Raw genomic sequence first — 144179 nt, 5'->3', positions numbered from 1 at the left:
TAATGGGTCAGAATTGGGAGGTGTGCATCAGGGACTCCCGCGCCCCACAGAAACTCAATAATCTTTCCAGGCATGACTTTTTTTTTTTTTTTTTTTTTTTTTTTTTTTTTTTTTTAAGATTTTATTTATTTGTCAGAGAGAGCGAGCGAGAGCGAGCACAGGCAGACAGAGTGGAAGGCAGAGTCAGACTGAGAAGCAGGCTCCCTGCGGAGCAAGGAGCCCGATGTGGGACTCGATCCCAGGACGCTGGGATCATGACCTGAGCCGAAGGCAGCTGCTTAACCAACTGAGCCACCCAGGCGTCCCACCAGGCATGACTTTTAAGATACAGTGCGGAGAACTCTCTGGAAAATCACACATGGCTTCCTAGCCACATAGCTTAAATGAAAAACTTCTCCCAATTCTTGCAAATATATCCCAGATGAAGCTTGGCTGGCCTTGGGAGATTAAGGTAAACTTGGCTGAATCCCCAAGTTTCACAATGAGAGTCCACAGTCCTCCCACTGAGTCCTGGAAATGCTCAACCGCCTCCTTCACGGTTCTGACTTGTTGTTCCTGTGTGAGTTCTTGACTCCTTTCCTCGCCAAAGGTCAGATGCTTTGCCAGAAACTGTGCAAGATCCCCAACCACCTCCCGGACATGAGTTCAGATGTTTGGAACTTTGCTCAAGGTTTGGGGGTTACACAGTGCACCCCCCGGTCTTTGGCCATCTTGCTCATTCCACTTTCTCCTCGTTCTGCTTTGCTCTGTCCTTTCCCTCTCTGTTTCAAAACACAATCTCCTTCCCTGTCACATCCAGGCAGTTTTGCTCACACTTCCTCCCCCGGACATCTTGGTTTCGACTCTAAACAGGCTTATTTTTTTTTTTTTTTTTTTAATTTAGGGAAGGCGAGCAGGCAGAAAATAAGAGAGGAGGGTAAAGGAGGAACTGGGATCTTCTAAGAGGAAATCTCATACCAGCTATTAAAATAATATTATTTTCTTTTCTTGTGCCTTACAACTATTAATAATAAGGAAAGTTGGAAGTTCTTTGAGCAGGGAGAGAAATGTAGGAACAGCCTTTGGTCCACTTGCTGTAGACTTCCCCCAAACCTTGGTCTTCTTGCCAGAGTGAACCAATCCTCTTCTCAAGTTTACATTTAATTATAATTGCAACTGTCATGATGATTAAACCTCTCCCTTTGTCATTGTCTTTTCTTGGCATCATTTCTCTGGCTCAGCTTACAAGCTATAGACGGTATGAATCACAGTGTATCTGTGCTTTTTAACTGTGGCGAAACCATAGGCAGCTTTTTGTTTATTCCCAGAATCCATTCCAAAACAGCTGTTAAATGTTCATCCTTGGTTTTGTCATCTTAATTCAGAGAATTGTAACAGCAGCATCTTCTGGTTTTAATTCTCCTGAAGAAAGAAAAAAAGAACTCCCCAAGTCGGTGCTAGTTAATGCCTTATTTCCTCTCATTTCCTTAATCAGGACATTTCATCGTTCAGCAGGGGCAAGGTTCCCAGGAATGCGGCTCTGACCTCAACCAAGCTGTGTGAAACACTCGACCATGAAAACAGCTTGCTCTGCAAGCCTCCAAGTTTCCAAACTGAGCGCTACCAGAAGCTTCCATGTGACAAAGTCGTGAGGAAAGTTTGTACAATTTTCATGGTTAGTGATGTCTCCATCTCTAGTAGAATCAGTCAGCTGAAAAGTAATACACGAAGTCATAAATCAGCTGGTAGTCTGGACACAAATTGTCTGGTGGGTTTTACTTTAGGGAGATTTCCTTCCAAAAAGCTGCTGTGGAATGATGGACACAGCAACACATGGTATGAAAAAGCACTCAGAAAAATCAAAACGAATTGTGCCTTATCTGGGGGCAAGATATTGCTTAGTTTAGAGTCATTGCTTGACGGCTAACAGCTTACGAAAGCGGCCATTTCTTAAATGTCAGGAGCCGTGTTTAAATTGCGTTCTACCAATGGTTTTCACACCAGAGCTCTATCTTGGAATAACCCGAGGAGAGTTTTAAACTCTGTACTGGTGACTGTTCCCTATGCCTAAAGATTTTGAATCACTGGTCTTGAGTGAATCTTGGCCATTGGTCTTTTCAAACTTCTCTCCAGAAGATTCTCATGTGCAGCCTGGATTAGAGCCACGTCTTTCTGAAAATCACAAACTGCAAACAACCTTTGAAACCTGTATGTTGTGTATCAGGTACACACATGACAACTGTGCAAATGCAGTGAGTCAATTGATTTTATATTTGCCTTTGGGTTTTGGGGGGTTTTTTTGCTTTTTTTTTTATTATTATTAGTTTCAGGGGTAGAGTTCAGCAATTCATTTGTTGTGTAGAACACCCAGCGCCCATCGCATCACGTGCCCTCCTTAATGCCCATCCCCCAGTTACCCCATCCCCCACCTCCCTCCCCTCCAACAACCCTCAGTTTGTTTCCTGGAGTTAAGAGTCTCTTATGGTTTGTCTTCCTCCCTCATTTTGTAACATTTTTCCTTCCCTTCCCCTGTGATCCTGTGTTTTGTTTCTTAAATGCCATGTAAGAGTGAAATTATACGATAATTATCTTTCTCTGATTGACATAGTTCGCTTAGCATAATACCCTCTAGTTCCATCCACTCTCTTGCAAATGGTAAGATTTCATTTTTTTAAAAAAATATTTGCCTGTCTTTTAAATAGAATTTGTTCTTCAATCACAGATAACTTAGCCCATGACAAACAATCTCTGGCAAGCCTTGCATTCGGTTCTCTGTGATTTCGTGTGTCTGTGTGTGTCTCTCTCTGCACCCTTCCCCACCTCCGCTCCCCCTACCCAGAGATGCGAACCTGATTTTCAGTCCACACCATCTTTTAGAGACTGAAAACCTCCCAGGCAGTTCAGGCTGCTCTGGTGGACGGGCTTCCAGAACACATACATTATCCCCTGTTTGAGTATGATTCCCTCTCCCTCCTCAACTCAGCAGGGGAAAACCACCAAACTGTGAGCCCTGGCAAACAACAACTCTAAATATCCCAGTTGTCCAAACTGGTCCGTGTACAGTATCCTCCATTTCAGGAAATGGCCCCTCAAATCCTCTCTCTTATTAAACCAATAACTTGGACTCAACCTTGATTCTTTCCTTCCCATCATCTCTCACATCTAACCCCTTGCACTCGTCCTGACGTTTAATCAAATCAGAGTCCAGGACAGAACTCAAATTCACCAGTTTTTCACCACGCTGACGTCATCGCCTTCTCGCCACGCCCACAGCTACCTGCCCGCTCTAAGCCATCGTCAGGGTCGCAGCTCCATGCTTCCTTGCCTCCCCAGGGCATGGGCCTCCGTCTCTGCCTTCACCCATTCAAACCATTCTACACCCAGCAGCCAGAGTAACCTTTCTTTTTTTTTTTAATTTTTTAAAAATTTCTTTTCGGTGTACCAGAATTCATTGTTCAGAGTAATCTTTTCATATGGCGGCTTAAAAACCACTTTTCTAACTCCCCTTGTCCTCCATGTTATTTGTTATGCTCCACAAATAAGAGTTAGAGAGGAGAAGGGAGTTGGGGGAAATTGAAAGGGGAGGTGAACCATGAGACACTACAGACTCTGAAAAACAGTCTGAGGGGTTTGAAGGGGGGGGGGGAGTTGGGGGAGGGGGGGTATTATAGAGGGCACGGACTGCATGGAGCACTGGGTGTGGTGCAAAAAACAATGAATACTGTTATGCTGAAAATAAAAATTAAAAAACAAAACAAAACACTTTTCTGCGGAAAGCCTTTCAGCAGCTGCCCTTTTCCAGTGGAGTAAAATCCAAACTCCTCACCATCACCATGGGATCCGGCTGCCGCTGCTGCATCCCAACCACGAGTGGGTCCCTCTACTTCTCATCACCAAGATCCAGTCACACTGTTTGCTACCCATTCCTGGAACATGACAGGTTCTGCCCTGCTCTGGGCTTTCTCTGGTGCCTCGCCTGGCTGGCACCCTTATGCTGTCAGTCACCCTTTTAAGGGTCCCTCTTCAGAAAGGACTTCCCTGATGATTTTATCTCTGTCATAACATCTGCGTATTTCCTTTCTCGTATTTATTTATCTGTTGGTTTGTCTTCTCTCTCCCCCGACTAGACTTGAAGCTCCATGACAAAGAAGACTTTCTCCGATTCACTGGTGTATTCCGAGCCCCTAATAGCGCTCCTGGTTCACACTAGGAACATTTCAGATATTTGTGGAATCATCAAAGGAACACCTGGAGAGAGGAGCCGAAGGAAGGAAGCGACCAGGTCATACATATCAGAGGCAAGGGATCTGTGCATGATTAAGGGTTAATTGCTGCTTTTGAGAAAAGGAATGTCAGCTTTAGGTAACGCATCCACTCCGACCATTAGCTGTTTCTGAAGTAATTATCACTCAAGTCATTCTTGTGATGTGCATCAATTAGGGCTCTGGTTCCAAGTACAGCCAACGTAAGCTAACTTAACCAGAATGAGAACCCACAAGAGGGCTTCTGTTCTGCCTTATGGAAACTAAGCACTGGAGGCAGAAAGGGACTAAAATCAGGAAACTGAAATCCCTGGAAAGCTGGGGATAGTTCTCTTTCTTCTTTCTCTGCAGATCAGCTTTCTGCACACCTGCCATTCATGGTTTTCTCTGCTGTTCTGGAACCCACATGGAGCTTGAGTCTCACAGAACTAAACTTTCACATTTCCTGAGAAAGAGATTCTGATTGCCCTAGCTTGGGAGAGGTGCTCAACTCTGGACAATTGCTTGTAGCCAATGAGTAGGAATGCCCATACAAACACTCCCTCCAAGGCATATCACCTTGAAATGCCCCCAAGGGCAAGGGAGTTTAAAGAGACAACTCCCGGTGACAAAGGGGATCACTGGCTTTTTGGTGAAGGAGACACCTCAAGTTATCTACTGGGTCACGCTCACCCTGATCTCCTCCTGGCTGTCTTTCTTCTTTCTACTTGCTCCTTATCACGAATTTACCTCTGGACCATGCAGGCTTTGGCTGATTCTTTAATTCCTGGGAATTTCCAGGCATTTGAGTGGCATAGTATGGGAGAGAAGGAAGGGAAGAAGAGAAGCACTTTTATGCCACAGAAAGAGGAGACTGAGATCAAGAAAAGAGTATTTTAAGCATGAAAGCATGACAAATTATTTCTAAGAGCAGAATTAGATGAAGAAAAAAGTAAGTGCATGTTAAGTATGAAAGCTTGATGGATTATTTTCACTTGTTGTCTTTGAGTCATTTGTTCAAATCTAATGACTCAGCCACTAAGAGATTCTTTTGTTATGTGATCAATCTTGTCTTGTTGCTCAGATGGCAAGTTCGAATGATAATATATTTCTGATTAAATGTTTCTGTTTCTTGGTCCTTATGCTCACTTTTATGAAGCATTGTCTTCCAATAGTGACATGTGGTGAATCTATAGAAACAGACCCATCAATATGTTTGAATAAAAAATAAGTGGTTGAGGGACGCCTGGGTGGCTCAGTTGGTTGGACGACTGCCTTCGGCTCAGGTCATGGTCCCGGAGTCCCGGAATGGAGTCCCACGTCGGGCTCCCAGCTCCATGGGGAGTCTGCTTCGCTCTCTGACCTTCTCCTCGCTCATGCTCTCTCTCACTGTCTCTCTCTCAAATAAATAAGTAAAATCTTTAATAAAAAAAAATAAATGGTTGAATTTGGGGTGTAGGATTTTAAGTTTTTATGGAACAATGTCACACAAGATAGAACAAGCAACATGTTTAGGAAAAGTTTTCCTTAAAGGCCTTACGGTATATTGGTTAATAGTCTGGCTTTGTGGCCTAAGGATTCATACCCTGATTTCTGCTGCTTATTTAGTTGTGCAATTTTCAACAAAGTATCTAATTTCTTTTTTTAAAAAGATTTTTATTTATTTATTTGAGAGAAGGAGATCAGGAGCAGAGGGAGGGGAAGAGGGAGAAGGAGAAACAGACTCCCTGCTGAGCAGGGAGCCCAACTCAGGCCTGGATCCCAGGACCCTGAGATCATGACCTGAGCCGAAGGCAGATGTTTAAGTGATTGAGCCATCCGACACCCGTAATTTCTTATCGTAAAAGAGGAACAGTAACAGCACTTGCCTCTGAAGAGCTGGGTAAGGTTTAGTTGCACGAGTGGATTGTATCACTGAGGGATTGTACTGGACTGCCAGTGAGAGAACCCCTCACTACCTAGTTCCTTCAGCATTACTATATTGCACACCTGAAACTAAGAGAGCACAATATATTACCTATACTGGAATTAAAATAAAAATAAATAAATAGTAGCTTCAGCAGACTAGGCAATTCATTTTTCTCACTTATTTGGAAGCCCACGGATAGGTAGTTGCCAGCCTTGGGTAAAGGGCTCACAGATTGCCGAGGTGAGTCTTAGCGGTTCCTGTGATCTTTCTCTCATGATCCCAAGATGGCTGCTGTGGCCTCAGCCATCACGCCCATATTCTTAACTGCTAAAAGGAGGAAGGGGTAGTGATTGAATCAAGAGAACAAAAACTTTCCCAGATGTTTAAGTCACTGAAGGCTAAATGTTGAATGCTGTGACAAAAAAAAAAAAAAAAAAAAAAAAAAAAAAAGCAAAGCCCACTCATCAGTGGAGCAACACAATCGAAGTTTCCTTCTCACTCTTGCCAAGGTCAGTTGATAGTGGAGCGTAGGGGCTAGGGGAAAAGGATAGGATGCAGCCTTGCTTAGTGCAAACATGCAAGAGCCCCTTTAGAATATGGGGCTTCCAGGGTCAAACGAGGCATGAATATTCTGCTGGTAGACAAGGAAAGATAGAGTGTAGGGAAGTGTGTAGAATGGATCAGGTCTAGAATTGAGGTACTAGATTTTTGTTCACACTTTATTGACCAGATTTCAGTTGCAAGGGTCCACATCAATGTAAAGGGAGCCAGAAAATACAGTCCCTCAAGGAACAGTTCTTCCTGGCAATGTCTCGAGGCCATGGAAGGGGAGCAGGGGCTTCTGGGAGTAGAGTTACCTCTGCCTCACTGGATACCCATGGCAAGTTCTCCATCAGTTGTATGGCCTAGAATTGTGGTCCTTGACCGCCGCTGCCTGCAATACAGCCTGGGAAATGTAGTTTTCAGCCAGCACGATTACAACCCTGGGTTAGCTCAGGTTTCTCTTGATAAGGAATAAAATCTGGTGTAGGCAACTAACAGTGTCTGCCTCATGGGAGAGATGTACTTAACACAATGTGTGGCACTTCATAAATATTCAGGAAATGCTGGCTACTGTTAATGCTCCGATATCTTTCTTAGGGAAAGATATTCTATCTGGCGTAGCTCTACCTCCTACTCTAAATAACTTGGTTGACATTCTGGTTTATTGAGTGCAGAAGCTGGAAGCAGAAAGTCTGGATTTAAATCCTGGCTTTGTCCCATACCATCTTCTCTGAGCCTCAGGTTTCAGTGGGGAAAACTGCAAGGTGTTGACCTGCCTCACGTGCTTGTTGTGTGGCATAGACAGTGAGCTCGCACACACTACGTATACAGTATTAAAACCAAATCTCGAACAGAAACAACCCAAATGGCCATTGCATCAGTTTCCTAGGGCTTCTGTAACAAAGGATCACAAACTGTGTGTCTTAAAACAAGGCAGTTTATTCCCTCATGGTCCTGGAGCCTAAAAGTCTGAAATCAGGGTGTTGGCAGGGCCAGGCTCGCTCCCATGGCCCTGGGGGAGAATCCTTCCTTGCCTCTTCCGGTTTCCGGTGGGGGCTTAGCATTCCTTGCCAGGGTCAGGTCACATTCTGAGGTACTTTGGTGTTTCCCTGGGAGACGGGGCAGTGGGGGACACAGTTCAACCCAAACATAATGTTCATTATATGACGAATGAATAAACCGAATGCGGTATATCCATATAATGGAATATTCTTCAGCAGTGAGAAGGAATGAAGTACGGATAACGTGCTCCAGTGGAGATGAATCTTGAAAACAATAAGTGAGAGAAGCCAGACCTAAAAGGTCACATATTGTATCATTCTGTTTACATGCTGTGTGCCCAGTTGGCAAATATGTAGAGACAGAAAGTAGATTAGAGTTTGTTCAGGGCTGGAGGAGGGGGGACTTGGGAAGTGACTCCCAAAGTGACTCCAAAGAGTATGGGGTGCCTTTCGGGGAAGGGACAAAAATGTTCTCAAACTGCCTGTGGTGGAGGCACAGAGAAAATGAGCAAACGAAATGCTGCCATTTAAAAATGAGTTTGGGGGCGCCTGTGTGGCTCAGTGGGTTAGAGCCTCTGCCTTCGGCTCAAGTCAGAATCCCAGTGTCCAGGGATCGAGCCCCGCATCGGGCTGTCTGCTCCGCGGAAAGCCTGCTTCCTCCTCTCTCTCTCTCTGCCTGCCTCTCTGCCTACTTGTGATCTCTGTCTGTCAAATAAATAAATAAAATCTTAAAAAAAAAAAAATGAGTTTGGACCTCTACGTTCGATAAATGACATCCCCAGGGTCCTGAAAGAACCTATCCATGTTGTCCTGCGAATGCTGCTGGAAAGCTTAGAGGCATCCGGAGTTAGGGAGGGAGAGCCTGGGACTCTCACGGGAGGAGGAGACGGAGCTGGCCAAGCACACTGGTGAGAACTGACATCCACGGGCCTCGCATCCCACTCTGGGCTGCGCAGCTGGGAGGCTCCCTGATGAGGACTGGAATGCATTTCTTGATCTGTAGCAAGGCTACACCCTGTATCTAAGCTCTGTTTGTAGCCCTTCGTCCTCGTGGACCAGAGTAACCCCGGGGTTTTCTCTTCTCTTCTCTACCCAAGCCTACATTGACACAGAAGCGTTCTCTTCCTGGTCACCTTCTGCAAGCCCTGCAAGCCCCGTTGTGAAGATTTCCATGAAATGTTGTCTGCAGTGTCACAAAATTATACTAAAATTGGAGAGTTCTGCTTATATATCCCATAACACCTCCGTAGTCCAACTGCCTCTCACCATCCAGACAGGAGGGGGCAGAGTCCTCTTAAACAGAGAGAGAAGGCGACCTGGAGCAGCCATCTGGGCGCTGCGGGCCACCCCATTCCCGACCCAGGGCAGGGGCCGTCAGCCGTACAAAGACGAGTAAGACCCAGAACCTGCTCTCAGGGATCTTCAAATCTAGCTGTGGACAGCGTGCGTGGTGAGTGAAGTAGAGGGAACCAGCCCAGCAAAGATCTGTAACTCCAGCTGCCTCCAGAACCCCTCCTTGAGTCTACATCCCTGTGTCCCCCTGTGGGTCTTGAAACATTTCTCCACTCTCTCTACACGTAGCATCCCAAAGCAAGTTTCCCCGGCTCTCTCACCATCCGCCCCTTCTTCAAAAACCTCCCCCTTTCGATAAGTGGTACCACTTTTTGAGGTGACTCTTTCCTGCCTCCCTGAAGGCCATCTCTTCTGTTTCCAGTAAGCTCAAGGTGAAATACAAATGTCTGTTACATTAACAGGAAGAAAATCGAACTGAAAGAAAGTTTGCCTAATTTGTAAAATAAAAATGAGTTTCGATCCCAGCAGCTTATGTATTATTCTCATAAGGACTGGGTTTACATCGATCATCTTTTCCATGGCAGTCAAGTGTGGAATGTGGTGAAGTTAGAAATGTAATTGTGTAGACATAAAAAATTGCATCTCTATAACCATCATTGGGACACTTTTCTCAAGATGCTATCTCGGTGTCCTTCAGAGCAATAAGTCTTTCAATTGAGAATGTAACAGAAGCAACTTAAATGTTATGCCTCGTTTACTTCTGGTAAGACTAATGTGCTTCAGAACAAGACTATTACGCATGACATAAGGTACTCTCAGAGAGGTTGGAAACGCTTCAAGACCATTAAAATAAAATGCCAGCCATTCCTGCTGTTCAAATATTCTTCAACTTCTAATTTAAGGCACCAACACCTAAGAATGTAATTGTGTTATTCTCTCTGATAGCTGGAATCTATCTAAGCCAAATGCCGGGGAATTATGGACTATTGGGGCTATGGGAGTCCAGAAGACAAATGAGGTGGGGGAAACATGTCATTTCGTACTGGTGCGCTCAACATTCGTGCTCCGTTAGCGTTTATGTGTTAAAATGTATTCAAAGACAAAAGTGCCTCAATTGTCTTTCCTTGGCTGAATTGAAGAAGAGGTTGGGGAAATGCATCAACCACCTCGAGGTCTAAACTCAGAAATCTGAAAGAGAGAGAAAGACTCACACACCTCTACTCAGAATTATTTTCCACACTAAATTTTCTCTAGAGTCGATCATCCATTTTCGAAACAGGAAACTGTCATCTTGATCAAGCAATGCCGTGCGTCACCCCCCGCAGGCCCCCAAACTTAACAGATCCGTCCCTGATAAGCAAGTGGACCTACAGTCTATAAAAAGCACACTGGATCGGAAAAGGGCAATCTTAAAAGCCGATGCTGGGAAAGGTGATGCTGCCGCATCATGTGGGTAAATGATTTCTGTTTAATGCCTGCCTTGGGAGAGGTACATTTTAGGTTCAGGGACCCCATTGGCACATCAGGGCTTTGACTGGGACATGATGCCAATTCAAACTGTCACACAGTACAGGGAGGGGGGGGTAGAAAGCCTAAATCAGTTTCTATTCTTTAATAGAAAGCAATACTGTAGTTTAAATTAGCAAGGCACTGCTGAACCACTATTTAAAATGCGTTTGCACTGACATCCCAAGAAAGGGTTTTTTTTTTTCTTGTTTAATTGCACTGTCAGTGTGGAACGCTTTCACTTAAAACCATTCTGAGGTAGACCTTTTAATAGAAAGTGACAATTTAAATTGCCATGATAGCAGCAGTAAATGGTGCTTAAAGTCATTACTAAACTCATGTCGCACTTGGCTCCGGACCAGTTTGTTAAAGCTGAAGAAAAGGTGTTGGGGGCAGGGAGGAAAGTAACTAAATGGTGAATCATTAATTCCTTTTATATTCATTGTAATAACATTATTCCATTCTAACGTTGTCCTTAGCAATGCCTGTTACTGAGGCACTGCTCCTGTCACAGGCGCCACAGGCGCCGACTTCCCTGCTGTCACTCTGCTTCCGCGTCTTCAGTGCCACGGTCCGGAAGAGGAGCTCGGCCTTTCCTTTGCTGGTTGGAATTCAGAAGCGAAAATGCTAGATTTATCCGTTTCCTTTCTCTGCTCTGCCTGAAGTCAGTCTGATTCTTCAGGTAGTCCTGGGAGATGACAGCTTTCGAGGAGCACTGTCCCTGGAGCTGAAGGTGTCATTCGTTGCCAGTTGAGGTCAAGGCCGCTCGAGGGGGTGCCATCGGTCAAGCGTGATTGGTTTAACCAAGACAACTGGTTTGCCAAACCCGTGAGGCCACACCTAGGGCCCCAGGGAGGGTAGCCCCATGGAATCTACCAGAGTCCTGCACCCCGAAAGGAGCTCCCCAGCTGGTTAAGGTTGAGTTTAGAGCACTGGGGATGACGGAGGGGAGAGACGAGAACAGAGAAGCCTGTGTGTGGATTGTGCGACACTCAGCCTCTCACTCAGCTGCCTCCATTCAGAAACAGAAGTCCTTAAAGGTGAAGTAATTATTTGGTTGTTTGGGCACAATAGGTAAACTAGTTGATTCTAGAATTACATGTAAAAATATGCTGCGCGTTCCTTTTTATCATGTAAAAATTACTTCGAAGAACTAACAACTGTAATTGTGTTCCCAGTAGGGAAACATACTTTACATTTTAAACTTGAAACACTGTATTTAGGACAGGGTTTCTGAGTAGTTTTCTGAAGTCATACAGTTGAAGGGCTCTGGGAATAACTCTACACCCTTCAAATTTTTCCGAGATGAGACATTCAGAATGTCTGAAATTTCCACCACTTAGAATGGGAAGTGACCATGGTGATCCTCTGGGGCAGGACAGTAGGGTCTTAACTGGGGTGACTCGGGATGGGTTATAGAGACACCATGAAAACCATACACAGATTTTTGTGCAGGTGTGCATTACTAAGGAGAGTTCATTTCTTTCGTCAGAATTTCAAAGAACTTCGCAAAGCAAAAAAGAGTTAAGAACCACCAATCCAAGCTTACTTCACTAAAACCCAAAAACTAGAGACCCAGAGAAGTGGTTGACTTCCCAGAGTCACACCGATAGCTCCTGGCCAGTGTACAGAATCCGGGTCCCAAACTGCCTTTTTAATTTTTTCCAATTCTTCTTCCTTTTGCAAAATAATGAAATAATGGATACTGCAATGCTGTGCTTGTCTGAAAGCTGCTCTCTTGGCAACATCAACTCCCCGGACCGCAACTGTCCCAGCCTCTGATGTTATTGTCACAATGTTCGTGCATTTTGGTCCGTCGCAGAAGGACCTGAGAGAACACGGATCCCTTTACAGCACTGACACATTCATTTAACAAAGATTCCTGGAGCTAAATATCTATCAGTGCATTATCTACACATAATCTTGACACATTTTGTTATCCGTGTTCAGAGAAAACAAATTTTGTTATCCTTTTTCAGAGAACATAACAGGAAGTTAGCTGGAAAAAGACTGCAAAAGGCAAAGAAATGGATCCAGAATGATGAGATGCTCCCTCACAGCCTGACAAGAGAGAGAAAGCAAGAACATCCACTGCAGAGCAGGAAAAACTCAGAGCCGTGAAGCAGACAGTAACGGGTTCCTCACACCGCCCGACCGGGGACGCAGACATGCGCAGAGGTCACTTTAGAAAGCACCTCATTTAGAGGGTTAACATGCATGCCATGGGATGAAAACCGTCATCTACACAAAAACTTGTACAAACAGGGGCGCCTGGGTGGCTCAGTTGTTACGTGTCTGCCTTCAGCTCAGGTCATGATCCTGGGGTCCTGGGATTGAGCCCCACATCGGGCTCTCTGCTCAGTGGAGAGCCTGCTTCTCCCTCTCCCACTCCCTCTGCTTGTGTTCCCTCTCTCGCTGTGTCTCTACCAAATGAATAAATAAAATCTTTTTTTAAAAAAAAACCTTGTACAAACATGGTTACAGCACTATTTGGAATGGCCAGAAGATAGAAAGAACGCAGGTGTCCATCCACAGAAGAGCGTGGTCTGTCCGCACAACAGAATATTATTCAGCCATAAAAAGGAATGAGGTACTACCCACATACCACAGTGCAAACGACACTTTAACACCTGATAGCGGGTGAAAGAAACCAGTCACTAAGGGCCACATATTCCGTGGTTGCATTTACGTGAAATGTTCAGACTTGGCACCTATATGGAGGCCGAAAGATTAATTGCTGCTCAGGGCTGGGAAGGATGCGGGGGAGGAGGCTAACCAGAGGATACACGGTTTCTTTCTGGGACAAGTCAAATGTTCTCCAATTGACTGGTGCTGGTGGCACATATCAGAATACATTAAGAAACCACTGTTTACTTTTCTAAAAGTGGGCTTGAACTCATGACCCTGAGATTGAGACCTGAGCTGATGTCAAGAGTTGGACGCTTAACCAACTGAACCACCCAGGCACCCCAAAACTATTGTATACTTTGAATGGGTATCTTAAAAGCTGCGTGAATTATATCTCAAGAAAGCTGCTATTTTTTTTTAATGTACACCATATGAAGGCTTAAAGCCTCAGCTCTAGCCTTGTGGAAAATTGCTGTTCCCTTTGGAGCCAAATTCTGAAACGTCACTGGTCTTGGAAGAAGGGCTAACACGTGAGGCTAATTCACACCAGGTTCTTGGTGCCGTCTGCTTTTGTTAGAGTAACAAAGGCTGCAGAAAAATCTATAGAACACAGAAGGTCAGCAGAAATATCAAAAGAGGGAAGAAAGAGAGGAGTTAGAAGGAAAAACCCACACTACACACATAGAGCACAGCGTCTGTCAGAGAGTAACCTTGGGTTTTGGACTCAGCCAGCTGGTCACCTTAGCCACCTTAGGGAAGATGATTCTCAAAAGAGGGAGGCAGGATCCACGATATAAATAAGTTTACTGGGTGTGAAAGGCTAAGTCTTTTTTTTTTTTTTTTAAGATTTTATTTATTTATTTGACAGAGAGAGAGCGATCACAAGTAGGCAGAGAGGCAGGCAGAGGGAGAGAGAGAGGAAGAGGAAGCAGACCCCAGGCTGAGCAAAGAGCCTGATGTGGGACTCAATCCCAGGACCCTGAGACCATGACCAGAGCCAAAGGCAGAGGTTTAACCTACTGAGCCACCCGGGCACCCTGAAAGGTTAAGTCTTATTGGAGGAAACTAACGGCTGGTCTTGAGAAAATGGAAAAAGTCAGTTTCCTGTGTTTAAGGGTCAGAGGAGACAAAGTGCCCAGTACAATGGGGGAGAATGCAAAAGTCAATCTAGAAGTCTTCAGAGAAATTTTGGCCGCTCTGTTGTCTTTGGGGACACGGCAGGAGCCCTTTGGCACCGTTGTCATCCCCAAGACTAGAGAAAGGGTGACAGCTGTGAGGGTCACAAAGCATGGACCTCTGGGCCAGCCTGGGGCATCAGGGCTCGGAGGGGCCCAGTGTGTGGCCTGGACTGGACACTAAGCACTGCACTGTGACCTGTGGAAGCCTGTATGCCATGAGCTGAGTACCCTGGGGTGAGTAAATCCAGGAAACATTACAGTGGAGAGGCCAGCAGCGTGGCCGGCGGCCATGGAGGACACGGTCTCCTTAGGACACCAGGAGATGGCAAGGAGCACTGCAGCAGTGTCAGCAGGGGGCGCCAGCGAGCTGGGAGCCTCCGTTTGGATAGTGCGAGGCCCATCATGTTCTCAGACCACCTGGAGGGGCATCAAGAGCCGTTGAGTTTGATGCTGGATTTCCTACTCACTTGGCACCTGGGGTCCTGAACCCATCTTAATTGAATGTGGAAATAATAAGAGACATGCCGTGCTGAAACCCTTAAGTTTGTGGACAAATTTATGCTGGTTACTAGAATACTATGCTCTAGAAGCTGTATCCAACCTTGGAATTATTATGTGTTTTCACAAGCATTAGCCCATACGGTCCTCACGAAGTCCTGTGAGCAGGTCACGCTCTCCTCCCCATTTGTCAGATGAAGAAACTGAGTCTTGGTGAAACCAAACGAATTGCTCACCATCCCATGATTAATAAGTCCTTAAGCTCTGGCTACCGTTAGGTATTTTGACCCTTCGTCCAGCAGGCCTGTTATGCCATGATGTCTTTCAAGAAAAAAAGGGTGACTCCATAAGCCTCCCCCGCAGACTTCAGGATTTTCCTGCCTCTGGACTGGAAGCAATGATCATAGTCCAGGGCCACCTTTCGAAGTCGACTTCAGCGTGGCTGCAGCTGCTGTTCTTGCTTTAGTCCACAGCAGGGGCTCTAAGGAAACCTCCCTGCACGCCGCTGTGCTCTCCAGCTGCTCCTGCCTAAGGCAGGCCCAGGCCCGGACCCGCACCCGCACTCCCGCACCGAGGCCCTGCCACGTGGGCCTGCCACAGCAGTCTGCTTCCGAACTCCCCATGTCACAGCCAAGTGGTCACTATGCTTAGTTTGTCAGCTGTTTAATTGTTCAGTTGATTGAACGATGTCCCCAGTGTTACCGCTGCCTTGCTCTCTACATGTTAATGACGGGGGTCATTGGTGTCGCTTCTGTCCTCCTAATTGGACTTGGAAGCTCGGAGATCAAGGGCCTCGCTTCACCTGCTAGCGATTCTCAGCAGCGTCCTGGGCAGAGAAGGAGCCGGCAAACTGCTCTGATGGACGCTTGTTCCTTTTCTCAAACACAGGGTGGGTGCTTGGCCCACATTGGGTAACTGCCTGGTTGGCAAATCGACGATTTTCCAGTCATGTCCTATGCGGAAGCACAAGGATCCTCAGCTCCTGTGTGCATCCTGATGCCTACAGAACTACTCCCTTAGTCAGTCACAGGCTGGGGACCCCTTCGTCCTAGAGAGTCGCGGCCCAGGGGCTGCCTGGGTTCTGCCCTCCCTCGGTGGTGGCCATGGGAGCTCCCCCAGGCTCTGAGCTTCTTGCCTGCTGCCTGGGAGCGGGGAGCCCGGGAAGGAAGACGGTAACAGTTCTTATCACTTGGGATTGTGCGGGAACTAAGTCCGTTCAGATGTGCTCAGAGCAGTGACTGAGCGCAGATCCGTGGGGGAATAGCGCAGCCCCGTTAAGATGACAGCTGGAGTGGACCCCCCCCACACCCCGACCTTGGCGCAGCCAATCCGGCTACACCGGGGGCTTCTCTCACAGCGGTCGCTTGACCTTGAAGGAGATAAAAAGCCGATTCTAAAATGCACCCCTCCCCAAAAAAGAGGAAAGCAGGGTTTAACCATTGTTTTTCTGGAATACTCCCCTCCCTCTTCAGGGTGGGCCTTTAAAAAGGGAATAGACTGTGACTCAGTTGAGCTATTAGAGTCACGATGGGTCGTGGTGCGCTTTGTGCAGGGGCAACAAACCGCGTCACCCCTGCAAGGGCGCCGGGCATTCTCTCAGGCAGCTGAACTGCTGGAAGTTTCACAGGCTCGCGTGGGCGCCATTGCAGGGGCCGCTTCCCTCAGCCATCCACTCAATCAGTGATCCCTACATGGATTTGTTCACTTACTCATTTGTGTGACAAATATTTCTTCAGCACTACATGGAAGACACAAGATAAAATGTATTTTTTTCATTTTCCTGATATATATATATATATATATATATATATATACCCTGGATCTTCTGCCATCCCCAAACAGATGCACTAAGGTTTTACATCCGGTCGTTTACGGACAACAGATCAATGCATAAAGTACGTGGTGTGTTTAGATAGTGTCCTGTTCTAAGAAGAAAAAATAAAGCAGAGAAGGGGATGTGAAATGTCAGGGGATGAACATTGAGAAATTCTAGTTACCTTGGCTGGGGAACGCAAACCAGTGTTCCTCCGGGTTCTCCAGAGAACAGGACCAACAGGATGGAGGGAGGAAAGATGGGGAGATTCTAAGAAACTGGCTCCTGTGATGATGGGGCTGGCAGGTCTGAAATCCGCAGGGCAGGCCAGCAGGCCCCGGTCCCAGGGAACAGTTGATGTTGCAGTTCTGAGGCCAAAGGCAGTCTGGAGGCAGCTTTCCTTTTCCTGGGAGGACCTCAGTTGTTTTCACTTAAGGCCTTCAATTGATTGAACGAAGCCCACCCTGTTGGGAGGAGGTCATCCAGAGGACATGACCGCTAGGTGACCCTCAAGCTGGCCCCGGGCAATCACAGGCTCCCTCCCCTGTCCTTGGAATGTTCCTTCTGCTTACTGGTCCCACACCAGGAGCCAGTGTCAGGGACACAGCCTTGTCAAGGACAGGGTAAGGTGTTTCCAAGCCCATCTGGACTGGATACGTGGCTGAATCCCGTTAAAGCCTCTGTATCAGCTTTTTAAGATTCTGGAGGGGGAGCGGGGTGCTGTAGGGATCTCGTCCTGCAGCGAGCATCCAAGACAAGCCTCGAAAGTTCTGTTGCTTATTAAACGTGCCGCCCGAGTCTAGAATGGCCTACCTCTCTCTTCAGTCCCGCCCTTGCCGTCCTCCTATGGGGGCCAGTTTGCAACAGCACCCACATGGTGGAGGGTGCTCTGCTCTGCTCCAGGTCTACTGAGAAGGGGGTTCTTGAAAAAAAGAAAATTCAGAAACCGAGTGAACCACACAAGTAAATATCCAGGAAAGAGAAAAACAAGATGAGCAGAAGGTGCGACGTCCTCGAAGTGGGAATATGCTGGGAGGGGCATGAGCGAGGGGAGGCAGAACGGAGGAGACCGGAATTCCAGGGGACAGACTTTGTGGGGCCTTGGCGTGGTTCTGAGCACAACGAAGGGCAGGGTTTCAACAAAGCGTGATGGGGTCTGACTTGGGTTTTCACAAGACGGCCGGCCGCTGTGTTGAGAAGGACTGCAGAGGGCGAGAACACGCACGGAGAGAGCCACTGGAGGCGTCTCCGTGACCCAGGAAGCCCAGAGGGGACTGTCCCCCCGCCCCCCCCCCCCCCGCCTGGTAGCGGTGAGAACTAAGGAAAAAGGTCAAGGACAAGTCCTCGAATTCTGGGTTGGGAGAGAAAGGAAGGAATCAAGGAAGGCGCTGAGGTGTTTGGCTTGAACCCCGGGGGCATGGGGGAAGTTTGCAGGATTAGCTAGGCATGGAGCACTGTATAGCAAAGACTCTGGGACAGAAAACGGGGGTGCCTAACACCTGCCTCAGGGGAGACGGCAAGCAGGCAGCTGGGAGTCCAGGGCTGGAGATAGCGATCGGAGCATTGGCGGCACGTGGGTGATGTTCCGAGCCCCGCGGCATCCCGTGACATCACCCAGACAGTGAGAGCAGACAGAGAAGAGGTCCAAGGATCAAAGTGTGGCCACCTGGAGCCTTGTAAGTTGGGAAGCTGAGGAGAAGCCAGCAAATGGGATGAGGAAGTGTGATCAAAAAAGAGACCAAAGAGGTGAGTGGGGTATTGTGGGAGCCGAGGAAGAAAGTGTCTCGAAGAGAAAGTGACCAACGTGTCACATGCTGCTGCAGAGGACTGAGAAGTGACATTGGACGTAGCAATGTGGTGTCATTTGTGACTGGGGCAGTTTCGGTAAGCAGATGGGGACAGAACCTGACTGGGTGAGCTCCTGGAAGGACAGAAGCCTGGATCTCAGAGACGGCGAACAGATGCCACTCGAGTGTTTAGTAGAGAAGGAACAGCACATGTGTATACTGATGGCAAAGGTCCAGGAAGAGGAGGAAGTGGGCAATGCAGTGAAGAGAGAAGAGTGCTGTGGCCGTGGCCTTGAAAGGGATGAGGTCTAGTGCACAGGTGGAGGGACTGTTCCTGGCCAGGAGCATAAACAAATCACCCGTCTTACTGGAGAAGAAGTAGTTGCAGGAGGAGGGTAGCTGTGGGGCTGGGAATGTGTGGAAGTTCTAATTCTTTCCATTTGCTTAGTGAACTAGGAAGCTAGGTGGAGCTCAGGTGAGAGTGAACATGGCGAGAAAAGAGGTTTGAGAGTTTGAAGACAAAGCTTTAAAAAAAAAAAAAACAGTACTAAGTTTTGCTTGAATTTCTATGAGTTGGAGGCAAGCTCTTTAACCAGAAGTCAGAGCACAGGACACGTAGAGCCTGGAGTGAGCTAACCTGAAGGCTTACGTTTATAGAAATACCAGTGTCCACAGAAGGGGGGGGAGAGAGAGCACAAGGGACCCCAAGATGCCTGCTGCAAGGCAGGAGGCACCCCCGAATGGACAAAGGCTACATCAGGTAGCAACTGGGGATACCAGTGATTTGCTGCGTTAGCTAGTGTTAGACCCCATTGCGAGTGAGGTCTTTGGGTGCCTCCAGAAATCAACAGACAAAGAGCATTCATTTAATCTTGAACATTTGCTCCCTTCTAAAGAAAGCCAGGATGTAGAGGGTCAAGCGGGGCCACCCCGTCTCCAGCTCCAAGTGGCAGCCCCAGCTCCTCTGGACACTGAACATGGCAGTGCAGCAGGCCAGGGGACCGTCAGGAGGAAGGAGAGGAGAAGGCCCCATTCCAACTCCTTGCCCTCCGAGAAACTCCTTGCACCCACGCAGCCGTGTGGTTCCTGGACCAGCAGCAGGAGTCTCACTTGGGAAACTGTTAGGAGTGCCAACTCTCGGGCCCCACCTGCCACCGCTACACTAAAGTCTCTGAAGAAAGGGCCCAGCAAGCTGTGTTTGAAGCAGAACCTCCATGTCCGCCCCAGTTTGAGAAAAAGCCAGGGAGCAGTGCTGAGAAGCTTCCCTCTGTCTTATCCAGTAGTGCCACCTACTGGCCAAACTCCTCCAGTGCTGGCAGGTTACTAGAAACTCGGGCACGGGTCCTTCTTCTTTTCCATATTTAAACAACTTTACAAACCCGCACTCAAAAGCAACCTTCTCATGATCCATCACATTATGTAAACACTAATTTTACATGGCTGTGAGGAATATATTGAGACTCCTGTTTTGTTTTTTCATAAAACATTTTGTATTCACTTTCCATGTATCAGCGCAGTATAATAAATACTCATTGTTTTTCTGGTAATGTTTAATCATAACAAAATTACAGAGTCACACTGGCCTTTTTCAAGTGTGGCAAACTGGACCGATGGTCCAACTGGGCATAAATACAGACAGATGGAGGCCACATGCCTTAATGTTTGGAATTAATTCCATCCTGGGAAATCGAAGAAGTTTATTACCGTATCACAAATTAGTCCAGCATCTCCATGGTTTTAGAAACTTGAGCTCTTTACCATTTTCCGTGGGTGCCAGTAATAAGGACCTTTGTACAATAAACTGGTTTCTGAAAGTTACTTCTTTGGGACTGTGATCCCTTAAAGTAAAATCTCTAGCCCAAATGGTTTGATAACATCAGAACGTTCTTGAAGAGAAGCGAAAGGAATAGCTAGCAAACTCTCCGACTGGGTTAACAAAAGAACTGGTAAGTTGTGGCACGCTCGTCACACGCAACAACAGGCTTACAACATCGTGTCAGGGAGCTTTGCAACCTCTGGCTTCCCAGTGTCTGGGGAACACCCTCCCTATGTTGCTCCTGCCTCCCTGGTAGAAGCCAGAAAACTCGCTCTCTCTGCTTCCCTTGCGGATAGGTTCACACAGAAGTGAGACTGTGCTTCCCGCGTGGGCAATGCAGAGTCTGCCAGCGCGGGGAATCAGCTTTCTGGGGAGGGCAGCGTGGCTCCCAGCGCTCGGGGTGCTGGTACCTGGCCCTCGGTATTGCAGGTCCAAGCAGGGGGTCTTGTCGGGGGGGGGGGGGTCTTCACTGAACAGCTGGGGGTATGGTTTAACCACTACTCCTGGCTGAGTAGCCTTTAAGCCGCACACTCTGTCCCTGTCAGAGATCTGGGGACTACGTGGTTCTCGTTGATAAAGTCCCTCTGTGCTTGCTTTCGTCCTTTGCTATGGAACAAATCGCCCTAAACTCTAGTGGATCTTGTGGCTTACGGTGGAATTTCTCAGTCTCAGCACAGTCAGCATCTGGGGCCAGATAATTCTTTGCTGTGGGGAGCTGTTCCGTGTCCTGGAGGACGTTTAGCAGCTCTACCCTCCTGGGCTCTACCCTCTAGATCCCAGAACAGCCCCCTGCACATTGTGACAACTGAAAATCATGTCTGCAGACATTGCCGAATGCCCTGTGGCGGCAAAGATCTAAGTCGCTGGGAATGTCTCGGCCCGGGAGGCTCTGACTCCGGGCGTCTAATGCAGTTGTTGTCAGATGATGGCTCGAGCAAGCGACTGGCTGGGAATGTTTCTCTTGCGTAGTCTCAGGGCTTCTCCATGCGCTTTCTTTACACAGGCTCGTTGGGACTTTTTCAGCACACAATGACCCCGAGTTAGTTGAACCGCTGATGTGGAAGCTCGGGGCTCCAAGACGGTGTCCCAAAAGAACTGGGTAATGCCTTTTATGATTGAGCCTCAGAAGTCACACTGTACCACTTCCACCACGGGCACAGGATTCAGGGGGAGGGGACAGAGACCGCCTCCCAATGGGAAGAGTTGTCCGAGTTACATTGTGGGATCACGTGGCATGGGAGAGGTTGTTTGAAACTTTACCTGAAAAACGTAATCTGTCACAGTGCTCTACAATATTCCTTGTCAGAGAAATGCAAATGAAAGCCACAATGAGACACCACTGCATACCCACTGTAATGGCTAAAAATAAAAAGACTCACAGCACTAGGTTTTGGCAAGAATGTGAAGAGACTGCAGCTGTCTCATACGTTACTGGCAGGGATGTGGACTGGTATAACCAACTTCGGAACAATTGTCTCTGTTGGCTAAAACTCAACATACGACCTAGCAATCACTTTCCTGGGTTTGGAACCCAAAGGAAATGAATGTATATGTTCAATAAAAGGCACAAGCAAGGATGTTTGTAGAGGTTTTTTTTCAGCATAGTTAAAAACCGGGGGCGGGGGGGGGAACCCATGTCTGTTAGGAGAATCCATATATAAATTGCAATCTACTCATCCAATAGAATGTTACACTACAATATAAAAGGACAAACAGGGCGCCTGGGGGGCTCAGTCATTAAGCGTCTGCCTTCAGCTCAGGTCATGATCCTCGGGTCCTGGGATTGAGCCCCGCATCGGGCTCCCTGCTCCACGGGAAGTTTGCTTCTTCCTCTCCCTTTGCCCCTCCTCCCTCCACTCGTGTTCTGGCTAGCTCTGCTCTCTCTCTCTCAAATAAAAAAATAAAAAATATTTAATTAATAAATAAGTGGACAAACAACTTATATACTCAACAACGAGGATGAATTTCATAGACATTACGCTCAGCAAAGGAAGTCAGACACATACGCATGGTGTGATTCCATTTATATAATGTGCAAAAACAGGAAAAACTAATCAGTGGTGATGGAAATCAGAGGAAACAGTCACCTCTAGTGGGGGAAGGGGATGAATACCAACTGGAAAGAGACACAAAGAACTTCCGGAATGCTGGGGATAATCTGTATTTTGATCTGGGTGGTGATTACACAAGTGTATACAGATGGAAAAGTTAATCGAGATACTTTGATTAGTGTATTAGTGCGCTGTAAGCACTTTATTCCATCCCTCAGTAAAAAAAAATAGAAATAAAATCCCTTTTCTGCTTAAAGTAGCCATTGGATTGTGTCAGCGACACCTGAGGCCAGCGACACCTGAGGCCCCCGGCACCAGAAGGCCGGGACTCGAGCTGCGGCCACCATGTTCCCGGGTGGCCAGGCCCCCTGCACATGAAGCTCCCCAAAAAACCCTCCCCGCCCAGGGCGCACCCCAGGGCATCTTCCTACAGAAAAGTCCACAACCGAGCACTGTAACCCTAAAATATGAAAAACCGAGGAACAAAACCATGTTGCTATTGAATGTATCCGTCATGAGCAGCCTGTACACAGCTGAAGGAGAAATGAGAGCACGGAAAGGCTACATTGAACAGCTTTCCCAGAACACAGCACCAAGAGATACAGGGACAAAAGGAGCAGAGAATTGTAAATGCACAGGGAGAAAAGATTCAGTAAGTTACAAGCTTCCTCTTGAAGTTATTTCCAAAAGGAGATAAGCAAAGCAACATTCAAAAAAAAAAAAGATAATAGTCAAGAAATTTCCAGAACTGAAACCAAACAAAATCCCTAGACTGAGAGAGACTCTGAGGGCATATCAGTATTTAAAAAAAAACAAAAAACAAAAACAAACAAAAAAAACCCACCACTCACACGGAGACATTGTGACAAAGTTCCAGAACAGAAGGACAGGGTGCCACCCTAAAGCTACCAGAACAAAAAGACGTGAAAAAAATGAGAGTGCAATTGACATGGAATGTGACATCAGGCAAACAGGTGCAAAACTATCAATCACTGGTGATGGGAAACAATCAGTACTTGGGAGCTCGTTACATTATTTCCTCTGCATTTCTGTAAGAGGTTTTTTAAATATATATAATAAACAGGTTTCTTTGTTGTTTTTCCTTTTGTTGTTTAATAGAGGGGAAATATATTTGAACTTTAAATTCTCTATCCATTCATATTGTCACAGATGAAGGCGAAATGAGAACATTTTCAGATTATAAGGGATCAAAAGTATTGTCATACCAGGTGCTCTAAGAGAACCTCAACAAGGAGAAAAATGGAACTAAAACCAGTAATGGGAGGTAAGGAGCAATGGAAAGCACAGAAGTCAGTGAAATGTGGGGTAAAACTAAATTGTGATTGCCTCGAAAAATTATGGTCTTTAACAGCAAACTGTAACTAAATTCAAGATGCATCAACATGGAAGTCACAGGAGAGCGAGGCAGGGGTGGAGCTGAGGGCAGTAAGAGCTTCTAAGGGTCTAATTTGTCCAGGCTGATTATACAGAAGCAAACTGACCTCTGGCCAAGAGCTGCTCCAGCTTTAATACATACATGAATCATCTGGGGATTTTGTTAAAGAGCATTTTCTGCTTTAGTGGGGCTCAGGTGGGCCTGGGATTCTGCATTTAAAATACAAGGCACTGACCCCATTTTGAGCCACGAGGCTCTAGACTGTATCGTGGCTAAGGGCTGTGCTGTCCCAGGGTGAGCAGATGCTAAGCTTCCCTCATTCTGTTTCAAAATGTAAAAGTGATAGAGCATTTCAGAAGATATTTAGGGGCATGGTTTTAAAAAACACGGACCAAAAATGAAGTAGAAACCCACAGCCGTGAGTGTGGGCCCTTGGACACCAAGAAGGCCCAGACCCAGACAATAAAATCTGGAATTTCAACTCCAACCAAGGACTAAGGATCCATTGCACCCTCCCCCCACCGTTCGCAGTAGAGGAATGGATGCCCTGAGCTCCTGTGCCCCAGCTCCGTCTGCAGCCGACCAAGCCCTCCGTTATGTGCGGCCCGCTGAGGACAGGACGAGAAAGCAGAGAGTTGCACAATACATTTGGTGTGAGCTTTTGCGCTGTAGGTATCACAGCTCTTCCCCAGGAACTCACTGACTTTTGTCCACTGACTTTTGTCCCCAAGGCACCGGGCTGAAGCAATCTTAACCCCACTGTGGGGGATAGTGAATGGGCAAGAAAACAAAACAAAACAAAAAAGCCTCCATAAAGATGAACATTGGAAAAAAATGTACAAAGGCCACAATGAAACCCAGCACTACAAAAGGAAACTCAGCACTACAAAAGGAAGCCCACATGTAAAAAGAGTCACATAAAACAAAGTAGAAATAGTAGAACAATCTGGAAAGGATTTTCAAATGTGTATTTAAAATCAACAAACAAAAGCAGGTGGTTATGAATCAAGAACAGATGAAAAGCTAAAAATTAAAAAAAAAAAAAAAAAAAAACCTGAAACAATTTTTAGATGGTCTATTAGCCGAAGTCTGGTAAGAAAAAGAGAAATCTCTAGATATTTCCAACAGCGGGAACTTAACAGAAGGAATGCCTTAACTCAGGTAACAGAGGAACTGAGAAGCCAAGAGAGGCTAGTGAGGCCCCCCAGAGATGGGAATCAGCAGGAAGCCACTACCACCCCTGTGGCTCAAGCGACAGCAGAAGCGGTTGTGCGAGCAGAACCCAGCATGTAAAGCCACATGACCAGAACTAGAACCACAGCAGGAGTGGCCACCGTGGAAGGTGCAGCTACCTGACGGAAGACGGGAGCACAAAGGAGACACAGCCACTTCCAGAGATGCTGCCCAAAAGGAAACAGAAGAGAGCACCCCAGTTTTTCCCATCCCTCTCCCTCAAGCCATCTGCCAATACCTCCCATCCGCCACACCTACCCAGAAGGGATCCCAGGGGACATCGTTCCCTGCAGTATGGAACAGGGCAGAGTAGAGTGGGGAATGAATCAGAGAATATGCCGACAAATGCCCAACCTAATGAGATCAGCGAGAATGGGGGCAAAATTGGATTCGTGATTTTTGTGATGGATTTCATGATTTCATGAGGAAATCACTCAGAGGCAGCACGGTTTAAAAAAAGGTTTAAAATATGAAAAAGTAATTAAGAGCAAGGGGATTAGAGTGAGAGCCACCAACACATATTTAATGAAAGTTCCAGAGAGAGAAATGAGAAAGAACCAGGAAGCCGCAATATTTAAGGAGATAATGTTTGAGAATTTTCCAGAACTGAAAAAAGACCCTAGATTGAAAAAATTATTTCCAGGGAAGATCAGCTGTATAATTTGTATCGTGCATCCCACCGAAAACAACTAAAACTACGGATAAAATTTTTAAAATCTTAACGGCATTAAAAAACGAATAAAAAAGTAAGGAAATACCAGGCCAAAATCCAAGAGGAAGCAGGAGCCTATAGAAAGAAACAGTTTCAAAGCACAGAATCACTTTTACCCCAAGGGATTTGCTAATAAGGAACACTTGTGCTTCGATTTTAGCAGCTTAATGGGAAAATTTGGACATAAAACAATGCCAGGGCCTGCCCAAGGTAGAGAAAGTAACAGGAGGCCTTTCCCATGGTAAGCTGGGATGCCATTGGCTTGGGGATGTTTAGAGCAGGGAGAAAAAATTCCTGCCCTGTGAAGTTGTGACCATGAACTTGCAGCTCAGGTTCACACTGCCTGAGTAGTTCATTGTGGGAAATTAGAGCTGTGTACCTGATTTAAAGTGGTTCCAGATTGGGACTAACCCAAGAAGAAGGAGCAAATGCAGAACTTTTTGTCAAGAAATCAACTTCATCCTGGGCTTCAGTGAATCTCAAGCAAAACAATTTTTCACGTATAAAGTAATCAGCATCAAGTAAAAAATAACCAAACCTACAGGAGAACCAGTCATCACGAGTGGAAACCCGATAAAACAACAGACTGCAGAATCAAACTTAGCAAAATGTCAGACAGAGATTAATTGGGGAAAAAATCCTTACTGCATTTAAAGAAATAAAATATGTGATTAAAAATACCCACAAAAAGAAAAAACTATAAAAAGTGATCTTTCTTGGTTTCTAACGCTATTGTCCAATAAAAGGAATCAACGCTCCTTGGAGAAATGATTGTATCTAGAACTGGGGCAGGAAAGATACACGATGAGCCTGGAGCATCTTGTGCCAGAAAGTAAGGAAGGGCTCAAAAACCAAAATGATAGGAGTCTCTCAAAGGAGCACAGGAGACAACCTCAAGGAGCTAATAATGGCCAAAGCTGAGACAAATTGGGCAAGAGAAACAAAATACATAATGTATTGAATTATAACCTAAAGTTATGTTTATAAAATAAACATCCATGAATCCCTAATGATATAAACAATTGAAGAAAGACTAATGGGAGAGAAGAGACAAATCTCCTGTACCGAAGAATTCCACATAATCTCTGTGCATACTCCTGTCAAAGAGGGGAAGCTTACCTCCCCTTCCTTGTGGGCTGTGTTTGAGTCTTGCTTCCGAAAAAGGACAGTGCTGAAAGGAAGGAAAGTAAAGCTGGTAAGCACTATCTCAGCCAGGTGACCAAGATGGACATTGCCAGAGAAATTGCAGAACGATCTCTTACCTGCAGAGAAGAAACGGACTGACAGTGGACTTTGCCGCAGAAACACTGGAGGCCAGAAGAAAATAAAGAGGTAATTTTAGTGAGCTGAAAGAGACTAACAGCCAACCTTAATAATCCCCACCCAGTGAAAATGTCTTTCAGGAATAAATGTGAAATAACAAAGAAGAGAAGCAGAGCCACAGCAATCCAGATAATGAAGGTTTTAGATATTAATTTAAAAGTAATTGGTTAATGGGATACCTAGGTGGCTCAGTAGGTTGAGCGTCTGACTGCAGCTCAAGTAGTGATCCCAGGGTTCTGGGATGGAGCCCCGGGTTGTTCTTCCTGCTCAGTGGGGTGTCTGTTTCTCCCCCTACCCCTTCCACCTCCTCCACCCGTTCCTGTACATATGCTCTCTCACTCTCAAATGAAATGAAATAATTGGTTTATATGCTCAAAAAATTAAAAGAGAAGATTTAAAATTTTGGCAACAAAATTAGAAAGGGTAAATAGGATTGAAAGGGAATCCAGAACAACAACAAAAATATAGTAATTGAAATCAGTAATTTGATCCATGGGCCTAGTGGCATTATTATACACAGCTAAAAAGATAATTGATAAGCTAGAAGATAAGCCTGGAGGAAAAGTAGAGGGGGAAAAGGAAAATCCAGAAAACCGAATAAGAGACATATAAGTTATAATGAAAAGACCTAGCAAACGGGGTCAGAGAAGTCCGAGAAGGGAAGAAGAGACAAGATGGGAGTGAATCGATATTTGAGAAAGATAATAACTGGCAATTTCCCCAAACTAATGAAACATACAAGCCACATGTTCATGAACTGCCGTCAGTGTGACGTGGGACAAACTCAAAGAAAAGCACACCTAGGCATGTCATAGCCAAAATGCTGAAAACAGAAGGCAAACAAGCAAATCTGTTTTAAAATTAATTTATTTATTTGAGAGAGAGAGAACGTGCATGAGTAGAAGGAGGGGCAGAGGGAGAGGGGAAATGGATTTACTGCGGAGTAAGGAGCCTGACGCCCAACTCGATCCCAGGACCCTGGCATCATGACCTGAGCCGAAGGTAGAGGCTTAACTGACTGAGCCACCCAGGCACCCCCAAACAAACATCTTAAAGAAGACATGCAAAAAAGACAAGTACCTTCAAAGGAACAATTATAAGACTGACAAATAATATTTTTTAACAGGACCGGCAAGAAGAAAATGAAATGGTATTTTCAAAGTGTTGAGAGCAAAGAGCTGCCCATCCCGAATTATATAGTCAAGAAAACATCTTTCAGAAATGAAGGTGAAAAAGAATATTTGCAGACAAAAGGTTGATGGAATTCCTCACCAGCAGAATTTCCTTAAAGGAAATTATAAGGAGTGTCATTCAAGCCAAAGGAAAATGATCCCAGATGGAAATCTGGATTTGAGAAACGAAGGAGGTACAAGCGAAAGGGTAACTGTGTGGGAGGTTCTGATATCGACTGTTCGATACAATAATAATAATTTGGGGGAGGCTTAACATACACAACTACAATGGCATATAGATCAGGAGAGGGTATAAATGGAGGTTCCGAGGTCCTTGCATGGTCCTGGAAGCAGGCAGAAATGCCATTTAGCATTAGATCTTTTTTTTTTTTTTTTTAAGATTTTATTTATTTATTTGACAGAGAGAGATCCCAAGTAGGCAGGGAGGCAGCCAGGGAGAGAGAGGAGGAAGCAGGCTCTCTGCGGAACAGAGAGCCTGATGTGGGGCTCGATCCCAGGACCCTGGGATCATGACCCGAGCTGAAGGCAGAGGCTTTAACCCACTGAGCCACCCAGGCGCCCCTAGCATTAGATCTTAATGAAGGAAGATGCCTGTTTAATCTCTCTCACACCTACCACCCAGCAACTTTACTTCCGGGTATAGCCCCAAGAGAACTGTGTGCACATGCGGGCACCAAAGGAGAAGGGCGAGAATGTTCACAGTAGCGGTATTTGCAATGGCCCCAGCTGTTGATGGAGAATGGAGCAAGAAAGTGAAGCATATTCCTCCAGGGCAACAAAGCGGAACCAGGGAGTTCCAGGGAGTCTCTAACTGGAGCAGCCTGCCCAGCTTTCCCAGCACAGCCACTGGAATGAATGGATTCGTTTGCTACACTCCGGTTTAGGATTAAAGGATTAAAAGTTCCAGGAGAATGAGTCACCCTCACATACTTTAGGCAACACGCTGACACTTTGGCTCTGCTGCAGACTTGGGAGGAAGGATCTGGCAGATGGAGCCTTCAGGGGCCCCTTAGTTTCTGTAGCAGGAGTTCTGCCAGAGCCTCAATTTGTCATTCCACCAAGATCGTACACACCTAGGGAATTGCCCAGGAGTAACCATGCTTGCTGGTATAGGAACGATGGATCAGTGCGGGCTGGAGCCCCCTCCCCTCACCCATCAATCTATCCTTTTGGTCCCTCATTATTCACACAACTCATCTGCCCCAATATACACTTCCCACAATGCTGTGGTCCAAAATAATGTGATTTTATCCCTTACGACATAAAATGTGCTCACACCGCCCAAAGAGAGGCTCACTGAAGTCTTCTCGGTTTCTGCCTCCAGCTGCAAGATAAAGATCTTTGGATCAAATCTGTTCCTCTTCTAATTCCAGCATAATTCTGTAAACCGTGGTCTAAAGAACAAGTTTATCCATCTTCATCTATGCTGAGAAAGGAGTCAGCCAAAGAGACGAAAAATTCTTTAAAATTTATAAATATATGCATTTGGCAAGGAAGACAATTTGAGAATCCGCAAGCGTCTTGTTTTTGCCACCAGTTTGGAAGTTTCCCTTCTCCATTGTAGAACCCTAATTCCTCCTGCCTTGCTGGCGTGCGGGGTCCCAAACTTGAATTTCTGAGTCAGTCCTGCCTGTTTAGGAGTCCGGTAGTCTTTCATTACCGTTTGCTTGGGGGAGCCCCGTGTTCTAGCCATCCCCTACCCTACCCCCATGTGTGGCAGCTCCCAATTTTGTATTGATCAGAAGCAAGTAATCAAGCCAATATCATAAGCCCCTTGTTTTGCCTGCACACAGTCATATCTGAAAGGGGCAAGCAGTTCATGTATGAGATGAGCCTAGCGGCTCTCTGGATTAATGTCCCAGCTAAAACCAGTGGCTCTTCCTCCCCACAAAGGGGGAGGCTGCGCGTGATCTCAGTTGCTCACAGTCTCTCCCAGTGCTATCAGCAATGGGCAGCTGATGTTCTCAGAATGGGTATGCAACTCCCCTAGATAGCTGGCAGCCAAGTTCAAATCCACATCCTCCTAACGCTGCCAGCCCACACCCCCACACAACTGCTCTCATAGAAGCCCTATAAAAAAAGGGGGGAAACTGCCAAAAAAATATATGAAAGGATTTTCAACCTCACTAACAAACAGGGGAATGCAACCAAAACAACAAGAAATAATTTTTCACCCACCAGACCAGAAAATATGACATTTTGGCAAAGTTTAGGGCAAAGAGGCACTTTTGTTACTGCAGGAAGTATAAATTGGCACAGCCATTTTGTCTAACAATTCGGTTGTGTCGCTAAGACTAAAAATGTACACATTCTATGACTCGGCATCTACTTTAGGAAACACACCCTGGAATAGATAGATGGGAGACGTTCACCTTGGCATTGTGTATACGAGTGAAAATCTGGATGCAACCTAAAGGTTGTCAGTATAAGTGAAATGTGGTGTTTTCACCATTTCATAGCTCAGAATGAGCTAGATGCACGTGTATTAACAGGGATTTCAGAACCGGATAAGATGGCTGAGTAAAAAAAAAAAAAAAAAGTAAGGAGGACTGCAAACAGTGAATGATACTACAGGAGAGTATTCACTTTCTAAAAACAGGCACATACATATAAATATGTATATATATGTATATATATATATATATATATATATATGTATATATGTATATAACCTAGATCAGGTTATAGTTAAAGAGGACTTTATCTTTATTAATAATGTACTTTTTCTCATCCAGAGAATGTTTTATTCTTACAAATGAAAATTAGTAATAAAAATAATGCTTGTTACTCTGGAAAGTTTACTTACCTTAAAATGCTCACTCATCTGGTGTATGATAAAGACCTGCCTTTGGCAACAGCCTTTTTGTAGGACCATAGACCAAGTGGCCACAGAAGCTTCCAGCAGTACTCCCATGGAGATGCAAGGTCTCAGGGGCTAACCAGGCAGGCACAGCAGAACTTCTTTATGAGGCTTAAGTCAAATTTAAACAGGAAGATTCCAAAACTTTTGACAATCCACCAAAACTAACGAGCCAGCTTTGGCCCTCGAATGACTCAGCTACTGCTGCATAATGAATCGTCTCAAAACTTAATGGCTCAAAACAGCATTTATTTCCTCACAGTTACTGTGGGCCAGGAATTCGGGTTTCCCACAGTGCTTCAGTCAAGATGTCGACTGGGGCTACGGTCTCATCTGAGGGCTCCATGGGGAAGCGTCTGCTTTCAAGCTCACTCAGGGGGTTGCTGGCAGGACTGTGTTCCTCACAAGCTGTTGGACTGAGAATCCGGGTTCTGGTGAGGGCCTTAGTTTCTCACTGGCTTTTGCCCACAGACTGTCCTCAGTTCCTTGCCATGCGGACCTCTCCATGGTGTAGATCACAACACGGCAGCCGGCTTCATCAGAATGAGCAAGTAAGAGGCACCAGACAGAGAGACGGCTGTGACCCAGACAGAAGTCACAGTCTTTTGTGAGCTGATCTTAAAAGGGACAACCCATTGCATTTGTTGCATTCCATTCATTAGAAGCAAGTGACTAGTGCAGCACACTCAAGGAGAGACAGGCGTCGTTGGGATCCAGATCAGAGGCTGCGACAATCGTCCCATGTGAATTCTGTGTTGTGTTTGTGCTGTGTTAGGATGGGGCCAGTAAGGGGGGCGGGGGTTGCCCCAGGCATGGCAGAAATATTAGTATCCAAGAGTCTCAAAAGACAGATGCTGGCGTTAGAGAGATTTACTAGTAAGTCCAGCAGATGGCAGCCCTCACTGTGAGCGCGCACCCGCTCCCTGGAGAATAGCATCTTCTAACACAGCTACCCTGGGAATAAAGAGATTTACTCAGCCAATTAAATAATCTTGTTAACAGGGAATTATGATCTATACCTATTGATGATCAGTTTTCAGAGCAAAATAATATGGTTCTGCTATAATTTGAAGTGATTTCTGTGATCGTCTTTTTAAAATTTTGTTGCACATTTTGACAGTATGGTGACAAATTATGTCACAATGACATGGAAAGTTTTTGCATGTGAGCCAGGATCTGACTAGTACGGAGAGAGCAGTCATTTTAAACTGCAAGTACCCCAGTTCAGCATCACAACTGCTAAATTCAGCAAGCTGTGGCCCTTTGTGTCTAACAAAGTACTGTACTGCCAGAAAAATGGCCATACCGTCGATTACCTTTTTTTTTAAGATTTTATTTATTTATTTGACAGAGAGAGATCAAAAGTAGGCAGAGAGGCAGGAAGGGGGAAGCAGGCTCCCTGCTGAGCAGAGGGCTCGATCCCAGGACCCTGAGATCATGACCTGATCAAGACATGACCTCAGTGGCTTAACCCACTGAGCCACCCAGGAGCCCCCCATCAATTAACTTTTAATCTTTCTTCACGTGGGTAAAAATCTCTGGGTAATTATAGATATCAAGGGTCATCCAGAAGTGTTTTTCAGTCTTTACTAAGACGACTTATGAGTGCATCAGAAGGGACATTGCCATGGGGGCTGAGCGATCTTCTAGGTGGTTGATTTGTAGACTACCTGTGGAGTGCTCGTGTTCTCTCTCTGTTTCTGTCTCTGTTTCTCTCTCTCTCTCTCTCTCTCTCTCTCATCCCATGTTCTCCGGGGGCTTGTGCCGAGCACTGGACAGCAGCAACACAGACTCTCTGCCCAAACTACCCCAGGAAGCCAGCAATCCCCAACAGACACAGAGGCCACGAAACATCCCCCCCCTCCACTCCGGCCCACTAATCCTCAAAACAAACTCCATAATCAGAATGAGCATCGCAGCCACACAATAGGAATTCTCAAATGCAAACACAAACACGGAAAACTCAGGGAACATTTGAGAGAATCCACTACCATGAAAGACAGGCACCAGCTCAACCGACACGAGAAATACCAAAGTTGCCTCTGGTATTTATGGAGGGATAGTTCTGAGTGTGTGTGTGTGTGCGTGTGTGTGTGTGTGTGTGTGTGCGTGTATGTGCGTATGTGTCTTCTTTCCACTCCACCTGGAGGAGTCTGAAACATCTCCAAGTTGGGATAATAGGAAGAGGGTTTTTTAGAAATGTAATTAAAGGCGAAGGAGTCATGAGCTCTTTCAGCATAATTAGCTTCAAAATAGACACCAACAGGAAGTTATCCTCCTCAGAAACGTCTGACTGCTTTGTAACAATTTCTCGCGAAGGTCACCTCACCACACTAAACCCTTCCACCAGCAGGACCTAAAATTTGGTCCTCCTCCATCCAAGAGGGGAACCGGATGGAGCGCCCCGTAGCTGACAGCCGTTATCAGAAGTAATAAAGGGATCAGGGGATATGGGGAGAAGCCAAGGGGTTGGGCATGGTTCAGGGAGGTTGCTCTCTCCTAGCGGGACAAGGGGACACAAGCGCGCAAGATGGTTTGGATGGATGAGGGCAACCTGCCAAGTTCTTCTTTCGAGCCCATATGGTTTGGATTAGGAAGTGACGAACCAGCGTTGTGTGTTTGCTAGGCTGGCGTGTGGGTGTGCTACATCCTTTACCTCTCGAGCTACTCACAAAGGTTTGCTTTCTCTCCAGTAGAGGATAAAGAGGAAGGGGTCGTGTACGGGGTACTTATTGTCCCTCCTGCTCCTTCCCCAACAAGGTGAAAGTCACTAAGCCTAGACTGCATTGTGAGGCGCTGTAAGCCATCCTTGTGTTTAAGAGTGTAATATTCAGCTGGACTTTAGATCGAAACTTTTGTGTTAAACCTGAACAAGAAAACATTTTCACCATAAACGTCAGACCATCCGAACAATGATGTTAAAGGACAAGAGTTGGGCCACCTGGGCGGCTCAGTCAGTCAAGCATCCGACTCACTTCATGACCTCGTGGGTTGTGAGAGAGCCCTGTGGGCTTGGTGCCGGGAGAGGAGTCTGCGTGAGATTCTCTGCGCCACCACTGTACACTCTCTCTCCTTCTCTCAAATAAATAAATAAGTCTTTAAAACAGGAGGGGGGCACCTGGGTGGCTCAGTGGGTTAAACCTCTGCCTTCGGCTCAGGTCATGATCCCAGGGTCCTGGGATCGAGCCCCACATCGGGAATCTCTGCTCAGCAGGGACCCTGCTTCCCACCCCCCCTCTGCCTGCCTCTCTGCCTACTTGTGATCTCTCTCTCTCTCTCTGTCAAATGAATAAATAAATAATATTTTTTAAAAAAGTAAGAATAGGAGTTGTCCCGACCCAAATGGCAATAGCTCTGAACTTCACCCCAGATAGCCCCCCAGAAAGGGACATTGTGAGATTTGAAGTCAAAGTGGCAAATTTGGGGAAGACTATGTTGTCGGAACTGCATATATTAAAGAGAAACCCAATATAGGCCGCATTATGTAAGTCTCCCAAACTGAGCAAGTCCGAAGTTGTAAGTCGGATGTCACTTCAAACATAACCTCCACAGATGTCTCATCTCCAAAGAAATTCAAGTTCTTCCTGGATGGGGACCGAGGTCTTGTGACCAACAGGCTTGCATTCACTCAGGCCCTCGTAAGCCCCACCAGTGCCCCCAGCCCCCTGGGACCCGGGAGCCCCCGTGAGGTTGGGGATACCATATGCTTTAGGGTCACTGATAGCGAATACTTGCTACCAGAAGCATGATCAGTTTGCGAGAAGTATTTCTTAAGGCACCAGATCAAAAGACTTTGATCTGTGATTTGAGATGCCAGCGAAAGGGGACCAGAGTGGAAGGCACACGAACAGAGCAGCTCTCAAGTGACTCCCATGTTAGGGCGGTTCGTGGGCTCTAAGTCACCAAAATGATTTTCTGTTTGTTCTGAGAGCCGCCTCACAGCCCTTGAGAGAAGAGCAGAATGGACGATGCTGGCAATTCACAGGCCCCATTTATTAGCACGTGTTGGTGAGAAGGGGACAGGACACTGCCCCCTTCTCTGGACTGCCACAGCCGGCCTCTCCCGGGAAAGAAGACCACAAGTCCGGAAGGGCCAGAAGCCCCAGGAGCAGAGCTTCTGAACCTCGGCTACACGCTGAGTCACCGAGGGAGCTTTCTAAAAATATCGGTGTCTTGATTCCTCCCGCAGACAGTCACAGTCTCCCAGCTGGGGCTGAGTCCTGCGAGGAGGGACTTTTTCAGACGGTACCAGGTGAGTCTAATGTGCCGCTAGCATCAAGAACCTCTGATCCAGATGAAAAGCCTGTAATCCTAATTTATAGCTAAGATTTATTAAGCTGTCTTGGCTTCAGCATGATTTTCCGAATCCTCACTGCTGGTGAAGCTAATCTAAGGAGAAGAAAAAGGTCATTCATAGCTGTTCTCCAAAAGCAAGAGTGAATAATCAAGCCCAGACTGAAGATTCTGGTGTAGATCTGTTGGGGGGGGGGGGTGACCCAAAATACAAAATTGGACCCAAGATAAGCAAGATCCCAGTGATTTAGATACAGCAGGGTCGGGGCACCTGGGTGGCTCACGGTGGGTTAAAGCCTCTGCTTTTGGCTCAGGACATTATCTCAGGGTCCTGAGATCGAGCCCCTCATCGGGCTCTCTGCTCAGCGGGGAGCCTGCTTCCCCCTCTCTCTCTGCCTGCCTTTCTACTTACTTGTGATCTCTCTCTGTCAAATAAATAAATAAAATCTTAAAAAAAAACAATTTTAGATACAGCAGGGTCTGAAACCCGAGGAGGGCCCTTCCCTCCCCCAGAGTTCTGCTGGGAGACTCTACACACTAATTTGCTTTCAGCTGAACGGGATGAATCATGACAGGGCTGGCAGGAAGTTTTTTAGCCATTCGTACCCCCTAGCATTTTGGAAACTCAGACAAGTGTACATAAATGAAACCTCAAATGCTACCTTCAAACACTGGGATGTTCTATACGGCCTGGGTTTGTTTCGAGTTGTTAAGGAAGACTGCCAACCAGCGAGCAGCCTGTGAACACAAAGAGATCTACTTGGTGACTGTTTTCTCATTGTCGCGTCACACGGGGCAGAAACTGTGGCGTGTGCCTCTCTCTGGCTCTAAAGTACGTGAGAAGAAATCCAGATGAACGCAGTCAGCCTCGGCCTGGCCTGGCCTCCACAGAACCAAAATAGTCATTAAACTCCTAGCAACAGGAGAAGGATGGAGGCTGGACTCGAGGAGTGTTCTTTGGATGCCGCTATGAAACTCTGGGCCTCTCTTTGCAGAAACTTTCAAATACTTCCTTAGGAAAAGTGTAACAGGGACAGCAGTTTTATAGTACGAACATTTTTTTTTTTAAAGATTTTATTTATTTATTTGACAGAGAGAGATCACAAGTAGGCAGAGAGGCAGGCAGAGAGAGAGAGGAGGAAGCAGGCTCCCTGCTGAGCAGAGAGCCCGATGCAGGACTCGATCCTAGGACCCTGAGATCATGACCTGAGTTGAAGGCAGCAGCTTAACCCACTGAGCCACCCAGGCGCCCTTAGTACGGACATTTTTGATAATATGAACTATCATCCCCCACTAAGTTCAGTTTCTAAGGGAGGAAGAGTTTTTTTTCATGTGGCAACTCTGGGGCTTTCCTTTGTTGAGGAGAATCCACAGGTAAGGCACAAAGAGATTAAAAAAAAAAAAAAAAGTAAAGAATACAGAGATTCCAAGTTGGAAGAGGAGCAAAGAGGGAGAAAAACAAGCTACAGGGACTAGTTATTTGAGGGGATTTGAGAAGGTTGGAAAGTGGCAGTGGGAGAGATTTTCAGAGATCTCTCACCAGCAGTGTAAAGTTTATTAGAGAACAGCAGTAGGGAGAAGGAATATTTAGTATGTTGGTAGGCATTAAAAATGCATTTTCTCTTTGGTTTTTCCCAAGAGACCAAGTAAAGCTGTAAATTACTCATGGTGAATGTGGGTTGCTGACCTAGATTTCTTTGGCTAGATGCCTTGCAATAAATGGATCACATGAAGTCCCGGCAAATTAAAAGTATTAGACTTGGAATTAACTATTAATATCAGGAGAAAGATTAGAGAGGCTATCACATTCATAAAACAAGAACTGGCTGTTAAGAAATAAACCAATTAAAAACTGGAAAATAAAAATTTGAATATCAGAAAACACTCTGGCCGAAGAACAAGTTTTTCTGAGGGATTTTCTCAGAACACAGTGCAAAAGGGGAACAAAAGAGGTAAAAATGTGAAAGAAAAGAGAACAAGGACAAATTTAGAAGTATCCGCACTGATGTAATGAAAATTCCAGAGTAGCTAAAGGGAATAGAGGGGAGGATTTAACAAAAGAAATGAGATGAAAATACCCCAGACGTGAGAAAGAGACACTGGATTTCAGATTTTAAAAGTCAATCCAATGCCAAGGAAGATGATTTTTAAAATATTTCTCTGGATCTATTGTGATGAAATATCAGAACACTGAGAATAAAGGGGAAAAAAAGTCCTTTAAATTCCCAAACAGGAAAAACATACTGCTTTCAAAAGAACCAGAATAATATTATTGTCAGATTCTCATCACAGCCTCTAAGTACCATAAGAAAGGAAATAATACAGCTTCAACTCTCAAGAGTGAGAACAGAATAGACATATTCAGACACGCAAGGACTCCAGGTTTCCCAAACCCTTTTCAAGAATTTAGAGGATGTGTTCCAGCATGCGATTGTGTAAGTCTAGAAAGAGAAAGACAAACTATTAAAGAAACAGCAAGTACGACCAGGAAAACAAATAGAAATAATTCAAGAACAGGAGCTGCACAAAGAGACCTAGAGAGAAACCACACCCAGTTAAAACGGGGGAAGGAAGATCCCAGAGGGGGGAAAATTGTGAATAAACCCAACCATCCAAACGCAGAATTAAAATAAAGAGCTCAAAAATGGCTCTGCTGTGGTAAAACGACGGGTGAGGGACATTAAATATAAATTTAGAATTAACACTAAACTAGAAATTATGTTTATAGAATAGAATGCAAATTTCAAACACCTTAACGAAGTAAAAAAAAAAAAAAGTAACCCATAAAAAATGGACAGTATATTTTCTATTTTGGGCAAGAGTAAACTAACTTATTGTATACAAGCTCTTTCACGAAGTATGGCCAGAAACACCAGGCAAGACATTTTTCAAAATCTGTTGGAGGGTATCAGGGCCAATGCAAAGAGGACTTGAGAGCCAAGATAAAACAGATGAGAAACATACAAAGATGAGACCAACAAGCAGCACTGACTTCTTTGAGTAAATCCCTTTGAGGCATTTACTGATTCTAAAAAAGCAGCTGAAAGTCTGAAAAGCTTAGCAAATGCAATGACTCATAAACTGTGGAACTGAGCGGTGCTTCCAATAGTCTCTAAGGGATGGGGGGAAATTAAAGAGTTTAGGGTCCACTAAGGAGGAGGGACACTGATAAATACTTCATGTTTTCAGCTGAAATCTCTGACAGACCACACATTAGGGATATGAATGAATCAGAAATGAGTAAGCCCTCAAAAAGGCTTACTCCTAGATTCAAATCAGTTTAATCCCTGATTATATTAAGGAGAATTGTGTCCCTTTCAGCTTCTAGCCTGAAGCTAAACAAACAAACAAACAAGCAAACAAAAAAGCTGTTCCGTAAGAATTCACTACAGTGAATCAAGTTGTCTCTATAATTTTTCATACACAATGTCAAACATTCCATCAAACATTATTAGAAGGATTCTGGCCAAGATGGAGTAAGAGGATTGAATTTACCTTCCCATCTGAAACAACCAAAAGATAGGAGAGAAAAAAAAAAAAAGGAAAAACTAGGTTACAAGACATGATCTTTAAGCAACAAATGGCAGTGATGGGGAGAACTGAGAAATAAAAAAGGTGACCCCTAGGACTGCCCCACATCACTGCCTTGAGTTTTGAGCTCCCAGGGCAGGAAAGAATTCAGGCATAGCCTGGCAACCTCTCCAAGTTGAAGAGACAGAGCCAAAGATCTAAGGAGTTCAAAATGGTGGAATCTGCTGGAATGAGTTCCAGAGAGGGAAAAAAAAAAAAAAAAAAAACTGCAAAGACACAGAGAGCACTCCAACTATCTACAGAGGGCCTCCCGAGTATTCATCAGAGTGCTAATCAGCACAAGTATGTTAGCAAGCTGCCCAAGGCCAGGGGAAAAAGTAAATGAAGAGGGAACAGTACTCAGGCTTACACAAGGCCAACAACACTGCCTGTTCCCACTAACCAGACTGGACAACTTCAAAATTCACAGGGAATTTGGCAGAGTACTCAGAAGAATCTTGGGTCAGTTGTGGAGAGAATTAACCCTAGACTAAACACTGTTCTGGTCCTGTCTAACAGATCTTAAAAGCAAGATCTGAAAGGATCAAATTGTTTCCAAGTGACTTAACTGTGTCACAGAATAAGACTCAAGAGTGTTTATAGGATCACAAAATTATCCAGCACTCAACAAGGTAAAATTCACAATGTCTGGCATCCAATTAAAAAATTACTAGGCATGCAGAGAGGCAGGAAAATGCAAACTAAAATGAAGTGGTAGGTGGGAATAAATCAATGAAACCAACCTAAAATGACACAGATGTGAGAATTAGTAAACAAGAACATTAAGAGTTATAACAGTATGTCATACGTTCAAAAACTTAAGACATGGACGTTATATAAAAAAAAAAAAAACAAATCAAGCTTCAAGAGATGAAAACTATAATGTCTGAAATGAAACTACACTGGATATTAATAACAGATTAGTAATAGCCAAAAAATTCCAAAAATGAAGAAAACTATTAATTCACAGATTTAAGAAGGTCAGTGACATCCAGGCACGCGCGCACACACACACACACACACACTAAACCATGAAGAAAACCATTACAAGACACATCTTAATCATATTGCTCAAAACCAGGGATAAAGAGAAAAATCTTAGAAGCATCCAGATAATCAAAAAACACGTTACACAGCATATTTCTCTTTGGAATGATGCAAGCAAGAAGTCAGTGAAGACACAACTTTAGTGTATTAAAAGAATAAATGTCCACCTAGAATTCTGTGCCAAGTGAAAATCTTTCATAATGAAGGGAAATAAAGACTTTTTCAAACTTACAATAGCTGAAAGAAGTCATCACATGGTGGGGAAAGGATAGTCTCTTCATAAACGATGTTGGGAAAACGGGATCTCAAAGAGATACCTGCATTCCCATGTTCACTTCAGCATTAGTCACAATAGTCAAGATACAGAAACAACCTAAGTGCCTGTAATGAATTAATGGCTAAAGAAAATGTAGCATAAGGGGCACCTGGGTGGCTCAGTGGGTTGAAGCCTCTGGCCTCGGCTCAGATCATGATCTCAGGGTCCTGGGACTGAGCCCTGAGCCGGGCTCTCTGCTCAGCGGGGAGCCTGCTTCCTCCTCTCTCTGCCTGCCTCCTGCCTATTTGTGATCTCTGTCAAATAAATAAATAAAATCTTTTTAAAAAATGTAGCATAAGTATACACATGTACACATATATACACACATACACACACACACACACCGTATACACACAAGCACTAGAACATTATTCAGCCTTTGAAGGGGAAAAAAAAAGGAAATTCTGCCATTTGTAACATGTGGATGAACCTGGAGGACATTATGCTAAGTGAAATAAACCAGACATGGAAAAACAAACACTGCATGATCTCAGTTGTATGTGTAATCTAAAAAAGTTGAATGCATAAAACCAGAGAGTAGAATGGTGGTTGTCAGGGACTAAGAGGTGGAGGAAATAGGAAAATTTTGGTCATAGGGTACAAAGTTTCAGTTATGTAGGATGAATAAGTTCTGAAGATATAATGTACAACATAGTGACTATAGTTAATAATACTGTACTGAATATTTGAAATTTGCTAAAATAGTAAATCTTAAGTGTTTTTGCCACACACACACAAAAGGTAACTATGTGGGGCAATAGATATGTTAACTAGCCTGAATGTGGTAATCACTTCAGGGTGTACATGTAGATCAAAACATTACATTTTACACCTTAAACATTTGTCAGTCATACCTCAATAAAGCTGGGGGGGTGGAGAAAAAGGGGAACAAAGAACAGATAGGATGAACAGAAAACTAGCAAAAAAATGACAGATGTAAACCTAATCACATCAATATTCATATTAAATGTAAGTGGTCTAAACACCCCATTAAAAAGGAAGAGATTGTCAATTTAGATTACCAATAAGGATAACCTAACTATAAGAAAGGGACCTTAATTATAAAGAAACTTGGTTAAAAATAAAATGATGGAAAAGATATACCATTCTAAAACTAATAAGAAAGCTGGAGTGGCTATACTAATTTCAGACAAAGCCTATTTCACAGCAAGGACTATTATAAGCAATAAAGAGTATTTCATAATGATAAAGGGGTGAATTAATCAAAACAGCATGAAAATCCTAAACATTTATGCATCTACTAACAGAACTCCAAAATACACGAAACAAAAACTAAAAGAACTGCACAGAGAAAGACAAATCCACAACTGTGGTCAGAGATTTCAATATCCCTCTAAATAATTTATAATAGAAGTAGGCAGAAAATCAGAAAGGATATAGAAAATTTGAACAAAACTACCCAACACCTGGACCTAACTAACTGACACTTAATACTCCCCCAACAAGAACAGAGTACACATTCTTTTCAAATATTTGGTTACTAAATAACACACTTCTCTATAATTCACAGGTCAAAAAGGAAATTAAAAAGTAAACTGAACTAAATGAAAAAGAAAATAGAGCATTTCAAAATTTGTAAGATGACACTAAAGTAGTACTGAGATGGGAAATGTTTAGGACTAAATAACTGAATTAGAAAAGAAGCAATGACTTCAGCTTCCACCTAAAGAAACTAGAGAAAGAAGAGGAAATTAAACCCAAATTAATTAGAAGGAAGATGATACAAAGATCAGAGCAGAAATCAATGCAAAAAAAAAACACAAAAATCCAAGAAAATAAATGAAACCAAATGCTGCCCCTTGGAGAATTTTAATAAATCTGATAAACCTCTAACCAGATGGGTTAGGGAAAAGAAGAAGAAATCATCACAAGATATGAAAACCACAAACCAGCATGCATCATGAACATAGCTACAAAAATTCTCACCATCCCTCAAAACAGCTTCTCCTCCCCATAGCTCTGCCAATAGTTGTGCATCACCATTCGAGTCATCCTCAAAACCCATTTTCTACTTCTCTTTATCTCTGCTTCCACATGCAATCAATCAACTTGTCTTTAATTTTCCTTCCCCACTCACTGGTTTCAACGCTGTTCCCCCCACCTTTCCTTTCCTACCATCCCTGCTCTAGCTCGGGTCCCTGCTGTAGCTCAGGTCCTTCCTATCTCACAACGGAACTCTTGCCTCAGCCCTTGAATGGCATCCTCTTCTGGGTCCAGTCCGTGCAGAACACCTGCACACTGGTACAAACCGGATCGACCTTCCAGCAGCACCGTCTTTGCTAACACCTTGAACTAAATGCCTTGTGTCAACAAGCACTAACCACAGTGTTTTATACATAATCAGCACTCAAACATTACTTGCCGGATGAAATGAACAGTGAGTTCCTCAGGGTGGGGATCATGTTGTTTACCAATGGACAGTCGTGATCCAACATGGTGTACAGGGTAGCACTCAATAAACGTTTGATTGACTAAATAAACAGAAGGATGCCACTTATCTACTCAGAAGTTTTCAAGGGCTCCCTGTCCCTATTGACTATTGATTCAAACTGCTTAGGCTGGCATTCAATACACTTTATAAAATATTTCTGTATTAACCAGGGCTCTTTATGTTTTAAAAGATTAAAAGTCCAATTCAGAAGAATTTACGCATAAAAAAGGACATTTATTGGCTTGTGTAACTAGAAAGTCCAAATACCAAGAACAGGATCAGTTGAGTCCATGGGTTCACTGTGGGCAGTGGCATCCTAAAGTGTCTGAGGCAAGATCTCAGGGGGAAGCATGCACCAAGTTAAGAGGAAGCTGAAGAATCAGAGGTAGTGGGGAGCAGTGGGGGAGTAACTGATAGGTGTTTGAGGCAAATCCAGAAGTCGGCAGGCAATCCAGGGCCCTGTGTGTGAACAAGAGCAGGTCCATTTAAAGCAGCCTCAGTGGGTAATACCCTGGTGAGTGTTAAGGACTAAAGGCCAGGCCCACTCAGCCTGGGTTGCGGGTGGAGAGAGGAGCTCCGTAATGCCCCACAGGAATTTCTACTCAGTGAGAAAGACATTTTCACCTGATAATACCTCCCTTCCCACCCAAGTGAAAATTATTTCCTTCCTGTCAAAGAACATCAGGGTTGCTGATGGCCCTGAAAAACTTACACATTCATATGCTTAATATCATGGCCCCGCCCCAGAGGACAGCTTCCTGTGCCTTTCACTGCAATGAATTCCTATTTGTTTCCCTTTGTCAGTAACAGGAGATTTCCCCAAATTTCAGAAAACCGGAGTGATCCAGGGTTGATGCAAACAAGTCGTATCTTTTGGAACTGTGTGTGTCCCCAGGACCCAAGCCTACACCCTGGGGTTACAAACCCAAGGCAATAGAAGCACTGATGTTAACTGTAAATATTCCAGGAATTTCTTGACGCATATGAAGGGGTACTGTAGTTCAAAAGAAAATTCTAAACAAAAACTTGGTAATGTGAATTCAACAATATATAAAAAGGAAAGGACTTCTACAAAAAAAATCCAGAGCTAAAATAATACTTATGACTGAAAGACTGAAGGCTTTACCCCAAAGAGCAGAAAAAGGCAAGGATTTCTAATAAGGCCAGGAAAAGAAATTTCGTAAGATGGGAATGTAACAAGTAAAAACATGTCACAGATGACATGATTGTCTATGTAGAAAATCCCAGTGACTCAACAACGAAAAGCTCCTACACCTAATAAGCAAATATATAAAAGTAGCAAGTTTCAAGGTCAAGATACAAAAGTCAATTGTATTTCTATATGATAACAATGAACAATTACTGGGAGCAGAAATTAAAAACCCAATATCACCACAACAATTCCCAAACTAAGTACTTAGGTATAAATCTAACAAAACGCGTACAGGTTATGGGTGCTAAAAATTACAAAATGCTAGTAAAAGAAGGGGAGACATGCCATGTTCTTGGATTGAAAGACTCAGTAAAAGTAAGATGGCAATTCTCATCAAATCGCTCTACAGATCTAATGCAACTCCATTCAAATTCCAGGGGAAATTTTTGAAGATAGAGACAAACTTTTTCTAAAATTTATATGGAAATGCAAAGGAATTGGAATAGTCAGAACAATTTTGATATAAAGTTGCAGGACACAGACTACCCAATGGTAGGACTATACTATGAAGCTACAGTAATCAAGACAATGTGGTATTAGAGAGGATAGACACATAGATTAATGGGGCAGAACTGACTCCAGAAAGAGAACTATAGAAATATGGCAAATTGATTTTTGACAAAGCTGCAAAGTCAATTCAATGAAGAAAAGATAGTGCTTTCAACCAATGATGCTGGAACAAATGGATATCCATATGCCCCCCCCCCAAAAAAAGAAGCACCTCAACTTAAACATCAAACCTTGTACAAAAATTCACTCGAAAAGGATCATAAATCAGGGGTGCCTGGGTGGTTCAGTGGGTTAAGCCTCTGCTTTCAGCTCAGGTCATGATCTCAGGATCCTGGGATCAAGCCCCATGTCTGGCTCTCTGCTCAGCCTGCTTCCCCCTCCCTCTCTCTGCCTGCCTCTCTGCCTACTTGTGATCTCTCTCTCTGTCAAATAAATACATAAAAATATTTTTTAAATGGATCATAAATCTAAATCTCAATTGTAAAACAAGATGTAAAATAGAAAAATCTTGATCTAGGGTTAGAGTTCTTAGGTATGATGCCAGAAGCATAATCCATAAAAAGAAAAAAATGAAATATTGGACTTTGTAAAAAATTTAAAACTTCTGATCTGCAAAAGATGGTGTGAATACATCAAATAAAAAGATAAGCTATAGACCAGAAGAAAATATTTGAAAGTCACAAGCCCAACAAAGGCCTTATATCCAGAATATATAAAGAAACTCAGAACCCAAAAGAAAGAAAAAACAACTCCTTTAAAAATGGGCAAAATGCATTAACTGACACTAAAACAGATATATGGGTAGTAGACACAGTGTAAAATTCCATTTCTTTTAAATGACCAGAATAGCAAACTTATGGAGAATGAAAGGAGCTTAGGGGTTGCCAGAGGCTGGAAGGAGGGCAGGCATTACAGAGTGACTGCTAGTAAGTATGGGGTTTCTTCTGAAGTGATGAAATCGTTTAAACTTAGATCTTGAAAGACCCGCGGATCCCCTTACCCAAGAATCCAACACTGCCACTGGATGCAATCAGCAAGAGGTTCTTTATTGTTACGCAGGCGCCTGCAGGTGGTCAGCGCGCGCCTGCAGGTGGTCAGCGCGCGCCTGCGGGTGGTCAGCAGCTCCTGCTAGCTGAGCACACGCGGCTGGGGTGGTGCCGGGTTTTTATAGACAGGTACAAACAAGTTTTGGGTGGGGCGCAACTGATTGGTTGACAGTTAGAACTTTTGAAAAAGGCATACGTGGAGTTTGCTGATTGGCTTTGGGGACCCGCGCGCGCGCGCGCAAAGAGAGAGGCGGGAAGGGGGAACAAGCTGATTGGTTCTGAGGGCCCGCGCGGGAGGAGAGAGGCAGGGAGGGGGAACAAGAAGGGGGAAGGTAGGAATGCCATCATGGCGTCTTCTATTATTTCTATAAGCCAAGCAGTTACAGAAGGGCAAAAGAGCAATTAATAAGCAATTAATAACCTAATTTACGCCTAAAAGCCAGCGGTTCACAGAAAAGCAAACAAGCGGTTAGTTATCCTATCTATCTTCTAGGGGAGGGGTCTTTCAATCTTGGTGATGGTTGGGAACTCTGAATTGTACACTTTAAATGGGTAGATCTTAGAGACGTGAATTCTATCTCAATAAAAAAATTTTTTTTTAAATTCAGTCAAACAGGGGCTCCTGTGTCTCTCAGTGGGTTAAAGCCTTTGCCTCTGGCTCAGGTCATGATCTCAGGGTCCTGGGATCGAGTCCCGCATCGGGCTCTCTGCTCAGCGGGGAGCCTGCTTCCTCCTCTCTCTCTCTCTCTCTCTGCCTCTCTGCCTATTTGTGATCTCTGTCTGTCAAATAAATAAATAAATCTTTAAAAAAAATAAGTCAAACAGTGTGGTATATTTACAGAAAAAGACAAATGACAAATGGAACAAAACAGAGAAAAAGACCCACATATGTAGGAATATTATTCCTATTATACCGCTGGTTCCACAAATCAGTGGGAGGAGTATTGGAGTTTTTTGATGGAATTCAAATGGTACCAGTTTGGAATTGAAAAAAACCTAAATTGGATGCCTAACTCATATATTTCCTAAAACCAACTGTAAAGACTTCAATAAGGGAAGTCAAACTACAGAGCTTTTAGAAGATGGTATTAGAGAATATCTTCCTTATTGTAGAGAAGGGAAGCCTTTCCTCAGACACATTAAGTGCTAATCATAATGAAAGTATCTAGGGGCGCCTGGGTGGCTCAGTGGGTTAAACCCTCTGCCTTCGGCTCAGGTCATGATCCCAGGGTCCTGGGATCGAGCTCCTGATGGAGCCCCTGATGGGCTCTCTGCTGGGGGGCGGGGGTGCTTCCTCCTCTCTCTGCCTGCCTCTCTACCCACTTGTGATCTCTGTCTGTCAGATAAATAAATGAAGTCTTTAAAAAAAAAAAAAAAAGAAAGTATCTCAATTTTACTTATTTATTTTTTATTTTAAAAAAATGTGTAAGTAATCTCTACACCCAAAATGGGGCTCAAACCCAACCCCGAGATCAAGAGTCACATACCCCACCGACTAAGCCAGCCAGGGACCCCTCAAGTTCACTACTTTAAAATGAAGAACTGTTCCTCAAGAAACACAATAGAAAGAGCCTTAAGGCAAGTCACGGATCCGAGAGAAAATGTGTCCAGGGATTGTTAAACATCAAGGACTAATACCAAGAATATATAAAGGATGTTTATGAATCAACAAGGAAAAGGCAAACAAGCCAACAGAAAATGGACCCAAAAAACCCTATACAGCCATGTCACAAAAGAGGAAACACAAAGCATCAACAAACATATGAGAAGATACTCAATATTATTCATTGTTGGGATATGCTAATTAAAGCCTCAATGAACTAGTTTTTTTTTTTTTTTAACACGCATAAAAGTACCAAAACTAAAAAGTCTGAAAGTACTACGCTTTGATGAGAGTGCATAACACTGAGAATTTTCACACGATGCTGCCCATCTTCACCAAAACTGAATTTTCAGATTTTGCTGGTAAGATGTGTAAATTGGTCCGGTTTGAAACAGAGCTTGGCGTTGCATGCGCAATTTGAATAAGTCATTGGCCCTGGTTATTTTCTCTCTCATTCTCGCCGGCTTAACAGGACGTACAGCATTCCAGCAGAGAAAAGTGTGGGAACTCAGAGCCAGCACTGCCTATATGCTAAGCATTAAGACTGTTTCACACGCTTCTTTAAAGTTGAGGCAAGGGGTGCCTGGGTGGCTCAGAGGGTTAAAGCCTCTGCCTTTGGCTCAGGTCATGATCCCAGGGTCCTGGGATCAAGCCCTGCATTGGGTTCTTTGCTCAGCAGGGAGCCTGCTTTCCCCTTTCTCTCTGCCTACCTGTGATCTCTGCCAAATAAATAAATAAAATATTTTAAAAAATAAAAATAAAAAAATAAAGTTGAGTCGAAAGGGGTGCCCAGAATGCTGTTATTCTTTGACGAGAAACTTCCGGCTAAAGTTGCTTCTACTAAAGAAAAATATCCCAGGAGCACTCTTCCTCCATCTCGAGAAGGTACACATGGACAAGTATTACTGTTCCCTGGCTTCTTTCTTCAAGAGACACTGGGTTTCAAACACTGCAGTTTTTCGGTACAAGAGCGATCACACAGTGAGGTGTGGGAATAAAGGGATTTTTCCTGTCGGTGCCGTTGTAGGATGATGAGACAAATCCAGGAGACCTTGGCTGTGAGTGATAGGAATGCCCAAAGTAGCAAAACACCGATCAGAGAAGTAATAAATACAAGCATGAGAAAATTTCCTTCCCCTGAATGGGGATTTGACTCGTCAGGAAGAAAGGACTCAGCAACTAAGCCCCAGACATGATCAGGACATACACACACATACACACAGGAGAGATCCTGGTAAACTTTCTAAATTCCAAAGATAAAGAAAAATAAATCCCATAACCTTCAGGCAACAAAAGAACAGGAAACATATCTAAAAAAACAAAAACAAAAACAAAAACAAACTGCCACACCAGCATCAGACTTCTCAGAACACTGACGCTGGAAAACAGTGAGACATCTATGAACTGTCAAAGAAAAGGGACTGTGACCTGAAGCTGTGACCTCCCCAGTAAGATACCATTTGTCAAAGCAAAGGAGATATTTTGGGGGTAGTTGAGGCCTCAAGAAGAATATACACCCACACTGCAGACACGAGAGAGCGCACATGATCTATGCGTCAGTCACAGGACAGTCTCCTCGGCATGCAGATGGCAAATGGGGAGAGATAAAATGACTGAGAAGCAGCCATGACAATAAATCCTGCAGTGCACACTTACATCTCAATTGATTATGATAACACAACTGAGGTCTGTAATAGAAGAGATAAGAAAAGACTGTTGAAATAGAAAACGTACCAGACAAAGCAGAATTCGGGACCCAATACGGTAAAGAGGACGAAAATGATGCTCTGTAAAAGGCACAATCATGAAGAAGTCACACATCTATGCAACAAAAATCTATCCAGACACCGAATATATAAAGCAAAACTTGAAACACAAGGAAACTGCCTAAAACACGCTTATGGGGAAAGATTTTAATATTTTCTCAAAATTAAAAAATTTAGGGGCGCCTGGGTGGCTCAATGGATTAAACCTCTGCCTTTGGCTCAGGTCATGTTCTCAAGGTCCTGGGATCGAGCCCCATGTTGGGCTCCCTGCTCAGTGGGGAGCCTGCTTCCCCCTCTCCCCCGCCTGCCTACTTGTGATCTCTCTCAAATAAATAAATAAAATCTAAAAAAGAATTAAGTAGTCAAAAATTAGCAAGGATATAAAGGATTTGAAAATATCATCAAGAAGCTAGATTTTATTTATAAGTTTATACCAGATATGGAAAAGTAAACATACTAATGTGTCTGTGTTTTATTTCTGAAAAACCTTATTGTGCCTCTCCCAAAAAGAAAACTTTAAACATTTCCCCCAAATGTGGAGGTTATACATGCCATACTTTAAATCCAAACCAATAAAACTAGAGATCAACACTTGAGAAATTAATAAAAACTTTTACTATTTAGAAGTTAAACACTATTGTAAAGAGGAAATCAAAACTCTCATGTAGAACTATCTAGAAAATTATGAAAAAGAACAATTAATATGCAATGGGGCAGAGCTAAAGTCATATACCGAATAAAACCTATAGCTTTCAAGGAGTTCATTCATTTAGTCGGAAACAAAAATAAATGAAATCTGAAACATAACACATTTCAATTAGATAACAAAATAAGTCAAAAGAAAATAGGAAAAGAAAACCAATAATAATGTAAGAGGAAATTAAATAGAAAACCGAAACATATAAGGAATAAACAAAATTAAAAGCCATTTCTTTGATAATATCTATAAATAGCCAAACCTCTGAAAGTCGGCTTAAAGAAAAACAGAAGGGGCACCTGGCAGACTCAGTCAGAGGAGTGTGTGACTCTTGATCTAGGGGTTGTGGTTTCAAGCCCCACGTTGAGTGTAAAAATTAGTTAAAAATAAAATCTTTTAAAAAACAAAGCAAAATATACAATATCCAGGATGCAACAGGAAATAAAACCCTTAGTGCAAGAGAATTAATCATAAGAATACTGTGTCTATCTTCAGGGCAATAAATTAAAAATCTGGAAGACTAGCTCTCAACCTTAGCTATGCCTTATAATCATCTGCGTTTGCAAAGCTACTGATGACTGAGCCTGCCCCAGAGGTTCTAATTTAACTGGTCATGGCACGAGAAAGATGAAGGCTGGGCCACATGATTCTCATGTTCCCCCCAAATCTAGAACTACTAAATCCTTACAGGGCTTGAGCCATGTGCTCCGTGAACCAGCAGCATCAGCCTCTCCAGGGAGCTTGTAAGAAACTCAGAATCTAAGGGAAAAAACAAAAACAAAAACAAAACGAAAAACAAAATCAAACATAAAGAAATGCAGAATCTTGGGCCCCAGACATGCAGAATCAGGATGAGCATTTTCAGGGCATCTCGCAGGTGATGCGGACGCACATTAACATATGAAATGTAGGGGCGTCTGGGTGGCTCAGTTGGTCAAGCCACTGCCTTCATGACTCAGGTCATGATCCTGGAGTCCCGGGGTCCAGTCCCATATTGGGCTTCCCTTGCTCTGCAGGGAACCTACTTCCCTCTCCTTCTGCCTGCCACTCCCCCTGCTTGTGCTCCCGTTCTCTCTCTCTGTCAAATAGATGAATAAAATCTTAAAAAAAGAAAAAAAAAAACCATATGAGATGTACTGATGGAGAACATGGACAATTTCCAAGGGAAATAGAGACATGGAAATTTATTTGAGAAGAAAACCTGATGGATTAATTAATTAATTTAATAATTAATATAGAAGAGATCAGAAAAGTGAAGATCTCCCATTTGTTTGTTTTTGGTTTTGCTTATGTATTTATATATTTTTTCTTATTAACGTATAATGTATTATTTGTCCCAGAGGTACAGGAGAGATACCATTTATAGAGACATCAGACCCAGGGTGCCTGGGTGACCCAGCGGGCTCACTGGGCGTCCAACTCTTGATTCCCACTCAGGTCCCGATCCCAGGGTTGTGAGGCTGAGAGCCCCGAGTCAGGCTCTGTGCTCACTGGGGAGTCCACTGAGATTCTCTCTCCCTCTGCCTCTGCCCCTCCACCTGCTAACTCTCTCCATCTCAAATAAATAAATAAATAAATTTTTTAAAAATGATGACGATTCAAAGATGTATTTATTTATTTATTTATTTGACACAGAAAGAGAGAGAGAGAGAGAGAGACAGTGGGAGCGGAAACACAAGCAGGGGGAGTGGGAGAGGGAGAAGCAGGCTCTCCACGGAGCAGGGAGCCAGATTCAGGGCTTGATCCCAGGACCCAGGGATCATTATCTGAGCCGAAAGCAGATGCTTAACGACTGCGCCACCCAGGTACCCCCCAAAATGATGAACATTAAAAAAAAAAAAAAAAGTATCAGACCCAAATTCTTCCACAATTGAGATCTAGCTAATCCTTAAAAATTAGATAATGCCTTCGGTTTTTAAACCCTTCTCGACTATAGAAAAGTTTCCAAGTTTATCTTACGCAGCTAGTGTTACATGAACATTCAAACCTGACGACAATAGTTCCAAACAAGAAAATGCAACAATTATGAACACAGATGCAAAAATTCTAAATAAAATACTAGCCAGTTAAAGCGACAGTATAAAGAACAACAAAAATCGCCTAAATAAGATACTTTCACCCTAGAAATTCAAGTACAGTTTAACTTTAAAAAAATCTATCAGTGTATGGGGTGCCTGGGTGGCTCAGCGGGTTAAGCCGCTGCCTTCAGCTCAGGTCATGATCTCAGGGTCCTGGGATTGAGTCCGGCATCGGGCTCTCTGCTCAGCGGGGAGCCTGCTTCCTCCTCTCTCTCTCTGCCTGCCTCTCTGCCTACTTGTGATCTCTCTCTGTCAAATAAATAAATTTAAAAAATCTTTAAAAAAAATCTATCAGTGTGGGGCACCTGGGTGGCTCAGTGGGTTAAAGCCTCTGCCTTCGGCTCAGGTCATGATCCCAGGGTCCTGGGATCAAGCCCCACATCAGGCTCTCTGCTCAGCAGGGAGCCTGCTTCCTCCTCCCTTTCTCTGCCTGCCTCTCTGCCTACTTGTGATCTCTGTCTGCCAAATAAATACATAAAATCTCTTAAAAAAAAATCTATCAGTGTAATTCAGTGTACTTCATGACATAACAAATAAAAAGAGAAAAATCAAGTACTTATTATCAATAGGAGGCTAAAAGGTATGCGATATTATTAGCCTTTCCTAACAAAATCTCTAAGTCAAATAATAATGGAAAGCAACTAGCATTTATGCTACTTTCCAAAACCAACATTATACCAAGGGGTTAAATACTGAAGGATGGCCATCCAAAGGGATAACACAGAAATGTCTGCTACAATTTGTATTCTTCAACATCGTTTTAGAATTTCTAGCTAAGATAAGATGCAAAAATGAAATAATTGACACCTTTCTGTGGCGACTACATACACAGAAATTCAAGAGATGACCAAAGCACAATTGGAATTGGGACGATAATGCGGTAAACCATTGGGTACATAAGAATATATAAAAAAACCAATAGCTTTTCTCTACACTCTAGCAACCTCTAGGTAGCCAAAAATTTATAATGTACTTATGACAAATATGACCTATATGAAGAAAGCAGTAATATCTTATGAAAGAATGTAAAACAAAACCAGAATAAATGGAGGAACATGGAAGTGAAGACAATGTGATACACATATCAGGCTCAATTTAATATTGAAAACTCAAGCAATTTGGAGTGATAAAAAATCCCAATGGGTCTTCTAAGGGAAACCAGGTGAAATGATCTTACTGTTCCTATGAAAGAATAAATGTCGAAGAGACAATGAAAAAGAAAAGGCCTTCCCTTTTGATACTAAAGTTCAGCACAGAGTACTGTGAGTAAAACAATATGGCTTTGGCATAAGAACAGCAAATAGATCACTGAAACAGAATGCGCTTCATAAATGAATCCAAAGTTAAGTTATGAACTTGGTACATAAAAGTGTAATTTCAGTTCCTCACGATCAAGGATGACTTACCATAATAAGTGGCTCTCTATCCAAGAGAAAAGGGAAACTAGGCCCTTTACCCAATAACATATACCCAAATAACTCTAACTGTATACAAATCCAAACAAAATCAAAACATCACAAGAAAATATACGTGTGTATTTGTAGAAACGTGGGGTAGAAAAGGCCTTTATAAGTAGGACAAGAAACGTTAGGATCATAAAGGAGGAAAATAAACGTATCTGATTACACAAATATTACAGATTTTTATGTATGTAAAGAGAATGTAAACAGTAGCAAGATAAACGATAGACTGAAAAACTGTGCAGCAAGTGTATTAAAAAGCTACTAGGCCAGATGGTCAAAGGGCTAAAAAGAAAACTCAAAGGGCTCTTAGCCATGGGAAAGTATTATTTAACCCCACCAGCAGGCAGGTCAAGGCAGACTGGAACAATTATGGCATACAGAAATACATATAATTTTATCTGTGATATTGGCCCAATATCACAGCCACTGTTTGGAAGACTGAGGGGAGTAGCTACAACCCTGAAAACCTCAACGTCCAACAAATATCTCTTTAGTATCCACTACACACCATGCTGTTCTAGGTGAACTGCAATGAACAGAACAGACAGGAATCCCTGTGCTCCTGGAACTGACATTCCAACAAAAAAATAACTTGCTAATATCGAGTGACATTTTCAAAATAGCACATATCCTCTCACTTAGCAATCACATCATAGGGGAATCCATCCTACAGAAGTCGAAGCCCAAGTATGTGAGGATTATAGGCACAGGGACAATTATTTCAGTATTCCTGTAGTGGCAGGAAGCTGGAAACAACCTAGATGTCCATTAAAAGGGGAATGGTTGACCAAATTATGGTGGGTTCAGTATCTGGAAAGTTATTCAGCGATCAGAATGAAACAGAGCTCTGTCTCCTGTCCCAGAGAGATGCACACAATATATTAAACGACTTGCAAAGATACATAATCAGACTTTGGTCAAAAAAACGTGAAATTTCTGCCTCCCCTGTTTTCCCAGCTTCCTCATACTCTCCGTTACCTATCTTTGTACGGGTTTGTAGGAGTATGGAGGGAAAACACACAGTCTGTTAATGATGATGACCACGAGGAGAGGGATTTATTTACTTGACAGAGATCACAAGTAGGCAGAGAGGCAGGCAGAGAGAGAGGAGGAAGCAGGCTCCCTGCGGAGCAGAAAGCCCGATACAGGGCTTGATCCCAAGACTCTGGGATCATGACCTGAGCCAAAGGCAGAAGCTTTAACCCAATGAGCCACCCAGGCGCCCCTCAAGCTTGTCTTTATACTTATTTTGTATTGTACAACACTTGTTCCAATAACGTGTATTTTACAACTAAAAAACCTAATAAAATTAAAACTCAGTAAAGATAGTCTTAAAAAGATAATATGTTCGTCTAGATAGGTCTCCTGAGGGAAGGAAATGAAGCAAAAATGAACTATTGGGACTTCATCAAAATAAAAAGCTTCTGCACAGCAAAGGAAACAATCAACAAAGCTAAAAGGGAGCCTACGGAATAGAAGATATTTGCAAATAATGTATCTGATATAAAGGGTTACTATCCAAAGTATATAGACTTAATCAAACTCACACAAAAACCAAATAATCCAATTAAAAAATGGGCAGAAGACATGAACATTTTTCCAAAGAAGATATCCAGATGGCCAACAGACACATGAAAAGATGCTCAACATCATTCATCATCAGGGAAACGCAAATCAAAACTATAATGAGATCTCACCTCACACCTGGCAGGATGGCTGAAATCAACAACACAGGAACCAACAGGTGTTGGCGAGGATGTGGAGAAAGGGGAACCCTCTTGTACTGTTGGTGGGAATGCAAGCTGGTATAGCCACTGTAAAGAACAGCGTGGAGGTTCCTCAAAAAGTTGAAAATAGAGCTACCCTACGATCCAGCAATTGCACTACTAGGTATTTAGTCAAAGAACACAAAAACACTAATGCAAAGGGATACCTGCATCCCAATGTTTATAGCAGGATTATTTATACAATAGCCAATGTATGGCAGCAACCCAAGTGTCCATCAACTGACGGATGGATAAAGATGTGTGTGTGTGTGTGTGTGTGTGTGTAAAAAAGAATATTATTCAGCCATAAAACGATGAACTCTTGCCATTTGCAATGACAGAGCTGGAGCTAGAGAGCACTATATTGAGTGAAATGAGTCAGTCAGAGAAAGAAAAATACCATATGACTTCATTCATGTGGAATTTAGGAAACAAGCAAATGAGCAAAGAGGCGGAAGAGAGAGACAAACCAAGAAACAGTCTTAACTCTAGGGAACACGCTGATGGCTACCAGAGAGGTGGGGGATGGGGGAAACAGGTGATGGGGATTAAGGAGGACACGTGTCATGATGAGCACCAAGTGATGTACGGAAGTGTTGTACACCTGAAACTAGCATTACACTGTATGTTAACTAACTGGAATTTAAATAAAGCTTTTTTAGAAAGAAAAAAGAAGATAGTATGTTCTAGGTAATGGGATTGAAAAAAGGCAGTTTACTTTCTTCTCAGTACCATTCCGAATTTTCCATATTCTCTCCAAAAAGAATGTGCATTAAAAACTTTTAAAAGACAGCCAGTAGATAGGGAAATAGTTGATGCTTGAAATGAAAATTCCTTAACTTAGAACCGATGCTATGGTAGCAAGACAGATAAAAGATTTACGTGTACGGATGAAGACCAGAAGATGAACAAAGATGAACTCCTTGAATAAAGCAAGTAGCACTGTGGGTGATCATTTTTCTAAATTTTGTTACAAAAATATGTAATAAAAGTAACTTGCAAAGTTATCAGCTTTAAATATAAGTAAATTTGCCCTTGAAAAGTTGTTTTTCTCAAGAAAAACTAAAGCATACCGTACCAGAAGAAACAGGAACTAAACCTTTTTTTTTTTTAATTTTTTTTAAAGATTTTATTTGACAGAGAGAGAGAGAGAGGGAACACAAGCAGAGGAAGTGGGAGTGGGAGAAGCAGGCTCCCCGCTGAGCAGGGAGCCGGACTCGATCCCAGGATCCTGGGATCATGATCCGAGCCGAAGGCAGACGCTTAATGACTGAGCCACCCAGGTGCCCCTAAAACAATTTTTTTTTTTTTTTGAAGATTTATTTGAGAGAGAGACCAGGGGTTGGGGGCTGGGGGGAAGGTGCAGAGGCAGAGTCTTCAGGAGACTCTGTACTTAACACAGAGCCCGAGGTGGAACTTGATCTCTTGACCCAGAGATCACCTGAGCCAAAACCAAGAGTTGGATGCTCAACCAACTGCACCATGCCGGCACCCCAGGAACTAAACCTTTAAAAGTCTGTCACAACCACCACCTCAAGGGGGACAAATAGAAGTGAATTGCGGAAAAACAGCAAATATTTAAGGTTACAGTAAAAACCTCACGTTTTGCCATGGGGCTAATGGCAGGGGGCAACCCGGAATTGGACTTACCCTTACTATTTTACGAAGATGGCAGGAGGCAAGTCTTCTCCGCCTTCCCGGAGTCCTGGCCTGGGAGGGCTGGCAAGGATACCGCAGCCATTCTCCCCCAGTTGCTCCATTTCTCTGGTGGGAGACCGAGTGGTCTCAATGGCTCAGAGGGACTTCGAGTGACTGGCTGCATCAGTCAAGGCCTCGACTAGGGGGAGAGAGATTTGGCTTCTGGGTCTCCCAATTCAACTTTACTAGAAGTCTCACATTCAACTGGTGGTTCCTGTCTATTTCCAATGTGATTAGAACCCAAAGAGGAGAACAGGTGGAATTAGAACCCGCAAAACCCCAACAGATGTCTGTGCCATACCTCTCCTTATTTCAGAGCAGCTCAGACAAAAAGAAATGGCTTCTGAATTTAAAGCCAAGCATAACCATACAGGAAAAGCAGAAACCTGCCTCTCTTAGAAGGCAAAATAACGTAGGTTTTGTTAACTATACTGTTTTCGTCAATGCGTTCAGATTTTTCTGTGATAATTCACATCATGAAAGAAGAAATGCCATCTAAAATTCCTTCGCAGGTTTTCTGTAGCAAAGTATCATCATAGTGGCTTTACTCTAGCAGCAGGTCACAAACGCCAAATCCTTTGTGCTCACCAATACCAGCAATACAAGTAACACGAGCCCAAAGGGACAGAAAAATCTAAATAAGGTAATTCTTGACGTTGACCTCAAACTTGGCAAACTAAGAATTTCCCTCAGAAGTCATGAAAATGATTTTCAAGTCAGAGTTAGGAGCAGATGCTACAGTGATATTTCCACTGATGCTGGAAATGCTAGAAATGAAGGGATCACATCACCCAGTTTATACTTTGTTGGGGGTTTATTAACTTTGTGATTTAAAGCACTTCACTTCTGTGTGTCTGTGGGTGTATGTGTTTATGTGTGTGTTTGCATGCGTATGCCTTGTCTATAGCCAACACTCCACTAGGGTAACTTAAAACAAAATAGGAATTTATTTACAATAGCAAAGATGTCAAAAGTAACAGAAACTATATATAACAAATCCAAGACTTATTTTATCAAAAAGGCAAACAATATATACACGAAAGAAAACAAAATCCAAAAGGGCAAACTTAATTTTGACTTGATCTGAAGAGCACCGGAATATGGCAAAATGATTTTTCAGATATGAATTACGTAAGTAATGATGGGCCAATCAAAGACACTTTTCACCTTTTCTCCTTTACTTGCTGAATCTTCCTCTGAATCCTATTAACCTCTGGGGAATATAACTTGGAGGCCTTTCAAGACTGATGAAATACAGGCCACTTAATGTATACTAGAAAGGATACGCTTCTTGTCTGGAGGGCTCACACTTTAAAAAAGGTAAACCAAAGGTGTTAACTAAGTCCCATTTCACCCTCACAGCTTATTTCTGTGTGTGTGTGTGTGTGTGAGAGAGAGAGAGAGAGAGAGAGAAAGATTTTCTTGTCTACCACACAAAATGCTGCACCAGTGATCTTTTCGGTTTCCCGGGTGCTCTGAAACGGTTTCCCAAACCTGTGCGTGCATCAGAAGCCCACAGAGGACATGTTAAGACACAGATCACCTGGTCTTGTGCCCAGCTGCCCAATTCGGTGGGTGAGGCGTGTGACCAAGAATTTTTATCTTTAACCAACTTCCAGGGGATGCTGCTACTGCCACTGTTGCAGACCACACTGTGAAAACCACAGCTCTAAAATAACACCCTTTGAACGTTTGGACCGGTCCCACTTTTCCTTCACGAACCCTAGCATTTGTGGGCAACCAAACTGGTAATACCGAGATTCCCAGAGAACAGAACCGGACCTTACCTGCCTGCCTGGGATCCGAGCAGTAAGAGGCTGTCTACCAGGCATTCTGTTACAACGAACGGTTTCACACGCTCCGCTTTTGTGTGGTTTATGGCTCTGGGCAGTGACACTCACCGTGTTCCCTTGACTGCTGACCCCAAGTTTTGATTATTTACCGTTTCAACTATTAGGCAAACACACACTTGTTCCTACATAGCTGAAGATCTGAGGATCTCATCTTTAAAAATCAAAGATGGCTCAGATCAATGTTACTCTCTTTTGACTCCTGGTCACTTTTACCTAACTTTCGATTTTTCTAACTGTGGCCACTCTCCAGCGAGTTAGCGTCTATGAAATGAAAACCCTCCAAATGTGGCCACAGAGGCGTTACTCTAGGGGGGGCTTCTGCTGTGGAGGTGGGGACAACACCCCCTGATTAAGTGTGCTATGCAGTGATACTGAAATGAACCTTCAGTGTTCTCAGAAACCATTACGCATGGCAAATTCGTCTCAGGGGAACTGGAGATGCTAATAAAACAAATCCCTTATGAAGAGAAAAGGGAAAAAAGGAACTTCAAGGACATGTTCATCAAAGGACTCACCCATCATCTCTTAGGCTCTCTGATATATGACTTGTAAATTTGAAGGGCTGAACTATGAGGAGTATTTGCATCGAGTCACAAAATTCAAAGCAATCAAGCATTTTGCAATCCACTGCTGCATAAAAGGAATTAAGAAATGGGGAAATGAAAATAATCCACTGTTTTTGATGTTTATTAGGTTTTACAAAAACTGTACATTTTTTTCCTTAAGAAAAAGCATTAACTTAGTACTGGTATCAAATAGACTAAACATCCATTAACAGGAAAATATTCTGATTTTTATTTTTGCACGTTATTCTCAAGTACACAATTACAATAATGTCACACATCCCTATATGATTTTCTTTTTATGTATTTTACTTTTTTTTTTTACAAAGTGTACAGAGGGAGGGACATACAATATTTAATAGGATATTTCTACAGAACAATAACTTATATTATGTCCTTGTAAAAATCTGTACCTCTTTAAAACATTTAACTGAAACATCCATTTTTTTTAGCTTTGCTAATCAAAATTGTTTTAAGAATTAAAACTAGGTTGTAACTAATGTCAGTACGTAACAGTGACTACAATTTCATTTTCTCTTTATACAGACAAATACATTTCATCATATTCACTTGACCAAACCCTTAAATACCTTTTAAAGGTTTCAATATTGTGCTTTAAAAAGAAAGTACACTGTGTATGATTCCAGACTATGTAAGAGAAATATAAAGTGTGTAGAGTGTTGTGTTCTTTATCTTTCAGTTTATTTAAAAAAATATAGTTAAATGACCAATTATTTATATTTTCTGTACTAATTTTACACCATGTTTTAAAGTTAATAAATTTCCACTTTCATTTAAGTGTTTTCTTTTACATGATTTCTGGGGAAAAAAAGAAGGGAGATTTTAAAGGTTCTCACAAAAAAACAGACAGAGCTTTCAAGGATAGTATTGCAGGGCAATGAACCACACAATTGTTTAAGTTATTTAAAAAAAAAAAAAAAAGCAGGTATGAGAGCCAAGAGGGCACAGGAGCTCCCACTAGGATAGGCCCATGCCTTGGCTTTAACTGGCATTCAGGTTGGAGTTCATACCAGCCTAAAGCACTTGATTTACAACTGGACGAAATCAATCTAGCACTTCAGAGGCTTGCCAACCACCAAATATTTAGATTTCTAACCCTATAAATATACTTCTTGAATACAAATATCAATGGCAAAGAGAAAGACGAAAGGTCAAAACCTAACAGCACAGAGGGGATGAAGCACCATAATGAAGTGGCAAGGCAACTATCAAGTGGGAAGAAAATTCCTCAATCTCCTACGATGTGCCAGACACTCTATGCTGACAGCCAATTTAAAGGACCCCAGAAAGTGTTTTTCATTTTCCAAGATCCATCTTAACATAATCTAGTTCTCATTAACCAAGTTCAAGTTTTATGCATGTCTGACTCTTGATTCAGAACTGCTTGTTTAAAAAATGTCGGCTCTCAAAGAAAAACAAAACTGTGAAAGACTTGGTGACGTTCCAAATAAGGCCTCCGCTTTTCCTCATGCACTTAAACACACCTTTATCTTCTAACCAAAGCCAATTTGAGCATTCAGTTTTTAAAAGTTTGCTAACTGCAACTAAGAAGTAACAGGGCAGGCTGAACCTGCCAAGTTTGAGTCATAATCAGCACCCGATCTCTGGGACACGGAGCTGTGGTTTCCTTAATCCGCCTCACTGGGTGACGCAGGGTTCCCTCACGGGCTCCAGAGAGAACTGAGGGAGTTATGTCCGGATACTCATTAGCTTTTCAGAAAAATATAAAAGCATGGAGCTGAAGTTGTATGAAAACATTCTATCTAGAAACATCTTAACGTCTATTTTTTTCAATTACCAAAGATATTTAAAAGAAAATACCTTTACTCTTTAAAAATACTAGTGTCCTTATTTTCCTTCTAATTCTTCACCTGAGTAGTCTCTCTGAAGAGCATGATTCACAAAATGCTCTCGTGCATCCCTGCATCGTTCACGTTATTGTAAATTTAATACTTTTCATTATAGATCTTAACTACTACTGGGGTTGTGTGTATAAATATGTAAAATAAGCAATACACACAGATACATGTTCTCTATATATGTGCATATATATAATTCAGGGTACATTTACATATATAAAGTCGCAAAAGATCCTACGAGCCACGAGTTACCTCTAGGAGATTCCAAAATGCAGTCCTCGATAATCTCATTTGTAGCACACAACCATTCCAAGACAAAGCAGCACAGACGGAATAATCAAAATACAACAGCATCAAGTAAAATTTGTCAAGGAAGTTCTTCTAAAAGTTTGCTATGCTGACAAAAGATGTCAATACACCAAAGAAAGCCCCCAAAGAAGTACAGTTTGTCTGCTAAACAAAACGGAAAGGAAACACGAACCCAGCCACTGTTCTCTCCTCAGCGATGCTAGGGACGCAAAAGCTCAAATGGAAACTTTCATTGTCATGTGGTCTGAAAATAGTAAGCAAGACGAGTAAATGACTTCCATGTTAGGATAATTAGAGCTGACTGGAAAAACCTCCCATTTATGTTAGTAGATGTCTCTGACAATTTTATTGTGAGAAACTTATGGGGGGGGGACTGAGTCAACATGAGTCCTTTCAGAGTTACCAATCTAAAGTTACCTTAACTTTAAGTTAAATGGTCTTAGAAGAGTACCATCAAGGTAAGCAAGGTAAATATTTAAATAAATATAAAACTTCTAAGATAGAAAAATTCAGTATAGAACCAGGGATTATTTTATTAAAAGCAACTTACTTGTTGCTGCTTTCCCCCATTTATTAAACAAACTGAATAGAATTCAGAACACACTATTAAACAAAATGTAAAACAAAAACAAAAACGAAAAACGAAAAACCAACTCAACTAGAAGCAATAATTCTATTTGTACACGGGATAATCAATATACAGTATTGTATGTGAACGAGACCAATTGGCTCTAAAATGAAATTTCTGCTTCAAGGCCAACATCGCCACAAACGTCCGTGGCGGGACCGTTAGGGCAGGCCCACTTCTTTGTGATGTCGCATTATGTGCTGGTTCTTTTCCGAAGGTCTGCGGAAGCCCTTCTTGCAGTACTCACACCGGTGAGGATAGTCTTTCGTGTGGATGGAGATGACGTGCCGTTTAAAGCCCGAGGCGTCTGTAGTGCTATACTCACAGTACTCACACTGGTACACCTTCCTGCCACTGTGTGTCTTCATATGCTTTTTAAGCTCATTCTGTTGCCGAAATCCCTTTCGACATCTCTTACACCTGAACGGAAGATCTTTCGTGTGAACCGAGAGAATATGGCGACTTAGGACAAACGGATCTGCGATCTTAAAGTCACAATGTCTACACTGGTGCATTTTTTTACCCTTGTGGGCAGCCACGTGTTTCTTGAGTTCGGAAGGCCTGTGAAAGCCTTTATCACACATGTCACACTTATGGGGGTAGTCCTTTGTGTGAACCGAAATGATGTGTCGTTTCAAATCGCTTGAGTTCGAGCTCTTGTGGTCGCAGTGCAAACACTGGTGTGTTTTGCTTTCTTGGTGGATAAGAGCATGTTGCTGCACCTCTTTGGTATCTGAGAAAGTCAGAAGGCAGATGTCACACTTGAACGGCATCTCTTTACTATGCTTTGTTTTTACATGTGTTTTCAAGTTAGAAGAGTCTGCGGACCGATACTCGCAGTACTGGCACTGGTACGGCTTCTCGCCGGTATGGATGCGCATGTGCTTTTTGAGCTCGGATGGGTGACGGAAACCTTTCCCGCACTCCACACAAATGTGAGGAAAGTTCTTGCTGTGGACCGCCAAAAGGTGGCGATTCAACAAGCCTTGTTCAGCTGTCTCATATTCACAGAATTTACACTTGTGCATTTTGTTGGCTCCTTTCTCCTTATGCACCATTTTGTGAGTAAACAAAGCCCCAGCATGAGAGAAATGCTTCCCACACTCATCGCATTCGATGGCCTTCTCTGCCTTGCTGGTCAGCTTGTGGCTCTCCAGGTGGTTGTGTAAACTTATCTTCTTGTTGGTAGTGTAATCACAGTCAGTACAGCGGTACTTCTTCTTGGTAAGGTGTTCAGGATGGTTTTTCATGTGCCTTTTCAGAAAACCTCTCGACTTAAATTTTTTCCCACAAATCATGCAAGGATAGACAGTCAAGGGATGTCCATCAGGGCCAATAATTATTGCTAGGAAAGGAAAAAAAAAGGAGCATGAGTGATCAAACCAGGTTCCGTTTGGGTTTCTGCAAGCATTTCAAGTGTGCGTTCAGAACGTTATTAGGCAAGCATTCCCACATTAAGCTATCTGCTACGTAACATTCCTTCGACCGTTTTTTCAGTATAAGAGGCAGAGCAACCCTGTCATAAAGAGAACCCTGGTCTGAAAACTTCATTCAGTCTGGTAGTACCAACCTCAGTCCCTCCAGTTTAAAAAAAAAAAAAAAAAAAAAAAAAATCAATCAATAAATATGTAACTTCTGCCAGCTAGTGATCAAAGCTCTATCAATTTAGAAATCGGCAGAAAATTCTTCATAAAAATCAAGTTTTGTAATCACAATTCCTGCTTTGGTTATTCTGAAAAACCTAATTTTGTGTCACTCGACAGTAAAGCTTAAACCTATCTATGAAAATTTTAATATGCAAATCACCATCCACGAATAGACAAGAATAGGGTCAGGTAAACTGAGGTACTTGTCCTACTGCTCTGTAAATTAAGCCTGCCTTAAGGTAACATGATTCAATTCTTTGTGTTAATTTAGGTTTTAAAACAGTTAATGCTTGTAACATGTCTGAGGGATTTCTTTCATTTCCGCATAAAAACCACCCGAGTTTTGAATTTTGTTCCCCATCCATGATTGATCCATTCCCTGTTTCTTTTTATCCCAGGCAATCATTCATGAATATCACTGAATTCTTAAAATTATATTTTCAAATTCCACACACAAAAGCTACATGTGGTCTAGCAGCTAAAATGCCATCACAACACCTCTGTGGATACATACTAGAGTTTCATCTGAGAGCTCGCCAAGCACGCTGCGCTGTGGGACTTGTGTGCCCTCACCTGTTTGGTACTGCCTGGAATCAGGTCTTCTCCTTTTCTTTGGTTTTTGTTTAGCCAGTCTGCCGAGCCCAGCAGACTCATCTATGTGCAAGAGGGCACTTGCAGTGCCATTCCGGGTTTCAATTCCATCAGAATTATTACCTAACAATGCGCATTAAAAAACAAAATCATACAGTATTATAAACTATAAAAAATTAGGGATGCTTTATTAACTATAACAACGAAAAGTAAGCCATGATACTCATGAATGACAGAAAGTCCCCATTCTAGGTAATGGGTTTTAGGACCGCATTTATTATAGTGAGACAGCAGGAAAGGCCTTGCTTCCAAATCTAAAAAACACATGTCAGCATTTTGTCCCATGAACTCCCATGTCATCTCCCCAAACTGTAAAGTCATGGGTCAGATACGATCAAGATGAAAAGGTTCAGCTTGAAAGCCTCTGTACTTCTTACAGTACTTCCTTCTATGCAATACACACACAGAGGAAATTCCTGTTATAAATAAACACAGAAGGTAGACTTTATCATCTTACTGTCCTCCTGTTCAAATCAAGTAACCCTTACAGGGTAGTGGTGTTTCCTATTTCGGAAACCTAAGGCCACAGACACCGTTTTCAATCACAAAGTCCCACTTGCGAGCCAAGTCCGTCTGAAGAGCCGCCAAGGGACTTACCGTAAGCCGCTGCCCAGGCTATTGGCATGAAGGTTTTGATTTCATTGTCGTCGATCTGCTGCTCGTGCGCTGCAGCGGCTGCTGCCGCCGCCGCCGCATCCTCCTCTCCTACGATCACCTCCATATACACCTCATCAGCGATTTCCGCGACATCTAAGTAGGAAATTATATCAACTTTTGTGACCACGTTTACAGAGATCACAGGAAAGGCATTTTTATTTGAATTCAGGTAACAGACGAGTAGAAAGAAGGTTCAAGTGTTACACACCTAGAACTTTTACAGAGTCCTAAGCAGGCAACAAGTATTTGTTGAACGAATCATTTGTTTCTTGGCTTTCACCTTAACGTGTCTGTAAGGCAACGTTCTATGCATCCACAAAGAGTTACTGAGACTGCCCTTGGAGGCACACGGTAGCATAACAATCTCTACAATAATGCCACTTATTTTCCTTTGAATACTGACCGTATTTAAAAAGAGAGCTACAGAAACGTAAGACTTTCTCCCACAAAAAGGCCACCTACTTACTTAAATCTTCATCTTCTTGCTGAGAGTCATTGACGGTCATATAAACCATCTTTTCCCTTGGCACACGAATACTGCTATTCTGATCAAGTAATTCAACTCCATGGTCATTCTCAGGCTCACTCTCCACAATGTCTACAGTGCCACCTATTAGGGAAGATGACAGCTCTGAGAATTTATCTGAAAACTTCATTTCCACCCATTTGCCTTAGTATGTTTCATATCCTTTTCCACAGCTACATGAAAATCCTTGCTTAAAAGTTATATTCAGACAAGATTTCAAAGGTCTGTAATCTCAACCAGCCAAAAGAAATCAAGTTGATGTGCCTGATCAGGATGCATAATACGGTGAAGATTTCCTCTTACCTAAGTCATCCTCTCCGGGGTCAGCTTTAAAAATGTACACCTTGATGACTTCAGGGCAAGTGCCATCCACCTTACAAGGATCAATTTCCGACTCTGCATCCATGGTCATTCCAGAAGAACCATCATGTTCTATTTTGCCAGCATCATCCACTGAAAAGGCAGGAAACACATTACAAATAACAATAGCAGATAGTTAAATAAAATGTCATGTTCTGAAAAGTCCTTTTTACAAATACCCTAACAGGATTCATACAAAATGGGATGATTTTATCTAGACCAGTAGGGGCATGGTGGGATATGAGGTTGACTGCTAAGCCAAGTGTTGGGGGTGGGTGTCATGGAGGCCCTTGCGCAACCAGGCAGAGGGGTTCAGACTTGACAATGATAGGTCAGAGGTTTCTCAGTCTGGTCAGATGTCAATATCTCTTAGGGAACCAAAGAACACAGGCTCCAGCCCGCCAGCACCACAGAATTAGAATGTGTAGGGGTGAAGCCAGGTACGTGGAGAGATTTAGAGATTCTGAGCAGAGACTTTTCAGGAGAGCAGTGAGAATGGCAGATCGCCATTTTTGCTAACACCATGCTGACCTTTAGAGAAGTGGATGCCAAGGGATGGAGACATAAAGCAAGGGTACCACTCGTGGGTCTACCGCAAACATGCGGGTAACACCTCCCCACCCCCAAATGCAGGCAACAGAGGACAAGGCCTTACATCAGGACAGAAGGAGGATGGATGGGGAAGAAGGCAGGACTGGAGCCCTGTCTCAGGACTCATGGTAGAATCCAAGAGTGAAAACTGAACATAACAAAGGAGCCAAGAATAACTATGAGGTTTCTGATTTAGGTGATCTCTCTTCCTACATAGCTAATTAATTTAAGGTCTGAAAGTTAACATCCCTAAAAGCTCTCAGGCTGGTGCCTGTCCCAGTTCTTTGATATTCACAGCACCCTTTGCTTGCTTCTCTCCAAGGACACGGTTCACTGTACTGTCACTATCAGAGACTTTCCCCCATCTTCCCCACAGATAGAGCAGATACCTGTCACTTTACTCATCAGTCTTTAAAGACAAGAATCTGGTGACAGCAGATGCTCAGAATGTGGATGAGCCAACAATTCGATGAATGAGACAGGAAGACGGTTGCTAGGTATTTGAGTCTGAAACTGAAGGCCGACACACAGGTTTGGGAAACCTAGTAAGGCCCACGGTAATAATGCAGCACACACCCAAGTCAAGGAGAAATGTCTGTATGGACTGTGATCACCTGGAAGTCACTGAGGCTCCTGGTGAAAAGCAGTGTAGTGAAGGCTACACACATACATATGTGGGGTCAGATTAAAGTGGGGTGAGGACTGAATGGACGGTGTGCATTTCTTCAGAAAGTCCAATTTTAAAATGGAGAACATAGGGGCAGTAACTAGAATGGGGCACAGGGTCAAGGACTTTTCTATTTAATCGATAAGAATACTTAAGCATATTCAGTCTGTGGGAACAAATACAACAGAAGGGAAGAAGCTTAAGCCAGAAGACATGGGAAAACTTCCGGATCAAGACCTCAGAGGAAAAGGGGAAGATGAAATTAAGAGGCTAAGATGACGAAATTCTCCTTAGACAGGGGGAGCAACGTGTTACCCTTCTAGGACTCAAGGTGGTAAACACGGATGCGAACACGGCCACCCCACGTGAAGGGGGAAGGCTGTCCCGCGGGGCGCTGGAGGAGTTGGTGGCTGCTGGCTTCAACCGTGGATATGAAACTGAAGGCAAGGGCTTGGGTTACCAGGAGAAAATGGCAAACCGGGTGAAGAGCTGGAGAAAACGAGCTGATCCCGGACAAGCTTCACAATATGCAGGTTCAGAGACCAGGTGGTTAAACTCTTTGTGGTTCGAAAAAACAGAGAGGTTCCCTGAACTCTGCACATGACTAACTAAATTCAAGTATCTTGACTATGCTTTATAAAAATGGTTTGTAGGGGGAAAGAACTGGCATTAGGTCCTTATTTCTGGCCTGCTATGTACTTACCCTTTTTCAAAGCTAAATATTTTTAGGACATACCCAGCTGACTGAACCAAGGCTGTTTTCTTAAAGATAGCTCTGCAATTTCAAGGTGAGACAGAGTTTACAAGGATGAAGAGCCCAGCACACTAGCTGCAGAGGCCTGCTGTTACATATTCAGAAAACTCATCTCCGAACAGTTAGGTACTGTTGATAAAGCTTGCCCTTTTTGGGCAAGGTCTGGCAAAACAGATTCTAACAGGTACTGGAAAATCAAATGTCCTTGTGTTTACAAAGAACAAGGTTTAGGCTGGCTGTTCTAGCATATGTTAGTTTGTTGGTACTAATAAGATGAAGCCTTTGATGATGGAAAAAATCTAGTCGTTTTGGAGCCTGCAAAATGTCACGTATTTATCTATAATTTAGAGCAAAAGACCTTTTGGCTTGCTTTTGTAAATATGTGGGGAAAACACATTTCAAATATATGAGCTCACCTGAGCCAAGCCAAGCTATTCTATTATTAGACTAAAGTAGAATTCACCTTTGGGTTTTCACCTTGAGAATTTGCCCCACACTGAACTTATGAAATTACTCTGAAGATGAAAAATTACAAAAGTGACTTAAAAAAAAAAACCCACTTTGATGGTCCTGATAAGTACTCAAAATTTCTCTGTGCATTTAAAGCTATCATTAAAAATGAACTTCTAAAAACAGACAAAGAAGCCTTGGATAAAACTGAGTCACCATACGTATGATTTCCGCCTAAGTGCCTTCTCCTAATGTAGTGATGAAGGCCTAGAGCTCTGGAACAAGGCCTCTCTAAAATAGAAGAGCATAATTTCTGGAAATTAAGACTACTTCTAATAATGATCACCATCTTGCATGGCATTCTGCTATTTCCTTAACATTTCTCTGTACTTTTATTTGATCTTTACCTTTTCCAGATAAAGAAATAAAGGCTCTGAGATGGTATGTGACTTGCCCAAAGTCAGTGAACCAATGAGTGAGGGATGGGAGAGAGAAAAGGTGCCTGTCTTTACAACACAGACCTTTATTTTCACCTTCTGGTTTTTAAAAAAATGTATGATTACTGTATAAAATTTAGAATTAAAAAAATCACCAATAGTCTCACCAACCAGAGACTCCTTCATGATGTTAGTGAATTTTCTTCCCAGTTTTTCTATTTTTGTTAAAGTAAAATTGGCATCAGTTTCCTCAAGCCTTACATAATAATAAGCTTTACAACTCATCCAGTATTATAAACTTCAGAACTGAGAAACCTCTGACTTACCCATAATCTCATTAGTAACAGCAAAACTATAGCAAAACATAGGCAGGACTTTATACTGCTTGAAAGGAGCTTCAGTAAATTCTCTTCGAAGACCAAAATTGAGGGATACTTATTTGCAATGTTACAGATATAGTGGTGTCTAAAAATATAGTTCATCAATATCTCAAAAACCCCAGTAGTTTCTGGAAGAGAAAAATTACTGGGGTGGGGGTAGGAAATACATCACTTCAAGTAAATTGTTTTTTTGTTGTTGTTTTTTAAGAGAGAGAGTGTACAACCACCTGTGGTGGTGTTGGTGGGGGGCACCGGGGTGGGGGGAGCGGCAGAGGGAGATGGAAAGCAAGAATCTTAAGCAGGCTCTACGCCCAGCACAGAGCCCAAGGCAGGGAACAGGACTCAGGGCTCAACCTCACAACCCTGAGAACAGGACCTAAGCCCAAATCAAGAGGCAGTCACTTAACTGACTGAGCCACCCAGGCACCCGTCTTTTTCTTTACGTAGGCTCCACACACAGTGTGAAGGCCAACGCAGGTTTTGAACTCACGATCCTGACATCAAGACCTTAGCTGAAATCAAGAGTTGGATGCTTAACTGAGCCACCCAGGTGCCCTCAAGTAAACTGTTAAACGAACGTTGATCTAATTAAAAGATCAGTAAAACTAAGCTGCTGGAGAATCTATATAACAAGGAAAGATGATGGCCATGATGGATAATGGTTAACATTTACTGACCACATAGCTCATATGCCCAGCATGATGATAAGCCCTTAAAATGTAACCACTCACTCCTCATGAAAACCTTATGAAATACTTAATACTGTTTTGTTACTTTCACTTAAGTTTCTAGACAAATTTTAGTATAATTTTTTACCAAGACAGAAAAATATAGGATACTGGATTATGATGGGATTGCATTCTGTACAAATTAACATCATAAAAATAAAAGATCTTTACCATTTATCTCTCTCTTCCTACATTTCCTACCAAATACCCCTAGACATAGGCCTCAGTCAGCTTTCCTAAAACAAAGATCCAGTTGCCTTACTCTCTGGCCCAGAATGGTACTCCATCTCCTACCAAATAAAATACAAACTGCACAGTCTAGCAATCTCTGACCAAAGTGCTTTCTTTCTTTCTTTCTTTTTTTTTTTTAAATATTTTTATTTATTTATTTGACAGAGAGAGAGATCACAAGCAGGCAGAGAGGCAGGCAGAGAGAGAGAGAGGGGGAAGCAGGCTCCCTGCTGAGCAGAGAGCCCAATGCGGACTCGATCCCAGGACCCTGGGATCATGACCTGAGCCGAAGGTAGCGGCCCAACCCACTGAGCCACCCAGGCACCCCCCAAAGTGCTTTCTGCTTTCAATCCTGTTTCTCCAATCGGGCCCTAGACTACCCGTGTGCCCTGAACTTAAATAATACACTTTTATTTTTATTCTTTTACGCTTCTTGTACTTGTATGTTATTTGTTGTAGAAATCATGCAGTTTACTGTTCAAGAAAAGTATCTTTAAAGATTTTATTTTTATTTGAGAGAGAGAGAGCATGAGCAAGAGAGCACAAGCAGGAAGAGCAGCAGAAACAGAGGGAGAAGCAGGCTCCCCACTCAGTAGGGAGCCCGACACGGGGTTCAATCTAAGGACCCTGGGATCATGACCTGAGCCGAAAGTAGCTGCTTAACCCAGTGAGTCACCTAGGCCCCCCCAAAGAGAAGTATTTTTAAAGTATAAAAGGAAATTAAGGGACGCCTGGGTGGCTCAGTTGGTTAAGCAGCTGCCTTCGGCTCAGGTCATGATCCCAGCGTCCTGGGTCGAGTCCCACATCGGGCTCCTTGCCCCGCAGGGAGCCTGCCTCTCCCTCTGACTCTGCCTGCCACTCTGCCTGTGCTCTCTCTCTCTCTGACAAATAAATAAATAAAATCTTTAAAAAAAAAAAAAAAGGAAATTAAAATGTGATCAAGATCATACCACTTAGAACTATCAATTTACCGATAATTATTCAGACACATTTATATTTATAAATAAATATGCTTATTTATAAATAAAAGAGTGAACAGATATTTTAATGAAAACTGGATATCGTAATATGTCGTTTTTAAACAAAAAACACTATGTTATCATTTACTTGAACTCAACTTGAATTACACAGTGACTCTCATTCCCTTGCTCTCTGATCCCCCGCCCTCTCCCTCCTTTCACTCCGTCATACTGGCTTGAGAGAAACACAGACTTGCCTAATTTCAATTCTCCTCTCTGCCTCTGTACCAGCTGACCGGAAACACGCATGCACCGATGGTCCCACCCTTAAATCTGTGACCCTAAACCTGAAGCAAACTGTTTCTGCTACTTTCTCTCTCTCTCATTTTCTAGTATCCTCTCTGCTCAAATCTCTAATTTCACCTCCCCATCCTCATTCCCAGTTGACAATCCTCTTACTTCACTGAGAACAAGGGAAAACAATCGAAGATTCACCATCAGCTTCTACTCACCCACCAGCAGCCAAACCCGGCCTGTAATCAAGACAAATCCCCTCCATTCCTAGCTAAAGCCTGCCCCCTCTGGATTGTTCCAGCATCTCTCCCCCTCTACTGGATCACTTTCATCAGCATATAAACAAACTATTCTTTTCCCCTTTTATAAAAAAACTCTTTTCCCCATTTCTCCAATTGTCTTTCCATATCTTCTAAACTCACTTCAACTGCGCCCATGATTCCACCAAAACTGTTCATCAAGGTCGCCCATTCTCTGCATTCCTTTGACTCTGATTCACTTTCCTCACTTGGTGTCCAGGATGTAAGCTCTTGGCTTCCTCCTCCCTCACCAGCCCTGCGTCCTTAGTCCTTTGCAGGAGCGGCCTCTTAATGTTGCAAACCTCAGGCTTGGCTTTTGGTGTTGGTTTATTTACAATCACTCCTTTGGCAATGTCATTCAGTTATATAGCTTAAATCTCATCTCTGTGCCAGTAACTCTCAATTTTGCATCTCCATTCTAGTCCTATTTCCTGAACTCAGATTTGTACATATCTTTGAAGTCTATCAGGTATCTCAAAATTAAGTCTCTGCTCAAATGTCATCTCAGCAAACCCTGCCCACATCTGCAACCCCGAATCCTCCTTATACCTCTGTTTTCTTCCCAAGAAGGTATCACATATATTACATCACTTATTTATGTCTGTGTACCTCTGCTACAACATAAGGGAGGGGAAAAGCACTGGCAACTGTTTTGTTCAATGATGTATCCCAAGTGTCTACAATACACTCTGATATACAGAAAAGATTTAACATTCGTTTCTTAAATATGTGAATGCTGATCTTCAAGTAAATGCCAGACATTATGTTACTAGTTCTTAGACCTCTAAAGATGAAAAAAATATATTAAAAAAACATTTAGCCATATTTTGCTTATAATACATGAATCATTTTTTTTTTTTAAGGAGAGTGAGAGTGTATGCACAAGAGTGGGGGGGAGGGGCAGAGAGAGAGGGACAGAGAGAATCTCAAGCAGGGTCCATACCCAGCGCAGACCCTGATGCGGGGCTCAATCTCGTGACCTCAGCCAAATCCAAGAGTTGGACACTTAACAAACTGAGCCACTCAGGCGCCCCATGAGTCAATTTTAAGGCCAGTATCTACTGCCATCCTACTATGAAAGATATGGAAATGAACATATCAATACCCTCCCATTCCCCCCCCCCCTTTTTTTTTTGAGAGAGGAGAGAATGCACCTGTAGGGGATGGGGGTCAGCAGAGAGAGATGGAGAATCTTAAGCAGGCTCCATGCTTAGCTTGGAGCCCAATGCTGGGCTCAATCTCATGACTGTGAGATCATAACCTGAGCCAAAATTGAGAGTGGGGCCCTCCCAGGTGCCCCTCCCTGTCCCAAGTATTTTATAGTTACTTAAATATTAAAGGAATGCCAATGCTCACTACCAACTCTTTTATCAGTTTCTCCATTCTAGAGTTCTTTATACTGAATGATCCCTTGGTTTGCTTAGATTACCAAATAGGGCTGACATGAAAATGTTAGTCTGTGGCCCTCACTTGAAGAATACACTGGCTGGGTATAAAATTCTTTATTTTATTTATTTATTTGAGAGAGAAAGAGTGACAGAGAGCATGAGAGAGAAGAAGGTGAGAGGGAGAAGCAGACTCCCCGTGGAGCTGGGAGCCCGATGTGGGACTCAATCCCGGGACTTGGGGATCATGACCTGAGCTGAAGGCAGTCGCTCAACCAACTGAGCCACCCAGGTGCCCTGGGTATAAAATTCTTAGTTACTTTTTCTCAGAACTTTGAAGAGTTGTTCCACTCCCTTCAAACACTGAGTATTTCTGTGTAGATGTCCCTACAACTCTTTATCCTTAAATTTCACTAAACATCACTATGATTATGACTTGCTGGTTTTATCATTCTATCAATTTCCTGAAACAAGAAAGATTTGATCTTTATTTCAGGAAAATTCTGTGAAAGATTCCAGTCTTTATTTTAGGAAAATTTCTTCCACTATAAATATTTTTGTAGTTCATTGGTTGTTCCCTTGAGAACTCCCCTTATGTGTCTACCTCCTTTATCTGTCTCCTGTATCTAGCCTTCTTCTCCATAATCATTTTTGCACCTTTTCCTTCTTAACCATTTCATTTTTGTGATTTCCTAAAGCTGGATCCTCTGCCCATGCTTATTTACTGAGGCATATTTATTCTTATATTTGCTTCTATGGTGGCTTTTATTTTGATTCTATTTTTATTTTTCTCCTCAGCTTCTTTTTGAATTTTGTTAGTTTATTTTCTAGATGCCTCTACTGTCTTATAATATATTCTTTGAACTTCTGCATCTCCTCTTTGGCTTTTAAGAAAGATCACGTTGGAAATGTTCTATATCTCTATCTCCACTAGCTACATGTGGTTATTCAGCCCTTGAAATGTGGTTGGTGCAACTTAGACAATAGACACCTAATTTTATTTTTCATTTAATTAAACTTAAATTTAATGAGCCACATGGCTAATGACTATCATAAGGGAACACAGAGGTGCAGACAGTTGTTAGGATATACTTATTCTGTTTCTTTCAGAGATTCTTCTTGCAATTAATATATTGTATTAATAAATAAAATTATTTCAGAAACCTGAAGATTCTTTAGATTCAAAGAACTCATCATTATTGAAAACACAGTGCAAGAAAAGACCTATACCTAGCTAAGCACAAATGTATGGTATTTCAGACCAGGAGGGATAAAAAGATCTTTAAAGCTTTCAGAATAAAAAGAAACACTTAGGAATGAGAGTCAAGATGACATCAAGCTCCTAAACCGTAACACTAGATGCTAGGTGACATTGAAACACAGCAACACAAGTTCTCAAGGAAAATTCTCTTTAATCTAGAATTCTGTACTTAACCAAATTATCAATCCCATTTACGGGTAGAATAAAAATATTTTAGTACACAATCTATACTCCTTAGGAAGTTATTTCAATATGTGGTCCAGTACAATAAGGGAGTAAATCAAGAAAGAAGATGGCAAGGGAATCCATAAAACAGTGGATTAATCTGGGGAAATAAGAGACGGAAAATTTCAGAAAAATGTCTGTATTACATTAAACCTAGAAAGCAACTACTTCAGAATGGAGCAGAACAAGAAGCTAGCCACCTAATAGATCTTAAAACAGGTTAATTTTGAAAGAAAAATAAAGATGATTTTATATCCTAAATAATTTATTTCAAGGGACAGTCTGAATACACAAATCTTTATTCTAAAGTTTTAACAAGTGTGAATGTTAGGATTAACATCATGGAGGGAAATCAGGCCTTTTCAGAAGACCCCGACAGTCAGTCTTGCTATTGAAGAAAGAATTTGGTTCTCTGAACCAAGAACCTGTTCTAACTTACTCTGATAAGCCCAATCATCTTACCACTACTTAATCATTTCAATCTTTAAACCTCTAAACCCAAAATCCAATCAAAAGAAAAAAAAAACTACAGAGTAAAAACTTGGTATTATTTAATGTCTTAAGGTTTCCTGTGTGAGCAGGTAAAAATACCGAAGGACACCTGAATGGCTTAGTCAGTTAAGCATTGGCCTTCGGCTCAGGTCACGATCCCAGGGTCCTGGAATCAAGTCCCGTATTGGGCTCCCTGCTCGTTGTGGAGCCTGCTTCTCCCTCTGCCTGCTGCTCCCCCTGCTTGGGCTCGTTCTCTCTCTCTCACAAGTAAATAAAATCTAGGGGGAAAAAAAAATAACCACAGATGGGCAGCACCCCTTAAAAGGATACCTGAGCTCATGAGCAACTGTTATGTCCTAGACACTGTAGTCAGTGGTATCCCTCTATTTTATCATGATATCAATGACAATAGCTCCATGACTTAGGTGTTTTATCTCCACTTTACAGATTTGAAACCTGAGCACTTAAGACTAAGTAACCTGCAGGAAGCATTCTGCTGAGTAAGCAGATGTTCTAGCAGATAAATATACTTACAAGTTCACTTTTGGGCCTTCCTTTCTTAGCTTCCTCCTTAGGAACCCTCTTTTTGTGGTTAAAATTCCATCTTATTTTCATTATATAGCGTATAAAAGATTTCAGAGGATTAGTTATAATCTATCTCCTTTACCTCTTGAAGCTTTCCTGGAGACATTCAAAGATTTAATGAAATTAGTGTATTCTATAGAAGGGGAATTAAAGGATCAGAGCCATTCAAGTGTCTGATCTCAGTTACAGTGAGCTCTAGCATGATGTCAGAGACAGAACTTGTGAAAAATATTTGCCAAACTGGTCTAAAACACAGCTAACCAAATCTAGTTAGCCAAGAATGGATTTCTTAATACTATAAATTCAGGGGGAAAAGAAAGGAACGACTATCACACTCTCACCCTGTGCGGGCCTTTAGCAAAGGATTTCCTGATCAAACAACAGGAAGGTCTTAAGTGAAGCCAGTCCAGAGTTAGCGATGCCACTAACAGAGAGACTCCGTGTGAACAATAATGACTAGCCATTACGGACAGGCAGGCTCTGCCCTGGGTGCCTGCTGCATAGGATCTCTAATTCTCCCAACCAGTCCACAGGCCAGGTAGAAGGACTGCCATCTTACAAATAAAAAAACAAAGGCCAAAGAGAAATCAGTAAATTTGCTCGGAATCATACAGCTAATGACCAGCTGGGCTGGCATCCAAATGGAAAGCTGGCTCACTCTAACACTGTTGCCATACACTGAAGAATTTCTTGAAGCATGTTCTTTCTTTCCCTCTCTCATTTCTCTCTCCCCTGCCCAGCCCCCATTACCCCACAAAGTAATCACAGATCTGTTCAAAGGGCAAGCTGTTGGACAATTTTGTCTAGGTCACAAGCAGATGAACAGTAAATATGAGTCACAAGGCTCATCTGAAGCTCCAACTGCTTCTAAGGCCTTCAAGATAGACTTTTTACCCAATCTTATTTTTGGTGGGGAGAGGGGAGGACAACAATACATGTGCCTTACTTGACTGCTTCACCCTTGGTACAAATCCAACTGACATCCACACTGAACATTAAACCGATAATTCAGAGTGCCCACAAGAAAGACAATAATTTTAGACGGATTAACAGAAATCTTTTTGAATTTCATCAGAACAGGCTTAAAGCTTATTCAATATGTCTTCCTTAAATAAGACTTTTCTCACATTTCAGAAACATTCCCATGAGGATATATATTTTTTAAACTCTAAAATTGTATACTGTTGTTTACTAAACGTTAAGAAACAAAACTGACAGTAAATAAAAATAACGGTAAGATACAGAAACATCCAACAATCTGCCCACAGAACAAAGGAATAAAACAAATATTTTACCATGTCTCCTACACTAACAGCTCTGAGAATCAGTAAATAAACCATTAGATTGTATTAACCCTCAGAGTTTATGCATTAAACATAGAAGTTTGGATTTATTTCCTCAATCATTCCCAGAAGGACTTTTGTGGGAGGAGGTGCAGAGGGAGAGGGAGAATGAGAATCTTAAGCCCCAGCACAGGGCTCAATCTTACAACCATGAGGTCAGGACCTGAGCCAAAATCAAGTTGGACACTTCACGGACTGAACCACCCAGGTGCTCCCTTCCCCCAGAACCTTTTTTTTTTTTTTTTTTTTTAGATTTTATTTATTTATTTGACAGACAGAGATCACAAGTAGGCAGAGAGGCAAGCAGAGAGAGAGGAAGGGAAGCAGGCTCCCCGCCGAGCAGAGAGGACGATGCGGGGCTCGATCCCAGGACCCTGGGATCATGACCTGAGCCGAAGGCAGAGGCTTTAACCCACTGAGCCACCCAGGCGCTCCCCTCCCCCAGAACCATTTTTATTAGCTATCCACTATGACCAAAAGTTGTGCTTAACTAGGAGCTAACATCAGACCATCTGGTCAGAACACCTCAGCTGGAAGGCCAGGGGCACCACGTGGACGGACGCAGGCAGTCCACGTGGTGGACGTGATCTGCGGCGTGTCCTTGTGGACGGATCTGCGGCGTGTCCAAACGTGCTCCTCCTCTGGTAATGGTTTCGCCATTTGCCCAGCCCCACGAGCCAGAAACCAGGAAGGGAGCTTTGAACTCTCCCTCTCCCTCAAGCCTAAATTTAATCCAAATTCTACTTCCTAAACATGTCGTGAAGCAGTTTCTGCCAAACTCTACTGATTGAGCTATTTCAAACTACCATCAGTTTCTTACCTGAACTACAAAAACCTCCCACAGTGCCCTTTTTGTTTCTGATTTTACTCTTACCTTGTCTGCTCTCAACAATGCCCTGAGGATGATCTTTCCAAACCAACAGCCTAACCATGTTATTATTAATCTGCTTACAACCCTTTAACAGCTTCCCACATTGACAAGGTAAAATGGGCCTCTTAGTGCCTTCAAGGGCCTTTATGATTTGGGCCCTGCCTGTTTTGTCTATCTTATTTCTCACCATTTCCTCCATTTTCTTCGCCAAAGATATTATTTGCACGCCAACAAGTAAGTCTCTGACCACTCCAAGATCTTTCACATCTCCTTGCCTTTCCCTTTAAACAGGCCGTCCTCCCTCCCGCCTTACCCACCCACTCGTCTTTCAAATGAATTCACCTCCAATGATTGTTTTAAAGATGTGACCATGATATTGTTTCATTAAAAAAAAAAAATCATTGTCCTTCAGATATATATACTAAACTACCTATGAATGAAATGATGAATGGAATCTGCTCCAAAATAATTATGAGCGGGAAGGAAATGGTTAGGAGCAGAGATGAAATACAGAGATTCAGGTCTTCAACCAAGCATCCACAGAACTCTGGTTTGTAATGCTTTCACAGCACGTAGCACACAGAAGTATACCAAAAATCCACACACAACCCCATTTCCGCCCTTAACGCTTCCAAAATACTTCGTATTTTCAGTTTTGTATCTTTTCACAATCCACTGTAATGATCTGTTTCTGTTTGTCTTCCCTCTAGGATTGTGTGCTGGACTCTAAAAAGCCAGAGACTCGCACTGTTTATCTCTAACAGCTACCAAGGTTCCTAGCTTATTGTGGCTGGTCAAGAAATGTTTCTGAATGAATGAAGCTGCAAGGAAAGTAAATATGGGCAAAAGTAAAAATAACAGTTTCTGTATGATTTCTTTTTCTCATTTAAACATAAATTTGAAAAAAATCTATTCTTTAGATAGAAAAACAATAGAATAGGATTTGGAGGCCGTCTTGGTGGCTTCTGCTATGAGTTAAGAAAGAAAATGTTTAAGTCCCTTAAATTATTTCCTAACACTGCTGAAACTGAGTATTCAATAATACTGTAAATTTTTAAATTTTTTAAAATAATATAAATTTTAAGAACCACTGAATTCTAGTTGCCTCCTCCACCCACCTATAAGCAGTATTTAAGCCAAACTCTACTGCTTTGTAGTAGAAGCTTTATATTCGATGTATATAAATACACACACACACACACACACACACACACACACGAAAAAGGCAATATGAGAGTAGAGGGCAGACACCGGAATAAAACCACTTGATTCCACATCCTCAATCTAATGCCAGCTGGATGTATAACTTTGCTCAAGTTACTTAAACTGATCCTCTTTCCTAGGAAGTTAAGAAGAGTGATAACACCAACATTTATAAGGTTGTGTAAAGAAAATAATATACACTAAGTTCTGGCACACAAATACTATTTATTGAAGGTTTACTCCTACCTATTTTTATTGTTACCAACTTGTTACAAATCTACAATCTTTCCTGGGATAAAACAGCTTATGTCAAAAAATTTTTTCTTAATTGTCCATTTTGACTTGGTAACAATCAAACCACAAATATAGTCATAAATATTTTCCCCTTGAAAAGTGACCTTTATTAACAATAAACCTGCAAACTGACTCAAGGGTCATTTAAAAAATAGGTCTGTTGAACATGTTCCACACATTAGCACCTGAGCTCTTCTTGAAATACTAACTCAAATGGACTTAAATTATATAAATGCCACCAAACCAAAAGAGCTTAAGAAGCATTAGTTAAGAACTAACCAATCTAATGATTTATTATCATTCAGCTTTTATACAAGCAGTTACAAACTGTAGAAAACAGTATTTCGAAATCAACTTTATCTTAGTGAAAACGTCTTTAGCCTTAGTGTATAAAACCAACTAAATGGAGAGAAGACAGCTGTATTATTACTCCACACTCACCGTCATAACTTTTATTAGGCTTATGGTCGGAACAAAGTAAAAATTTCCAATTTTATAATCCACATGTTAAAAATTATGACATACTTTAACCAAATTAGTTTAAAGGGTTCTAAGTATTAATTATTTGCTATAATTATTCTTAATTTATCTATTTTAACTGCTTAAAATAACCGAGAGCACATATTTTATTAAAATGTATAGAAATGAAATGAAGCCATCATATAGGTTGACATTAGAAAAGAGGCTCTATGGCTAAATGTTCAATTTTTGACTGGAAGGACTGCATGCTGTAGAAGTGTATTAGTCGTTTCCCCTGATGTTACTGTAAGACAGGCAAGCATGCCCAAAGCACCAGTGTTTTCCATAAGAACATACAATGTCGCCATCACTTATTGTGTTACACCTTTTAAAATGGAATTATGCATTTTTGCCTGGACTTAAAAATTTAAACTTTAACATTGAGGGTATACTAAATTTTGCAAATTCACAAGGCACTCCTGACAGCACGGAACTAGTATAAGCATAGTATAAGGAACTAGTATAAGGAACAGAGTTAAAAGTCCAAAAAATAAACCCCTCACATTTACAGTCAATTATTTTCAACAAGAGTGCCAAGGACATTCAATGGGGAAAGAATTGTTTTTTCAACAAATGGTGCTGGGACAACTGAATATCCACATGCCAAAGAATGAAGTTAGCTCCTTATCTACCTCACATCATACACAAAAATAAACCCAAAATGGATCAAAGGCCTAAATACAAGAACCAAAGCTATAAAGCTCTTAAAAGGAAACACAGGTGTAAATCTTCATAACCTTGGAAGAGGAAGCAGTTTCTTAAATAGGAGACCAAAAGCACAGCAACAGAAAAATGTATAAATTGGACTTTATCATTATTTAAAGCTTTTGTACATCAAAGGACACTATCAAGGAAGTGGAGACTACGAACAGAATGGGACAACATACCTGTAAATCATTTATCTTGTAAGGAACTTGTAACTAGAATATACAAAAAATTCTTTCAACTCAATAATAAAAAGGCAAGTAACTCAATTTAAAAATGAGCAAGGCATCTGAAAAGACATTTCTTCAAAGAATATATCCAAATGGCCAATAAGCACATGAAAAACTGCTTGACATCATTAATCATCACAGAAATGCAAATCAAAACCACAACAGGATATTGCTTCCCATCCACCAGGATGGCTAGGATTAAAAACAAAACAAAACAAAACAAAACAAAACAAAACAAAACAGTATTCACAAGTGCTACAAAGGGTGTGGAGACACTGGAACCCCCGTACACTGCTGGTGGGAATGTAAAATGGTGTAGCCCCTTTGGAAAACACGCTGGCACTTCCTTAAAAGAGTAAACATAAGAGTTACCATATGACCCAGCAATTCCACATATGAAATGTATGTCCACAAAAACTTGAATACAAATGTTAAAATCATAGCTACAACAGCCAAAAAGTAGAAACAACTTACAAATGGACTAAAACATATACCCCGTACACCGAGAAAGATAGGAATAATCTTCAGTAATAAAAAGGAATGAAGCACTGACACCTGCTGCAACACGGATGAATGCTGAGAACATTCTGCTAAGTGAAAAGAGCCAGTCATAAAGATCATGTATTACAGGATTCTGTTTATAGGAAATACCCCCAACAGGCAAATCTATCCAGGCAGAAAGCAGATTAGGGGTTGCTTAGATATGGAAGGGGCAGAGAGGGTTGATGGGAGTGATAGCTAAAGGGTATGAAGTTTCTCCTTGGGGTAACTACAAGTTACTAAAGTCTGATGATGGCTGCACAAGTGAGTGAACACACTAAAAACCACCGAATTGCACACTTCCAATGGGCAAACAGTCTGGCACGTGTTACACGCTGTTACATGTGTCAAAACTGTTACCAAAAAAAGTTTACTTCAACACTTAAGTTGAATCTAGGATTAGAAAGAATACCTAACTCCTGTTCCTCTTCTAACTGTTCTAATTAAAAGACATGGGACATGTCAACAAGATCGAAAGAGTGACTTCTCATCGCTCATGGTAATACCAGAGGCACCCAGAGAATACTTGGCTGCACGCAGCTGTCGTAAGACAGCGCCTGACTCATCATCACCAGATCTTCTCCAGCTTTCCCTATTGTACAAATTGATGTTGGACAAAATAGCATCTTGACTACACAGCTGCAAAGTGAAACTCCAGGAGGCTGGAGACCACTGCAAAGAAATCAGGGATGTCTGGCAGCTGTCTCAGATTAAAAGAGAACTAAAAAACAACTTGGTTAACACATGGATGACTCAAACATTCCACCTCAGAGACCCAGAAAGCTCTCTAAGTGCTCTAAAGCGGTACCACTGTATCTAGCCTAACCAGAACCAAGTGAGAACCAACAGCTTTTGATAGGGAAGAAATGAATTATTAATACCTTCAGTGTGTCACAATGCCTACAAACTTGCAGCTATAGCCTTCGTATATTCAACTAATATTTATTTCACACTAACAGGCATAAGGTTTGATGAAGAAGATTTATCAATAACTAAGAGGCAGTGGGTACTTCCTATTTTCAAGACAAAGACCATCAAATTCAGAAGCAATCTTAATGTCTAGACTACAGAGATGACATAAGGAGGTCATCCTGGCCTCAAAGGCAGTTCTAGTGTGACAAAGAACATTTGTGTCTATATACACCATCAGGACACTGTAAAGAATGAGGATTGCTACTTCCTCATCATTTTAGTTTTTTAAAAATATTTTTATTTATATGACAGAAAGAGACACAGCGAGAGAGGGAGCACAAACAGGGGAGTGGGAAAGGGAAAAGCAGGCTTCCCGCTGAGCAGGGAGCCCGATGCAGAGCTTGATCCCAGGACCCTGGGATCATGACCTGAGCCGAAAGCAGATGCTTAACGACTGAGCCACCCATGTACCCCTTTGTCATCATTTTAAATGAGACCTTCAGAGGGAAGAAATCTGCCAGGGTAGACACTAAAGACTTTATTAAAAGCCGTTTATTAGGCTCTTAGATCTAATGACTTACTGAAATTTTTGAAGAGTATTTAGATGTCTGTTCATGTTCTCTGACCAGTGAGGTAAATAAGTATCATAGGAATTCAGAGATACTACTACTATCTCTCATCATTTTATGAAATGCACTGAAGTTGACTGCTAGTAACAGCATCTCTGCGTTCTCTATCATGGAGAAAATCAGACCATAGTTCCCCTATATGCTTACCACAAAGCCTTTTTCAATCCTAAACTTCTGAAATCAATTTTGGTTTTAAGCTGAAATGCAGTACTGGGAGGCAGAAACAGGAGAAATGTTAATTCCAAAGCATTCAACTGGTTTGTTCCAAAGCCAGTAGTAAATTAAAATTTTTAACATGACAATACTTTGAAAGGAAAAGGGATGGTGGTATGGAATGGAGGAAAAATGAATGAAGTTATCTGCAAAAGAACAACAGATACTACCAAAAGGCACCATCACCCCCTCCAAAGTCCCCATCCCTAAACCCAACTTAAAAGCAATCAGGGGCACCTGGATGGCGCAGCTGGCTAAGCATCCGACTTTGGTTTCAGCTCAGGTCATTATTTCAAGGTCATTAGATCAAGCCCTGTGTCGAGCTCCCGGCCTGGCATGGAGTCTGCTTGGGATTCTCTCTCCGTCTGCCTCAGCCCCTCCACTCATGCTGTCTCTCTCTCTCTCTCCCAAAAATAAATAAATAGTGCTTTAAAAAAATTTTTTTAAATAAAAGTAATCAAACCTTTTCATTATAGTAATATAGAGGGATTAGGTTATGCATGCACACGTGTGTGTGTGTGTGTGTGTGTGTATGTGTGTGGTGTGTGTTCTGTATTCTTTAAGCTTGGATGTGACATTCTATTTTAAAAAGAAAGGAATAGGGGCACCTGGGTGGGTCAGTCAGTCGGTTAAGCGGCCAACTCTTGATTCTGGCTCAGGTCATGATCTCAGGGTCCTGGGACTGAGCCCCATATCAGGCTCTGTGCTCAGCAGGGAGTCTGCTTAAGAATTCTCTCTCCCTCTGCCCGCCCCCCACCACTCACATACTCTCTTTATCTCTGAAGTAAATAAATCAATCTTTAAAAAAAAAGAAAAGAAAAACTATCACTGTATTGTTAACTTATATACATACATAAAATATATAAAAATACATAACAATAACAGTTTGTATCCACCCTTATTTGCTTTTTAAGGAACATTAAAATCTATATAAAATAGCAGAAACCCAGGGACCAAAAGAAAGAGGACTGTAAGATTTTTTTTTTTTTAAAGAGGGAGTTTTCCTTTTTTCTTTTTCATTTATTTATTTATTTATTTGTTTGTTTATTTATTTATTTATTTGACAGAGAGAAATGACAAGCAGGCAGAGAGGCAGGCAGAGAGAGGAGGAAGCAGGCTCCTTGCTGAGCAGAAAGCCCGATGTGGGGCTCGATCCCAGGACCCTGAGATCATGACCCGAGCCGAAGGCAGCGGCTTAACCCACTGAGCCGAGCCACCCAGGCGCCCCGGACTGTAAGATTTTTAATGAAAATTCTGTAAGTCTGGACTCTGCAATACGGTGTATTCTAGTATACTGGGGTCTCTGGGTGGCTCAGCTGGTTAAGCATCCGCCTTTAGCTCAGTCGTGATCTCAGGGTCCTGGAATGAGCCCTGTGTCCAGCTCCCTGCTCAGTGGAGAGTCTGCTTCTCCCTCTGCCCCTCCCCCTACTCATGTGCTCTCTCAATAAATAAAATCTTAATAAAGAAAAAAAGAATCTAGTATACTATGTCAACCCTTACTAAATCAACTTTTGGGAGGTTTTTTTAATGACATTCCTGGAGGGCTGAACTTCCTGAAAGAGTAATGAAGGCAAGAGGTAGTATGAAGCTACAGGTCAAACCAATGTTATACATTTTACTCCTTAGCAAACAAGTTTCAATGAAAAGGGAAGTCAAGGAGAACCAAGAGTGCTGTCTCCTAAATATTTCACCAGATCCTTTTAGCCCTTTGCCCTCATAAAGTACGATGAATCCAACTCCTTACTTTCTTCAGCCTTGCCTCTGGGCTGCCTGGTCTTACAACAGAAAATCTGGTAGTGGTATTTCAAAATGGTGTTTTCACACTGAATGGCACATCTGACATACAAACTAAAGACTCCCAATCTCAGCCAGCCCCTCGATGCAGCTAAATAATCTATCCTGTAAGTTCTTAAACTTCCTGCCCTGGTCCCTCCCTTTAAGACTAAGGCTTTTCAACTTGTCACCTCTATTCTTCAGCCTTCCACCCAATCTCTGTACATCACATATTGGCAGATGAATTTGCCGCACAAAGAAAATAGCTCTCAACATTTTAATTTATTTAGTTAAATTATTTTAAAAAATTTATTTACTTGTCAGAGAGAGCGAGCAGGGAGAGTGGTAGGCAGAGGGAGAAGCAGGCTCACCGTTGAGCAAGGAGCCCAATGCAGGACTCAATCCCAGGACCCTGGGATCATGACCTGAGTGGAAGGCAGATGTCCAACTGACTGTGCCACCCACGCATCCCTTTATTTACCTTTTTAACAGATTTTATTTTTAAGTAATCTCTACACCCATTGTGGGGCTCAAACTCACAACCCTGAGATTAAGAGCTACATGATTTAAAAAAAAAAAATTTTTTTTACATGCTTTACCAACTGAGCCAGCCAGGTACCTGTTCCCAATATTCTAAAGCTCCTTTTACTGCCTCTGTCTCAGAGAAGGTAGTCCCTCTTCTTCTCTAGACCTCACCCAGCAGCCTTCCACGGCTACCCTGGACCTCATTATTCCCTCCTCCTTCTCTGGAATTGCTCCATCTGGTAACCCCTGGTAACCCTTCCCTTATCTTTAGTCTCTCTATCCAATGGTTTGTATCCTGCACATATAAGACAATACATATACTCAACACACTTTCACTATCCAACCAAACATCAAAAGCTATACTCTTGCTTCTTCTGTCCCTTCCCGACCAAAATGGCCATTTATACAAATCGCTTCACCTACTTCACTTCCACCAACTTCTCAATCCATTACCGTTCAGCTCTTCTATTTCCTCTCCATTGCCCCATGCTGTATTGAAACTATTTTAATTAAGATACAAATGACCTCCTAATTGCTCAAAGAAACAGGTCCACTATCTCCTTTCAGTGATGACATTCTAGAAATTCTTTTCATCTTTAACAGTATTAAAAAGGTCTAAAGATTTTCTCCTCCACTTCCCCAAACCTTCTGATTTTCATGCGCTCCTCTCCATATACTTACTGAATATCTAAAGGACCCATACTTGTTATTTTGCAAGCACTCTCTGAGGAACCACCACCCATTTCCATACGGGATACCCTCTGTATTTTGTTGTCCCAAATTTCTTCCTCTAGCCACAAACCCTCTCAAAAGCAGCAAATTCCAGGGGCACCTGGGTAGCTCAGTGGGTTAAAGCCTCTGCCTTCAGCTCAAGTCATGGTCTCAGGGTCCTGGGATAGAGCCCCGAATCGGGCTCCCTGCTAAGCGGGGAGCCTATTTCCCCCTCTCTCTCCACCTGCCTCTCTGCCTACTTGAGATCTCTCTCTCTCAAATAAAAAAATAAAATCTTAAAAAAAAAAAAAAAAAAAAAAAAAGGCAGCAAATCCTATTAGCAACTGCTTAGAAAAAACATCCATTAGATTGACCCCAGCGAGCAACTCTAACTTCTAACAGGTCCTAAATCATGTTCTCTCCACCTCTCGGGTAACAGCATGCCCAGGCACCCAATTTCCCAAGGCAGAAATCTTAGGCTCCTCCATGAATTTTTTTCTCCCTCAGCTCCCCACCCCTATTATATCTGTCACCAAATCCCATTCATTTTACTTCCTGAACTCTTGAATCCAGTTCCCCCTTTCATCCCCATTCCTATGAAGGCACTTAGGATCTTCTTTATCTCATAAATGAACCATTTCAACTGACCTCCACCACCAGTCTCTCCCTCATCTATTCTTATTCTGTATCACTATCAAAATTATCTTGCTAAAATAAACTCAAACTTCAAATGGCTATCATATTTTTCCCTGTGAGATTGGCAGAAACTAAAAAGGAAAATAATACCGTGTTGGTCAGTTGTGTAGGGAAATGGATCTTCTCATAAACCTGGTGGGGGAATTATTATTGGGCAGAATATTGAGGCAATATCACCAGACTTATAAATGTGTATATCCTCTGATCTAGCAATTCTGTTTCAAGAAATTTGTTCTAATGAATTCACCAAGAAGTACCCAAAGATATACAAGTACCTCCTAAAGTTCCCATCATTCCCAGCAACAGCCAGGACTTTTTTTTTTTTTTTTTCTTTTTAAACATTCTATACAATTTGCCTCGAATGTCTCCCAACTCGTGCCCTTCTTCACCTGGTAAAAACTAGAACTCGTCCTTGAGCTCAGGTCAGCAACTCCACCTGGTCTCCACAGCAACTTGGTCATGTCTCTGCATCACAGGGCAATCTCTCTTTCTCTCCTGCAATAGGCTGTGAGCTCTCTAGCAACAGTGGTTTTATATATTTTTTTTATTTATCACCTATCCATATCTGCACTACTTACAACAATGTCTAACACAGAGTAGGGAAACCAAACACATGTGTTCAATGAAGGCGTTTTCTTCCTCTTCACACAAAGAATTCTCAATTTCCAAAATCGGGAGCTTTTAAAAAGTATTTCTTAAAATGCTGGTGGACTCCAATATATGTTATGTGAAATTCCTCTATTGTAACAGGTATTCAAGCAAAGCAAACAGTCTTGTGAATTTATATAAGCAAATAGTCTGTGAGTCTTTGTTTGACGTTTAGTTCCTAAAGGCACAAGAATCCCCATACTGGGTCAGAACTGTGGTCTATCCAATTGAGGATTTTATCTTTGAAAGTGGTACCAAGAAACAGGTTGTATAAAGATACAGCTATCCTTCCAGACGTTAAGTTAGAAATGTTCAAGTGTATTCCAAAACACCTTACTTTCTTCAATAACCTACTATGAGTCCATCATACTTGAAATCACGTTTTGGAATCATTTAAAGTTTCAATACTATGCCAGAGCTCTTTTCCATGCTGTTACAGAAATAGCATTTCACATGTAAGTAGGGTAAGTACGTAAGTAGTACATAAGTAGCACTGTGCATCCATATACAAGAATGTTAGTTTGATTATACACTTTTTTCCAAGTTGAACTCCTTTTTAGTTTCAAGAGGATTCCTAATTCTAATAAAGGCTCATAACAGCCTAATCACATCCTTCATGATTTCAGAAAGTTCAGTTCTACTCCTTTCCATCTTTGTCTTTCTAGACTGAAGAAATCTCATCTTTCTATTGTGTCCTTATAGAGAAACGCCTCTTTACTCTGCACCATTTCACTTTTCTTAATTTTGGGTTATCTTATAGGCTCCACACTGAAACAATGCAGGTAGATCTATGAGATTTACTTTAATTTTATAGAAGTCGAGAAAAGTTTCACCCCTGATGTAAGTTAGGAAAGACAGCCTTCAAAAATACCTTTGACAATCATGGTACCCCAAGACTTACAGGAAATCATAAGGTAGTCCTCACAGTTGCTTTTGTCATCATCTTGCTGGTCCACAGGGATCCCATTGGCATCTATGACTGCTTCAGAGGCACAATCTGCTACCAGTACTTCTTCTGAAACGACGTCCGTTGTCAGAGGGTCGGTGACGATTTCTGCTTCCACTACACTGTCATGAACCACGTGTTCAACATGTCCAACATCAGACACATGTATGGATTCACTCGTCAAGACGTGTTCTGGCATAGACATTGAGGCTGAAGTAATGTCGGAAGCTAAAACATCATCTGGGACTGTGCAATGTGCTAAAGAAACTTCTTCAGTGACATCTGAGTCCAGCACTTGCTCAGGAATGATGACCGTTTCAGACACATCTGCTTCTTCCATGATATCAGGGCACTGAACATCTTCTATAACAACATCCTCAATAACATCCTGGATCACAACTGAGTCTGGGTCATCAGGAACAAAGTTATGCACAGTTATGTCTGAATCCACAACATCTGAAACAAAAACAGTTTCTTGTACTTCCACAACAATCTGATCACCGTCCATGTGTGCAGCATCAGCTCCTTAAAAAAAAAAAACAAAACTGAAATCACAAATCACATGTAGGTGTGCATGACTACCTCAAATAATGTAGAAACTATTTAATTCCTACCAGTAAAACAGACTAGCTCCTCAGTTTTCTCAAACACTAATACAGATCAAAGAGGGAATCTATTTTTGAATCATACCAGAAACATAAATTTTTAATACAAGAACTTTTACTCTCATCCCAAATCAACTGACACATAAGGAAATACAGGAAAACATTAGGCACCCGAGACAGTCTCACACACACACACACACAGAAAATCATCAGAGTAAAATTCTGGGCTCACTAAAGCTAATCCCATATACAAAGGTACTTAAGGGATGATTATAAAAATAAGTAATGCAAGTTCAGGCGACAAATACACCATTTTCCTTCATTATATATGTTCTCATTTATTTTTCCTTCTTGTTCCATCTCTTTCTCCTCAGCTCATATTTTTTCATCTTTCCACCTCTCTCATGTATCTCTTTTATTTTCACCCCTTCCATTTTTATCCCCCTTTGTTCTAGAACAGTATCTCACCAATACCCTCCATTTATGACTGTGGAAATTTAGAAATTATCCTCTGAATCTAGGATATAAAAGGATCAGGGCATAAATGAGAAGAGGGCTAGGAGGCCACAGTTACAGAGAAAAGACAACTGGCTAAGGAGTCTCTGTGGACAGATGAGATGCATAAAAGTGCAGCTGCTCTGGAGTGGTGGAGGCCAAAGTTAGTTGGAACGGTGCCTGCCCCAACTTCACCAGGGTATTCAGTCTCCGCCCAGCCTCTTCCTGTCCCCCTATAACCCAATCCCCCAGGCAGCTCCTCAAAATATAAGAAACCTTACTCTAGTCCACTCTGCAATTAAGGAATAAAGGTAGAGGGTTGAATCAACTGAAGCCCCGCTGAGATTAAATGACTTCACCAAGATCACACAGTGTGCACAATTATGGTGCGCTGTAAATATTAATCTGAACGAATGCCACAAATGGGAATCAAAATAAAATATCCATGCCAAAAACATAGGATAAAAGAAAACAAATCCAGTATCTTGGATCCTGGTCTAGAGAAAAGCAAAGTTTTATAAAAGTCTTAACCTAAAATGCTACTCTGTTGATTGGTGCTTCTGGAAGTGACTCAAACCAGGCTGAGTCCAAGCAGCTGCCTAACTCAACAATTGTGTGTCACTGGCCAGGTCCTCAGAGACATATGGCTTTGTTTAACAAAGAATTACTAACAAGGGCCAAAAAAAAAATCATTAAAAAGATGTAGGAAATCTTACAGCCAGTTAATATCCATTTTAATCACATCTAGAAATAATACAGAGTATGTTTGCTTTAATTTCTATAGAACTTCTACAAAATGCTTTATTCTCATTTATATTCCATATTCTCAATATTAACATCAGCAAAAGATCATTGTAATCTCCATTTCACAGACATGAAGATGAGAGCATTTGGTGGCAAGAAGAGCGGTTATAAAATCTAAATCAGAGAATACAGTTTGGACACTTGTTCGTTTTGTGACCTTGGGCAAGTCATTTAACCTCTGAGTTTCGGTTTCCTCATCAGTCAAATGAGGACAGTAGTATCTGCCATGCATACCTCACAGGACTGTTGTGATGATCAAATGGGAATGTATGGGAAGTATTCTGAAAAACTGTAATGAGAGGTTTCATTATTATTAGGACATGAAAATGGAGGCCCTGACAGATTAAGTGACTTGCTCAAAGATAAACAAACACCGTAGTGTTAACAATCAGGGCTGAAATGCAACAGCCCTTCAATCTACCACTTAGCCAATGACCTAGGCTCACTTGTGGCAAGATTAAGCTACTAAATAGTGTGTGTTTTTCTCCAAAGAGCTTAGTCTCTCTTTCAAGCACATTAATTCTACTTCATGTTCTAATGAAGAGAGAATTATACCTTTGCATTTATCATTATCAAACTGAAGTTACCAAATGTAAGTTAAAAGACTATTCTAAGAAAAATAAATATACCCCTACTGGATTTAGAGATTAAAGAGGATTGAAGGAAAAATTAAAATTTAAAATTATTAATATTTAACTTCCTGATAAACTGAATCACTATTTAATATACTGCAATATGACCATTTTAAGTCCAATGGAAAACCAGTCAACATTTTATTTAAAAGGGTGGCTAGCTAGTGGGATAAAAAACCATTTTACATTATAAAACCTAGCATAATCATTGTACAATGCTACACAACTGCAATCATGGGTAACCTGAAACTGTAAAAACATTTTATTTCCTATTTTTAGAACTTCATGAATTTCATCGTCCTTGGAGTTTGGAGAGTGAGGGAAGACTCCATCTTCCTGAAGCAGAGGGCTCCTTTTGTCACCCTGTGAGAGACACGGTTGTAAAAGCAGGATAGGGTCAGAATGTGAAGGGCCTGGGGCTTATATTTTACCTTCAGGGTAATGGAAAACAGAGAAAGGATACAATCCACATGTTATTTTTTTGATCAGTATTCTAATTGGTGGGCAGGACAAAAGAGACTAAGGGTAAGGAAAAGAATTTAAAAGTTACTAAAGACTAAGAATGAGACAACAGAGAACGTCTATGAGGGAGGAAGTCAAATGAAGAGATGTAAGCAAGGAACATTTTCAAAGGGAGAAATAACCGGACTCAGCACTGTAACTCGGCAAGATGCGAGTAATTAAAGGGAGCACCCGCGTTTTGATACTGCTGCTGTTATGGAGAAGAACACGAATGCTGGTTGTGAGGACATTTTTAAGGACAGGAATAATGATGTGCTCATCTTAACAAATGTAGGCGTGACAGGATAAAAATATACCCAAGTGTGAGTATCAATGTGAGAGTCTAGCAATTTGTCCACTTGATAGCCAACTCCAAATCTGGTAGTTGGGAAGCACAACAACCCAAGTTATACCTGTTGCATCAAAAAATGAGTTTGGCTCTTGTGGTTGTAATTCAAGTCCATCTTCATCCATGGCCTTTAATTCTCATCAGTCACAGTTCCTAAATCAGAAAAAAAAAGTAAACCAAGCATTACTTTTTTAATATCATGTATTAAAAATCTCATCATGACATTTACATTTCTGAAACATTCGAAATTGCATGAGAGATGAACACCTATCAAAAATTTATCTGGGGGACGCCTGGGTGGCTCAGTTGGTTAAGCAGCTGCCTTCGGCTCAGGTCATGATCCCAGCGTCCTGGGATCGAGTCCCACATCGGGCTCCTTGCTCGGCGGGGAGCCTGCTTCTCCCTCTGCCTCTGCCTGCCATTCTGTCTGCCTGTGCTCGCTCTTCCCCCCCCCCTCTGATAAATAAATAAAATCTTAAAAAAAAAAAAAAAAATTTATCCGGGATGCCTGAGTGGCTCAGTGGGTTAAGCCTCTGCCTTCAGCTCAAATCATGATTTCAGGGTCCTGGGATCAAGCCCCACATCTGGCTCTCTGCTCAGCGGGGAGCCTGCTTCCCCCCCCTCTCTCTCTGCCTGCCTCTCCGCCTACCTGTGATCTCTGTCAAATAAATAAATAAAATCTTAAAAAAAAAAAAAACCACCCCTTGGGCATTCTGCCTAACTTACACTGACCCCTCTTAACTGACCCTCCAATCTAGAGAAGTAAATTCCCACAGTGTACTTATGCTCTCCAGGCCACATGTGACTGGCACTAGGTAAAAAAAAGTAAACACAAGTTCATCTGTGAGCATAATAAAATCAAAGTCTTATCCCTGACAATCTGAAACCATGAACAAAGGTCTTCTCCCCACCACTACCAACCCTGGTTGTAACACAGGACATGAGGAAGGCCATTTTCCAACTTCAGGTTAGATTAGTGAGACAAGTTTTACATATAAAAAAATAAAAAAAAGAATCCACGGAATGCCTGGAGAAATAAAGTAGAGGGAGTAGGGAGGGGAGGTTTACCAAAAGCTTTTTAGCTCCTGGTTCTAGACCTTTCTGAAACCCAGCTAAAGAACCTTACTTGCCTTGGGTTTTTACATGACAACCCAATGACCTTAATGCTCCCTTTTTTCTACTTAAGCCCAAACTTACAAAAACAAAAAAACTTGGGGCGCCTAAGTAGCTCAGTCGATTGAGCAGCTGACTCTTGGTTTCTACTCAGGTCATGATCTTGGGGTTGTGGGATCAAGCCCTGCACTGGGCTCCTCTGCACTTAGCAGGGAAGTCAGCTGGAGGATTCCCTCTCCCTCTGCCCCCTCTCACTGCTCACACACAGAAGCTCTCACTCTCTCTAAAATAAGTAAATCTTTAAAAACTGAAAATCTTAACTAATTAAATACTACACATTTAATACTAATTACTAATAAAGGATTGTGGTTTATTCATGTTGTAAATACTGCATAAACCTCCTCCCTCATTGGTTTCCTTATCTACTTTCTCACTTTCTAATCCAGCCTAAATGGTACTATTTAGATGCATTTTTCTTTTACATTTATCATTTTTTGCTGGTGATATAAGGACTGAATGCCTCTTACTAAAATTCCAAATAACAGAAAGTACAAAATTTTTCAAGTTTATTATTTTAGTAATCTCTATAACCAACATGGGGCTCAAACTCACAACCCCCAGATTATGAGTCCCACATGGTGAATGAGCCAGCCAGGTGCCCCAAGAGTCATTTTTCTAAAGATTCACCTAGATGATGTCACTCTTCTGTTGAAAAATATTTAATGGATTCGGGCTGCTTCCAAATAAAGTTCACACTCCTGCCATCTTCTGAATTCCAGCCCCAAACTATCTTTCCATCATTCTCTCCCCTACCTTCCCTTCAACCACCTCCCCCGAGGACTTCAGGAACATACTTCAGCCAAACAAAACTGTCCCATGTCCCCACTAAGATGCCAGCTCTACACTGAGCTCAGGGTTGCCTCTACCTGGCACTCCTTTCCCTTATTAACTCTGCTTAGACCTTTACCCCAAATCCCCTCAAACAACACACACACACACACACACACACACACACACGAAAATAATCTCTCCTTCCTCTCAATTTCTACAGAACTTTTATCCTTTTACTGATTTTACTTGTTGCAATATTTATTTTTATATAACTTATTTTCAGATGTTAAACATACATATAAATAGTTCTTAAACATCCATGAAAAACTGAAATAACATTAATATAACAAATGATTTTCAACATGTCATCTCTGAGACATAGTCATTTTCAAAGAAGGACCTGTTTTGTGTTATTTATTCAAACTGCTTCGAATTAAAAGGAACAAAATATTTTCAACTATGAAAAATGGAAAATATACACGCTTTAAATAATTTGTCAACTGCTCTCTCCGCATTAAAATCACCTCTGGCAGGGCATCTGGGTGGCTCAGTTGGTCCTGAGTCCTGGAATCAAGCCCCCTGTCAGGCTTCCTGCTCAGTGGGAAGACTGCTTCTCCCTCTCCCTCTGGCCCCCCACTCGTGTTCTCTCACTTTCTCAAAAATAAATAAATTCTTTAGAAAATAAAAATAAATATAATAAAATCATCTCTGACCATAATGTTTTCTCTTCCCCCCCCTTAAAAATGTAATTACAAAATGATAAACAGTAAATTAATCTTCTAAACATAATGGCATACTACTTTCCAAAATTAAGCCAATTAAGAGGCCAATAAATAGGTTAGGGTATTAAGGCCCTCTCTCCAGTTTCCCTACAAAACCCAAGCCCATCAGCTCTAAGAATTCTCAACCCGCACACTAAAAATTCTTTTGCTGGGTATTCATCCTCCTTGGCTTTTCCATTTGACAGATAATCACTCCCCTGGATTCCAGGATTCTCTCCTTCTCTCATTTCTCTTCCCACCTTGCCAACTGCTGGTTACTCTGCCTCCCCACTCCTTACTGCAGCCTTGCCCCCAAAAGATCAGCCCTCTTTTATTCTTTTTATTCCACGGTTTCAACTGCCATGTACACAAAGATGAGTCCCCAAATCCACATACTCGGGATAGCCCTAACACTTACTTCCACCAGACTGCCTGTGGAACATTTTCATCAGGACAGAACCCTGCTTTCTCCTGACATGACCACTATGGCCTTTTCCTTCTTCCCTGCTTAAATTCAATCAGGTTGTCAGCCCTTCTCCGTTTCTTCTCCACAACTTCTCAGGAATCTGTCCCTCTCTATTTCCAGCGTCACCGCTTACTCTGAGCTTCCTATTTCCTGATTCCCACCACCCACCCCCACCGTGCCCCGCCCCCACCCCCCCGCCCCGGGAACGGGGGATGAAAATAGCCTCTCCACTGGCCTTTCTGCCACTCCCACAACAAATGAGGAGGAAGCACGTTCCGTGTGAGGGCTGGGGCCAAGTCCTGAGGAGGCGGTCCTGCAAGTCACATCTGCTGCACACTGATCCTCCCAAGCACCGCTTTGACCCTTGCTCAGAAAGCCTGCAGTTCCCCAACATGCCAGCTGCTCGAAAATATTAACCCCAGCCATCACAACAGACTTATTAGCCATTATTCCCATCATTTTACATCCTATCCATTTATTTTCTAACAGATATACTGGCCCAAGTGGTGGGTATCCACTCAACTTATTTTTGACATAGGTGAGCAGTAATTATTAAACAGTTTTGACTGATTATTTTTCACTCTTTTTTGTCATTACAAAATTCACATCAGGAAAAAACACGTTTTGTACCTTCAAGCGGAGAGGACTATCCTTCAACTTTGTAACCCCTGTGTGGTTAGAAGTAATTCTGATAATCAGAATGAAACCAATGTTCTTAGAACAGAAACTACTTAGAAGAGTTCTCAGGATTAGGAAAAACTAAGAGTGGGGAAATGTGCACTAATAACATAACTGAAATTGCCCCTGCCACTGCTGCAAAAACCAAGGCCAGAGCTGAATCTGGAGGCAAATAAGCAGAATGGTTCAGAGAACCAATACTCTTAACCATTTAGGTGAACACATACTAACATTTTGTCTGATTACCAAATGTCCTCAAAAATACTTCTGCGATCCCATTCTCCCCTCAAGGTCAATAAAACAGTCCCTTCCCACTTGCAAAAATCATGATCCTAACCATGGTGTGGAAGGATTCACAAGAGAAAAACACAGTTTTAAGGGAAATAATGGGATGAGCAAAACTCAACAAATTCACAAAAACTTTCTTCCATTCTTTAAAATAAAGCAGTAAAAATACCATACCAAGTTAACAGGTATAGCAAGGGCATTTATCTATCTTAAATTAGGGTAAAGAATATATTTCCATCTTGGATCTCTTGATGCCTAGACATTGTAATGATCTCCCTTCTTGAGCAAGTTAACAGGGTTCTTACATATTCACTTTGCTTTCTGCAGCTATTACGCATACAAGAATTACTTTTCTGCTTTTGGCCTCCCCAAAACTCACTGCCTTTTAATTTTATGGCTCAACCCTAGTTCCTCTCCCTAAGTCAAACTCAGAGAACCAAACTGTACTGTACACAGCAAATGGAATTGCTCAAGCTGCAAGAAAGGCAAAAAGCAGATCTGTTTCTAAGAGAACTCTTCTTTCTTTCTCTTAAGTAAACTCTACCCCCAAATGGGGCTCGAACTTGAGACCCTGAAATCAAGTCACATACTCTTGAGATTTTTCTTAGAGCAAAAGTGGAACTGGTGAAAATTTACATTTAAAGCCTAATTAATATCTTCCCTCTTAAGCTACATTTCTAATTTTTACCCCATGTTGTTCGAAGTTGGCCATTATTTCTTCAGATACCTAATGGAATTATATTTCACTTTTCTTACCAATTCTGCCCTTAAATTAAGTTTGCCTCTAAGCTAGCCACTCTTAAATTTTTGTCAAGTCCTCTTTATTTTCACTGCTACCTCTCTACAAAGCTCTGATTTCTTACATCCAGAACCCAATGGGGCCTTTCCAATTAAAAGACTTGAGCCCTTCTGGGGGGCACTGAGCTGGCTCAGTCTTAACATGTGGGACTCTTGATCACAGGGTCATGAGTTCGAGCCCGGTGTTGGGCACAGAGATCGCTTCAAAAGAAAAAAAAAACCCTGAGCCCTTCTTGAACTCAAGGAATTTTCTTCTGTTGTTTTTGTATTTCCTCCCATCTTCTCTATTCATTCATATTAGAATTTCTGTTATATGATGTAAGGACTCCTAAATCTAGCCTCCATGTTGCGTTTTCTTTCATATTTTCTTTCAACTACATTCTAAAAACCCCTAAACTCTTTTCTCTAAGCTAGCTAATTTGATCTTTACCCCGTCAACTGAGTTTTTAGGTCATATTCTAAGATCAAAATAGACTTAGCTTCTTTTTCACAGCAATCTTTTCTCTTTTTTTTTTTTTTTTTTTTTTTTTGGTGGATACAGTATCTTCCCAAATATCTCTGAAGATCTGAAGTTAACTCTATATTCTAAATTAAACTGTCTCCTCTGCTGTCTCATTATTTAAGTGTTTAGATTTGGTGCCTCTTTCAGACTGATTTTCCTCAAAAGCATGATTCTTCTAGATTGTCAATTAATATCTGTAGATGAAGGTCAAGACTAAAGTTACATTCTGATAACTGGATTGTATTTCCTCAGCTCAAGTGAGAATCCCTATATGCCTAGCAATGAATCTAAATTATGACCACATTGAGAGCTCTATAGTCTAGAAGGATGAGGCCAAGGGAGAGAAAAGAACCATGTAAACAGCCAGGCTTTCCTTTAATGAGGGACAAGCATCCCATCTTCCAGGTACGGGAGGTCCAATAACCCTCAGATTAACTACAAGCTACCTTAAGCACTGTCCCTTTCTCCCCACAGTATCCACACAATGGAATTTCCTATGGACAATCTGTAAATCAGAGTGCTGAATTTCTGGCATTATCTCAGGAGGAAAACCACATGAGAAGACATCTATACTCATAGGTAAATGATTTAGCTTTCCATATCTTTAATTAACTGGCTGTGACCTCAGCTCGCTCTTTCAGACATCCCTGCTTCTGAGACTAGGAATAATGCAGAATGAAATTTCTGGATGGTCCTTCCAACTTTTTGAAAAAGGCTACAGGTTCACTAAGCTCCCTATGGTACTGCCATTTTTTGATTCTCAATTGCTTTATTCAACCAGAAATTTGTCATATTCTGGATGACAAGTGGCATACCTGTCAGTTTTTTTTTTTATTTCTCTGGATTTTTCTGCTTCTTCAATATGATTTTCAAAGGGGGGGGGAGTAAAATGTGTGTGTTCTCTAGTCTATCTTGAATTTGAAATCATTAAGAATTTGCATGTATCAAATAAAACATGAAAATATGGGGCGCCTGGGTGGCTCAGTGGGTCAAAGCCTCTGCCTTCAGCTCAGGTCATGATCCCAGGGTCCTGGGATCGAGCCCCACATGGGGCTCTCTGCTCAGCAGGGAGCCTGCTTCCTCCTCTCTCTCTGCCTGCCTCTCTGTCTACTTGTGATCTGTCAAATAAATAAACAAAATCTTAAAAAAAAAAAAAACAAAACTATGAGACAGAAAGAAAAAATTAATAGTAGTGGCAAGTTACAACTCTTACCAACACTTGACAGATCAAATACTCAAAAACTAAGGAGGGGTGCCTGGGTGGCACAGTCAGTTAAGCATCCAACTGTTGGTTTCAGCTCAGGTCACGATCTCAGGGTCGTGACATCAAGCCAGCCCCACCTTGGGCTCCACACCCTCAGTTCAGAGTCTGCTTGGGGTTCTCTCCTCCCCCCCCCCCCCCGCCGCCTCTCACCCTGCTCTCCTGTGAGTGCTCTAAAATAAATAAAATCTTAAAAAAAAAAAAAAAACTAAGGAAAGAGATGTATATAATTAACAATATTAATCTAATAGCTTTATCTCAAATTCCATTCCTGAAGAATAATATATTTTATTTTCAAACAACCTTGCCCACCCTCTGTGATACGAGGAGGAAGAGAAATGCTTACTGCTATGAATACCCGAATCCCGTCATCCTTCCTTGCCTTGCCCTACTCGGAACTTTTGTACACTTGCTCAAAATCTCAATGCCAAGCTTTTGTTACAGATCAGTTTTTTCCATAGAACCAAACCGAGCCAATCAATAACTTCACTGTTTTGTTTAAAGTCTAAGAGTTTGAACTTGCAAAATCTATTAAAATCTGGTCCTAAAATGACAAGTCTTCTTAATGCCTTATTTTTCCAAAGCCCTTATTCATGCTCAGACTTAGAGCTGCCAAAGGACCCTCTGAACCTAGATGTACTGATGTGCCGTCAACACCAAGCACTAGAGTTTTTAAAGGCCTTTAAGTCTGTAGCTTGATGTTAGGAAATGCATATCCTTTCTAACTAGTTTTTCTTATGTAAAGCATATGAAAATATTGCTATTTAATTCACTTAATAATATGTCAATCCAGGTTCATTACACAACAATCTACCGTAGGGGGGTAGAAGGATGGACAAAATGGAAGGGATGTAAAAGGTACAAACTTTTAGTTATAAATTAAGTAAGATAGGTAAAATGTACAGAATAGGGAATTCAGTTAATGATCTGTAAAAACTTTGTACAGTGACAGATAGTAGCTAAATTTATCATGGTGATTACTTCATAAGGTATATAAATGTTGAGTCACTACATTTTAATATACTGAATATACTGTACCACATATACTATACAATAATATATAATACACTGGAACTAGGAACACTGTATGTCACCTACACTTCAGTTAAAAAAAATAATAATGTATAAAAACTCACTTTGGATCACTCTTCTTGATTTTGTCCTGAAAAATAATTTTTAAATAGTTTATTAGTCTTTATTGAGATTTTGAACAGAAATCCTACTCACATATTTCCTCTAATGAAGTATTCTGCCTTTAGTTGCAGGTGTACTGGAGTGGGAAAATGTCAAACACTTGATGTGACCGAAGGATAAAAGCAGGTTCCTGACATAATATGAACGGGAGATTAATTTAAACTACATTGTACATGAAATAGTTAATGAAAATAAACTGCATGTGGAGGGGCAGCATTTTTAAAAGGTCAATCTCTGTTAAATACAGTACATGATGAAGAAAGATTGGTATTATTAGAAACTCTGTTCCTCCCCTTTTCCTTTTTCTTGTACTTGCCATCTTTCCCAAAACTGGGCATTTAATTCATTTCTTGAACTGATTATTCCCATAGTTAACTAAGTACTTTTCTTATCAAATTCCTTCTTAATGAGTAATGTCTCCTTATATTTGAAAATCTTTCTGATAATGCATTAGAATTTGGGTGGTCTTTTTTTTTTTTTAGATTAAAGCATTCTTGTTTTCATGTTACTTCATTCAAGCTAGTGCTTTTCTTAGTTTTCTGGCAACTAGTTATATAAACCATGTATTACAGATTTAGAGTTTTTAAGCTATTTTAAATATTCTTAAACTATGAAACGTCTTAAAATTACTGTCTTGCCAGATCACCAACACGACCCTACTTTTTCCCTTACCTACATGAACACATGCTGCTTATTATGGCTTTTCCTAAATACAGGACTTTGGGTTTACAAGGTTCTACTGACACTAACAATGTTCTCTGTATGTGTTAAACACTGGCAAAAAATATAATGCCAGGCTTTTCAACAACTATAACAAAAAAGAAATTTTTTAGGATTTTATTTCTTTGGCAGAGACAGAGAGCACAAGCGAGGGTGGGGGGCAGCAGGCAGAGGGACAGGGAGAAGCAGGCTCTCCTCTGAGCAGGGAACTTGATGTGGGGTTCCATCCCAGGACCCTGGGATCATGAACTAAGCCGAAGGCAACCACTTCACCAACTAAGCCACCCAGGTGCCCCATAACAAAATTTGTAAATTCACAGTTGCAGAATCATGGAATGTTTTTATACTGATTTTTTGCTAAAGCAATTAGTAGTATGTTTTATACCTCTAACTTGTTAAATCCTTTCATAATTAAAAAGAGGAAAAAAAAAAAAAAAGACCAGGCTAGACACCACAGGGATTGGTTTGCAACACACCTGCTTTCTCCTCTTTTTCTTTTTATAAACCCTATGTTGAGGGATCACCTGCTTCTTATATGACTAACAGTGGCATGCTCCACTGAGTATCAGCTCCAGGTTAAGTATCAGCAGCATTAATTCCACCATCATTCTCTGGGGCAAAGTTAGGGAGCCAGTCAATTTATACCTCACCAAAAGAATCTAAACCTGGCTCTTTTCAGGAGTTTGGGGAGATAGCAAAATACTACTAGATAATAATCTAAAATGGGGGGGGGGGCAGAGACTGAGAGAAAGCACAAACATATAATTTGAAATGATAAACACACAAAAAAATTTTAAATCCTGTAAGAAAATAGCCTATAATTCTGTGTTAGCACATTAATGAGAAATGTGTAAAGCATTATTAATTCATTAAAGGAAAACCCAATCACCATGAAATTGTGGGGAAATTTTTTTGAATAAAGGAAAAAGAGGAGAAAAGAGGAGAAAAGCTTTCTCTTTCTTTTACAAAATCTTGCTATTTTTAAAAAAACCTAACTAAAATAATGTAATCAAACCACAAACTTGATTAATTATGAATCCAAAGTGAAGTGTTCGCAAATGTGATCCATCATGTAAAAAGCATGTACACACAGACACACACAGACCTTGACAAACTATGGTTATTCCGGAATTCAAGGATGGAGCCAAATAATGGCCCAAATTAATGGGTCAAAAAAGTAAAATCCTAATACTCTCACTAGATGCCAAAAAAGTTGAAATTCAACATCTATTTCTGTTATATGTCGTTTTTAGCAGTATTCTCTCCAGGTTTGGGCAGGGTCATAATTTAACAATTAGTCAGGATGTCTCCTTTTTTGTCCACTTTTCATTTCCCATACTCTGAAACATTTACTTTTTATTTAAAACAAACTACTCAGGAGGCGCCAGGGTAGCTCAGTGGGTTAGGTATCTGCCTTCTCCTTGGGTCTTGAGATCAGGCCCCACATCCCTACATGGGGTTCCCTGGCTTGGCGAGGAGTCTGCTTCTCCTTCTCCCTCTGCCTATCCTCCTGCTCCTGCTCACTTGTGGAATAAATCTTTAAAAATATATTTAAAAATAAATACTCCGTTACACTGTAATATAAAGATTTTTTAAAAGGTTTTATTTTTAAGTAATCTCTGTACCCAACATGGTGCTCAAACTCACAATTCCAAGATCAAGAGTCACAATGCTGTACCTACTGAGCCAGCCAGGTAGCCCAGAAAGATTATTTTCCTAACAGTTAAAAAATACAGGGGCGCCTGGGTGGCTCAGTGGGTTCAAACCTCTCTGCCTTCAGCTCAGGTCATGATCCTAGGGTCCTGGGATCATGCCCCGCATCAGGCTCTCTGCTCCACAGGGAGCCTGCTTCTCTCTATTCCTCGCACCCACCTGCCTCTCTGCCTAGTTGTGATCTCCGTCTGTCAAATAAATAAATAAAATCTAAAACAAAAAAAACAAAAATACAACAGGAATGGAGGGCCCGGGTTGCTCAGTCCATTAAACATTTGACTTTGGCTCAGTTCATAATCTCAGGGTACTGGGATTGAGCCCATAGAAGAGAGCCCACATCACCCCACCTTGGGATCCAGGTTCTGTGCTCAGCAGGGAGTCTGCATGTCCCTCTGCCCCTCCCCCAGCTCATTCTCACTTGTACACATGGGGTGTCTCTCTCAAATAAATAAAATCTTTTTAAAAAAACACAACAGGAGGGGTGCCTGGGTGGCTCAGTGGGTTAAAGCCTCTGCCTTCGGCTCAGGTCATGATCCCAGGGTTCTGGGATTGAGCCCCACATCGGGCTCTCTGCTCAGCAGGGAGCCTGCTTCCTCCTCTCTCTCTGCCTGCCTCTCTGCCTACTTGTGATCTCTGTCTGTCAAATAAATAAACAAAATCTTTAAAAAAAAAAAAAAACACAACAGGAATGAAACACAAATACATGCTACAACATGGATGATCCTTGGAAAGAATATGCTAAGTGACAGAAGCCAGAAACAAAAGATCATGCATTAAATGTCAAGAATAGGCAAATACATACAGATAGAAAGTAGATTAGTGGTTGTGAGGGGTGGGAGTTAGTGACCATGATTGCTAATGGACACAGGGTTCCTTCTGGGGGTGATAAAATGCCCTATAATTAGTGGTGATGGTTGCACAACTCTGAATTTACCAAAAACCATTGAATTGTACATTTTTAAAGGGTGAATTTTATAACAATTTTATAAATTATAAAAAACACAAGTATAAGCAAATCTTAAACTAGTGCATGTTACACAACATGTTTTTGAATAGGAGAATGATGTATGAACTTATAACAAAAAAAAGACATCGATTCAATTAAGGTAAAACATTAAAAGTATTCCTTCTAAAGTCAATGGAAACAAGGACACCCTGGGGTGCCTGGATGGCTCAGTCCCTTAAGTAACGGACTCATAATTTTGCCTCAGGTCATGATCTCAGAGTCATGAGTCTGAGCCCAGCACAGAGCTCAGCACTGGGCATGCAGCCTGCTTAAGATCATCTATCTCCCTCTCCCTCTGTCCCGCCCCACCAACTCCCTAACACTCTCAAAAGACAAGTACACCCAATAACAGTATTATTAAGATTACATGAGAATTTATAGCCAATGTAATTAGGTAAGATAATACAATGCAAACCACAATTATTTAAAAGAAATTATACTTATTTATATATGATATAACTATGCAGTCCAAAGGAATCAAATGAAAAACTACCATCAGTATGGTTTTATAGTGTGATGGTACAAAATTAATAGACTTGAAGACAAAAGTTTTCTTACGTAACACATTTAAATCCCATTGATAAAAATACTTGAAAACTCTAAGTGTGATTAAAAAACACAAACATATAGATAAGTTAATCTTGCTCTTCAAACCCACAACTATATAGTCAATTAATCTTTGACAAAGTGGGAAAGAATATGCAATGGGAAAAAAGTCTCTCTAATAAATGGGGTTGGGAAAATTGGGAGTTACATGCAAAAGAACGAAAACTGGACCACTTTCTTACACCACACACAAAAATAAATTCAAAATGGACGAAAGACTTAAATGTGAGAAATGAAAACATTAAAATCCTAGAAGAAAACACAAGCAAATAACTTCTTCGACATAGGCAACAGAAACTTCTTTCTAAATACGTCTCCTGAGGCAAGGGAAACAACAGCAAAAGTAAACTATTGGGACATGATCAAAATAAAAAGCTCTTGCACAGCAAAGGAAACAATCAACAAAGCTAAAAGGCAAACTACAGAATGGGAGAAGACATTTGCAAATAACATGTTTGATAAAGGGTATCTAAAATATATAAAGAATTTATAAAACCTCAACACCCAAAACAGAAATAATCCAATTAAATAATGGGCAGAAGACACAATGAGACACTTTTCCAAAGAAAACAAACAGATGGAGAATAGACACATCAAAAGATTCTCAACATCACTGATCATCAGGAAAAATACAAATCAAAACTACAATGAGATATCACCTCACATCTGTCAGAATGGATAAAATCAACAACAGAAGAAACAACAGGTATTGGTGCGGATGTGGAGAAAGGGGAACCCTCTTTGCACTGTTGGTGGGAATACAAACTGGTACAGCCACGGTGGAAAACAGTATGGAGGTTTCTCAAAAAGTTAAAAAAACAGAACTATGCTATGATCTGGCGATTGCAATAAGTTATTTACCCAAATACAAAAATAGTAATTCAAAGGTATACATGCATTCCAATGTTTATAGCAGTATTATCTACAATAACCAAATTTTTGAAACAGCCCAAGTGTCCATCAACTAATGAATGGATGTGGTATATATACACAATGAAATATTACTCGGCCATAAAAAAGAATGACATCTTGTCATTTGCAATGACACGGATAGAGCTAGAGTACTGTGCTATGCGAAATAGGTCAGAGAAAGATCAATACCATTTCACTCATATGTGGAATTTAAGACATAAAGAAAACAGCAAAGGGGAAGAAGAGAGGCAAACAAAGAAACAGATGTTAAAAAAAAAGATTTATGTACATATGTATGTATGTATTTATTTTGAAAGAAAGAACCCAAGGGAGCACGGAGCATGGGCAGGGGGGAGGGCACGGGCACAGGGCACAGAGGAAGAGGGAGAGGGAGAGAGAGAATCCCAAGTAGACTCCCTGCTGAGTGTGGAGGCTGACGTGGGTCTTAATCTCGCAACCTTTAGATCATGACCTGAGCCAAAACCAAGAGTTGGACGCCCAAATGATTCAGCCACCCAGGTGCCCCAAGAAACAGACTCTTAACTATAGAGAAAAAACTGATGGTTACCAGACAGGAGGTGGGTGGGGGGATGGGTTAAGTAAGTGTTGGGGAGTATGCAGTGTTCTTGCTGTGATGAGCACCAGGTGTTATATGGAAGTGCTGAATCACCATATAATACATACGAAACTATTATTACACTGCATGTTACCTAACTGGAATTTGAATAAAAACTTTTTAAAAAGTCTTGTTCTTTAATATGTTGAATAGTATCAATTCTCCCTTAATTAACCTCTACATTCAATCAAAATCCCAACACACTTTTGTTGTAAATCAGCTGACCTTCTCTATGTAGGTCTTCTCTCAGACTGTTCCAGTCTACTGATCAATCTGGCTTTGTGCCCGCTGTTTTAATCAATCTAACTTTATAATGAGGTTTGATATATAGTACTGTAAGTCTTCCAACTTTTTTTCAAGATTGCCTTCGCAATTCCAGGCCCTTTGCATTTCCATATAAATTTGAGAATTGATCAAAAAAAAAAAGAAGTCCTGTTGGGGTTTTGCTTGGCATTGCATTGAATCCCTACATATCACAACTGACCTGTTCGAAATGCTGATACTTCCAGTCCACGGATTTATCTCTCCCCACTAACTTAGTTATTCTTCTACTTCTCAGTAAAGCTTTTACTAAAGGTCTTAGTATGTTTTTACTTACATTCCAGTTAACACATAGTGCAATATTAGTTTCAGGTACACAATACAGTCATTCAACATTTCCATACAACACTGGGTACTCAACACAAGTGCAATCCTTAATCCCCATCACCTGTTTAGCTTGTCCCCGCCACCCACCTCCCCTCTGGTAACCATCAATTTATTGTCTACAGTTAAGACTCTATTTCTTGGTTTGCCTCTTTTCCCCCTCTGTGCCTTTGCTTCTTAAAATTCTATGTATGAGTGAAATTATATGGTATTTGTCTTTCTCTGACTTATTTCATTTACCTTAATACTCTCTAGCTCTATCCATGTTGTTGAAAATGACAAGATGTCATTCTTTTTGATGGCTGAGTAATAAGTACTGGCTCTTAAATTTGATTTTCATTGCTTATTGTCAGTACAGAGAAATACGGTTTATTTTTACATATCAATCAGTACTAACAACTATAATGCAATAATATAGAAATAAATGTCACAGAGACAAGAGAAAAAAAATCCCATAGATTTAAAAACAAATTTATAAATAATTCACTGAAGTTATGAAAATCACAGTATATTTAGAACTTAATAAAAATGAATTAATGTCAAAATCACAGCATCAAGTCAGAGTTTACAGAAAATTTATAGTTTTAAAGGCATAATAAGAGCAGAGATTAAATATTAATAAGCTAAACCTTCAAATTAAATTTTTTTAAATATCAGAGTAAATGCAAATAAAGTAGAAGGAAAGAAATATTACTCATATCAGTAGGAACAGAAAGGATCAATAAAAGTGCTATTTGGAAAGCCTTAATAACATAGACAAGTTACTGGTAGTAATGGTCAGGAAAAAAAGAAACAAATTAATGAAATAAATATTTTAAAGTCATTATAGAAGCCTGTATTTTATACCAATATATTTGAAATTTTATATTCTTCTAAAATATTGTTCCTTTTGTGTAACAAGAAACAAGAAAAGCCAAAAAGACTTACCATCATGAAACTATATCAAAAATCAAATCACAAAAAATACCAGTTTCAAAGATGAATTCTAACTTTCAAGAAACAGAGCATCTCCATTAAATACAATTTGTCTCAAAATATAACCCATCTTATGAAGTTAGCATAAGCTTGCTATGGAAACAAAACTAAGACTACACCAAAAAGGAAAAGTACTTGGTAATAACAAAGGAATGCAAATATCCAGGGCATCCAAACACAATTTAAAACAGAAAAATCTAGGGATGTCTAGGTGGCTCAATTGGTTAAGGGTCTGACTCTTTATCTCAGCTCAGGTCTTGATCTCAGGGTCTTGAGTTCAAGCCCTGTGGTGGGCTCCACACTGGGCATGGAGCCTACACTAAAAAAAATATATTAATGCAATTCATCACACCAACAGATGCAGCAAAGGCACACACACACAAAAAAATCAATTGTTCAAGACGAAAATTCTAAAATGATCAGTAGAAAATAAATAATATCTATTCCCTCCAAAAAAAAAAAAAAAACCCACTACAGCATGATATGCAATGACAAAATATTAGAAGCACTCCATTAAAGTACCTAGAGAAGGATGCCTGATACCAGTGCTTCCATTCAACACTGTGCTAATAAATGATTAGTCAATGCAGTTTCAGAAGAAAATAATGAAACAGGGTGCAAAATCTAATGGTAAATAAGAAATAAAACCTCCACTAATCACACTCAACTACTTAGAAAATACAAAAGAATTATAAACTATTATCTGCACGTTTCACTCAATCTAAAGATACTACCAACTATAAGATACACCATTGTTTTACATAAAACTACGAAAAAACACTGCCAATTAAACCAATGCCATACTTTTTTATCTAGAATTTTCATTTTAGATTGAGACCATTCTTTTAGACTTATATATTTTATCATATCTTGCACATATACAGAAAGAAAAATAAAAGCCAAACTTTCCTATATAACTTTCCTAAAACTTCACATTCAAGGTCCTACTATGGATTGCTTTTTTCTACTCAAAGCTATCCAATCTTTCTTAACAATACTGTCCTCAGCCAACAAGAGTTTTGGTGACACAGCATTTCTTAAGATGCTCCACTATTATCTGTGGGATCTTCTTTCCAGTCAGACATTCACTTCACAATTTCTTCTGCCTTCACTTGTAGTGTTTGGCATGAAATAACAACACAACAATGTACATGCTCATTTAAGTAATGACAAAACAAAGAGTGTTGACCAAGTGTGTGCAATGAGAACTACATCATGACTGCTGCCTGAATGACAGTAACTATAAGGTGACCTACCAAAAACCTATTTTGATTTTATAAACTCTAAAATACGGGGGGTGGGGGGGTTGCATCTCAGAATCTATGAAATACAGTAAGAGCAAAGATCAGCAAGTTTACATGATTAATATATGTAAGTCCATAGCATTCCCTATGCATTAGCAATAACTAAATAAAAATAACTAATAATAAAATCCTATTCACAACAATTGCATAGTATCTAGCAAAAAAGCAAAGTTGTGCAAAAGCTTTATGAAAAGCAGCAGAGCATGCTCAGATTCAAATTCCAGCTCCACTACTTATCATGTATCTATGCGTCTATATATTTATTCTGTAAATTTGATGCAAATACAATAAAAGTCCAACAGTTTTTCCATAGACATTGATAAACTGACACCTCCCCCCAAAAGAGAAAATAGCTTTAAAAGTTTTGAAGAAAAAGAACAGATTATTTAAAAAAAAATTTAGTTATAAAGCTATCACTTTTAAGTCAGAGTGGTACAGAGAGTCAAATAGGCCGATGGAATCAGAAGACAGAAACTAGAAACAGATGTGTATATATGAGAATACAATAAACCTCAGGAGTTTCATTACAAATCAGTGCAGAGAATGGCTGAATTACTTGATGAATCCATATTAAAAAAATAAAATTAGATCCCCACATCATACAACAGAGAAGAAACTTCAGATGAATTAATGACCCAAATATTAAAAAGTATCAGTATGACCTTGGGGTAAAGGAAGAACTGCCTGCATATACAAAAAGACATAAGCCATCAATGAAAAAAAAACTGAGAAAACTGGCGACCTTCACATTAAAAAATCCTACACAAACAAGCTAAAAGATAAACCACAAGCTAGGAAATGGTATTTTCAGTATGTATAATTACAAATCATTAGTATTCAGAATATAAAAAGAATACCCATCAACCAATGAGAAAAAGAAACAACCCAACAGAAAAATGGACCCAAAGGTAAAAATAAGCAAGTCACAGAAAATTCAAATGGTCAATAAATACACAGGGGGAAAAAAGCTCAACCTCAATAGTAATCTAAGAAATGCAAAGTGAAAACAGCAATGAGATACAATTTATACTCAACAGATTGGAAAAAATTGTAAAAGCTAATCTTTTGGCAGTAGTCTCCAGAAATAGAGGCTCATACGCAGCTGGTGGGAGTGTCATATGGAACACAATTTGATGATTCGGCAATTCCCAGTAAAGTCGACAAACTCACACTCTTGAATGTAGCAATTCTACATCTATAATCTCAAGAGAGAAGAACACCGTGTAAGGATGTTCACAGCAGCACTGTTTGAAACTGCACAAAACTACAAACAACATAATGGCCCCTCTGAAGAACAGATAAATAAACCACAGTATATTTATACATTGAAATACAAGGATAATGAATTAGATCAGTAGTTTTCAAACTTCTTGGTCCCAGGACCCCCTTACATTTTTAAAAATTGGGGACCCCAAACAGTTTTTCTTTACATGTATTCTATCTATAGATACTTACATTAGAAATAAAATCTGAGACATTTAAAAATATTAATTCATTAAAAACAAGCCAACTGTACATAAACACTTATTTTAAAATAACTTTTCAAAACAAAAAATAAGTGAAGAGAGTATTGTTTTACATTTCTTCAAATCTCTTTAAAGATAGGCTTGAGAGAGGACAGCTGGATTCCCATACATGCTTCTGTGTTCAACCTATTATGACATCACGTATCATGTAGCCTATGTACAGCACTCACACAGAGCACACAAGAATGTGGGGAAAAGAATTTTCTGGATCCCTAGGAATTCCCAGAGCACACTCTGAGAACTCCTGAACTAGATCCACATACAAAATGGAAAAACCTCAAAAACACAATTTTAAGTGAAAAAAATACATGAGATGACCCACACAGTATATACCATTTATGTAAAGTTCAAACATAAAAACAAATACCTGATAATGGTTTTGGTACATATGTATTAGGACAATTGTTATTTCTTGCAAAGAAAAGACAGGAATGGGCTGGGGGGGACACTCTTTAAATGGATTTGTGAAATTTTCTTTCTTTAAACAAAAAAAGTTATGAAGCAAATATGTAATAAACTATTAAGTTCTGGGTGATCCTTGCTTTTCAGGAGTTCTGAAATATTTCACAATTTAAAAATTTTAAATATATTTTTAAAAATCCTATACCTATGTGTCACCGAATTTTCCTTAAAGTGTGCCTCCTTTGAATAAAACATAGTTATGAGATACCTGGATTTTTAAACATTTATTTGGGGTGCCTAGGTGGCTCAGTAGGTTGAGCATCTGCCTTTGGCTTATGTCACAACCCGGGGATCCTGAGATCGGCCCCACATCGGGCTCCCTTGCTTCCCTCTCCCCCCACTCGTGTTCACTCGCTCTCTCGCGCAAACAAATAAAAATACTCAAAAAAAAAAAAAAGGATTTATTTATTTTAGAGAGAAAGCACACCCTAGCGGGATGAGCACGGGGAGAGGGAGAGAAGCTCAAGCAGACTCCACAGAGCGCGGAGCCCAATGCAGGGATTGATCCCAGGATCACGAGACCATGACCCCAGCCAAAAGCGAATTGGACAATTAACTGATTATGCCACCCAGGCACCCTGAGATACCTGGGTTTTTACTGTAAAAAGTTGTTTGGAAAAATAATTTGAAAAAAAAAGAAAGAAAAGAAAAAGAAAACTTTGAGAGGAGTAAGAACTGATTGGCCATAATGACCCCAAAAAGTTAAGCAGTGGGGGTGGGGATACCCAGCTCATGTATGTGCCTTAATATGTATACTCCTTGGACAAAGGACACACAGATTAGATGCTTTAATACCTGAAAACTAATCAACTACAAAAAGTTTTCTATAACCAATAACTGAGATCATTGTTTTCAGAGACAATGACCACGTGCCAGGTACTGCTCGAGGATAATAAAAGAGAACCTGTCTCTACAATCAGAGTTCAGAAAAGATGACAAAAATATAAACACACAGGGGGCACCTGGGTGGCTCAGTGGGTTAAGCCGCTGCCTTCGGCGCAGGTCATGATCTCAGGGTCCTGGGATCGAGTCCCGCATCGGGCTCTCTGCTCAGCGGGGAGCCTGCTTCCCTCTCTCACTCTCTGCCTGCCTCTCTGCCTACTTGTGATCTCTGTCAAATAAATAAATAAAATCTTTAAAATATATATATATAAACACACAGTTAAAAATATAATAGGTCAAATGCTAAATTAAAGTTGCCCACACTGATATGAGACAAAGAAGAATGAGCCTGGAAAAACAAGAGTGCGAATAACAAAAAGAAAGTGAGACAGCAAGATTTGTTTGAGGGACTCTGAGATAAAAAACAAGTAAGAAAAAAGACTTTAACTAGTACTGAACATCTACAATATACCAGATAAATTTGGTTTCATCCATGTTGAGACAGTAACACACCTGGGTAGAGATGGTCAGTAGGCAACTGGAAATGCTAGATGAGAAACTAGAAGAGGGTTGGCATGGTAAAGGGACATTCAAACCAAGGGAGAAGACTCAAGAAAAAGGACAGAGAATTAACCTTGAGGGAAATCCCATGACAGAAGACGGAGAAGGCACAGAAAATTTCTGAAACAAAGAACACTTTTATTAATACATCCAATGACATCTTCTGAAAGTTTCCCAATTTCGGAAATGGTGGATTCAGGAGTAAGTGCAATGAAAAGAAATAAAAGTATTGGTGCAGGAAACGAGAAGACTAGTGAGGTTTTTGTAAGATGAGCAAACCTAGGAGTGTTTCTGAGGAGGAAAGGCACCAGCATAGGGGCAACGATGCAAGCAGCAGAATCACTGAAAGAGCCTCGTAGGCGGAATGGTTGTGGGCCTGAAGGAGGCCAATTCTTTCAGCAGCGAAAGAACTGGAGGAAAGCCTAGGTAGAGAGAGAGGAGGAGTATACAGGGGAAAGGAAGGAAACTCAAATGCTTAGATCAGATTGTTGTCTATCTTTCTGGTTTAAGTAAGAGATTAGGTAATTCTGTGAGGCTGATGGGTTTCAAGGGCGGGTGGAGGAGTTTGAGAGTCAAAAAATAGTCTGGAATCGCCAGTGTACACAAACACAAATAACACAGGCAAGGTCACCAATGACAATTACGAGTCCCGATGGGGTTAGAGACGAAGCATTTACAAAGAGCAATCTGGGGGGACAAAATTTTTTTTAATGCACTGTGGGCATGTTTTGTTAAAAAAAAAAAAAAAAAAGAAAAGGAAACCTGAACCTATCTGAAATATACGCATAAATTAAGAACACCTTATTTATCCAAAATGGTTGCGTAGTAAAGTGTTACACCAGTTTTCCAGATCATCAAGGTCTACCCTTTCAGGCAAAAACTTAATGGTATCCGACAGAAATCCTTCTGAACTACACATGATCTGTTTTCCTGACTACACAAGTTGAATCTCAATGTTAACCACCTACTCCTGCTGTACTGTGTGTGCAGCTAGACAGTGCTCTCTTTTTTACAGCTCTTCTACGTCTTTCCCAGCTGTCAAGATAGAAAGCAACTGGTTCTTCTAAGTTTATGTTTATCCTTACCACCTCAACAACCACAGCCCACTTGCTTAGCAACTTGCTTCTAGTCAGCCTCCTACAATGCAGTGTTCTCCAACTTTTCTAAACCATGGCCCCTTATGATAAACACGAGAATCTTAATCTTCAGTTCCCTTCTGTCCTCTTATGGAGCATCAGTGCTCCGACTCCTGGCAGTCCAGGAAAATGGAAAAACTGAAACAACTTCCTAGTGAATACTTATGCTACTTATAGATTTAGATCATAGGATTCTAGGAAACACATTCCCCACACGTCCCTCTAGGACAGTCAAGTATTAATCAAAACATGAGCAAGTTTAGCTTAGCAAATGGCCTTAGTCCCCTCTCAAACAAAAGGGTAGTTACTCTCACCAGGCTTAAGAACAGGGACTGCCAAAGGCCATCTGAAGGCTGCTGCCTTTTTAGTAAACTTTCTTCTAACTTTTCAAACTGACTTCTTAAAAAATCACCATGAAAATACCTGCAGGAAGTAAGTTCATTGCTCATCTTCCAAAGTAACCCAGAGCACTACGGCTGCAATTTTCAACCACAGTAAATGAAAAGTTAGAAACCTCTCACTCTTTGTTTACTACAAAAATTACATCTCAGAACTAAACGTTATTTGGAGAAGTTAGTCATTGAAAAAATAGCAGAATTGGCTTAACTTCCAAACAGTTTTGATAATCATTCAGGTAGTGAAAACACTGATCCACTTGCTACTCTCATTATTTCTCAACGCTGAAACTTTTCCTAGGTCCAATGGAACTGGTAAGTAAATATAAACGCCAGCTCAGGTGTATCGCCATCCTTCTACGTGAGCGCTTCCCTGGGCAGCCCGATCATATAAGCCCCCCCCCCCCACTCCAACCTGGCAAGCAAGCTCTTCCATCTTTTCTAGCCAGGATTCCCACCACCCTCCTACCTTCCCCATCGACTCCTGCCAAACTACAAATACTTATTGCTTGTTTTTAGCTTTGGTTTTTTTTCCCCCCACATACGAATTTGTAAAGAAGCTTCACCCTTGAAATGCCCTTTCCCCAGCCCCCACCTCTGCTTAACAAATTTCTACCCATCCTTAAGTAACCTCAAAACGTCACCTACTTCAGAAACCCTTTCCTCATGCTCCAAATAGAAACTCTGCCTTCCTCTGCTACCCCAGTAATTGGTTGTACCTTTCCCGCAGCACTTGAGCGCAATCCACCACGTCTCCTCCGTCTCTGAACAACGAACTTCTTGCAGCCACCGTCTGCATTACAACAACCTTTCTACTCTTTCTTATCAGCCAGCGCAGTGCATCAGTAACACTGGGTTCCAAGTTTGCGGGGGAGTTGTACAGTATGCAATCAAAAAGGCCTTTAAGGGACAGAATGCCACCTAAGAATTTTTAAAATCAAATAAACTAAAAATCATAGCAAGCAGAGGAACAGTACTGCAACACTAAGAAAATAAAACTTTCTGCCCGTCTTATTCCTAAAAAAAAAAAAAAAAAAAAAGTTAATACGAACAGATCACTAATAGTTTAAACGGACCTTTTCAAGAAAGTTGTTTTCAAATAAATGAGTGGAAAAGACTCCTCTAAAAATTTATTCGTTTTCGTGCTGTGCAAATTACACTTTTCCCCCTGTTGGATAAAGGAGTGACAAGAACTTCTTTCCTACCGAATTTTATTTGTATTTGAATTTTATTTGTACTAGAGAAAGCAGTGAGTGTTGGAAAACCGCATCAAGGGCCCTATAACAGCCACGTACGACGCTGACTAAAAATACAATGTCGTGGGGTTCCATTTGCCGTAGTGAACCTAGACGCCTGGGCTGCCACCCGTCCCGGCAGCCCTCGGGTTGCTATAAGAGCGGGAGAAAGGCGCGCAGCCAGGGACGCTGAGGGACGAGATGGCCGCCTGCGGCAGCTCAGTTAAAATGCAGCGGAAGCAGCAGCCAGTCACGGGGCTGCGGGAGGGAGGGCAGCAAGGTGGCGCTGCCGCCGAGCGCCTAGAGCCTGAGCGCCCATCATGGCGGCAAGGGCAATGGCCGCTGTGGGGAGCGAGCACGCCCCCTCCGCGCGCACACGCTGCCGTGCCGAGCCTCGGGGGCCCGTCACCGGAGCCGCCGCCGCCGCCGCCGCCCGCTCTCCGACCCCCCCTCACGGGCTGTAGCGGAATTTTCTCTTCAGACGCCGCCTTCAAGATGGCGGCTCCCCCTCCCGACAACCCCCTCAAACGTCCCCTGCAGCAGGCGCCGAGCCGCCGCCATCTTGTCCCCCGTCCCTCCGCCCCCCCCTCGCCGATATTTACATAGCGAAAATCGGCCCGGCCGGCCTGCGGCCTTCACCTCACGCCTGCAGCCTTCGACTCCTTGCCAGGCCTCGCCCCCGCGCGGTGGCCCGGGCAGGCCGCGGCGCCGACCCGACGCCCCTCCGCCGCCTCCCGGGCCACCGGGCGACCCTCCCCCAACCCCCGCCCGTTCACGGAGCGCGCCTCCGCCGCCGCTCGGGGCAGCCGGGCTCCTCCCCGGGCCTAACTGCGGCCTCCTCGGGGCCTGCTCGGCGCCACGCGCCGCAACGCCCGGCCTAGCGCGGAAGGGGGCCTCGCGGGCCGCCGACCAGGCCGGGACCAGGCCGCTGCGCGCGCGCTAGGCCCCACGGCTGCGGCGGCGCCCGGAACTCACCGGACGGGCGTGCGGGCGGTCGGCGACGGTGCCGGGTGCTGCAGGCCGGCCTTTCTCTGGAGCACTGGGCCGGGCTCCGGCTGGTGGGGCGGGCGGAGGGAGGGAGGAGGGGCCGAGCTCGGAGCTGACAAAAAGCGGCCCAGCTCCCCGGCACGGGCCCGCCGTCAGCACGTCACGTCACCGCCCGGGAGAGAGACCCAGGAAAATGCGGAAGGGTAGATAGGCCCCCTCCTCCGCCCGGTGTGTCCCCTCGGCGCCCCGGGTTGGCACCGCTCACGCTCCGCGACCGGGGAGCCCAGTGGCCTCGCTGCGGCGGGGTCTCCGGCGGCCGGAGTCTCCGTGACAGCGCCCCCCTTCTTTCCACCTCCTCCGCGCTCCCGCCCGCCGCCGCCGCCGCCGCTACACACGCGCCGCTGCCGCCGCCTCGGCCGTAAAGACCGCGCCGGGCCGCGGTCCTTCGACCCCGTGGAGAGGCGGGCGGCCCGCACCCGACCCGGCCTGGCCGCCCCCCCCCCCCCCGCGCTACCATCTCCTGTGGGCCTCGGCCGCCCCCCGGGCCCTCCCCGGAGACCTACCGCCTCTCCGTGCCGGTCTTGGCCGAGGCGCCTGCTCGAGTTGTTTGCAGGGCCTCAGACCCCCGCCCGCAGTAAATGTGTTTTCTTCATCCCTGTGGCTGGAGAAGATAAATTTAGCAATCCCCGCCGTCCCCTGCCTTGGCTTAAAAAAAAAAAAAAAAAAAAAAAATCTGAAATAAAATGAAAAAAGGCTTGCCAGTCTAAATGGGTGTGTGGGCACGAGGAGGGGGAGAAGGGTTATCCTACAGCTACTACCAAATCGTTTAATTTTTCTTTTAACAAGCATTTAGTCAGAGGACCTGATTTTATTAGTTTGCAGGATACAAAGATGAGGAAAAGCGCTGCCTTTTCAAACTGGTTTCGCACATTGCAATGAACAGGAATTTTTAATGTATATTTTCTACATATCTATTTCAGAGTTTGGGAGCCTATGAAACCTAAGCCTTGTGTAATTGTTTTATAAACAATGAGTTTTTCAGTCTTTAGAGAGGTAGCAGAATTGAGTATAGTTGGTTTTTTATTTTACAAACTAAAACAAGCCTTTTAAACTTTAAAAATATTTAAGAGCAAAAAAATATGTATTTGATAAACAAGCATTTATGAACTCCAAAAATGCATATTTGCATTTCCATTAAATTTTCATGCTTTCCATACTGAACTTGGGACCCAAACTATGTTTACAAGTTACTAGTTAAACGTTAAGCGATGTAATCCTTATATTAATCCAGAATCTGACGTTTTATTTCTTCAGTTCACTAAATGTTAAAAAGAGATTTTTAAACAGTAACGAACACAACGGTTATAAAGCAAATAGCATACCGGTGTGAAGTCTCTTCAAATACAGAGGCCATGTATTTATTTAGGTTCCTATCATAACTTTAAAACTCCCATAATGCAAGTTGTCCTTTCCCTCAGAAATTCTACAATTATAAAATGCTTTCAAGAAGGAAAAACAAAGGTATAATAACCAGAAATCTCTGAAGACATACTGGGGGGTAATTTTCCTCTCCAGGCTTTACCTTTGGTTTTTTGCAAGAGATTAAATTTCCTTTCAAAAATGGTGAATGACAACATGTCTTCAACATTTCTAGAAAATTGCATTAGGTTGTGAGACAGACTGTATTCACAGAAAGGTAAATAAAACTAATACTTGTTCAAGTAAAATATGGGAAATAGCTTGTGTGTGCATACTAATAACCAAAAACTGATAACCAGTGTTTTAAGTACTTTCCAAGGGTCTCCATTTAATGCTATGGTATGTCAAGAATGGGGCCTCATCACCATGTAGCTACAAGCAGCATGAATACAAAAACCTAAAGTCAGCATTCTTGTTAGTTCCTCCATAATTACCATCAAATACTTCTAAGTACACTGATATAAAGCACTTCAGAAAACAGTATGGGGTTCATAAAAGAAAAAGATGTTTCCTCATTTAGAAGTCCGGAAGTAGTTTAGGTCTTTAGATTTTTCAAAAGCCCTTTACCATTACTTTTCATACATAAGAGACTATTAACTTCGTTGGGAAACAAGGAAACAATGCCCCCTGGTTCTATCCATTACATTAGATAAAACTTTTTTGCGGTACAACAAATATTCTATAGCTGGTCATACAGATGAGCTCAACTATAAGTTGTCAAGAAAGGGAAAGTAATTTGTACTTTAAATCCATTTATGGAAGGCCATAAACAACAGTGTATGATGAAGATCATTTTACTAGCAGTACACTCAATATAAAATACTCATTATAAAATAAAGGAACAAAGAAAGTATAAGCAACGGAGATCAGAAATTGTTCAATCTTATAGTAACACACAAAACATAGTTTATGAAAATATTCACACTGGGACCTGGAGGACACCTAAGATCAATGAAAGCATTTGGTAACCAAGCGGTGAGTGATTAAGGACCTGACACCTTACCCTGAACGACAGCCTATCTTGCATTGCTGCTTTTGTTCAATGTTTTGGTATTTGGGACCTATAGAATTCTGGGCACAGAGAGTAAAAAGATGTGGTGCTTGCCCTTGGGGAACTGCAAATAAGGAGGCTGTGTGTGGCAGAATAAAAACATTCTTAAGTGCTTTCATTTTCTCGCTTAAATAAGCACACAGTAAAAGGAAATTTTATTTAGGTACATGGAGAGCGGAATATTTCAGAGGCATACGCTGTGAATACAGAATAGATGTTTTCAATGCAGTCAAATGGATTTTGGTTATGTGCTAAAATTTATTTGTTCCTTCAGAGCTGTTAATGTGTATCAGATAGTTAAAAGCTTCTACTCAAGGTTTTGACAGTGTTTTAATAACTTAACTAAAATCCCTGACATGTTTATAGGTCCTTGAGCCAGAAATAATACCAGGCCTTTCAATCACTTTTCCAGAGAAAGATTAGTCAGAAAAGAAGCTGTTAGAAAAAAAAAAAAGAAAGAAAGAAAAGAAAAGAACAACAAGAAGAAAAGAAGCTGTTGATTTTCATTCCACGTCACTGACTGATGGAAATCCAAATGGGAAACAGTAAATTATTGCCTTAGAAAACAGAGACCTTCTTGAATAAAGTTGTGGTAATTCATTTATTTTATATCCGTAAGGTTGAAAATTATTCACTTTCCCCTAGAAAGGCCCTAGTTTTATTGAACTAAGCATGCCCTATAAAAATGAACCATTTATCTGATACTTGATACTTAAGTTATACTTATCTTAACATGAGCAAGTTGCATCATGTTGGAATTCAGCTGGCTATAATTAACGTCAAGTAAGAATTTTTAATCTGAGCCTTTAAGCCACACACCCTCCCCAAGGGAAATAATTTTTAAATAAACAGTGACTGACAATTAGGTGATTTTCAAACAGTATTTTTTCACACAAGTCATTAGTTGAATAAGACATGTTTAGTTCCTGAAAGTCACCAATAGCCAAATTCTCATGGATTATAAATCACAGAACACAACAAACAAATTCCTCCACTAAAAAGGTGAAAATCGATATGTGAGGCCTAGAAACAATGACCTGCCAGGTCCCCAGCCTTGGGCCTCTATGTACAATTTTCCACTAAAGGAACCAGGGTTTCTGGAAGAAATGACGGATTCCTGGGCTGAGGCAGAAAAGTACATAGCAAACGAGGAATATCTCCTCATAACAGAAAACAAGAAAAAAAATGTCAAAGCTTACTAGGGGTGTGTCAGAGAGTCTCAGGGACCAGTTTATAGAGGCTCTAGTTGGTTAAAGATGAAAAAATTTGGATGTCAAAGGATTAACTGCTGTGGAATGAAACATATCAAGTATGTTTGTGAGTTTATAATGAGACTTTTAAAAATGATCTATTGCACAGCTTTGTGAATATACTAGAGACTGGTAAATCATACAATTTAAAAGAGTGAATTTTATAGCATGTGTATTATATTTTGAATTTTTAAAAAATGATCACCTTTGCAGAATGGTAGAGAACCAAATTATTGTTTTGAAAACTAGTAAAAGGAAAGATGAAGCACTATCCTGTATGATATGTTCCTCAGGCTAGACAAACAGCTGATGGGGTGATTTTCTTTTAATAATTCTATAAATACATGAAGAAGACTTGATGGAATTAGAATAGAACCATTTTGCAACCCCAAGTGAATTAATGGATCTAGGCAATGAACAGAAATGGCTGCTACCAGAACGACAACTAGACATATACCTCGTGACTAAAAAAATCAAACCTGAACCTGGTCAACTCTTTAGCTCTAACTGCCAATTTACAGGAAATACAGGGAACAGAGAAACATACCGACGAACCACAGGGATGCAATCAACAAAATTCAGATGGTGGGAAACACTATAGGACCTGCTTTCTTCAACAAATAAACTATACCAAAAAATTCTAGGGGAAACCAATAGATAAGAAAAGACTTAAAAGACATTATTAATAAAATGCAGTGTATGAATTTTATTTCGATCTTGATTCAAACAAACAAGTGAAAAAAAAAAGTAAGAGAAATGTGAACACCAAATTGTTGTCAACATGAGCTGGATATAAACAATTTATTGTCAATTTGGTTTAGGTGTAATGACGATGTGATTAAATCTTTTTTTTTTTTAAGATTTTATTTATTTATTTGACAGACAGAGATCACAAGTAGGCAGAGAGGCAGGCAGAGAGAGAGAGGGTGGAAGCAGGCTCCCCGCTGAGCAGAGAGCCCAATGCGGGGCTTGATCCCAGGACCCTGAGATCATGACCTGAGCCGAAGGCAGAGGCTTAACCCACTGAGCCACCCAGATGCCTCTGATGTGATTAAATCTTAAAAGATACCTTATCTTTTAGAGATACATTATCAAAATGTTTTCGATAAAATGATATAGTACTGATGAAAGACCTATACTCAGAAAGCTGTAAGACACTGATTAAAGAAACTGAAGATGACACAAACAAATGGAAAGATATATTGTACTTATGGGTTGGAAGAGTTAATATTGTTAAAATGTTGATACTACCCAAAGCAATGTACAGATTCAATGCATTCTCAATCAAAATACCAATAGCATTTTTCAGAGAACAGAAAAAATAATCCTAAAATTTGTATGGAACAACAAAATATCCTGAGTAGCCAAACCAATTTTGAAAAGAACAAACCTGGAGGTATCATAATCCCAGATTTCAGACTGTACTACAAAACTACAGTAATCAAAACAGTATGGTACTGGCACCCAAAAAAGACACATAGATTAATGGAACAGGATAGAGAGCCCAGAAATAAACCCGTGCTTACATGGTCAATTAATCTAAGACAAAGGAGGCAAGCACATAAAAGCACAATAAATAATGGGAAAAAGACAATTTCTTCAATAAATGGTGTTGGGAAAACTAGACAGCGACATGTGAAAGAATGAAACTGGACCACTTTTTTATGCCATATACAAAAATAAACTCAAAATGGACCAAAGACTTAAACGTAAGACCTAAACCAATAAAACTCTTAAAAGAAAATATAGGCAATGATCTCTTCGACATTAGCCTAAGCAACATATTTATAGATAGTATTTCCTGAGGTAAGGGAAGCAAAATAAAAAAATAAACTATTGGGACTACAACAAAATAAAAAGATTTTGCACAGCAAAAGAAACCTTCAACAAGTCAAAAAGGCATCCAAATGAATAGAAGAAGATATATGCAAATGATATATCTGATAAAAGGTTCTTATCATTATATAAAGAACTTATATAAACTCAAGACCAGCAAAATAAACAATCCCATTAAAAAATGAACAGAGGACCTGAACAAACATTTTCCCAAAGAAGACTTATAGATGGCCAACAGCCACATGAAAAGATGCTCCACATTACTGATCATCAGAGAAATGCAAATCAAAACCACAATGAGATACCTTATATCTATCAGAATGGCTAGTACCCAAAAGACAAAAAACAACAAATGTTGGCAAGGACGTGAAGAAAAGGGAACCCTTTTGTGCCCTGTTGGTGGGACTGTGAATTAGTGCAACCCCTGTGACGGAGAGTATGGAGGTTGCGCAAAAAATTAAAAATACAAATCGCATATGATCCAGTAATACCACTTTTGGGTATTTACCTAAAGGAAATAAAAACACTAATTTGCAAAGATATATGCACCTCTATGTTTAATGCAGCATTATTTATTTTATTAAAAAACATTTTGTTTATTTATTTTAAGCAAGCTCTACACCCAATATGGGGACGCAAACTCATGGCCCTGAGATCAAGAGTCACATGCTCTGCTGATTGAGCCAGTCAGGAGCCCCTGCAGCATTATTTATAATAGTCAAGGTATGGAAGCAACCTAAGTGTCCACTGATAGATCAAAGTATAAAGAAGATGCAGGAGATAGATAGATAGATAGTTAGAGTATGTATCTATTATGGAATATTACTCAGCCATAAAAAAGAATGAGATTTTTGCCATTGCAGCAACATGGATGGGACCTAGAGGGTATTGTGTTAAGTGAAATAAGTCAGACAGAGAGAAATAAATATCACATGATTTCACTTACAGGCGGAATCTAAAAAACAAAAGAAATGAACAAACAAAAAACAAAAAGAGACTCATAAGTAACAGAGAACAAACTGGTAGTTGCCAGAAAGAAAGTGGGTGGGGGCACGGGCATAGTAGGTGAAGGGGATTAAGAGGTAAAACTTCCAGTTATAAAATAAATAAGTCACAGAGATGAAAAGTACAACACAGGGGATATAGTCAATAATAACGTAATAACATGACAAGGTGACAGGTACAGACTATGCTTACTGTGGTGATGAGCACTTCGTAATGTATAGAACCACTGAAACACTATGTTGTACACCTAAAACTAGTGTAATACTGTATGTCGACTATACTTCATAAAGAGAATGATATGCTATCAGAGATGACCTTCAAACTAATGAGGGAGGTTGAGGGTGAAGTGGGTGGGAGATATAAATGAAACAGAATTGCCATGAAAGGACAAATATTGATTCTGGACGATGGGCACGTTGGGGTTGGATGCATTATTTTCATTGTGTATATATTTGAAATTTTCCATAGCAAGTTTAAAAAACAAACAAAAATAAACATACGAAGAAAACATTACCTTTACATTTCCCAGAATCTTTGGAGTGGGGCAAGAATTACAGACACTCGATTGCCTCCCTCTCGCTTCCCTCTGAACAATATAATAGCACTTATTTTTAAAAGAATTAGCATAATTAAAAATGGGATAAATAAAACTAGACCACTTATGATTAAGAAAACAGCAATGGTTTTCAAATTTGCAAGGGAATATCTTGCTAAAGAGGCAGGCTGCTGGCTCTCACTTCCGAGAAATTCTCATTTTTAGTAGCTAGGCACTAGAGCTAAGGAATCTGCAGTTTAACCAGAGGCCCAGGTGATATATAGACAACCCGGCCACACAGCAATACACTTTAAGAAACATTAGTACACTCCGGTAAATGTCTCTTTGCCCACATTTATAAGAGTTTCTCTTGGAGTATAAAGAAGTAAAATTGCTGGAAAAGGCATTGCTGGATATGGCACATTTTCAATATTACTCTCCAAAATGACTATGCTAATATATATTCCTTCCAGCAGAAGAAGAGAATTCCCAAATCCTCATTTCTTGGCTAACTCTTGATGTGCTCATACTTTTTAACTTTTGCCAAGAACATAACTAACTACCTTACAGAATGATCTTTCAGTTAGCAACATTTGCTAAAGCAGCTCTTGAAAAATCTGCCACATTTTGAACAAAGACTCCTTTTTCACGACATAATGACTTTTCACCTCAAAATACATTAAATAAATATGACAAAAGAAGTGATAATTCAACATTACAGTTTAAAGCAACATATTCTCACCAATTACAGAATATAAAAAATTCTCATCAGAGAATCTCATATGGAACAAGTTTGAATTGTGCTCTATGTTTACATGAACCACAAATGTGTTTTGCTTGTTTTTGCACACAGACATAAAGCAAATAGAAACAAACACCCCAAATTGGGAACAAAACAGGAAGGAGCAGCTGGCAGAAATGTGGAAAGTTTCGTAATTCTTGAAAAGGTGAAGTAAGCTAAGGACACAGCGGGAATCTGACCGAGTGAAATTCAGGTTTCAAGTGTGAGGTGGGCGTGTAAGAACTCAGGTGGCCGGCAATGCGGTCCCCACTCGACGGTGGAGACACGACGTCGAGGAAAATTCACATGAAAATGAAGTGAGAGGTCGAGCCGGAGCCTGGCACGAGGCGGTCTGCCGAGGAGTCTGGGACGCTCTTCGCTGTAAAGAATGGCGCCGTGAGCAGCCACAACCGACGGATTCGTTATACAAGGGCTACAGGGCGGTGAGCCGGGCTCTGGAGCAGAGCTTCTGGAACTTCATGCGCGCACAACCCCCGCCCCCCGCCCCCCGACCCCCGGGGGTGCTGTGAACAGGCTCTTCTGCGGCAGCGGCGGGGCCAGGACGGCCCGAGACTCTGCATTTCCAACCAGCTCCCGGGCCAGGCCTCGGCGCCGAGCAGCGGGGGTTCCCGGGATCCCGGGGCCGCGCGGGGGCTCCTCCCGCGGGCTCGGCTTCCAGCCGGTGGCCCGCAAGCCACGCAGCACACGCACGCAGCCGCCCGCGCTGCCGCTAGAAGGACGGTGGCAGCGGGAAGGGGCGGGAACCCACGGCCTGCGCCGCCGGGCGGCGGGGGGGGGGGCAGCGGGGGGCTCAGAGTCCTTTATTCCCCCCGAGCCTCACACGCGGCCCAGGAGGGCTGAGGGAAGGGCAGGGGGGCAACCGCGGGGGAGGGGAGGGGAGGACCGGCCCCCGCGCCCGCGCCCCCCGGGGACCCAACGGAGAGATCGGGGCCGAGGCGGACAGGTACCCGCTGCTCCCAGCCCAGAGAGGCGCTCAGGAAGGAGCTTCTGCAGAAAAGGTTTTGAAGCCTGAGGCACATCTCTACCTGCAAACTGGAAGAGCTCCCCACACCTCGGGGAGAATTACCTCCCAAGGCACCGACACAGCTGGGCGACAGTTTCCAACGACCACTCTCCACGGCAGAAAGCCCTGCAGTCGTGACGACAGGAGCAAACCCGTCCATTCTTGAGGGCTCCCCTTGTGCTCTGCACGCTGCTTGGTGCTTCCCGTGAGCGCCCTCATCTGAAGTTCACGGCGCTCCAGGGAAAGCCATGGTGCGGGCCTTGGGCTTGACTGCGTTCAGGAACTCCATCGATGTGGCCAGGCCGCCTTTACCCTCCAGCGGCCTCAGCTCTCTTCCATCCCACGCTGTAGCAGACCGCCTCCTTCCACATGGGCACACGAAGCTCCGCACTCACGGCATCGCAGCCCAGTCCCCTCCGGAAGAAAGAGAGAGTCTCTCTTCTGGGGACAGTGGCCCCTAGCCTTCTTGTCCTGCTCCTCCAGCCGTGGAACCTCTGCCTGTGAGCAAGCTGGAGCAGGAGAGATCAGGTCCCTGTTCTGCAGCCTACTGCTCATGCAGTAGAACTTCTGTCCCACAGTAGAGGCTGGACTGGAATGGGACCTCCAGTCCTCTGCCTTGAACCTACCTGGGTATAGCTTCTGCAACCCAGAGTTGGGGGACTGAGAGATGCTGATGGCCTGCCCTTCCTGGAGTGAAACCACAGCCCTCGACTGGGTGCCGGGAGGAAATGGAATCCATCAGACTCAGCTGCGCAGTGGGAAGCAGTTCATGGCTCAAATGTCACAGGATGTCTACTGACCTTACTCCACCATTTTGGAAGTCCATATTTCAATCAGGTTTTTTTTTTTTTTTTTAAAGGTGAAAAATAAGTTTGTTTTATAGTATTATAAACTCATGATTCAAAAACATACTCCACGTGTTTCAGTCCACTGCAGTTATTCTTACTGATGTTCAAATTATCCCAACTGGGACTAGGGGAAACTTCTCTAGGTTGGTTCCTAAGTCGTTTTGGCATGTTCTTAGCAGTTGTTGAAAGCTTTCTTGCTGTTAAAATACTGTGTACATTCTACTTGCTTCAGCAGTACAAATACTAAAATTGGAATGATACAGACATTAGCACGGTCCCTGTGCAAGGATGACACAGATTCATGCAGCGTTCCATATTTTTAGATGCCGTATGATTTCACTCATGTGTAAGACTTAAGAAATGAAAGAAATGAACAAGAAAAAAAAAAGAGACAAGCCAAAAACCAGCCTTTTAACAATAGAGAACATACTGATGGCTACTAGAGGGGAGGTGAGAGGGACATGGGTTAAATAGGTGAAGGGGGTTAAGAGTACACTTATCTTAATAAGTACTCAGTAATGTACAGAAATTTAAAAAATAAGGAAACATTAAAGATAGAATAAAAAGGGATGCCTGGGTGGCCCAGTCGGTTAAGTGTCTGACTGGGTTTTGGCTCAGGTGGTGATCTCAGAGCCCTGAGATCAAGCCCCAGGTTGGGCTTCACGTTCAGCATGGAGTCTGCTTGAGATTCTCTCTGTTCCTCCTGCTCATGCTCTCTCTTTCTCTCAAATAAATCTTTTTTTTTTTTAAAGAAAGCATAAAAAATAGGACATGAATAATAAAAAACGTATTAGTCATCATGATAAATATATTGGAATCCACACCCCTATTAAAAATTAAGATTCAAGGGGCGCCTGGGTGGCTCAGTGGGTTGGGCCGCTGCTTTCAGCTCAGGTCATGATCTCAGGGACCTGGGATGTAGTCCCGCATCTGGCTCTCTGCTCGGCAGGGAGCCTGCTTCCCTCTCTCTCTCTTTCTCTGCCTGCCTCTCTACCTACTGTGATCTCTCTCTGTCAAATAAATAAATAAAATCTTAAAAAAAAAATTAAGATTCAAAAGGAAAACAATTAAGATTCACAGGGGTGCCTGGCTGACAAAGTTGGTAGAGCATGTGACTCTTGGTCTTGGGGTTATAAGTTGAACCCCTGCATGGGGTGTAGAAATTACTTAAAAATAAAATCTTGGGGTGCCTGTGTGGCTCAGTGGGTTAAGCAGTCATGATCTAAGGGCCCTTCGCCCTCCCTCTCTCTGCCTGACTCTCTGCCTACTTGTGATCTCTCTCTGTCAAATAAATAAATAAAATCTTTTTAAAAAATAAAATCTTAAAAAATATAAAAATTAGGATTCAGAAATTGGATTAAGAATTCTGTTTTATGGGGGCACTCGGGTGGCTCAGTGGGTTAAAGCCTCTGCCTTTGGCTCAGGTCATGATCCCAGGGTCTTGGGATCGAGCCCCACATTGGGCTCTCTGCTCAGCGGAGAGCCTGCTTCCCCACCCCTCTCTCTCTCTGCTTGCCTCCCTGCCTGCTTGTGATCTCTATCTGTCAAATAAATAAATTTAAAAAAAAAAAGAATTCTATTTTTTGTTATTTAAATGAAACACAAAATGAATCAAAAAGATTAATGTAAAAGAAGAGGAAATACATAAAAGAAATGCAAATGAAAAATCAAAAATGAAAAACATTAGCACAATTTGACATTTAAAAAATGACATTGGAATTTACAAAGCCAAAATATGAAGAAGGATATAATATCACTTAATACAATTAATAAGTCTTCCTTAACAGCTTCCTGGAAAGAAGCAGGTATTGAATACTAGATAATATGCTGGGTTTCTTTTTTAAAAATTGTATTTATTTACTTGACAGAGAGATGGAGAGAGAGAGAGAGCACAAGTAGGCAAGTGGCAGGGAGAGGGAGAAGCAGGCTTTTCTCCCAGCAGGGAGCCCAAGGCAGGGCTCCATCCCAGAACCCTGGGATCATGACCTGAGCTGAAGGCAGCTGCTTAACCGACTGAGCCACCTAGGTGCCCCAATAATATACTTTTTTCCCCCTAGTGTCATGTAGCCTTTACAAAAACTGAATATATAGCTCTACTAACAGTGGCATGTAAGTAGGGTTCAAATGTTAAAGAAGACACACAGGACCCAAGAGGACATGGCTTACAAATGTAGTCTATTATAGGAAAAGGAAATGCTATAGAAACAGCACAAAAGTCAGAATATACATCACAGCATATGAATCATAGCAGAGGTCTGGAGAGGCCAGGTGCAGGCTCCTATTGTCCTCTTCTTCAGGTCCTAAGAGATGTTCTGCGCTCATCTTATATCTTCCCTGCCTCAACCCTAGAATCAGCCATTTCTTTAAGGAGCCTTGGTTCCGTTTATTGAAGAATGATATTTAGGAACACAGATCTGGGTGCTATGTGTGCTCATTGCTGCTGGGGTAACATGGCTTCTAGACCAATTCAGAAGCCAGAGCCAGAAAATATATCTAAGTAGGGGGTGCCTGGGTGGCTCAGTGGGTTGGGCCGCTGCCTTCGGCTCAGGTCATGATCTCAGGGTCCTGGGATCGAGTCCCGCATCGGGCTCTCTGCTCAGCAGGGAGCCTGCTTCCTCCCCTCTCTCTCTCTGCCTGCCTCTCTGCCTACTTGTGATCTCTCTCTGTCAAATAAATAAATAAAATCTTTAAAAAAAAAAAAAAGAAAATATATCTAAGTATACTACCCTAGGTATATATGTATATGTCTATATTTCTGTATATATCTACCAACTAGACTTGGTACGTACACTTATGTACAGTTCTTTTTATTGTTAGCCTTACAATATCTAGTCAAAACACCATTTCTTTTTTTAAATTGAAGTATAGTTGACATACAACATTTTTTAGTTACGGTGTACAACATAAAATTCAATATTTGTACATAATGCAAAATGATTACCCCAATAAGTCCAGTTAACATCTATTACCATATACCCATTTATTTTTTTAAAGATTTTATTTATTTATTTAACAGAGAGAGATCACAAGTAGGCCGAGAGGCAGGCAGAGGGGAAGGAGAGGGGGAGGGGGAAGCAGGCTCCCCGCCGAGGAGAGAGCCCGATGTGGGGCTTGATCCCAGGACCCTGAGATCATGACCTGAGCTGAAGGTAGAGGCTTAACCCACTGAGCCACCCAGGTGCCCCATATACCCATTTCTTGTAATGAGAACTTAAAAGACTTCCTGTCTCGGCAACATTCAAATATGCAATATAGTATTTATTAACTATAGTCACCATGCTGCACATGATATCCCTAAGACTTATTTATTTTATAACTGGAAGTTTGCACTTTTTGACTCCCTTTTACCCACATTTCACCCCTATCCTTTGGCTACCACCAATCTATTCTCTGTGTCCATAAACTTAAAAACAGTGTTTCAAAGTTATTTAACATTTCCCCTTGCCCTCTTTAGCAAGGTTATGCCCTACAATTTTAATACAATTAGATTCTTTTGTCACAGGCTGCATTCCATCCTAGGCTCACTGACAATCAGAAGGATTTTTAAAAATTTGCTAACAGTAAAGTTCATTCTTGGTGGTGTAACAGTCTATGGGTTTTTGACAACTGTAGAGTCATATATAGCCACCCTGCCCTGGTACAACCCATGATGTACTCAACCCTTCCCTCTCTCACAATCCCTGGTAACCACTGCTCTGCTTTCCATCCTGTGGTAGACTGAATAACGACCTGAAAAAATATGCAAGTCCTAATCCCTCCAACCTGTGAATGTTACATTACATGGCAAAAGGGACTTTGCAGATGGGATTAAAAATTTCGTGATGGGGAGATGATCCTGGATTATCCAGGTGAGCCCTAAATGGAATCACAAAGGTCCTTAAAGGAGAGCAGCAGGACAGTCAAAGGAGGTAGTAGGAGCCATAAGGATGGAAGCAAGAGGTTGGAGTGATGTGAGGAAGGGATTACAAGCTAAGTAGTCCTTCCAGAAGCCAGGAAAGTCAAGGAAATGCATTCTCCCTTAGAACCTCCTGAAGGAACCAGTCCTGTAGCACCTTGACTTTAGCATAGTGAAACAAATTTTTTACTTCTGGCCGCCAGAACTGTAAGAGAATAAATCTGTGTTGTTGTCAGCCACCAAGTTTGTATTATTGTTTTACAGCAACAGTAGGAAACGAATACATCCCCCTATAGTTTCGCCTTTTCCAGAATGTCCTATGAATGGCACTATACAATACTTTTGGGTCTTAGAACCTGGCTTCCTTCACTTGGCAAAATGCATTTACAATCCATCCATGTTGATGTTATATATATTTCACCACTAAGAAAAGAGATTCATTCATGTAGAGTGAATCAATAGATTTTTTCCTTCTTATCACTGACTAATACTCCACTGTACCCATGTGCCAGTTTGTTATCCATTTACCTGTTGAAGGACATCTGTTAGTTTCTGAATAGAGCCGCTATGAACATTTGCATACAAGTTCGTGTGTGCACACAAATTTTCCATTAATTTAGCTATTAAAGAAAACTCATAGGTATTCAGAGCTTTTAGGACATGAGGATGGCAATTTAGATATCATTACCAGGAAAACACATTATTAAGTAATACAAAAAAAAAAAAAAAAGACGGGTGCCTGGGTGGCTCAGGTGGTTAAGCAACTCCCTTCAGCTCAGGTCGTGATCCTGGAGTCCTCAGATAGAGCCCCACATCAGGCTCCCTGCTTGGCGGGGAGTCTGCTTCTCCCTCTAACCCTCTCCCCTCTCATGCTCTCTCTCACTCTCTTTCTCTCAAATAAATAAATAAAATCTTAAAAAAAAAAAAAAAAAGAATTACGGAATTTTTAGGGCCAAAGTTACGTTCACAAAACAAGCCAGAAGTTTTGAGTTCCAGATATCTTACAAGACCTCTTTGTTAGTAATAACATTTTCAAGGACATATTAAGAAACCAGAAAATTGTCTTATTCTGTTGCGGAGATTTCTTATACTGGCAATTAGGACAGCCTGCAGTTTTCCAGACCAAATGCTGAAATTCCATTATTTAGAAATGAAAAGAATTAAAGACAGATCTAGGAAGATTAACACTTAACAATGGAAAGGAAAAGGGCAAAATAGAATTATAAACAATTGGAATATTTGCATGGAATGTTATCCATCCTCCAGTGTGAACAGCAAAAACTGACAATATCTGAATTTCTGATTTATTATATTGACAATCCATTTGCCTCTAGTCCTTAGTACTGTTGCCATGAAACTTTTTCAAATAATTTCATGAAGTCATTAAAACGTACCTGTTTTGGGGCGCCTGGGTGGCTCAGTGGGTTAAAGCCTCTGCTTTCGGCTCAGGTCATGGTCCCAGGGTCCTGGGATCGAGCCCCGCATCGGGCTCTCTGCTCAGCAGGGAGCCTGCTTCCCTTCCTCTCTCTGCCTGCCTCTCTGCCTACTTATGATCTGTCAAATAAATAGATAAAATCTTAAAAAAAAAAAAAAACGTACCTGTTTTTTCCAACAGATATGCTGTGACACCTCTGTCAGGGGAGTTTTGCCTGAATGAAACAAAAAATAAATCATTCAAACATAAAAGTCACAAAATTTTTCTCTAAGGGACCCAAACTACACAGGAATAATTCGGAGTTGCAAAGTGTTTAATAAGTATTTGCTGGGGTTTGAGAATTTTTTTTTTCTCCTGCTTACATGCTAACAAATTAGCCTGTGACCATTTCCTGGATGCCAGCAGCATGGTAAGCAGTATATTTGTGTGGGTTCCCCCCTACCCAAGTCCCACAGGGGCCATGCAGAGGGACCCAGGGGACAAACTTTTGTACATGTACATGCACTTTTGCATTACAGCCAAGGAACGCTGGCCTTGTGGGAATTCACATCTTTTAGAGCAAGCCTCCTATTTGTTCAGAAGGAGATAATCACTTCATCCTTCAAGGCAGCTCCCTACAAACAAAGCCCTGGCAAAGGGCTCAGGTAAAGAGCAGTCTGGGTCTCGTGTTCCAGGCACATGGAAGAACAGGCAGTGTGGCTCTGGGCTGCGACGGACAGCATCTTCCAACAACAGCATGCCCATAGAGAAAGCAGGCTATCTATCCTTCCACATGAAGCGGAAAATAAGAGGTCCTGCCCAAAGTTTTGCTCCCGGAATATTTTCCTTCACCACCATATTTCAGGGACTAGAATGTAACCATTTTTAAAGCTGGTGCCAACAAACCGTGCTTAGGTAACCAGGCCTGTGCTTTTTCTCTGTTAACCAATCATAGAGAACTCTCTGGGAAGTCATAAATGTGGGTTAAGGGAGATGTAAATCAGCAGAAGCCAGTACCATGGGAGTTTAAAACATCGCTTCATGCACTTTACTTGTGCCTTCTGACCCGTTTGGACTCAGTCATGTATGTACAGTGTTACCATTTTCTACTGGAATACTGTTGTCACATCCAGTTTTAGTGTTTCCATGGATCAGATGACACTCACTTCCTGATGGTCATTTCAAGCAGCACATCTTACTCTTTAACCTTCCAGATTTCCATGGATTGAAACTATCCAGAAGCTGGAGTGCAAAGAAAACAATTGATACGGCCCCTTCCCATGGCACAGAGCAGGTAGAGAGGGTGGAGTGAATCTGGAAGGGCAAATGGAAGATATCTAGCCCAGCCCATAAATGGCATTGATGTCAGTGGCACGATTTTCTAAAACATTAAGCCATTCTTGGGAAAGTTCCAAATGAAACAGCACGCTCCTTTCAATTTAACAGTAGTTCTGTTCCTGGAAAATTCCAGGATATTAAAACCATGCAAAAAATACTTTGAGTTATGCTCACTTCAGCAGCAATATACTAAAGTTGAAATTATACAGAGAAGATTAGTGTGGCCCCTGCACTACTGGAATGACATGCAAATTTGTAAAAAGCACCCCATATTTTCAAAAATAAATTTCAGAAAGAGAAAAAAGTACATTGAGTTTATATGCAAAATAAAGTCAGGTTTAGGTTCAGATAATTACAAATAAGCTTTTCATAGACATGAATGCCTAGGGGATGTTTGAAAATTACATAAGATGTAGGAAAATTCATCCTTGTAAGAAAGTCACATGCATTGAAGGACATATGACATTCTTGGCTTCTGCCCAACTAACTAATCCCCAGCCAGGGGTTCCCATCAATCACTGCAACAGCCATAGTAGCCCCATGTGTTTTCAAAGCATACCCTTGGATGGTACTGCCCCTTGTGATACTCTACTAAGGTGAAACATTCATCCTTGTAGAATTTGAGTTTGATATTTCATCCACTTAGCATCTGGAGGCAACACTCAACAGATGAAATTACTTCTCAATTTATGGATTCTTGTTCAATCCAACATACAAAAGTCTCTCACCCAGTTACCAAAGACTTGCTGCCATTTCTGGCAATGTATACTTGTGAATTTAAATTTTCTGATTTTGTATAAATACAAACTAAGAAAATAACTGAACATGAAGCTCAAACTTCACATGGAGCCAGATTAAAGTTTATAAATAACCACATTTCATATCACCTGATACTAAACTATAACTTTTTTTACTTTTAACTAATATATTTTAAGTAATACATCCACATGACATAAAAATACTAAATATAAAATATAAACAAAATATATATAAAATAAAATACATAAAAACAAAATATATTTAAAAATATAAACAAAAGTAAAGAATAAAAACATCACATTCTATAGTAGACAGAATAATGGCTCCCCTCAGATATGTCCATGACCTGATTTCCTGGAACCTGTGAATGTTAACTTACACGGCAAAAGGGACTTTGCAGATGTGACTAACTGAAGGTTCTTGAAATGGGTAGATTATCCTGGATTATCCAAGTGGGCCCAATATAATCACAGGAGTCCTTAGGAAAGGGAAACAGAAGGGTCAGAAGACAGAGAGAGTGATGTGACAATAAGAACATATATTGGAGTAATGCAACCAGAGTCAAGGAATTAAAGCAGCCTCAGCTTCAAAAAATGGAAGACACAAGCAATGCATTCTCTCTTAGAACTTCCAAAAGGAACCAACCCTGAAGATGCCTTGATTTTAGTCCCACAAGCCTCTTCCTATTTCTGACCTTCAAAACTGTAAGAGAACAAATTGGTGGTGTTTTAGGGTACCACATTTGTCGTAATTTGTTACAACAATAGGAAGCTCATAAACATTCTTACCCCTGCCCCCACTGAGATATCCACCATTGTTAACACCTTGGTACCTGTACGTCGGGATCTTTTCCTATACCGTTATATGTGTCTGTGCATGTGTGCGTACTTCTTACAAAAATGAATTACAGTTGGATCACACGCTATTTTATAACCTACAAACTCCATATGTCCATTTCATCAAATCTCTAGACTACATTAAAAATTTCCCAAATGACACAAAATGCCCTGAACAGTTGTTTGGTCCACAACAGGATCTGTTTGAGGACCACACATAGCATCTGATTTTTAGGTCCCTTTTGTTACGATGTTGACTATTAAAGAGACAGTTCTACAGCTGCTTTGAAGAATGTGCCACCTTTTGGTTCATTTAGTTTCTACCTCTGGTGCTTTTTAGTTTGTCCTTTTATCCCTGTATTTGCTGTAACATTTTTCCTAAACATTTTTGGCTAGAATTCTCTGTAGGTGATGGGCATTCAGGCCGAATCATATCAGAAAACATGTAATATATGGTTAATTCATTAATGATGTTAAGACTGACAAAAGGATTAAGGTGATGATTGCCTATTCATTCCATTTTACAGTTATATTTTTGCCCTGAAACTAGAAGTGACCATTGTTCTTTTTGCATTTTAAAAATATCCAGTTCCAGGGTACTTGGCTGATTCAGTTGGTAGAGTATGTGACTTTTGATGTTGGGGATGTAAGTTCAAGTCCTACACTAGGTATAGAGATTACTTAAAAATAAAATCTGTTTAAAAAAAATCCAGTTCCCATTAATCATTTTAATACCTATAGGTATGGTGTTATGATCATTATAAGTATCATGGTAATTTCATTCAAGATTATGATACTTTTCAAAATCTATCATCTCTTCTACATTCACTAATTAGCATTCACCTGTGAAGTAAATCTTTCCTTCATTTGGGGAGATATTTGGTTACATGAAATACAAATTCTACTGGAAAGGCAGGATAAAATGCTTTTTTTTTTTTTACCACTAATTACCAATTTCCTGTTTTAAAAGATTTTATTTATTTATTTTGACAGAGAGAGTGAGAGAGGGAACATAAGCAGGGGGAGTGGAAGAAGGAAAAGCAGGCTTCCCGTTGAGCAAGGAGCCCAATGCAGGGCTCGATCCCAGAACCCCAGGATCATGACCTGAGCCCAAGGCAGACACTTAACAACTGAGCTACCAAGGTGCCCCATAATTACCAATTTTCATAGTAAGTAGTTGATTCAACAGTTTTCTCAAATGGTGCCTTTTCGAGTCCATCTGTTTGAACTCATTGTCACGATAGTCTTTATAATGCTCTAAATGTCATGACAATGGCCAGTGGAACGTAACCCCAGTAATCTTTAAAAACTTCATTATTTCCAGCACAACAAAATATCCCTGGCTTTCCTTGTATTTTCCCTGTTCCAGCCTTGGAATAAGCTATTTCTCCAAAAGGCCCAGTTGCGTTTTAATGGGGAATGGTTTCCAGAGACCACAACCTGAGCACTCAGGGGCATTCATCATAACTGAGGTGACACTGCTTTTAGGCCATTTCAATGGATAGAGCTATAAAAATATACATATTGAGGCAGACAGGCTCTAGGGTGGCCCCCATGATCCTTACCTCCTGGTGTTCATGTCCCTGTGTGCTCCCCTCCTGAAAGTGGAAGGAATTATGACATGCTTCTAGTCAGTAGTGTATGGCAAAGACAACAGGATGCATATGTATGTATGACTGATGCCAGTCTTAGAGTATCACCCTTGCTAGCTCTAAAGAAGCCAGCTGCCAGGCTGGGAACCACTTATGGAGAGAGCCACTTGAAAAAGAACTAAGGGCAGCCTCTGGCTAACAGCCAGCAAGAAACTGAGACCCTCAGTCCAGCAGCCTGCAAGGAATGAAAAACTGCCAATAACCACAGCGCTTGGGAACAGATGCGAGCACAGCCTTGAATGACACATTGATTGAACCTCTGTGAGTCCCTAAAGCAGAGCATTTAGCTAAGCCACGCCCAGACACCCGACCCACAGAAAATGTGAAATAATAAATGTGTCTTGTATTAAGCCTCTAACTAGGTGGTAATATCATGTAGCAATAGATAACTAATACACTATTTAATCATGGGTATATATGAATTTTTAAATTCAGTTTTAACATTACAGTGTTTTTCTTAATTTCTCAGAATTTTATATTAATAATCTCATTAAAATAATGGGACTATTGATCCTAGCCCCTGGAGGACTGCACACCAAATGGTAAGCAAAAAACTAAAAATGAGGGATCTTTTCTTTCTGTATTTCCATTCTTCCTCTCTTTGAAGGACAGCATTTATTCATTCATATTTTTTCATTTACAGTTTTGCTCATTTAAGTTAACTAAGTCAGGAAATCACTTTATAATAATTTTAGCCCTAAAATTCCTTAAATTGTTATTGTGAAGTATAACATTTCCTATTAATATAGTACTCCATGGTTTAAAACTAATTTTTTTTCATGTCAAAGTTTCTCTAATAAATTTTGGAATGGAGTTCAATTAACAGAAGTTTAGACACAATTATCACACAAATTACTTGCTTTTCACTAACTATGCTTATTTCCCTGAACAAGGCATATCTATCTATGCTTTTTAAATGTTTTTTTGAAAAGAATACATAGTTTCCTTCTTCATATTTTAAGAAACATATGAAATAGAAATTCAAAGTGCAAGCTCTGGACAAACACTTATGGTGAACAAAGATGTCCCTAATTAAAATAACTACTTCCTTCTTTTAATATTTAGTAACAAACATTTATCTAGTTTTTTATTTTTTATTTTATTTATTTGACAGACAGAGATCATAAGTAGCAGAGAGGCAGGCAGAGAGAGAGGAGGAAGCAGGCTCCCCACTGAGCAGAAAGCCAGACATGGGACTTGATCCCAGGACCCTGAGATCATGACCTGAGCTGAAGGCAGAGGCTTTAACCCACTGAGCCACCCAGGCACACCACAGTTTTTAAAATTATATAAATAAATCTATATTTCTATTATTTATGGTAAAAAGTTAAATGTTTTCAAATACCCACAGGGAGTAATGTCATTAATATTGATAAAAGAAAAAAATACTTAGATTCACTTTGAATACTAATCTATTACTTTCAGGTTTAGCACAAGATGTTATAGAACAAATAATTCAGCCAGACAAAAACCATTTCTCAAAAGTACTACTTCCAGTAACAATTTCTCTTTTGAATGAGACTTGACAATAAATATTGTAATGTTTCTTACAATCACCCTGCTCATGAGTCAACAAGTATACTATAATGTATTTTATAGAAGGCAGCAAGGCTGGCCTTACAGAAGCTTGAGGACAATAGGTAGGTTCTCTTGACCAAAATTATCATATCCACTAAAAAAGAAATTAAGTTACTTAATTCAAAGACTTTTCTGGCACAGCTTCACACATTCTTTAAAACTCTGTTCCATGTCATGAAACTCTTTTTTCTAGATTAGTAAAGTATTAAAGAGCTTGAAGGAATCTTGAGAAATAGGTCTAGGTTTTATTTCTTTTTCTGTCCTCGGGTCTAGTATAAAACCTGGCATATTAACTCAATTAATGTTAAATAAGTGAATGAGTAATTGGAGGAAGGAAGGAAAGGGTGTGAAGGATCCAGTGAGATGGCCTTAGTGCCTTTAAGTTACTGTGAAATATATTTAAATGTTTTTAAATGAATAAAGAAATATAAAATTATGAAAAACTGAAAAAAGTTAACCAAAACCTTAGTGAAAGCTGCAGATTTCCATGAATCAATGAAAGAAATAGGTATTAGTAGGAGGATCCCCAGAAGATGGGAGAGTAGGATTCTCAGCTCCCCTCTTCCCACAGATTCAACAAAGCCATAAATACATATAATGCAACTCACTCTGAAAATCACCTGAAGTTTGGAAGAACAGATCTTCCATAGCTAAAGACCAAAAAAAGAAGACCACATCAAGAAGAGTAGGAGGGGCAGAGACACAACTGAGAATCAGATATTTGACATGGTGACCCACAAGAGCGAGAGACATTACAGACACAGAAGTTTTCTCTGAGGAGCAAGGGACCAAGCCCCACACTGGGCACCTCCAGCCCTGGGGACCTGCACTGGGAATATGAGCCCCCAGAATGTCTGACTTTGAAAATCAGCAGGGCTTACCTCTGTGAGAGTTAGAAGACTATGGGAAACTGAGTCTCCACTCTTTAAGAGCCAGTACACTGTAACACTTGGTCAAGACCCAGCAAGGATGCAACGTGTGACAAGCACATGGGTTATACATAAAGATTTATTTTAGGGGATGTTTTCGAGGAGAAAGGATCTTTAGGAAATTTCTCTGGAAATGGAAGTTTTGGGAGGCACTATTTGTCTTACCCCCTCCCTCAGTGTAGCTAGCAAGACGCTTTTGGGAGTCAGTTCTGATACTCTCCACCTACCTTGCAAGCACCTATTACCCCACAATGGCATTCACCTGCAGACCTGCCGTGACAGGTGCCTCTCCAAGGCAACTTCTGTCCTTCCATATCTGGTGGGCACCCCCAGCTGGGACTGGAATCCTCCCAAAGCAGCTATCAGCCAACCACACCTGGCAGGCAGCCCTGGTGGTACTCCACCCCTCCAAAATGACTCCTGCCTTGAGAAATCAGAGAGGGGATGTCAGTTCTGCCCACTAGCACAATCATAGCAGTTGTAGCCTGGTTCTGGTAACCAGGGGAGACTGGATTAGTGGGCCCTACGGGACAACTTCTAAATAAGGCCACTACCTTCAAGACTAGGAGACGTAGCTGACCTACTTACTTAATACATAGAAACAAATACAAAGAGTGAGACAAAATGAGGAGACAGAGGAATATTTTCCAAACAAAAGAACAAGACAAAAATCTCAGAAAAAGAGCTAAACAAAATAGAGATAAGCAAGCTACCTTATAATGTGTTCAAAGTAATGGTCATAAAGATATTCACTGGGTTTGACAGAAGAGTGAGAACTTCAAAAAAGTGATAGGAAATATAAAATAGAACCAATCAAAACTGAAGAATACAGTAACTGAAATGAAAAACACAGTACAGAGAATCAACAGCAGATTATGGTATGCAGAGGAACAGATCAGTGCTCTGGAAGATAAGGCAATGGAAAGCATCCAAGCTGAATAGCAAAAAGAAGAGGTAATTTTTAATAATGATGCCACCTTATTGGCTCAGTCAGTTAAGCATCTGACTTTGGCTCAAGTCACGATCTCAGGGTCCTGGGATCGATCCGCCTCCACCTTGAGTCAGGGTCTGCTCTCAGCAGGGTGTTTGCTTGTCCTTCTCCTTCTGCCCCATCCCCAGCGCGTGCTTGCAATCTCTCTGTCTCAAATAAAAAAGTAAAATCTTTTTTAAAAATGATGATAGATTAAGGGATCTCTACAACATCATCAAGTGTGCTAACATTCACATTACAAGGGCCCCAGAAGACGAGAGATACAGAGGTAAAAAAATTATTTGAAGAAATAATAGCTGAAAAATTCCCTAACCTGGGAAAGGAAACAGACCTCCAGGTCCAGGAAGCACAGAAAACCCCAAACAAGTTGAACCCGAGGAGGTCCACACCAAGACACATAATTAATATCTCAAAAATTAAAGATAATCTCAAAATCAGCAAGAAAAAAGCAAATAGTTATGTACAAGAAAAACCCTATAGGGTTATCAGCTGATTTTTTTTTCAGCAGAAGCTTTGTAGGCCAAAAGGGAGGGGCATGATATATTCAAAGTCCTAAAAGGCAAAAAACATACAACCAGCAAGGTTATCATTCAGAAATGCAGGAGAGATCAAGAGTTTCCTAGATAAATAAAAGTTAAAGGAGTTCATCACCATTCAACTGGCCTTACAAGAAACGGTAAAGCAGAAAAGGTCAGGGGTGCCTGAGTGGCTCAGTCGGTTAAGTGTCTATCCTCACCTCAGGTCATGATCTTGGGGTCCTGGGAACAAACCCTGCATTGGGCTCCCTGATCAATGGGCAGCCTGTTTCTTCCTCTCCCTCTGTCGCTCCCCTGCTTGTGCTCTCTCACTCACTCTCTCTCAAATAAATAAAAATTTTAAAAAGAGAAGAAAAGAAAAGGCTATAAAACGAAGTGATAGACTAATGAAAGAACACAATTTCACTGGTAAAAGCAAATATATAGTAAAGGTAGTAGATCAATCAGTTATAAAGTTAATGTAAAGGTTAAAAGACAAAATAAGTACAATCAATTCTATCTACAAAAATTGTTAAGAGATAGACAAAATATAAAGATGTGAAATATAACATTATATACCTAAAATGTGGACGGGGGAGGAGAAATGCTGTGCTTTTAGAATGTGTTCAAATTTAAGCAGCCATCCACCTAATAATAGAGATTGCTATATACATTGGATGTTATATATGAATCTCATAGAAGCCACAGATCAAAAACCTATAATACACAAAAAATAAAGAGAAAGAAAGCCAAGCATAATACTAAAGAAAGTTACATAGTCATAAGGGAAATGAACAAGAGAAGAATAGAGAACTACAAAACAACCAGAAAACAATTAACAAAAGGTCAGTAAGTACATTTCTATCAATAATTACTTTAAATGTAAGTGGACTAAATGATGCCATTAAAAGACAGAGAGTGACTGAATGGATAAAAATAACAACAACAACAAGATATATATATATATATATATATATATATATGCTGCCTACAAGAAACTCACTTCAGACTTAAAGAGACATACAGACTGAAAATGAAGGGATAGAAAAACATATTCCATGCAAATGAAGGCAAAAAAAAAAAAAGGCTGGGGCAGAAATACTTAAATAGGGCAAAATAGACATTAAAACAGAATGTAACAAGAGACAAAGAAGGTTATTACATACTGATAAAGGGATCAATCCAACAAGAGGCTAACAATTGTAAATATCTATACACACAACACAGCACAACCTAAGTACATAAAAAAAAAATTAACAGATACAAAGGGAGAAACTGACAGTAATACGATAATAGTGGGGACTTTAACACTCCACTTACACCAATGAATAGATCATCCAGGGAGAAAATCGTAAGTAAACAGTGGCTTTGAATGACATATCAGACCAGATAGACTTAAGAAATATATTACAGAACATTCCATCCCAAAACAGCAGAATTCACATTCTTTTCAAGTGCACATAGAACATTTTCCAGGATAGATCGCATATTAGGCCACAAAATAAGTTTCAATAAATTTAAGAAAAATGAAATCATATCAAGCATCTTTTCCAACTACAATGCTATGAAACTAGAAATCAATTACAAGAAGAAAATTGGAAAAAATACAAACAAATGGAGCCTAAACAACACGGTACTTAGCAACCAATGGGTCAATGAAAGAAATATAAGAATACCTGGAGACAAATGAAAACAAAAGCACAATGGTTCAAAATCTCGGGACATAGCAAAAGCAGTTCTAACAGAATTTATAGCCGTAAGCGAGAAACAAGAAAAACCTTAAATACACACTCTAACTTTACACCTAAAGGAATTAGAAAAAGAAGAACAAACAAAGCCTAAAGTTGATAGAAGAAAATAATAAAGATCAGAGTGGAAATAAATGAAATAGAAATTAAAAAAAAACAAATCAATGAAATTAAGACCTGGTTCTTTGAAAAGATAAACAAAATTGATAAACCATTAGCCAGACTCAAGAAAAAAGGGAGAGGACTCAAATAGATCAAACTAGAAAAGAAAAAGTTACAACTGATACTACAGAAATACAAAGGATTATAACAGACTACTATGAAAAATTATATACTAACAAATTGAACAACCTGAATCAGGAAGAAATAGAAAAATCTAAACAGACTGATTATTAGTAACAAAATTGGGTTAATAATCAGAAAACTCCCAACAAACAAAAGTTCAGGACCAGATAGATTCACAGGTGAATTCTATAAAAAGTTTAAAGAAGAATTAATATCTATCCTTCTCAAACTATTCTAAAAAACAGAAGAAGGAATATTTCAAAATTCATTCTATGAGGCTACTATTACCCTGATAGCCTAACTGGACAAAGACAATACAAAAAGAAGAGAAAAATATTGAAGAATATCCCTAATGAACACAGATGCAAAAATCCTCAACAAAATATTAGCAAATCAAATTCAACAATACACTAAAAGAATCATTCACCATGATCCAGTGGGGTTTATTCCAGGATGCAAGGATGACTCAATATCTACAACTCAATCCACATGATATACCACATTTAAAAAAATTAAGGATAAAAATAATAACCAACTCAATAGATGTAGAAAAATCATTTGACAAAATTTAACATCTATGCCAATAAAAGCTTTCAACAAAGTAGGTATAGAGGGAACACACCTAAACAAAATAAAGGTCACATATGACAAAGCCACAGCTAACATCATACTCTATGATGAAAAGCAAAAAGTGTTTCCTCTAAAATCAGGAAAAAGACAAGGTTGTCCACTCTTTTATTTAACATAGTACTGGAAATTCTAGCCACAGAAATCAGACAAGAAAAAGAAATGAGGGGTGCCTGGGTGGCTCAGTGGGTTAAAGCCTCTGCCTACAGCTCAGGTCATGATCTCAGGGCCCTGGGATCGAGCCCCGCATTGGGTACTCTGCTCCGCGGGGAGCCTGCCTCCCCCTCTCTCTCTGCCTGCCTCTCTGCCTACTTGTGATCTCTGCCTGTCAAATAAATAAATAAAATCTTACAAAAACAAGAATAAAATGCCTACGAATGAATTTAACCAAAGAGGTGGGAGACCACCGTTACTATTTAACATAGTACTGGAAGTCTTAGCCTCACCAATCAGACAACAAAAAGAAATAAAAGGCATACATATTGGCAAGAAAGAAGTCAAACTTTCACTCTTTGCAGACCACCTGTTACTCTATGTAGAAAACCCTAAAGACTCCACCAAAAAAAGCAGCAGAACTAATACATGAATTCAGCAAAGGCATGGGATATAAAATCAACATAGAGAGATCTGTTGCATTTCTAGACACCAATAATGAAGCAACTGAAAAAGAAATGAAGGAATCAGTCCCATTTACAACTGCACCAAAAAACGTAAGATACCTAGGAATAAACTTAACCAAAGAGGTAAATGATCTATATCTTGTGAACTATAAAACACTTATGAAAAAAACTGAAGAGGACACAAAGAAATGAAAAAACATTCCATGTTCATGGGTTGGAAGCACAAACATTGTTAAAACATCTATACTACCCAAAGCGATCTACATATTTAATGTAATCCCTATCAAAATATCAACAACATTGTTCACAGAGCTAGAAAAAAAAATCCTAAAATTTGTATGGAACCACAAAATAGCCAAAACAACCCTAAAAAAGAAAAGCAAAGCTAGAGGCATCACTATTTCAGACTTTGAGCTGCATTACAAAGCTATAGTCATTAAGACAGTATGGTACAGGCACAAAAACAGACATAGAGATCAATGGAACAGAACAGAAAACCTAGAAATGGACCGAACTACATGGTCAACTAATCAACAAACCAGGAAAGAATATCCAATGGAAAAATGACAGTCTCTTCAACAAATGACGTTGGGAAAACTGGGCAGCAACATGCAGGAGAAGGAAATGACCATTTTTTTATACCATACACAAAAATAAATTAAAAATGGATGAAGACCTAAATGTGAGACAGGAAACCATCAAAATCCTAGAGGAGAGCAGAGCCAGCAGCTTCTTTGACTTCAGCCATGGCAGATTCTTACTCAACATGGCTCTGGAGGCAAGGGAAACAAAAGCAAAAATGAACTATTGGGACTTCATCAAAATAAAAAGTTTCTGCACAGCGAAGGAAATAATCAACACAACTAAAAGGCAGCCTACGGAAAGGGAGAAGATATTTGCAAATGACAGAACTGATAAAGGGTTAGTATCCAAAATTTACAAATAACTTATCAAACTCAACACCCAAAAAACAAATAATCCAGTTAAGGAATGGCAGAAGACATGAATAGACATTTTCCCAAAGAAGACTTCCAGATGGCTAACAGACACATGAAAGATAAGATCATTTATCATCAGGGAAATACAAATCAAAACCACAATGAGATACCACCTCACACCTGTCAGAACAGCTAAAAGTAACAACACAAGAAACAACAGGTGTTGGCAAGTATATGACAAAAAGGGGAATGCAAACTGGTGCAGCCACTCTGAAAAATGATAAGGAGGTTTCTCAAAAAGTTAAAAATGGAACTACCCTACAACCCAGCAATTGTACCACTAGGTATTTACCCAAAGGATATAAAAATATAGATTCGAAGTGGTACATGTATTCTGATGTTGATAGCAGCATTATGAACAACAGCCAAACTATGGAAAGAGCCCAAATGTCCACTGACTGATGAATGGATAAAGAAGATTTGATATGTATGTATGTATGTGTATATATATATATATATATATATATATATATATATATATATATATATAATATTACTCAGCCATCAAAAAGAATGAAATCTTGTCATTTGCAATGATGTGGATGGAGCTAGAGTGTATTATGCTAAGTGAAATAAGTCAGTCAGAGAAGACAAATACCATAGGATTTCATTCATATGTGGAATTTAAGAAACAGAACAGATGAACATATGGTTAGTGGGGGGAGAGGGAAACAAACCATAAGAGACTTAAGGACAGATAACAAACTGAGGGTTGATGGAGGAAGAAGAGTGGGGGATGGGTTAGATGGGTGATGGGTATTAAGGAGGGCACTTGTTATGATGAGTACTGGGTGTTGTATGTAAGTGATGAACCACTGAATTCTACTCCTGAAATAAATATTGCACTGTATGTAAACTAACTAGAATTTATAATTTTTAAAAAAGATTTTATTTATTTATTTGACAGAGAGAGATCACAAGTAGGCAGAGAGGCAGGCAGAGAGAGAGGGGAAAGCAGCCTCCCCACCACCCCAGGACCCTGAGATCATGATCCAAGCCAAAGGCAAAGGCTTAACCCACTGAGCCACCCAGGTGCCCCTAGAATTTAAATAAAAATTGAAAAAAAAAAGAGAGGTAGAAGACCTATACAGTGAAAACTATAAGATATTGATGAAAGGAATTGAAGATGACACAAACAAATGGAAAGATATATCATGCTCATGGGTTAGAATCAATATG

General features: G+C 41.3%; 1 protein-coding gene and 2 non-coding genes across 9 annotated transcripts; 2 read left to right on the top strand and 1 right to left on the bottom strand.

Moving 5' to 3' along the window:
- Positions 1-59002: 59002 nt before the first annotated feature.
- On the bottom strand, positions 59003-115633 carry ZFX (zinc finger protein X-linked). 7 transcript variants are annotated; one of them, XM_059156483.1, is made up of 10 exons: positions 114995-115447; positions 113504-113801; positions 99268-99293; positions 91498-91586; positions 88003-88572; positions 65495-65644; positions 65132-65275; positions 64606-64758; positions 63931-64071; positions 59003-63056 (listed from the first exon to the last, which is right to left on the bottom strand). In XM_059156483.1, exons 4-10 carry the CDS (start codon positions 91556-91558, stop codon positions 61873-61875), a joined length of 2403 nt encoding a protein of 800 aa, XP_059012466.1. In that variant the 5' UTR covers positions 91559-91586; positions 99268-99293; positions 113504-113801; positions 114995-115447; the 3' UTR covers positions 59003-61872. The 7 variants fall into 7 exon arrangements, with proteins under 7 accessions (XP_059012466.1, XP_059012467.1, XP_059012465.1 ...); XM_059156484.1 differs by lacking the exon at positions 113504-113801; XM_059156482.1 differs by lacking the exon at positions 99268-99293 and having other exon boundaries at positions 114995-115446.
- Positions 115634-125034: 9401 nt separating this feature from the next.
- LOC131822364 (U6 spliceosomal RNA) lies at positions 125035-125136 on the top strand. Its single transcript, XR_009350235.1, has one exon. It is a non-coding gene; the product is annotated as a U6 spliceosomal RNA (small nuclear RNA).
- Positions 125137-131629: 6493 nt separating this feature from the next.
- On the top strand, positions 131630-131737 carry LOC131822346 (U6 spliceosomal RNA). The gene has a single exon (XR_009350221.1). It is a non-coding gene; the product is annotated as a U6 spliceosomal RNA (small nuclear RNA).
- Positions 131738-144179: the final 12442 nt, after the last annotated feature.

This window comes from Mustela lutreola, chromosome X (assembly GCF_030435805.1).
Source record: "Mustela lutreola isolate mMusLut2 chromosome X, mMusLut2.pri, whole genome shotgun sequence".
Taxonomy (NCBI): domain Eukaryota; kingdom Metazoa; phylum Chordata; class Mammalia; order Carnivora; family Mustelidae; genus Mustela; species Mustela lutreola.
Note: the sequence above shows the minus strand (reverse complement) of the source record. Positions and strands in the feature narration are given on the sequence as shown.

What these genes read in the sequence shown, in the direction of transcription:
- ZFX (XM_059156485.1), bottom strand. Translation starts at nt 91,558, where the DNA reads ATGGATGAAGATGGACTTGAATTACAACCACAAGAGCCAAACTCATTT. An exon ending in CCCCGGAGAGGATGACTTAG is followed by an intron (nt 65,276 to 65,494) that starts GTAAGAGGAAAT and finishes CTTCCCTAATAG; the next exon opens with GTGGCACTGTAGACATTGTG. An exon ending in GCAAGAAGATGAAGATTTAA is followed by an intron (nt 64,759 to 65,131) that starts GTAAGTAGGTGG and finishes TTTCCTACTTAG; the next exon opens with ATGTCGCGGAAATCGCTGAT.